Source organism: Daucus carota, chromosome 5, assembly GCF_001625215.2.
Source record: "Daucus carota subsp. sativus chromosome 5, DH1 v3.0, whole genome shotgun sequence".
Taxonomy (NCBI): Eukaryota; Viridiplantae; Streptophyta; class Magnoliopsida; order Apiales; family Apiaceae; genus Daucus; species Daucus carota.
The window spans coordinates 6888693-7032871 of record NC_030385.2 but is presented as its reverse complement, the minus strand read 5'-3'; the positions used below and the strand labels follow the sequence as shown (position 1 = coordinate 7032871).

Here is a 144179-nt window from a genome sequence, read left to right as displayed (position 1 = left end):
GAGAAGAAGCTCCATGCTAGGATGAAGCTGAAGGCCATGCAGAAGTCCGAAGAAAAGCATCAACAGAGGAGCAGACAAGAAGAATCGTTTGTCATTTACAGGGGTTTGAAGGTGCAGAGGCCCATTCACTCGAGGCCCATTCACCATATTTAACACTCACGTTGTAGCAATGGAATGTGGTAGAATCTTGGAGGCAGAAATAGCGATGTTTACCTGGTTATTTTTGGGCTGTATTAAAAGAAGTGGAGGGAGTGTCAATATGCAGTGTGTGAAGGTCGGGAAACAGGAGGAGGTTTGGATGGTCGGAACTAACGACTTTGTGTGGACTGTGTGCATGCATGTAGGTGTTAACAGGCTGATGAACAGGATGCCAGACGGGCAAAAGAAAAGGCCAGACGGGCCAGCCAAACAAAAGGCCAGACGGGCCAACCAGACGGGTTAAGTTGAGTCATACGGACTCAGAAGAATAGTCATACGGGCTTGTGAATAATAGCCATAAGGGCTGTGAAATGGATGCCATATGGGCAGGAAATAAATTGCCAGAGGGGCAAACAAGGAAGCCAAAAGGATCTGTGATCAGTGGTGCCATATGGGCACAGAAAGGCCACACGGGCTGGATCAATGTATTTGCCATACGGGCATGAAGAAGCTGTTTCAGTTCAAGGCATGCCATACGGGTAGCTGAAGAATTGATAGATAATATAGAATTAAGGGGGAGATTGTTGGAGTTTAATTCTATATCCATATGTTATTTATTTATTTATTTATTTAGTTTGAATTTGTATTGACACCAGTGCATTACTGGGTCACGTAGGCAAGGAGAGTTTTTAGGAAATAGTGGTGAAATAAGGGTAGTGTTTGCAGTAGTGTAGGAAGTAGTTGTTTAGTTCCTAGTTTTATGGCACCACGTTAGGTGAATAATTTCTTGATATTTGCATGTAATCGTTAGTGATAAGAGAATGAGAAGTACTGCATTTTCTCTCCATTTTTCTCTCCAAAATTCACATACAAAAGCATATATACATTTTATTCTCATCATACACATGCTCTTTCCATTTTCATCCTCACAACCCAAAAAGATGCTTCTCTTTCTCTCTCACATACTTGCCTAAAGGAACCACCTTTGGTTTAAAATTTGTGTTTTTGCCTTTTCTTACACAGAAAGTATGATACTTGAATAACGGGCTGGTACATTTTAGGATATTTAGATTTGTTCTTTTTGTTTTTCTGAGTTTTGGGTTATTGAGATTGTGATACACTTGTCAGAGAATTGTGGGTTCTATTTAGTTTTCTGGTTTTTCAGTTGTGTAATAATATTTTGGTGATCAAGAAGAAGGTTGAGGATGGGTATAGTGAGTACCATAACTGGTTTTATTGGGTTTGGAATTTTCTCTTGGCCTTTTAGTTGGCTATTACCTTTTCATCTACTTCCAATCAACTCATGTCAAGGTCTTTTCTCTTTTGTTTTTGTATTTTGTTGTTTTTATTGTACACTTCAGCTTGTTATCATCTTTATTATACTGTGTTATGAAACATATATTGTAGTTTTGTGATTTTTCTAGTCTTTTCTCTGGTATGTTCCTTGGTTGACAGATTTTATATGAGGTCTTTGTAATGTGTTGGATAATTACCTCAATGATTATAGCTTGTTTAGTGTTGATTATAATAGGTTGGTTACTAAGTGTAGTAAGCTTGATGATTTGTCAGTTTGTTTTTTATGCTAAGCGTTTTAGTTGATATTTTTGACACAATGATATTGTTTGTGGACTATGCAACAGCTTTTTTCCTAATGGAATAACTTTGCACTTCTTTGTTTAAATGATTTTAATTTTTTTGAATTTTGCTTTGTTTAGGACCCTGTTATTCGTCCCCTGATTGAACATGATGCAGAAACTCTGCAAAGTTTGCTTCAAGAGATACCAGTGTGGGTGAAGAATCCAGACCATGACCGTGTATGCTTCTGGACTTGAGTATCTGCTGAAACAGTTATAAGTAGTGTTATTCTTAAGCATCATAGCTTGTTAGTCGCATTTGTAAATGGATCATCTGATTATAATGCTGTATTTGACAATCAATTTCTCTATTATTTATGTGCAGATTGATTGGCTTAATAAATTCATCGAGAAAATGTGACCTTATTTAGACAAGGTACTGTTAGCTTATTTTTTCCCTTTGGTTTTCAATACTTTTGACTCTATTAAGGTAGGTTCTGATGACCAAATGCAGGTAATTTGTAAGCAAGTGAAAACCATAGTAGACCCCATCATTGCTGAGCAGATTCCTCAGTACAAAATTGATTCAGTTCAATTTGAAGTCCTTTCTCTGGGATGCTTACCACCTGCTTTTACAGGTTAGGCTGTTTACTCTTCTTTTTCTGTTTTATGTACACACATGTAGATGCACAGTCGCATCATGTACCCACCATGTACCACATTTTCTTCAAGGCCGAGTTTAAGTATCTATCTGATAATTGGCTGTTTACCATTACTTCGAAACTCGTTGGTACTCATAACTGTGCAAGTTATTTATATTCTTCGAAAAGGGAGTTCTGAGGTTGTTCCATAGCACATATCTGGAATCATTAAGGAATCTCAATAGAGGCCCCCAGCCCCCAGAAAATCTTGATTAGTGTCCAGGGACATTTGATGGCTAGGTTGAATGACTAAGGAACTGTTACCAAGCTTGAAATCCTTTTACTAGCATCAGCCTATAGAACTTAGATTAGTAATGATCATTGGCTTAATGACCTTTTAGCCCTTGAAGTTTGGGTGGAAGTTCTGATGCGGCCTCGAAGTTTAAAAACGTACCTTTCGACCCTCAAAGTATCTTTGTCGTATCTTTTAACCCTTATGGCGTATACCGGTATATAATTGGGTGGACAAAGTTGACATTTCACACGGGTTAAGAGAGGCATTAAACATAAAGGGTTAAAAAGAACATCTAATGTATTTTAATGTATTCTTTAGGGGTTAAAAGGAACGAGATGTATACTTTAAGGGTTAAAAGGTACACCCAAACTTTACCCCGAATATGAATTGTCAAGTTTATACCTTGATTTATACCGGTATTTTTAAAAAGGGCTAAAAGGTACGACAAGGATACTTTGAGGGTCGAAAGATACGTTTTTAAACTTTGAGTCCGCATCGGAACTTCCATCCATACTTCGAGGGCTAAAAGGTCATTAAGCCAATGATCATTTTACCGAAGTTGGGTCTTCTATGTTTAAAAGATGGGTACATATAATATTCATTTACAATGATGCTTTAGTTATCTTCACTGAACAACTAATGAACATCAGTTTTGACAGAAACACCCTCCGTGAGTCTGATCTATGAGTCTGAGACTGGTTTGGTATGTTGTAAATTGTAATAGTAAACTAAGCGTTTTTCAATTATTTTTTGAGTGATTGCCACTTTAATTACACCCCTTATGTTTAGGCGCTTTTTCGATTTGGTCTCAAACAATTTTTTTTGGCAGTATGCACCCGTAAATTTTGAAAAGCGCTTTGCTTTGCACCCCTTTGACCACTCTCCGTTTAATTGACCGTTAAAGTTAATAGATATGGGTTTACACTTTGCACCCCACAATTTTAATTTTTTTTCATGAGTATTTTGAATATTTTTTTCCATAAATGTAAGCCCTCACCCTTTGAAGCTGATGGCGCAGCTTAACAACCCCACATCAGGCATGCTAAGGTTGAAAAAAACTAATGTCATGTAGCAAATACCATACCCTAGAGCAGATTGTGGAAGCATAACTCTGTATCCGAAAGCTTTGAATGTAAAAACATTGTTTGCATCTAAAGTACTGGAAGATGATGAATCCTTAACGAGATATTGAATTCCAAGAGAAGGTCCTTGACGAGGCTGCTTGAGGTAGATTGATAGTAGGGTAATCGTTGCAGCTATACCTAGGGCTATCGCCAACTTTGCAAGGAATGAATTTCCCGCCCTGTGGCTGTCTTTACCCGAGACACTAGTAAATCATTAATCTCTTTATCTTGACCATCTGGAGTATCAACAGATTAGGCAGCACTTGGGTTGTAAATTAACTCCCTGTGCCCGCTGTAGACGTTGGTCGTAGCAGGGTGACCAGAGCCTTACCTGATCCGAGAAGGTATACATGTTACTCCTGGTTAGGGTAGGGTTCCTTGGTCAGAAATTCATGATCTTGTGCTACTAAAATTTCACAGAAGGAAAGACCTAAAAGATTGTTTATCAAAATGTACCTTGTTATGACGGCCACAACTATTGCAGTAGGAGTAAAACAACTTGTGAGTAAAAAGTCAAAAAAGTGCAAATCGAAATGTGAAGCTGCGTCTGGTGCAGACAGCTCGGTCTCCACAGGAGAAAGGGGCGTATCAGGTCGATCATCGACAAAAGAAAAGAATTGATGATCGGTTAGAATTGGCCTTTTTTTTTTGAAATTATTAGCACGTCCAGTAGGTTGTTGACCCCGGATTCGGAGGCACATTTTATTGGCTATAGAAATATGATCTTCGTTGTTACGGTAAGTAGGTCATGAATGTCTCCAGGAAGGCTCCTTGTGCTAAGATTCTGGACAGAGAAGAGAAAGGGTAAGCACAAATTTATTAATAACCCAAACCTCCAACAAGAGGAAGGGTAGAACATAAGCAGCAAGCCTCAACCCAGTAACAAGCAACTGAACATAGAACATAGGTTCAGTTAAACAAACCTACTGCATGCAACGAGATCCTAGACTGGGAAGGGTACAAAGAAGAGGATTAATCTATGTTTTCAAGGGGAGGGTCTCCAGAGAATTAAGAGGAACCATTCTCGTTTACCCCCATCTGAAAGTCCTCTCAGTCTGTGTTAAATAAACTAAACTCTTTAGTTTCCAGTAATATTCTAGAAGGCTGCATTCAATATGTGAGAATACATTAATGTGATTCATTGATCTGAAGAGATGTATCTATTTTAATTCATGTATGATGGTTTGTATTCTCTTATTATAATTGGATAAGTTTTAAGAAGAAGAAAATATATGAGAACAACAAATATTCAAAGAGAAATAGTTTTACTATTCCTTGTTATGTTCTGTTCTATACTTTATATACTTAAACTATACTGGAATCCTATTTACAAAACCAACAGTCTGCTCCTTTTTTAATCAGAGGCCAGGAAACTGTTAGAATTCAAACTCTCCCAAACGAAGTAATATGAAAGAAAGAAAATGAAAACAGTTGCCAGCAGCAATTCCTGGATAAATGGTGGGCTGAATAAATGTTCTATAATCTGCATGCATGCAAGGAGAAAGTCAAAGCCGTGTGTGATAAAGAAACAGAGTTGCAAATGTACAACAATACATGGGGAAAGCTATAATCCACAAAGGTGAAAGCTGGAGGTTACATTCTTCGATAATAGCTGAGCTGTGTATGAATGACTTTTGTCATATAAAACAAAGAAAGAACAAACGTAAAGCAGCAGCAGTCCTTAATACTGGGGTTGGTATTTGATATGTAATAAATAGTGATGTAGTCATGAGTGATGTCAAGTGTGGTTTTACATAGCCTATAAATATGGCAGTACTACATGTAAGCTAAAACACACCAGTTAAAGAAACACCGAAGTGAGAAAAGAAATTACAGATAGAGAGAGAGCTGTAGCTCTGTTTAGAAAAGAACAAAAGGCTGAAGCCTGAGTGTATTATTATATATAAAAAGTGTGTTGTGTTGTTTAGTATTTTATTCTCCAAACTTGTTTAAACCCATTCACGTTTCCAACAGAAACCTCCAAACTACTTTCCTTGGCCATTTTGCACACAGGGCAAGAGTACACGTTAGTTTAACATATTCTGCAACATAAATGTTTACATGGGAAGATAACTACAGAGGATAGCTCTCTTTGCGGCACATTTGACAATCACTATCTTTTATGTCATTTGAAAGGTCACCACATGAAGAACCTGCATCAGGTTCAGAAGAATTCATCATCAACTGTTGATGACTCTCTTGAATCGTCTCCAGTTGTTGTTGAAGGTTGGCCACTAGGGCTTCTTTCTCCAGTGCTATCTGCTGCAAAACTTTCAATTGATAGTCATATTCATTTAAATACTAATGGAGTCCCCAGTTTGCATGGTTTGTTGCCACCACCTCATTCTCTTTTTCTTGGATTAAATCCAGAAGTTTTGAAGCATAATTGAGAATGAGGTTAACCTGCTTTGTGTTTTCATTCACAACTGAATTGATTGTTTGTAGGTTCTGCATTAAAAACAAGTATATATATAAGTACTGAAAAATAAATATATTAAGCAATTACAACAAAAGCATCCTAACGAATAATTCTAACCTGCCTCTGGAGATAGGCCTGCATGTTTTCCCTTGGAATATTGAGGTTAAAGGACGATTGTGATGATAACTCCAATGGGAGTGGATGTTGATGATGTTATTTAACATGATACGCTTGTTGGTTGGTAGCATGAGAGTTCATCAATTGTGTATGGGGAATGAGAGGCTGTGTTTGATGATTAACATAAGAGTTCGATATGATTTGAGCCTGTGATGAGAGGTGAAGGGGGTGAAGCCATAGCTTGGGTAAATTTTAATTATACAATTAAAATTAATTTATGCTTTGATTAGCCACACAAAACAATATTTGCTTTCCTCAAGCATCAGAGTAGTGATCATTGTGGCATGACGGGCAAAAAATGTGAAATTTTAATCGAAGTGTAGAAGCACTTACTTTTTCAACACTAATCTTCTCAAAGCCAAATTTACTAGTCCACATCGTTTCAGCGTCTTTGGTTGCACGAAGTATAATTCTTTTAACAATTGCGGAAACCAATAACTGCTCGATGCAAGAAAAAAGTGCCCGGAAATAACCCTGCAGAAAAAGTTCAATATGTCATTTTCAGTGATCCTAGCTGTGGAAAAGGTGGCAAACATTAATTTTAAGTAAGAGTTGTGGATTTAGAGAGAGGTTTAAATTATAATAAACCTCTTTAAATTTCTTATGTTTCAGATAATTCTTAATAATTTTCATTAACGTGGAATATAATTGTTAATCGTAAGTTGCTTTCCTTAATAGTACATGGCCAGGCCAATTTTTCTTTTGTTCTTCATCTCCATTTTATTTACTTATATAACAAATATTTGTTGTATAATCTTTATAGGTGTCATCGATTTGCATATTATAAAAGTATAAAATATTGACCCTCTTAATGTTATTTTATTGAAACATTTGTTTTGATATCATATTTAAATTTATAAATATGAGATCTAAGTGATACTCTTAGTGTTTTGATGATCACACTGCCAGCAAGCTAATAGCATAAAACTTGTGCTTGTTAGCGAGCTATCAATAATATATGCATGTGCTAACAGCTTGATATGGTTCAGTGCTATGTTCAACTGTCAGCAAGCTTACAGGTTGTCATTCAAGATGTATCAGCAAGCTTACAGCGTGAACAGAATAACAAATGGATAAGGATCAAAGTCGAAAAGCAAGGAGATTTATTAGGAATCGATTTGTAAGGACTTTAATATTTATATATGACTTATATAAATATTAGAGCTCAGTTTTAAATCATAATTTCAAACAAAAACGATTTCCTAACTTATAGGAGTTTTATCTCATATTCGATCTTATCTAAAACTACTCCTATCCTATTTCAAATTATGGTTTTATAAACAAACGTTTACTGAGTTGTTTCAAACGTCTTTATGCTTTTACTCAGTAAAGATACATTATTCAAACGTTCATTATTCACGCAAATTTTAAACGTGAGGTTGTTGAACCAAGAACGTTGGATAGTTTGTTGAGTTATGACCGTTTGGGATAATGATATATAAACTTGAGTGTGGTTTCTATTTTAAGCAGAGAACAAGAACACACATCAAGCTTCTGAAATACAACACACTTTCATTGCAAAATCTTCACTTGAGCTCTAGTACTTATATTTGATTATATATCTATATTGAGTTCATAGTTTCGGTTGTATTACACTCATACATTGTATTGTTCAAAGTGTAAAGGTTTGTTGCTGTGTATCGAGCTTGTGAAACAAGGGAACAAGGGGACTAGTTAGCTAGAAGAGTATACTTGGGAAGTATAGGTCTTGGAGAGCTTTTGGTTCGTGGTTCAGGGGTTTCAGCAAGCTGATAACAGGAACAAGGGATAAAGGGAGTTATATTATTGAATCATTGTAATCGTTGACATTATTTGATTAATAATATAATCTCTTACCAGTTGGTAGGGGACCAGGACGTAGACCATTAGGGATAGGGGTCGAACCTGGCTAAAATTCTCTGTGTTGCTAGCTTACTGATTATATCTGTTTTGCATTGCATCTGCATTGTTAGCTAGCTGACTGTTTACTCTGAAATTAACAGCAAGCTGTCTGTGACAGTATAAATATTTGGTAACATTAAAAATCGGTCATATTAGCCATAACACCTATTCACCCCCCCTCTAGGTGTGTAATTTCAATTGGTATCAGAGCCAGGTTTGTACTAATACTTCTGTAACAGGAATAGTATCGATCGATATGGCTGATAACTTTCAGGGAAAGTCCGATTTTAGAGCTCCTCTCCTCACGGGTTCTGACAACTACAATTGGTGGAAAGGCCAAATGGAGGCTCATCTATCCAGAGATCCCCTAATGCAAAGAGTTGTGCAAAGAGGTCCTTATGAATATCTTGATGGCAATGGCAAAGTCAAGGACGTTGATGTTCTCACAGCGGACGAGCTATCAAAGGTTGCTGCAAATGGAAAAGCAAGGAGTACATTAATCAATGGGCTGAATCAAGCTGAATATGACAAGGTCTCTTCTCTCAAATCTGCAAAAGAAATTTGGGATGCATTGGAGACATATCACGAAGGCTCAAAGGCGTTAAAGAAAGTCAAGCTCGGGAAGCTCATGAAAGAATTTGGAAGCTTCGCTATCAAGAAGGGAGAATCCATTCGTGAAAGCCAAGCTAGATTCCAAGTCACTCTTAACAGCCTTGAAAGACTTGGCAAAAAGATTCCTCAATCGGAAATCAACATGAATATTCTTAATGCAGCTCCATTCGAATATGGTGCCAAGGTCACAGCATTGGAGTCAGCTCTCAACATTGATACTATGGATCACCTGGCTATATTTGCTGAGTTGGAACAATTTGAAGCTAAGATTGAAGCTAACAGCTCAGAAAGCAGCAAGCTGCCAACAGAGAAAATGAAGAATCTTGCACTGCACTCCTCTGTCAGCAAGCTGGAAACAGATGAGGAAACAGAATCAGATGAGGATCTAGCTCTTATGTCCAGGAAAATCAAAAGAATGATTGAAAAGAAAAACAAAATGAAGCGTGAAAAGGGCAAAGCTTTTGGTGCAAAGAAAGATCCAAAGGATGATGCATGTTTTGAATGTGGCAAGAAAGGGCATTTCAAAAGGGATTGCTACAAGCTAAAGAACAAGTCAAAGCCGCCTAGACAGCAAGCTGATTTTAAGAACAAAAAGAAATCCAAGGCACTTCTAACTTGGAGTGATGATGAAGATGAGTCAGCTTCTGATGATTCTAGTGATGAGATGGTGAATTTGGCTCTTGTTGGTCTCGATGGCTCAATTGATACAACTGATTCAGATATGGACACTAATAGTGAGGTAAACTCTATTAATTCTGAATTAAATACTATTGATACAACTACTTGTGAACTAACCATGCAGGATAAGAGTTGTTTATCAATAATGGAACTCATTGATCTAAAGAATGAGAATTATGAGCTCGAGAAAGAAAATGTTCATTTGAAGAAAGTCATAGGTGATTTCTTGAATGAAAAGAGTGCCAAAGCTAGTAGTGGAATCATTGCTACCCTCAAGGAACAGATCTCACAACTTGAAGGGAACAACATGCAAATCCAAAGAAGGAATGATACACTCATGAAGGAACTCAGCTCGCTGAGAGCAGATCTTAAAGCTAAGGATGCAAGCTTGGAGGCGTTCGAGTTAAGCAAATCCCAAAGCTTAGCCGAAATCTCTATTCAAGCTGAAAAGATCAAGTCATTGGAGCAAGAAGTCAAAGATCTTCAGAAAGCCATGGGAAAGTTTGTTCAAGGAGAAGAAAGTCTCAAATCTATAATGAAACAAGCTAAAGGTTCTCATGACAAAGGAGGCATTGGTGCAGCTTCTACATCCACTTCTTCAATGAGATATGAAGGGAAAAATGGCATTCCATACAATTATGCCATGCCTTGGGTGACTTGTCACAAGTGTGGAAAGAAGGGCCATCTTGCTAATAATTGTCCAATGAAGAATTCTCAATCAGCAAGCTGGGAAAGGAAGTCAGCTCACAGGCAGTATGCTGACAACAGAAACAGACAGAAGACAGCTCCAAGACAGAATGCTGATAAGACCAGCAGAACATGGAAGAAGAGTTCTAAAGTGGTCCAAATGTGGATCAAGAAATCTGATCTTAATGTTCTATATGTCTTATCAACTAACACTGTTGGACCCAACGAAATATGGGTACCAAAACGTTGAGTTGTTTATGTTTGTTTTGTAGGTTTGTCTCGTGTCTAAAGTAAAGCCAAATCAATGGATATTGGATAGTGGATGCACTAGGCACATGAGTGGAGACAAATCTCAGTTTCTAAGCTTGAAGATGAAGAAGGGTGGACGTGTCACAATTGGTGATAGCAAAACTCTTCCTATTCTTGGCAAAGGGACTATAGGTAATAGTATCATTTCTATTAACAAGGTACAATATGTCAAAGGTCTTACTTATAACTTGCTTAGTATAAGTCAGTTATTTGATGATGGTCATATTGTTAACTTTGATAAGGATGAATGTACTATACTTGTTGGTGCTAACAAAACTCCTCTAGTTGCAAAACGAGAAGGGAATATCTATGTTTTGAACTTTGAAGAACAGGAGGCAGGTGTTTGTTTAGCAGCTGTGGATAATAATCCGGAAATTTGGCATAGAAGGCTTGGACATGCTCATATGGATCATCTCAGCAAGCTGTCAGCAAAGAAGCTTGTTCGAGGACTACCAAAGCTTAAGTATGTCAAGATGGAGACATGTTCTGCTTGTCAATTGGGAAAGCAAACAAGAACTCCACATAAGGCAAAGAAAATGATATCTACTTCTAAACCTTTAGAGCTTCTTCACTTGGATCTCTTTGGTCCCGAAGCTTATAAGAGTATTGGAGGTAAACAATATGCCTTTGTTATTGTTGATGATTATTCTAGATTCACTTGGGTATTATTCTTGCGTACTAAAGATTGTGCTTTTAGTGAATTTGAGAAACTAATCAAGTTGCTTGAGAACAAACTAGATACAAGACTTGTAGGTATTCGAAGTGATCATGGTGGGGAATTCCAAAAAGACTTCATTACTTATTGTGAAGAAAGAGGAATCTCACATGAGTTCTCAGCACCTCGTACACCTCAGCAAAATGGAGTTGTAGAGCGTAAGAACAGGTCCTTACAAGAAACAGCTAGGACATTGCTGCAGGAGAGCAAGCTGCCAAGAAGTTTTTGGGCAGAAGCTGTCAACACAGCAAGCTATGTTCTTAACAGAGTGCTTATCAGGCCAATTCTCAACAAGACTCCTTATGAATTGCTAAGGAAAAAGAAGCCTAATATCAGCTATTTCAAGGTTTTTGGATCTAAGTGCTTCGTACTCAAAACCATTGATAGGGATGGTAAATTCGATTCTAAATCTTATGAAGCTATATTTTTAGGTTATTCTTTAACAAGTCGTGCTTATAGAGTATATAATCTTGCTAAACATACTGTTGAAGAGTCTATTGATGTTTCATTTCAAGAGTCTACTGATGATCTTGCAAGGGATGAGGAAGAATGTGCAGGTACAGGTACTGGCAGCAAGCTGACAGTGCAGGCAACTGGAAATCAGCAAGCTGACAAGTCAACTGTCACAACTTCAGAAGGCAATAAAGCTACTGAAACCACTCCATCTCTTGAAGAAACTTTGGATAAGATGTCAAAGCTTACATTGGATGAATCCAGAGGTCAAACTTCATCAGCAAGCCAAAATGTTGTTGATCAGACTCCTCCTAGGAAGACTACAAGGAATGAAGAGGTCATAGCTCAACATAATCTACCAAAGTCAACTAGAACAGTGAAGAATCATCCTCCTCAGTTGATCATTGGAGATAAATCAGCTGGAATCAAGACAAGGAAAGCTCAAGCCAACATTTGTGCTTATGCTGCCTTCATAGCTCAAGAGGAACCAAAGAATGTTCAAGAAGCTTTACAAGATGAAAATTGGATCATGGCAATGCAAGAAGAACTCAATCAATTCGAAAGATGTGATGTTTGGGAACTTGTAGATCCACCAGAGGATGCTTCAATTGTTGGAACCAAATGGGTGTTCAAGAATAAAGTTGATGAATTTGGTACTATCACTCGAAACAAAGCTAGACTGGTTGCACAAGGATACAATCAGCAAGAAGGAATTGATTTTGATCAAACATATGCTCCGGTTGCAAGATTGGAATCTATTAGGATGCTCTTATCATTTGCATGCTACAAGAAGTTCAAGCTACATCAAATGGACGTCAAAAGTGCATTCTTAAATGGATATCTAAAGGAAGAAGTCTATGTCAAGCAACCACCAGGATTCGAGGATGAAAAATATCCAAACCGTGTCTACAAGCTCAAGAAGGCACTATATGGATTAAGGCAAGCACCTCGATCATGGTATGAAAGGTTAAGTGAATTTTTGATCAAAAATGGTTTTATTAGAGGTAAAATTGATCCTACTTTGTTTACCATTATTAAAGGTCAAGATATATTAGTTGTTCAAATATATGTGGATGATATTATATTTGGATCTACTAATGATTCTTTGTGTAAGTGGTTTTCAAAGTGCATGCATAGTGAGTTTGACATGAGCATGATGGGAGAGCTCAATTATTTCTTGGGGCTCCAAATTAAGCAAACTTCAGAAGGAATTTATGTGCATCAATCCAAGTATATCAAGAATTTACTCAAAAGATTTGGATATGAAAATATCAAGGCGAAATCAACACCGATGAGCGTTGTCAGCAAGCTGACAGCAGACGAAAATGGTAAAGATGTTGATATTCGAATGTATAGAGGTATGATTGGTAGTTTACTTTATCTTACAGCCTCTAGACCTGATATTATGTATAGTGTTTGTGTTTGTGCTAGATTTCAAGCAAAACCAAAGGATTCTCACTTACAAGCTGTTAAAAGAATATTTAAATATTTAAGTGGAACCATTACTTTGGGCTTATTCTATCCTATCACAAATGCTTTTGATCTTGTTGGGTATAGTGATGCAGATTATGCAGGTAGTCAAACTGATAGAAAAAGTACAAGTGGTGTTTGTGCATTTTTGGGTCAAAGCTTAGTTTCTTGGTTAAGCAAGAAGCAAACTTCAGTTGCTCTATCTACGGCTGAGGGGGAGTATTTAGCAGCTGGTAGCTGTTGCTCTCAAATGCTATGGATGAGACAACAATTGAAGGACTTTGGAATCAAATGCAAGCAAACTCCTATTTTTTGTGACAATACAAGTACAATCAACATTTCAGAAAATCCAGTCAACCATTCGAGGACAAAACATATTGATGTTCGACATCATTTTCTGAGAGACAATGTTGCAAAAGGTGCTGTCAAGCTGATTTTTGTGGCTACAGCAGATCAGCTAGCTGACATCTTCACAAAACCTCTTTCTGAAGAACGCTATGTTGTGCTGAGAAGGGAATTGGGAATGTGTGATGTGCAGTCAGCAAGCTAATAAGCTTGGTCCAGGTTCTATCAGCTTACTCTTAGTACTTTACATATTTTACATTCTTTTTGCATGCGGGTCAGTTCAAGGGTTTATTTGCCGTTTAGCCTCATAAATAAACTATCCGTTATGTGCTGATTTACATGAATTTATATGCTGAATTTTGTTACGTGATTCTGTGATAATTTATGTGAATTTAAGATAAGCTTAAAATTCAAATTTTAAGAGTTGCTATTTAAGTGGAAATCTACTGAGACTAGTTACCTTAGATTTTGTTAGAATATTTTATCTAAAATATCATGTCGTTTCTCACCAAAATTAGTTTTAACAATTTAATCCCTAAATCCTCTCCCGAGATCATTATCAAAAGAATTTTAAAATCTATCCTATCTCCGAGTCTATTCAGTTTTCTCTTTAAAAGCGCTCAACAACCTTCTAGGGTTTTATCTCTCCTACACAATCGCCTCTTTCAATTAACGATTGCGACGATCGGTGCTCGTGTTGCGATGAAGAAGAAAACTAGGGCTTCGATGAAGACTCCAACTTCTGCCTCAACTGTCACTAAGCGGAGACTCATTGACGAGGATGACACCGAGTTGGATGCTGAGTTGGTTGATGTTGAAAGTAGTGATGAACAGTCGGGTGTTCGCAAGGTAGAGAAATCTGGAAAGAAAGCTCGCATGTCGGTTGAAGAGAAGACCGAGGGTCAGGGTCTTGAGGATCGGAAGATTATTTTGGGAAAGCCATTGTCTGGTAAGGCTTTCTTCAACTGTGGTGTGGTTAAGTTGTTTAGTAATTTAGGCTTTGAGTCATTCTTGGTTGACATGCCTAAAGTCTGTTATCCATCGCTTGTTCGTGAATTTTATTCACAACTATCTGAAAATGCTTCTGGTCAGTTTGTGTCGTTTGTTGCTGACACTAAAATTACTCTGTCTCCACTATTTTTGAATGCTATTCTGAAAACCCCTCCCTCACCAGTTTCAATTTACACTAAAAGAGGTTTTAAGCAGTTAGATGATTTTAGTGTTAAGGATCAGTTTCATGTGTTGTTTGGGGCTGATGGACCTACTGAAACTTTTCCCTCTACTACGCAAATCCTTCCCTTGGCTCATGCTCTGTTTAGGGTATCTATTGATAATGTCTGTCCTAGATTGGGAACTAGGTCAAACTTATCTGCTCAGGATGTGATTGTTGTTTCTATGTTATTGTCTGGAAAGTCTTTTGACATTGGGGAGTTGATACTGAAAAATATGATTGGGGCTATTGAGGGTAAGTCAAACACTGGACTGCCCTATGGTTTGTTGTTGACTCGAATTTTCGAGTGGTTTGGTGTTGGTCTGGATGGAGTTGAGAGTGTACAGGCCAAAGAGTTTCTCGATGGTAAGTGTCTCACTCAGTCCAATCTGAAGCTTGAAAAGGATGGGACTCTATCTGTTGTTGAAGTTCCACCTCCACCTCCAGTTCAGCCTGTTTCTGGTAGTTCTGTTGATCTTGGTATTCCTGCCAAAGATATTCTTGATTTTATGAATGAGCTTCGTGAAAATCACAAGCAGCTGGTGGATGGACAAAAGCAGCTGTCCGAACAGCTGGATAACATTGCTACTGAGTTTCAATTTTGGAAAGAATTTATGTTTGCTGGTAAGACTGGAAACTCTCCAGAGAAGTGTAGCTCTGGGAGTTTTGGGTATGAGTTACGCAAGAGGATGTTTGGATCTTGCGGATCTTCTGATGTCAAGTTCACGTTTACTTCTACTGAGGATGGTACTGATAGTCCTAGGCCACGGACTGCAATGGATGCTCTTAAGGAGGCTGCAGGCACGGATTCTGAGTTTGCTGCTGCTGGCAATTTGTTGATGGAACAGAATCGCATTGCTGCGGAGCTGGAGAAAAAGTTTCCAAAGGAGAAAGATGATAAGGACGATGACGAGGCTTAAATTTTTCACCTTTTGGATGATTAAGGGGGAGAAATTTAGGAACTTTAATAATAAAACTTGTGTGTGCTTAAGTGCAAACTGTTTATGGCCTTATTTGTTTTGCTTCAGACTAAGTACTAAGTTGTTTGGTTGGATTCAGGTGGTTTATCCTGAGTTAAGTTTGTTTAAGTTGGTTGTTTTGGATGCTTATCTGTATCCAGGTGGTTTATCCTGGTCAGATTATTAGTTTATCTATTTATGCAAGTACTTGATTTGGTTAATATCTGATTGCATAATATGTTTGCTTTGCATATTAGAATGTCATATATATTCTATATTTGTTTAAATGCTGAATTGCTTTATATGTTAAGTTTAATGATATTAGATTGTTGTATTCAGGGGGAGTATTATTACTTTTCCTAAATATGGTGTAATCATCAAAAAGGGGGAGATCCCAAATATTTATACTGTCACAGACAGCTTGCTGTTAATTTCACTAAGTATCGTGAAGATACCGGGAAAAATAATTATCTTACTATAACTAACATTTGTTTTATTTATTTTATCTTATATTTTTTGAAAATTATTTATATAATTTCGAAATTAAAAGTATAATCGATCTATATAATTTATGAACCAAAAGTATAATTGTTTATATATATATATATATATGCTCCCACCATCCAAAGAATCCTGACCAAAATGTTTATATTTATTATATATTTAAAATTGAATTTTGTAAATTGAGTGTCATATATATATATATATATATATATATATATATATATATGAATATGAATTTATTTATAATAGATGTTAATAAAATCATAAGATATTTATAAATTTGTGGCAAAAAAGAAAGATTTTTATAAATTAAGCATTGAAAAGAGCCCGACAAATAATAAAAAGAAAAAAGCCCAAATTTATGCACAAGAGATCCAGGAAGCTAAAAAGAGGCATTAGACCAGATGCTGTTAAAATAGTAGTTTCTACTATTTATGTATTTTATAAAAAATTATATTTTCAGTTAATAACAAAATACTTAAATATACAAAAATAAAATTTTAATTATATGCCAATACTTATTTTTTTTAAATTTCATTTACCTTATTTTTGAAAGTATATATGTCTTTAAAGATAAAATGACTAATCATTAATACCATATGCTTGTGCCAATTTTTGTTTATACAGGTCATGTATTGAGATGCTACAACTTGAAGTATATGGATCAAGAATGATAAACACGATTAATTTTAACGATGTGAGAACTAAACTATATACAATAAAAAGTATAATATATGAATTACCGATTTGATCTTGGAGCATTTTCTTCATTATTTTCCATACTTCGCCAGCTATAATCCTTTCAAAAAATCAACACAAAAATAATAAATTCAATAATAATCATTCTGACAATAGAGTTATAGTTAATGAGATCAAATATATGATTTCATAAATCACTTCAATACAACATACCTAATATTGTTAATCATGCCAAAGAGAGTACATAACCACAATATATGATTTGAATAAGTATTGGCTAAAATATTTAGATGTGTTATTTTCTAAAGTGTCTGGATAGGTGTGTTGCAGGGGCGGGCAGCGGGATTGAGGTACACCCCTTCGCCTGTGTATATATAATACCTAGCAAAAGTGACCTACCCTATACCTAATATTAGTGGATGGGCCAACATTGGGCCTTTATGTTTTAGAAGTTTGAACTTTAAAGTTTGTTCATCTTTTATTAAAAAAAAAAAAAAGTTTGTTCATCTATTTGAATTGATTATAAAAATTTCAATTCAACTCAAATCTCATCTAAATATAAGCATTTTATATTGTTGAGGAGTGTGCTTTTATTTTTACAAAATTTTGAAAAAAAAATATGAAATAATTTGTTTTAATATTACATGAGATAAGGTGGAATAAAAAATTAGTTAATCTCAAGATTTGTCCTCTCGCTATATCATCTAAATTATTTATTTAATTAAAATGTAAAAGACAAAAAAATTACTTGGGAAAAAAAAGTTGATCTGAAACTATTATAGAACAAGGTAACTTTAGGCCAGCCTCCTCCAACATAAATTTTAACTTTTCACCTAATTATAATAACTTCACATTACTCTTCTTAATATCCAGAATATGTGGACAAGCTAATTAAGGTTCACTTTGACCTTATAAAACAACACAAGAAATATATAAATATCCTTATGACAACATCTTTTGTTATTTTTGTAAGTGAAGAGCGGAAATTATATTAATAACCAAAAGGTAAGCTATACTCAGAAAATTAGGAAGTAATTTATCGGAAATGCCGCATGTGATCACATCCCAAACAAAGATACATCATTTGAGTAATCCAAAATTTCTGACACTATGTTAGCTATACCCCAGAAGTTACTAAAATTAACAAAAAAAATTCTCTAGGGACGTTTTTATCCAAATTTTACACCATTTGCTGAATCACATAGATTGTTAGTGAAGCAATTCTAGCACATTAGCCTCTAAATTACTCACAGAGGTCAGCCCATATACAAACCCGCTAAAACTAAAGGTAAATTTGATGCCACGGAACAACTTCTTCTCGTCATTTATTAGATAAAAAGAAGATGAATTATCCAAAGACAAAACTGAACACATAGATATGTAAATCAATAATAACATACAATCACATTAAGGAGTTGCAGAAAAATAAATAATTAACCTTGAAACAAGTATCACACTTCCACACAACCAAAACATAATTTTACATCCAAACCTGACAAAGCACATCCATGGTGCTCTACCAGCCACTCTCCGCAAGCAACCTAACTCTAAATTTCTGAAATCCACCCTTAGAATCTTGCTCCGAATCCGCCTTGGGAACCGCCCTCACAATTTTCCCAGTACTCACAAAAGACTGAATTTTCCCAGCAGGAAAACCAATTGGCCTTCCAAAATCATCAGAAGTAGGCTTCTCCGAAGACCAATTCGACGACTTTGATGTTAGAGAATTATAACTCTATAAGCACAAATTCTCTATAATAGAGACAAGGACCGTAAACATCATATTCAACTATCGAGATATAAACTGTAAGCGGAAGCATACCTGTATCCATTAGTGATGATAGTGGTATAACCTTAAGTAATCTTGCTTTTGAAGCAGCGTTATTGTCTTCCTCAACCAAGCACTCCTTAGGTTTTCTTGAGTAGTCCTCTCTGATGGGTAAAGAAAGACTGTATGTGTTGCTTGATATATTGGGGACTATAACCTTCTGTATTCTAACGCTCAATTTAATCTCCCATTATAATTAAATTAGGCCTTAGTATTGGGTATCCACTCATTTGACCCACACAATAATTAAAATCTAATTGGGTTTCTTATTTGATCACTTAATTTAACCCAATAAAATAAATAGCTAAATATAATTGATATATTTATATATGTAGCCCATAATAAATTATTATTATTATTAAAATAATAATAACAATCTCCCACTTGGGCTTCATATTAAATCCAAAATCAATTATACATATCTTTAGTGCGCAACCTTATGCTATTCATTGTCCTTAGATTTTACTAAAACAATTCGGTCCATCTACTATATAGGTATGAGATTCTGGCGGTATTCGTCACAAACTTTACGCGACTAAACCTTCCGTGGTCACCACACAAATATATTCAACGACATGAATCAAAGTATGGATAAGTGACATGGAAATTACATACAATGTGATCTATATAATGCCTATTTCCAACTAGTCCTTAGTCAATCTCTAATGAGATTGATATAAATTTTTCTGAACTCAATGCTTAAACCACAATAAGAAAATTGAACAAATGTAGAGTGACAATTAATGAACTAAAATTCCATCAACTGTATTCTGCAGAACATAAACAACTCAATGTTTATTACGTAAAACACCAAAATACAAACTCCCACTAAACCAAAGTATCACAAGAGGTAACACCCATATGAGTAATATGCTCGTGAAAAACCTTAGGTGCTAACGCCTTGGTGAGCGGATCCGCAATCATGGAGTTAGTCCCAATGTGTCCTATTGAAATTTGTCCACTCTGTATCTTTTCTTTAACAACTAGGAACTTGATATCTATATGTTTTGCTTCAGTAGTGCTCCTATTGTTATTAGAATACTCCACTGCTGATTTATTATCACAGAATATCTTTAATGGTCTTTCAACACCATCAAGAATACGCAAACCAGTGACAAAATTTCGCAGCCATAATGCTTGATTGGATGCCACAAAGCATGCTATATACTCCGCAGCCATGGTGGATGAAGCTATGAGCGTCTGTTTAGCAGACTTCCATGAAATCGCTCCACCAGCTAATAGATAAACATAGCCTGAAGTAGATTTTCTTTCATCTTTGCATCCTCCAAAGTCAGAATCCGAATATCCAATGATTTCAAGATGATCTGATTTCCCATATGTGAGCATATAGTCTTTTGTTTTCTTCAAATACCGTAGGACTCGTTTTACTGCTTTCCATTGTTCCATCCCCGGATTGCTCAAATATCTTCCCAACATTCCAACAATGAATGCTATGTCAGGACGAGTACAAACTTGAGCATACATCAGACTTCCCACTGCCGAGGCATATGGTATCTTCTGCATTTCCTTTATCTCAAGTTCATTCTTGGGACATTGTTTGAGACTGAATTTGTCTCCTTTAGACACGGGTGTATCCATTGGTGCACAATCTTTCATGCCATACCTTTCCAGGATCTTTTCGATATAGCTCTTTTGCGACAATCCAAGAATACCTCGAGAACGATCTCGATGTATCTGAATTCCTAATACAAAAGAGGCGTTACCAAGATCCTCTAGTGAGAAATTTCTTGGTATCGTGCAATAAGCCTATATCATTAGTGGCAAGTAAGATGTCATCAACGTATAACAGAAGAAAGATAAATTTGCTCCCACTGAACTTGTGATATACACAATGTTCCACCAAGTTCACTTCAAAACCATATGATGTGATAACATGATGAAATTTGTGATACCATTCACGAGAGGCCTGTCTGAGACCATAGATGGACTTCTTTAATCTGCAAACCATTGTCTTTGGATCTCCAATGACAAAATTTTCTGGTTGCACCATATAAATTGTCTCTCCAATGTTACCATTGAGAAACGCTGTCTTTACGTCCATCTGATGTAGCTCTAGGTCATAATGAGCCACAAGCGCCATAAAAATTCTAAATGAGTCTTTCGTGGAAACTGGAGAGAAAGTCTCATTATAGTCGATACCTTTCTTTTGAGTGAATCCTTTTGCGACTAGACGAGCCTTATATCTTTCGATGTTACCTTTTGAATCCCTTTTGGTTTTAAAAACCCATTTACAACCAACAGGCTTTGATCCTTTAGGCAACTCGACAAGATCCCAAACATCATTGTCTTTCATAGATTGCATGAGGACTCTGCATGGCCTGTTGAAGATTTATAGGATCATCTTCTCCAATGCCAATTCCATCTTCATGTTCTTGTAGAAAAACAACATAATCATCTGGAATTGCGCTCTTTCGCTCTCTAGTGGATCTCCTTAGTGGCACTTCTTGTGATTCATGAGGTTGTTGAGTTTGATCAGTTGGTTCCTCATGGGGAATGTCAGTGTTGTCTTGAACCGGAGGGCCTTGAACAATGATAGGTACCATAATCTGATCATTGCTCTCGGCCGTGTCATGAATAAGATCATGACTATCTTCTTCAAAGACAACACTTCTACCTATATCTTCCCTCCCAAAATCAACATCCTCAAAAAATCTTGCATTATCAGTCTCGAAGAAGGATCTAGTAGCGGGATCATAAAATTTAAATCCGCGAGTACGCTCCGGATATCCAACAAAATAGCAACTGACCGTCCTTGAGTCCAGTTTCTTTTCATTTGGTCTATATGGCCTTGCCTCAGCTGGACAACCCCAAACATGTAAATGCCTAATACTTGGAGTTTTATCAGTCCAAAGTTTGTAAGGGGTTTCGGCCACTGCCTTTGTTGGAACTCTATTAAGGATATAAATTGCAGTCATTAGTGCATCTCCCCAAAGTGATTCAGGTAAAGAAGAATGACTTATCATACTTCTCACCATATCTTTAAGAGTACGGTTTCGCCTCTCAGCAACACCATTCATATTAGGTTTGCCTGGCATAGTGTACTGAGGGACAATCCCACACTCTTTTAGGAAGTTAGCAAAGGGCCCTGGACGTTGTTCACCTGATCCATCATATCTACCGTAGTACTCACCACCACGATCAGACCTGACAGCTTTAATTGGCTTACCACGCTGTTTCTCAACTTCAGCTTTGAAGACCTTAAACACGTCCAAAGCTTGTGACTTCTCATGTATTAAGTATAGGTAACCATATCTTGAGTAATCGTCTATGAACGTGATAAAATACCGTTGACCGTTCCAAGAGGCCGTAGGGAATGGTCCACATATATCGGTATGAATCAGTTCTAAGACACTAGTAGCTCTGTTGGCACCTAACTTTCTTGAGTTTGTTTGTTTTCCCTTAATGCATTCTATGCAAACCTGAAAATCACTTAAATCTAAGGGATCAAGAATTCTATCATTCACAAGCCTCTGAATTCTCTGTTTAGAGATGTGTCCTAAGCGCTTGTGCCACAACATGGCAGAATTCTCAGTTATCTTACGCTTTGTACCTCTTGCACTTGAGTGCAAAATTTCATTATTAAAAGTAACAGTCTCAAGCATATAAAGATTATCAATTAAAGAACCAGTAGCAACCACATTTGAATTTAATGAGAAACAAACTTTATTATTTCCAAAGGAACAAGTGTAGCCATATTTGTCCAAACAGGAAATAGAAATAAGATTCCGTCTAAAAGACGGTGCAACAAAAGTCTCAAATAAATCCAAATAAACACCAGTTTTTAATAACAATCTAAATGTTCCAACTGCTTCAACTGAAACTTTATTGCCGTCACCCACATAGATGTATCTTTCAGCATCAGTTGGCGGTCGGCTCCACAGGCAACCCTGCATTGATACACTTATATGAGTAGTAGCACCAGAATCTACCCACCAAGTATCTTTAGGTACAGAAGCTAAATTAACTTCAGAACAAACAAAGACAGAAGTCATACCCTTCTTCACACGCCAAGCAACATATTTGGAACACTCTTTCTTCATGTGTCCAGCCTTCTTACAAAAGTAACAGGTTGGTCCCTTATCCTGCTTCTCTTGAGAAGGTTGCTTGGGTTTTCCACTTGCAGAATCCTTACCTCTCTTTCTTTTCTTATCATGAGAGCTCGATGCCAAGTGAGCACTTTCAGTCTTCTCTCGCAAAACCCTCTCCTCCTCTTGCACACAGTGTGAAATGAGCTCATTAAGAGTCCACTTTTCCTTTTGAGTATTGTAACTCACCACAAAGTGTCCAAACTGAGGAGGGAGAGAAATCAGAACCAAGTGAACAAGCAACTCATCCGAAAGTTCTAACTTGAGTTCCTTAAGTTTGCCTGCAAGATTAGACATCCCAATGATGTACTCCCTTATGTTCCCCTTTCCTTTATACTTCATGGTCACGAGTTTTGACAGAAGATTACTCGTTTCCGCTTTCTCATTCTTAGCAAAATATTGCTCAATTTCAGAGAGGAACTTCTTGGCACTTGTGCTCTCAGCAATAGAGCCCCGAAAGCCAGTTGGGATTGTTCGCTTCATGATCGCCAGACACATGCGATTAGAGCGTTCCCACTTATCAATTTGATCCGTTTTCGGATCATCCGTAGTGGGAACTGGTTGCTCTTTCCTTAGCGCAAGGTCAAGATCCATGCACCCAAGAACAATCTCAACAGTCTCTTTCCACGTGACATAGTTTGTCCCATTCAACATTGGAATCATGCTCAATTGAGCAGAAGCAGAATTAACTATAGCCATAACTGCAATAGAAAACAAATTTACAGAAAATGCTCAACACTAATATATATAAAAAAAATAATAAATTTTATTATTGGCAACACCATCACAAGATACCTAGCGCAACAATAAATTTTAGTCTTTGGACAGAAAATTTAATTTGTAATTGGTACTCTCCACGCAATAATCAAGTATTAACAATTAATTTCTGTCAAATAATATGCCTTTCTTTGGACCGACTTATTATTCACATGAAAAAAAAAACTTTATATTGCTACATACTTACTATCACAAGAATATTTTAATTTTGGCCAAATATTTATCTTCCTTTGGGCCGACAAAATTCGCATAAAATTAAACATTCAATCATCATAATAATATTTTTTATATTAATTAATCTAGACAAAAGAGGTTACTTTGGCAACATATTGCTTCAATTAATTAACTTAAAAAATATCCGACCACCTAAATGAATAGGTTAAAACAAAAATGCCAATAATAAAAAAATAGAAACAAACTCACAAATATATAATTTATTTAAAGGAGTTCACCAAGTGTGTGCCATTCTACTTAAATACATGACCACAGACTAGTTCCTTATGCATCTAAATTGTCCACCTAAATTTTAAATAATCTCCTGCACTTGACAACATTATCATACCAGGAAATAATAAAACATATATATGACATGGTACATACACGACTTGAATTAACATAATGTCAAGACCCTGAGTTAGTACACACCACATTAAAAATATAACCTTAATATTTTAATCACAAAAGCAGGACAAGTTACTGACTTAACATAAAAGAAGGTTTGGACAATAATAACAGTATCACAGGAAATAGCATGATCACATTCATTCAACATGAAAGGCAATCGACAACTATATATCTAAATTATCATAGCCTGAGAGAGGAAAAAATGACAACTTGCGTGCGTGAACAGAAGGGAACACAGAACCATAATATAAAGTCGAAAGTGCCGAAAAATCAAAAAAAAAGGAAGCACAAGACAAACATGTCAAAATCTTAAAACAATTAAGAACCATAATTCCCGATAATCAAAATATGAAGTGGCTCTGATACCAATTGTTAGAGAATTATAACTCTATAAGCACAAATTCTCTATAATAGAGACAAGGACCGTAAACATCATATTCAACTATCGAGATATAAACTGTAAGCGGAAGCATACCTGTATCCATTAGTGATGATAGTGGTATAACCTTAAGTAATCTTGCTTTTGAAGCAGCGTTATTGTCTTCCTCAACCAAGCACTCCTTAGGTTTTCTTGAGTAGTCCTCTCTGATGGGTAAAGAAAGACTGTATGTGTTGCTTGATATATTGGGGACTATAACCTTCTGTATTCTAACGCTCAATTTAATCTCCCATTATAATTAAATAGGCCTTAGTATTGGGTATCCACTCATTTGACCCACACAATAATTAAAATCTAATTGGGTTTCTTATTTGATCACTTAATTTAACCCAATAAAATAAATAGCTAAATATAATTGATATATTTATATATGTAGCCCATAATAAATTATTATTATTATTAAAATAATAATAACATTTGATCCTATCCCTCTAGCACCATATGGCTCAATTTTACTCCCCTAATAAGCATACACATCCTCCCCATACCAACCTCCCCCGCGTCCCCGGGATCATATCTCCCTAATCCCAAATCACCGCCACTCTGCCCATAACCACTTTGACCCAATTTCACACCACTGTCAAAATTGTAATTGGAGATAGCATTGGACTGATGTTGATCGTACGACGTTGGATTATACAAATGTGATCGATAAGGAACATGAGTTTCGAAGTGGGGATTATAGTGAGCTTGTAAATCAGGGTTGGGTGAGTAGGAAGGAACAGTAGGTGAAAGAGAAGGGGCAGGACCGGTATTATGAGGAAAGGATGGGTAATTTGAGGGATAAGCAGCGAAATTGTGGGAGGGAGGAGGGTAACTAGTGGAGAAAGGCGGAGCGGATGCGTATGGGGAAGCGTGAAGAGGAGATGTTAATTGCTGATCAACCAGAGGTGCTGGATTAGGGTTAGGGTTTTGAGGGTAGTGGTGATTATAATACGATGAGTAAGAACTGTAATCGCCTTGTCGCATTGTAATAAAAACAAGTCAGATGGAAGATTTAGATGGTGGGAAATGATGCAGTTTAGGACAGTGTTAACTTGTTGGTTGCAATGCAGCCCAGACACCGAGACATCTTGTAATCGTAAATTTAAATGTTTGTACCAAACGCAAACGTGAATATGTACAAAATATCTATTTATATTATGAAGCCCGAAGACTAATACACTTCCTGATTACTAAAAGGGCTTATAAAAAATCTCGTATTTATGAGAGGATGCCACTACCTACGTACGATTTACTGCATCTAGCCTTACACGTGTGTTGAAGTACAGAATAAAATATTAAACAAACTGTGTACTATTAAGCAACTCTCACAACGACAGTACTAAATCTAATATCTTTTCAAATCAGTGATGAAACAATTTGGTTTAAAATTCAAATTGGTGCCTCTCACAAACCTGTAAGCGAATGGATCGAACAATGGAGCTTCCAAAAGACTATGATGATTTAGGTATTCAACCTCCAAACAGCCACAATGTCTGTACATTGCTCTCTTATAATCTTCTTGGTTGATTGAGTTGCGTCTTTCCACTTCAGACAAATTGCTTTCCGTATGCAGTTACACACGATTTATCCATGATGAAGGAGAACAGAGAACCGAGGCTTGCATATACTTTTGAAGATATGATATGTGAGGAAGACGAGCGTGGTCCTATAACCAACTTTTGTTCTCTGATTTTACCCTCTTTCCCCTTTTCCGAATTAGTAAGTTTGTTTTTGTTTCCATTTATATTTTGCTGTGAAACTGTTTGATAAAATGTCTGAAAGAAAAGGCTATAAATTTTTGCACTCTTTATTGTTTGCTTGATTTTGGGATGTATGTACAAGTTTCTTTTAGTATTTATTGTTTGAAACTAACTTATAATATGATATATTTTGATGTAGACGCGTTCAAGGAAAATTTCAAGGTCTTTTGCAAATCTGCACCTTTAAATCAAGGTCGTCCAAAAAAAATCTTCATATATGATCTGTTTTGTAGCAAACTAGATTTGACAATGCATGAGTTTAGATAAACACACTATTTGTGAGCAATATAGTGTATTATCAAATATATGCATAATTTTCTAATCACTTAATTTCAGTACCTCCATAGGGTGTATTTATTCGAGTCTTGCCAATAATGACGTCAGTTTTGCCATGGTGCAATGTGTGTACATTTTCATATGAATATAGGCAAAATTATATTCGATTTTGGATGGATATAATGTATGTATGAGTATTTGACGTCAGTGATGTGTATTTTCGATTTTAGATGGATATAATGTATTTGGGTGCAATTCTATGCAGGAGGATCATATTACTGATCAATAGAATGATGTAGGGCTAGAACCCAAAGTGGTGTTAGATCCAGCAACATACTTCTGGATCATAGGTGAAACCCAGAAGTTGCAGATTTTAGACTTACCAATTTGTTTGAATAAAAGATGGTCGGAATCAGAAAGACATATGTTCAGCCTATTTGTATTTAAGAGGTACAACTCAACTCAGATAAGAAAGCTCAGTAAATAGCAAGTTATCGGAATCCGTACGAAGAACGTCAAATGACTTATGGGAATTATATGTCAGAAGAATTCCAGGATGCTGCTGCACACCACTGAAAGAAGTTCATAAATATGTACAAGCCTCAGTGCACAAATAATCTTTTGTGGCACGTCCAGGAGTTCAGAAGATATAAGTTTCTATACTTTATTTATTCAGAAGATTCCATTTAATGAAGAAGTACTTACAAGACGAAAACTCGACGATCAAACCAAATTCTTATTGTTTATTTGACGAAGAATATTTGATTTAACTAGATACAGATGAACCAGATAGTACATCTGTGTATCAGTTATTCAAATTAAATATTTGAAGTCAAGCAGAAGTACTGGAAGTTCGATCGATCGACAAATCAAGAAGAAGTTATTAAAGTTTAAAGAAGACAAGAAGTTGTTCTACTGAAGAATGGGTGATTAAATATTTAATAGACTATTATTTCACTTCTCATATAATCATATTAATTGTGTAATTTATTTATTAAATTAATTCACACTCGAATTAATTTAATTTATGAATTTATATGATTAACTTAATTAAGTGGATAATTTTCTATTAAATATAAACTACAAATTACATTTAAATCACATACACAAACGCAGCAAGACAATTGTAATTTGTCTTAATGGAACAGATGAGAACGCAGCAAGACAATCAGAATTGTCTGGCCGAATTATTGTTCAAAGACAATTGAAACTAAGCAAGACAATCACTTGGTTTTTGTCTTGCGAATGTTAAAGGAATTAGCAAGACAATCCCTTATAGATTGTCCTACCGAATTCCTCAAGTGGACAAGAAAATGATTATTGTCTTACTGCCGTGTGCAAAGACATTGTAAGACATTCTTTTTGTCTTACCTTGTGATAGAATTGTCTTGCCCTTCTGCAATTGTCTTTCTAGCGAGTTTAAGGCTTGTTAGGCAATCTAGAATTGTCTTCCCTTGCCTTGTAATTATCTTGCCCTTCTTGTTTTGTCTTTGCAAGCTAATTTGTCTTGTCTTTTATTTGTATTACAAGTACAAATGGTTGCCTATATATATGGCATTCCATTCTTCATTTCAAGTGTTCATCACTTTGTAATCAAAGCATTTTGTAAAGCTTTCAAGTTGTTCATAACTTGCTTGATCGTTATATCCACAGTTTTCTGTGCTTTGATAACCCGGTTGTTTTAATCACTAATCTAGAATATACCCTGTCGAATTTATTCTACGAACATTAGTGGACATTAAAACTGAACCATATTAATTATATAACGACTTAAAACATTGTCATATTAATTAATTATAATCTGATTAACAATTCATATTCCAATCAGATTCACTTCCGCGATTATTTGGTATCGATTGTATTCAACCCCACTTCTACAATCGTATCTGGACCTAACAGAATCCAACAACTTGGATGTTGGATTTTAATTGATGTTCCGTTGAACTATGTTATACTGTAATATCTGTGAAGTGGATGATGTTGCTATATATAGAGAGGTGGTGAAGCCATTCCCTTAATCATTAGATGAATTTAACAAACTTCAGACCCCCTTTACAAGCTCGGTCTGTAAATTAGAAAATTAATCATACAATCTACACAGTCTATCATAATAATCATGTCAAGACAAATGGAAGCCCTCGGGGCCATTTTCATACTTGCATAATATAATTTATGATTTTATTCAAAAAATATTTATCTAATAATTCAGTTTTATACCTAAAATATTTTTATTCTTTACTAATACTCCCGACTATCATATTTAAAATAATTTAAAATATAAAAATTTCGATCTCATTAAAAGTATTTAAAATATTTTTCTTCTTGAATATTGATTTAATAATTACCTAAATTTTTTTCTCGAATATTAATTACTTATAAGTGACAGAATTTCTAACCGTCCATGGAGGGTTACGACTTAGGACGGCACCTGATGAGCCTGGTTGACATAATGTTACATCAGTTACAAAGGTAATTAAGCTTTGCATCACATCACATCCATGACTCACCTCCGTAGCATGTACACGGAGTACATTTGCGCTATCTCTGGTGAATTGATGTTAAGTAACATCAATTCAATTTCTATTACTTTTGTTTTTTCTACCTAGAACAATAGTAGTATAATTCAAGCTGCCAAACACTAAACAAATATTTCTTTCATGACACTCGTCTAGTCTTTCTCAACAAATACAAATATATAGTAAACAAACAAATGTTTCAATTGCAAATAATTGAATAAACAAAGCAAATTATAGTTCTAGACATACATTCTATATATAAGCAAAAATAGTTCCATACTATTTTGAGATTTTGTTGATTACTTGATCATCTAACATTAATTTAAGCAAAACTAGAAATTAAGGATCCTATTCCGACTATTTGTTAATTAAAAATTATTATTTTCCCCGAGTTTGTATTGTCTTCAATTTATTTATTCTCCAAATAAAATTTGTTGTAAAAGCTAGCGTGCAAGGATTCAGTTGTGACTCAAAATCTATTTCATCTATTTTTTCATAAGAAAATGAAATATTTTAAATGAGTAACTCATTTGAGTCAATTTTTAAATCAGTGACCAACTTGAGTCATCGGGCTGTAATGAGTCACCTGATTGATATTTAACCCCTATTTTTTCATTAAAAATTAAATAAAAAAAATTTAGTTTATTATGTCTTTGATTTATTTCTTCTCTGAATAAAATTTGTTGTCAAAAGTTAGTTATCTAGCGTTGTGTAAAGATTTAGTTTGTAGCTCAGAACACAAGCTTTAATGTTTCAAATTTTCAAAGTTTTTGAATCATAACACAATTTTCAATACATATAAAGGATGTATGCATCTGCTAAATAAGGAACCAAGACGAACGCGTAGGACACCGTTATCACCAAAAATCTATGCATGTGTAATACTATATAATGATAAATTTATTCATTTATATATTTATATGTATTTGAATTGATTGTATTTTTAATCCTGAAACAATGTTTTGATTACACTGATTTGAATATATTTAAATTTTTTTTTACGATCTTAGAGGTACCATTTTCAAAATTCGTCTAGGGCACCCAAATGTCTAGGGTCGGCCCTTTTAATAGTTGTATTACCCGCCCGCAAGGGTTAGTTGGTTAAAGAGGGGACTTGTATCCTCTTGGTCACAGGTTCGATTCCCAAAAGGGGAGAATTTGTGATTATGCCTCCTGAACCAGAGCTTGTCGCTTAAGTGCGGTTTATCTTAGTTCACGTGGTTTGCAGGCTATTTGCGTAAACTCGTGGATTTACCCGGTGCGCATAGCAGCTGCGGGTTCCTACATTATAAAAAAAATAATTGTATTATCGATTATTTATTGATAATTATATACAATAATATTCTATTTATATATATATATATATATATATATATATATATATATATATATATATATATATCGCCAGTGTTAACCGTAGAAGATCGGTCTTTGTTTAGTTAGGAAATATAAAAAAGATAATGTGTTTTAAAAGAATAATTACTATGTTGCTCGATGTTATTTTAGAAGATCGATATTTTTTAGTTAGAATATTTAAAAAAAAATTATATGTTTTAGTTAAAAAAGACAGACCTGTATTTCAGCAAGTACTAACCGACCGATCAATCTAAATGTTTTGATTTTAATAGTATAGTGTGTGTATGTGTGTGTATGGAAGATTTTATACACTGTTACAGATATTAAGTCACCTAAGCGTGACATCATGGTGCATGACCACAGAAGCACAGCTACGACCCTGCAACACAAGAGCACAACCATAAATTGACAGCCTGATGCATAACAGAATTTGTGGTGACTAATCATTCTAGAATAGTCTATTCTGATGTATTTATATTCATGTGCACTCTCATTGTACCAGACAAGTTTTCATGTTTTTCCAATGATAGTAATTTAGCACCACTCTCTCTCTCTTTCTCTCCCTTCTCTCCTTCTTCTTCTTCTGTTTGTATCTGTTTATTTCCGCTGCACCATTATTTCTGTCATGGTATCAGAGCCAGGTTGTGATTACAACTAGCTCACCATCAGTAAACACATATTTATGCAATCATATGCTGCTGCTGTAACCAACAGAGCTTCTGGATCTAATTCCATGGCAACATCACCAGCTATCGATATTAACCATCCCTACTACATAAGTTCTTCAGATAACCCTGGCATAGCACTTGTTAATGAAGTGCTTACAGACCAAAACTACAGTACCTGGAGTCGATCTGTTAAGATCGCTCTCTCTGCTAAACTCAAATTGGGGTTTATTGATGGGTCACAGGTGAAACCTGCAAGTAATTCACCAATGTTAGCTTTGTGGATGAGGAGCAATGATCTGGTGGTTTCATGGCTTCTCAACTCCATTTCATCAGATCTCAGGAAAAGTGTGGTTTACATGTCCACAGCGAAGCAGATCTGGGATGATTTGGCAACTCGATACCTGCAGTCAAATGTGCCTCGTCTTTTTCATCTTCGAAAGGACTTGGCATCTCTCACACAAGGTACCAAATCTGTCACTACTTACTTTACTCAGTTCAGAGGCCTCATTGATGAACTTGATAGCCTATCTCCTATTCCTCGCTGTATCTGTGCTAATTCAAACTGTAATTGCAACAACTCTGCAAAACTTGATCATTATGAGCATATCATGAAATTAAGCCAGTTTCTTATGGGTCTTAACGATCAGTTCACTAACACTAGAGGCCAGATCTTGTTAATGAAACCCCTACCTGATCTTGCTAATGCATATGCAATGTTACTTCAAGAAGAAAATCAGAGAGATAGTGCCAACCAAATCTCTCCAGTTACCACTGAAAACCTTGCTATGAATGTGAAGTTTCAGCAGAACAGCTCTGCTAAACCAAAGACCAACAAAAAATCCCTGGATGTGCAAACAACCTGTGATTACTGCAAGCTTCCAGGTCACTCAAGGGACAAATGTTTTTGTCTCCATGGCTATCCTGAGTGGCATCGTCTTCATGGCCAACCAAAACCTAAACCTCGAAGTAGCAACAACAAGAAGGCAGCTGCTGCAAATATCCAGCCTACAGTGGCAACCAATTCTGGCAGTACTATGAATTTCACTGAACAGCAGTATGATCACCTGCTCAACATGCTCCAAGCCAGACTTCAAGGCTCTAAATCTGACTCTAATGCTGAGCAGTCACCAGCCAATGCTCCATGGATCCAAGCAAACACTGTCAATGTTACTCCCAACAATCAGATGGCAGGTATCACTGTCACTTCTGCTCTTACTACTCATTCTGCCATTTTAATAAATTGTACAGCCAGCACCACCTGGATCATTGATTCAGGTGCTACACACCATATCACAGCTCACTTATCCTTACTATGCAACATCAAACCTTTGACATCTCAGTTGCAATTGCCAAATGGTAATACCACACATGTCACACATGTGGGTGATATTATCTTGCCTTGTAATCTTACCCTGAAACAGGTGCTCTATGTACCTAACTTTCAGTGCAACTTGATCTCGGTTGCTCAGTTCAATATTGATAATGCATGTGTTCTGCATTTTACTGCTACAAAGTGCCTTCTGCAGGACCTTGTTACACAGAGGAAGAGGCCGATTGGTGATCTTCAAGATGGATTATACAGACTTAATACCCTAAAGCTTCAAGAATCTGTTACCATTCATACTGCAGCTGCTCCCCATGACAAAGATCAATCTCTTGTTTGGCATTATAGACTAGGGCACCCTTCACATACTGTTCTTAGTAGTATTACAAATTTGCAGCATATTCCTAAGTTGAATGCTGACTGCGAAATATGTCATCAAGCCAAACAAAAGAAACTTCCTTTTGATAAAAGTGAAACTTGTAGTATTTCTGCTTTTGAGCTTATACATTGTGATGTGTGGGGACCGTATAAATATCCCACACATGGCAAATGCCATCACTTCTTGACAATTGTAGAAGATTATTCTCGATGCACTTGGGTTTTCCTCTTGGCTGATAAAACTCAAGTAACTCCAATACTCAAACACTACTTGGCTTATGTACAAAACCAATTCAAAACATCTGTCAAGGTTCTTCGATCAGACAATGGCACCGAGTTTGTTAATAGAGAATTACAGACACATTTGCTTACATGTGGTATTGTTCATCAAACCAGCTGTCCCAGAACACCACAGCAGAATGGTTTGGTAGAACGGAAACACCAGCACCTGCTCAAAGTAGCTCGTGCCCTTAAATTTCAATCCAAACTACCAATCACTTATTGGGGTGATTGTGTACTCACGGCAGCTCATCTTATCAACCTGTTACCCTCCAAACTGCTTGGTTTTAAGTCTCCATTTGAAACTCTATTCAAAAAGCCTCCCAAGTATCAGAATCTCAGAGCATTTGGATGCCTATGTTACATCTCCAATGATGATGCTGGTACCGATAAGTTTGGCCCCCGAGCTCTCAAATGTGCCTTCATTGGTTATCCGTTTAATCAAAAAGGCTACAAAGTGGTGGAACTTAGTAGCAGAAAGTGCTATACTACCAGACATGTACACTTTGTTGAAGACATTTTCCCGTTTCATCAGCCTCATGGTCCTGAACATACACCAATGTTTCCCCCAACTCTGCTCGATGCTCCTCCGGAGGATTCTGTGATTCTGCCTCAACCCACACCACCTACAAACACTCCAGATACAACCACTGGAGTCAACTCCAGACCTGTTCGAACAAAGAAGGTCCCAGCACACTTCAAGGACTTCACAGGGATTCCCACAACACTGACCACTCAGTCTACACCAATCTGCACTAACATGATTGCAGGTTCCTCTATATCCACATATCCTCTTCATTCTTACATGTCCTATGATAGATTTTCTCCATCATATCAATGCTATTTAGCTGCTACTGCTTCTATCCCTGTTCCTTACACATATAAACAAGCCTCTAGTGACACCAATTGGCTCAAAGCCATGAAACTCGAAATCAATGCTCTTGAGAACAATCACACATGGGATATTGTACCTCGTCCACCTGACAAGCATATAGTAGATTGCAAGTGGGTATTCAAAGTTAAATACAATCCCAATGGTACTGTTGAGCGATATAAAGCTCGCCTCGTTGCAAAAGGATTCACTCAAATCTATGGGCTCGACTTCTTTGACACCTTCGCCCCAGTTGCCAAGATGACAACAGTAAGGGTATTCATTGCAGTAGCAGCTACACAAGATTGGGGAGTGTCTCAATTAGATGTGACCAACGCATTCCTGCACGGTGACATCAATGAAGAAATTTATATGAAACTGCCGCCCGGCTACTTGCAACTCAGCTCAGGTATCTCCGTTACCTCCATTCATGATCCTACTAAGTATGTGTGTCGACTGAGAAAATCATTGTATGGGCTGCGACAAGCTCCCAGATGCTGGTTTGATAAATTTTCCACCGCTCTGCTGAAATACGGGTTTACTCAATCCCACTCTGACAACAGCCTGTTTACATTTAACCAGCAAAATCAGTTTGTGGCTGTACTGGTCTACGTTGACGACATCCTCATCACAGGAAACAGTCCATCATTAATCACTCAGATTAAGGCCTATCTGTCCACTCAATTTCAGATCAAAGACCTGGGTCCTTTGAAATATTTTCTTGGTATAGAAGTGGCTCGCTCCTCTCAAGGCATCTATATGCATCAGAGAAAATATACCCTTGACATTCTAACAGACACTGGCCTTGATCGTGCCAAACCCTCCAAAATCCCAATGGAGCAAAACCACACCTTACAGGACAATCACAGTGCTCAATTAGGAGATTCTGATGCATCATCATATCGTCGCTTGGTTGGAAGACTTATCTATCTTACCGTTACTCGTCCTGACATATCATATTCTGTTCAAGTCCTTTCTCAGTTTATTGCTTGTCCAAGACAAGATCATCTACTTGTTGCTTATAAGGTTGTTAGGTATCTGAAAGCATCACCAGGTCCGGGTCTTCTCATGTCCTCAGGCAAATCTCTCACGCTTACTGCGTATTGTGACTCTGACTGGGCTGGTGACAAGGAGTCCAGGCTCTCCTTAACTGGCTATGGCATCATGCTTGGCCCTTCCTTGATTTCCTGGAAATGTAAAAAGCAGCACACTATCTCACGATCATCAGCAGAAGCGGAATACCGAAGCATGGCTGACACCTGCTGTGAGCTAACATGGTTATTAGGTCTCTTTAAAGCTTTTGGAATTCATACACTCACCCCTATTCCTCTTCTGTGTGACAGCAAGTCTGCTCTGCACATTGCTCATAATTCAGTCTTCCACGAGCGCACCAAACACATCGAACTTGACTGTCACTATGTGCGTGAAAAACTCAAGTTGGGCATGATTCAGCCTTCTTATATCCCTACTGCATCTCAACCAGCTGACATTTTTACAAAGGCCTTATCTTCGGCTTCTCTGCAGCATCTGTGTTCCAAGTTGGGAGTCCTCAATCTCTTTCAGCCTTCCACCTTGAGGGAGGATGTTACAGATATTAAGTCACCTAAGCGTGACATCATGGTGCATGACCACAGAAGCACAGCTACGACCCTGCAACACAAGAGCACAACCATAAATTGACAGCCTGATGCATAACAGAATTTGTGGTGACTAATCATTCTAGAATAGTCTATTCTGATGTATTTATATTCATGTGCACTCTCATTGTACCAGACAAGTTTTCATGTTTTTCCAATGATAGTAATTTAGCACCACTCTCTCTCTCTTTCTCTCCCTTCTCTCCTTCTTCTTCTTCTGTTTGTATCTGTTTATTTCCGCTGCACCATTATTTCTGTCATTCACCAAATATTTTGTAAATATTAAATCAAAAATTTATTTTAATAAGTTCATTTATACAATAATCTATTTCTAATACATACCTAAAAGAAAGTTATAAATTTCCTTTAAACTTCTAAAAAAACAACAAATATCTAAATAATATATTATTAATTACATACAACTTCACTCTTACAAATAACATCTAAATTTGGTGAATATTGGAATATTAATAAGATAATTTTAAACAATTAAATGATATATCATCAAAGCTTTTTCTCAATATATATGCTCAAGAACTATATAATGCATGTTTATGTTTTGTGATTTTTTTAATAGACAAGTCAATTTAAGTAGGTTTGAGTATTATTATTCAAACTCATCAAAAGTTTTCAACGCAAATTGAATATATAAAAAAATTATCACGTGACCTAATTATTTCCTGTGTTTCCTCTTTTTATATTTAAGCATTATGTACTGATCTAGTCTTTACTGTTCTTATGTTTAGATTCTAGGGTTAATCTAACCAGGGTAAATTATAAACATTGATAAAAAAATGGACCTTAAAGTGAACTATAAATTCAATGGAAGAAAGTGAATTACTTAATTTTTCTCACTAATAATATTTTTATTCAACAAAATACTAGTGAATCATATTTTTTATCGAAAGATAGTTGCATGAATCATACTTAGGACGGACTTGTGAGAGCTTTTATAGAATGGGTTAGCTCAAATGGGCAGCAGCAGAAATGATTACTACGCCTGTTTATGAAATTAATATTAGAAACAAATGTTTCTCTCTCAAAACAATAGTAGCTTTAATTTTTCTACACAAAGTTTAAAATGATAAAAATGTTAGTTTGTATAAAATATATATTAGAAAACAACATTTTGGAAAACCATTTTTTCATAATATTTGATATACGTGTAGTGAATATAGACTTAGACTATTGTCAAATTAAATTAATAACACTATAATAGATGTTAATTATAATTACTGGGATATAATTAATGATATCATTAATGTATTATCTCGTTTTAAATCATATTTCACTTTTGATTCTTTATACCTATGAATGTTATAAAAAATGTTTGTATACTTTTAATTAAGAATGTGAAAAAAAATATTCAACAAAATATTGTGTATATTTTTTAATTTTTTTACAAATATATAATATATTTAAATTTTAATTAAGATTCTCTTAGTTTAACGATTAAATGTTATAACATTATATATAATTTGAAAGGATATAAAGTGTGAGATGATTTTCATGTCATTAATTTGACAAATATACAGGTGTTTGGCAAAATTTAAAAAACCCACTCATGAGTTTATAAATGATTAGAAGCGTATAAAAAGTCAAGAAGTTACAAGAAGTTGAGACTTCTGTTTCATTTTCACCCGTTATAATCTTAACTTGTTTGTTCACTCTTTGCATTTTTACTTTTTATACAAGGAGTACCCAAGTGGCCCCATTATCTTATCCATAACATGTACTCCCTCTGTCCCATTTTAACTGATGTTTGACTTTTTAACACGTATATTGAGGTGTAAAAAAATAGTATCTACACTCAATAAAAATATTTAATTCTTATATCAAATTAAAGTTTGGATTCTAAACTTTTATTTGATATAAATTTTATAAAGATTAATTATGTCTACATGTGATTTTTTTAACACCTTAAAATACGTGTAAAAAAGTCAAAAGCAGTTAAAATGGGACGGAGGGAGTATATAAATACCGGGAAGAAAAAGCATAAAAAATTCTCCACAGGAATCAATATAAGAAACATTCATTCTTTAAAAAACATTCACCACTGTCTCAAAAATAACATACCAATCGGAAGGGAAAAAACAACAGGGTATACTGTCGGTCACCACAATAATCAATAAAAATAAAAGGACCATTTAATTCATTCTTCTCCATTTCCTCTCCTCTCAGTCGGCCCCTTTCTTAATCAGAGGCCAAGAAACCTCTAAACTGCTTTCCTTTGCCATTTTACACACAGGGCAAGAGTGCACATTAGCTTCACATGTTCTGCAACAACATAAATGTTTACAAGGTAATATAACTACAGAGGAGAGCTCTTCCCCGCACATTTGACAATCCCTATCTATTATGTCATTTGAAGGGTCACCACATGAAGAACCTGCATCAGGTTGAGAAGCATTCATCATCAACTGATGATGACTCTCTTGAATCATCACCAGGTTTTGTTGAAGGTAGGCCACTAGGGCTTCTTTCTCCAGTGCTATCTGCTGCAAAGCTTTCAATTGATAGTCATATTCATTTAAACACATCTGGAGTCCCCAGTTTGCATGGTTTGTTGCCTCCACCTTGTTCTCCTTTTCATGGATCAAATCCAGAAGCTTTGAAGCATAATCGAGGATGAGGTTAACCTGATTTGTGTTTTCATTCACAACTGAATTGATGCATAATATAATAAATATGAGGAATAAAATCATATAAAATATATGTAAATATATACTCTATCAATATTTTTGCATTATACTTAATACAAAAATAGTATATATGAAAAGTCAAATATATACAAGTTGAAGCAACAAATGTAATGGTAGTGATAGAAGTCAATTATACAGTACTATTATAAAGAATATCCTAATTATTCTCTAATTAATTATAATATATAAATCTGTTAAAGGCGGTTTAAAAATATGTATTTCATTTCAAATGACAAGATTTGAATTGTTATTTCAAATTCTTAGATTTATACTAATATTTGAGTGTCTAGTTTTCAAATGAAATCCAAATCCAAATTTACAAACAGGTAATTTGACAGATGCAAAATTTCAAATGAAATCCACGTTCCCAAACATGCTATTAATATTTGGGTTTGTCTAGTGTGCCCATATTTGTTGCATTTGCTGGGGGTCCACCATTATTAAGATATGAGAGCCAATCAAAATCTCTGAACTTTGTAAAATTCTGCGTTTAGCATGTGCCATGGGCACACACTTGGAAAAACCGTTAATATTTAAGTTTCTCATCTTCTTAGATAATTTTTAGTAATTTTTATTAATGTGGAATATAACTGGCAATTGTAAGTTGGTTTCCCAAATTGTACGGCCAATTCATTTTTTGTTCTTCTAGCTTGCTTCATTTATTTACATATATAATATATATTTGTTGTAAAATCTTTCTAGGTATAATCCATTTCTCATATTTCAAAAGCATAAAATATTCGCCTCTTACAGATACTCTAATATAAACATTTATTTATGTTATATTAAATTTATAAAAACTCTATCTAGACTATCTTTGTGGGAAGATGCTGAAAAAAATAATTATCATATTTTAAATAACATTCATTTACGTTCTTTTGTTTTATGTTTTTTAAGAAATTGTATATGAATTAGGACCCAAAAGTATAATCAATCTTTCTTATTATATGCTCACTTCACACGCCAAATAATCCTGACTAAGATATTTAAATCTATTATTTAAATTTAATTTTTTTGAATTTGTGTCATATATATAATTTAAAAATAAATATAATAGATGTTATAAAATGTTAAGATTTCTATAAATTGAGCATTGAAAAAAGCCCCGACAAATAATCATATAATCAAAAAGAAACGAAGGCCCACAATTCAAGAGTAGGATTGGAATAAAACGTTTGACAAGCCACAATAACATTGTAATATAAGTTTTTAGTAACTAGACATATTAAATAATAATTTAAAAATTAATAAATTTGATAATCAGTTTTAAATTAAATAATTGAACTTCTAATAGTTCAACAAATTTGATGTAATGAAATAAGTTTTAAACAATGATTTTCTCAAATATCTGTCATCCAATCACTACCAAAAACAAAAAAACAAAACCGACCGACAAATACCGTCATTTCAGTCCAAAAATGGTCAATTTTAGACCTAGAACTAACCAGCAAAGGTGGTCGGTTTTAACCTGGTCGATTAAGACACATTGGTCGTGTTTAATCTTTAAAACCGACTAAACCGGTGGTCGGTTCAAGCAGTTTCAAAATCCCTCTAAACCGGCCCGACGTTACCAGCTGGTGCCACTTGGACGCAAGTGCCACATGTATATGTATGACCGACTGCTCGTTGGTCGGTTAAATCAAAGGTTCTCCGAGCATAATAAAACCGACCGAAAATGGTCGGTTTAACAGAGTTGTCGGGTTTAGAACAGGAGCAAATGGGTTTTTTTTGTATTAAAATCGACTATGGCTCGGTCGGTTAAAATTTTTGACCAAAAATGGTCAAAGGTTCTCCGAGCATAATAAAACCGACCGAAAGTGGTCGGTTTAATAGAGCTGGTCGGGTTTGAGACAAGAGAAGATGGGTTTTGTTGTATTAAAACCAACCGTCCAGATGGTCGATTTTGCGTTATTGGCTGAGTTTAGCACAGATGGCCCTGCAGTTGAGTAAATCCGACCAACCATAACCGACCAGTTTTTAGAGGAAGCGGTCGGTTTTCTGCGATGGCAAATGGTCACCATTGTCAGTTATGTGCTCCTCGGTCGGTTTTCTGGCATGATTTATGATAACCATGGTCGGTTATGATTATCGACGGTCGGTTTACTGAAATGTAAAACGATATTTAAGGTTGGTTATGACTGTGGTCGGTCAGTTTTCTGGGTTTTTCTTAAAAAAGAGTTTCTGATGTTTCCATTTATTATCATTACCTGCAACCACCAACCACCAACCAACTAACCAATCAAATTAACTAAACCACAAAAACAATAACAATTACCATAAACATCAAATTACCATAATAAGCAAATGTATAATTGTCTAGCAAAGGCAATAAACATCAAATTACCATACACAAACGTATATAAACATACACAAACATATGAAGAGGAATGAGGGAGAGATCGAGTCCCAACTAAGTTTAAGATCCGTGTTTTTTATGCGCATTTTTGTATAAAGAGAGAGAGGGGGGAGAGGTTTTAGGTAGAGAGAGGGGGTAGAGAGTGATAAAGATTTTGGGAAAGGAGAGGAAAAAAGATGAGATGGGTAAAAAGAAAAAGAGAGTAGTGAGGGAGATAGAGACTTAGCAAAAAGAAACGGGTTAAAACCGACCACCACGCGGTCGGTTATGCATTTTAACATAAAACGTCGTCGTACCGCTTCTCTGACGCGTATCCATTTTTCATTTCCCAAATAAATAAATATATTAAAAAATAAAAAATAGAGTTAAAACCGAGCGAATGCCAATCGGTTTTGTCTTTAGATACAATACGACACTGGTTTGTCTAACAAATAATTTAAAAACTAATTAAAGATACCCAAACACTTAACCGACTGACGGGTTGGTCGGCTATTATCCGGACAAGTCAACTCCAAAACCAATCGAAATTGATTCGGTCGGTTTAAATAAGTCAAAGTCTTGTCAGCAAAGCTAAACGATGCGATTTTCGTTAAAATCGACCAATTTGTGCCCGTCGATTTTATCCTGACACGACGGTCGGTTTTACGTGGTCGGTTTTGTCCTGTTTTTTTGTGGTGAATATTTGTATACCTTTTAACTTTTAATCTTGATATTTGATCGCATAAAAATGCTGGATGATCAAAACTTTATTTCTATGAGTAACTAAGACTTGTTTTTGTTTATACAAGTGGTTGTTTGCTTTTAAATTTTAATAGTTTGATATTTTATAGGTTAGATTTAATTAAATGTAGTCTTTAGAAAAATAATTATGCCTATGAAATTAATCAATTTTAACTATTTGGTTTTAAAAAAAGTCATTAATCTAACATCTATATGATTTTTGACTATTTTGAAAAATTATAACAAATCTAAATATATTTAATAAATATTTTTTAATTTAATCATAAAAAGGGGTCTCCCATGAGATTGTTAATACAGTACGTACTTAACAACATTTCCTTGGCCATTTTGCACACAGCACAGGGCAAGACGGGTAAGAGTACACGTTAGCATCACATGTTCTGCAACAGCATGAATATTTACATGGGGGAGATAACTACAGAAGATAGCTAGCTCTTTGCCGCACATTTGACAATCACTATCTATTATGTCATTTGAAAGGTCACCACATGAAGAACCTGCATCTGGTTCAGAAGCGTTCATCATCAACTGATGATGACTCTCTCTTGAATCATCTCCAGTTGTTGTTGAAGGTTGGCCACTAGGGCTTGTATGGAAACTTGGACTGTGTTTTTAACAATGGAAGCTCAGAACTGTGTATTATCTAAGCAGCTTGGGAGGAAAAGAAAAATACACACAGAGGAAATGTTCTATAATGAGCTTAGCTTCAACTTAGCATACAACGTACATATTTAAAGAAAAACTAGAAAAACACTTCCACTTCTTAAGCCGCAAAATGAACAGCAGGCTAATCTCCTTTTAATGCTCCACTACTGCATGTTTCCTACAGACTTTACACTACCAAGAAATAACTCAATTACTACGTACTGATCACCAAGCTACTTTGCTTTGCTTTGCTGCTACCAAGCTACTTAATAACAACATTTTATTTTAAAAAACTAAAACATAAGTTTGGAATAATAAAATTAATTCCAACAGGGCTTCTTTCTCCACTTCTATCTGCTGCAAAACTTTCAATTGATAGTCATATTCATTTAAATACATCTGGAGTCCCCAGTTTGCATGGTTTGTTGCCACCACCTCGTTCTCTTTTTCATGGATCAAATCCAGAAGCTTTGAAGCATAATTGAGAATGAGGTTAACGGCCTGATTTGTGTTTTCATTCACAACTGAATTGATTGTTTGGAGGTTCTGCATTAAAAACAAGTATATAAGTACTGAAAAATATATAAAAATAACCATGATCCTTTTTATAAAAAAAATATATTAAGCAATTACAACAAAAGCATTTTAACAACTAATTCTGACCTGCCACTAGAGATATGCCTGCATGTTTTCCCTTCGATTATTGAGTTCAAAGGACAATTGTGATAATAACTCCAATGGGAGTGGGTCTTGATGTTGATTAACATGATAGGCTTGTTGGTTGGGAACATGAGAGTTCATCATCATTTGTGTATCAGGAATAAGAGGCTGTGTTTGATAATTAACATAAGAGTTGATATGATATGAATCTGGGATGAGAGGTGAAGGTGGTGAAGCTATAGCTTGGGTTTGGTTGGAGATCTGGAAAAAAGCCATGTGAGTAAGAAAGTGTAATGAAGATTATGAAGTGAGAGTTGTGAATTGAGAGAGAGAGGACTCGGGATACAAAATCTCCCAGCAGGCTAGCGTTCTATATATAGGGGTTTTGGTTAACTTGATTGAATACCGGGAGTAGCGGTTGTAGAAATTTGGACCATGCAAGAACCATTTGGTTTTGATTAACCTGATTAGTGTTTTCATTCACAACTGAATTGATTGTTTGGAGGTTCTGCATTAAAAACAAATATATAAGTACTGAAAAATAAATATACCCACGATCCTTTTATAAAAAAAATGTTAATCAAACAACAAAAGCATTTTAACGATTAATTCCAACCTGCCACTGGAAATATGCCTGCATATTCTTGGAGCATTTTCTTCATTATTTTCCATACTTCACCGGCTATAATCCTTTCAAAAAAAACAACACAAGAATAATAAATTCAATAATAATCATTCTAACTAAAAATACAAAAACATTATAATAGAATTATAGTTAATCACATCAAATATATGATTTCACAAATCACTTCAATATTTGAGCACAACATACCTCATATTGTTAATCATGCCAAAGAGATTACATAACCACAACATATGATTTGAATAATTGTTGGCTCGTGAAATAGCACTAACAATATAATTATATAGAGAAAGGCCAAAATATTGAGATGTGTTATTTTCTAAAGTGTCTGAACAGGTGTGTTGCAGGCGGGCGGCGGAATTGATGTACACCCCTTCCCCTATCTATATATAATACGTCGCAGAAACCTAATATTAGTGGGTGGGCCAATATTGGGCCTGCTGCGGAATTGAGGTACACCCCTCTCCCTATCTATATATAATACCTCACAGAAATGACCTACACTATACCTAATATTAGTGGGTGGGCCAATATTGGGCCTTAATGTTTTAGAAGTTTGACCTTATAAGTTTATTCATCTATTTGAATTGATTATAAAAATTTCAATCCAACTCAAATCTCATCTGAATATAAGCATTTTATATTGTTAAAGAGTGTACTTTTATTTTTATAAAATTGCAAAAAATGACATAATTTGTTTTAATATATATGAGATAAGGTGGAATAAAAACTTAGTTAATCTCAAGATTTGCTATCTCGTTTATCATTTAAATTATTTATTTAATCAAGATGTAAGAGGAAAAAAAAGTTACTTGGCAAAAGAAAAGACATTAATTTAAAACTATCATAGAACCAAGTAATTTTAGGCCAGTCTCCTCCAACATAAATTTTAACTTTTCAGCTAATTATTATAGCTTCACATGTCTTTTTTTTAAATATCCAGAATATGTAGACAAGCTGAATAAGGTTCACTTTCACGTTATGAAACAACACAAAAATAATATAAATATCCTTATCACATCATCATTTGTTATTTTTGTAATTGAAGAGTGGAAATTATGTTAATAAACAAAAGTCTAAATCAGTTTAACAAGACAAAATTCATTTTTACGGTATAACCAATCTAATTAATCTAAACCCACGAACTAATGATATTCGTCCTGCCACTTTCTTTTGTTCGGTCTTCAGAAGAAAAATCGATATGAAATCAAATATGTGGATAGAAGAGAGAGATAGAACACTTGCCTTACATAGACACAAATCTATGCATGTCACCCGAAAGAACTTTGATTAATTCATGTTTAAACTGAGGATAGATGTTTCGAAGTGATCGTAGGACCTGAGTTGCTAGAAAAGGCCTAGAATTTCAAAAAAGAATAGTAGAAGAAAGAAGGTCAGAGTTAATTGAAGATGAATACAAAAGTCCAAAAGATAGTCGATGAATTAAGAGATTGGCTTCTCGTATTTGGTTACCCATAATTGAAGGAAGAGATATTGAAAAATCTCATAATTCAAGATATTTATTCATCTAGAGTATAAAAAAATATAAGGACATAAATAAGTAGTATTGGTTGCCAAACATGAAATGAGAGACTACGGAATGGGTGATGAATAAAATGTTTAACATGTCAAAAAGTGAAAGCAAAATATTAAAGGCCTAATGGATTATTGCAACCATCAGAAATTCCAGAATGGAAATGGAACATGCATGTCATGATGGATTTTGATGTTGGATTACTTAAAATCAAGTTGAATCATGATGTCGTATTGGTGAGAGTAGATAGACTTAAAAGATCAGCTCATTTTTTGCCAAGGAGTGAAAAATATTTTTATTTAAAAATTGGAGAATCTATATATATTAGGGAGATGGTTGTTGATTATGGAGTTACATATGGTCGTGTGCTCTTGGTCGTAAGAAGCACGGAGGATGTGTTAGAAGGGTTGGTGGAAGTGCCAAATTAAAGATGTATTTGGTTCACGGACAAGCAAACATATAATAGTGTCATCTAGCTAGGTAGATGAATTGGGTACACTTATGTAGGAAATATCAAAAAGAGTGTTAGAAAAAGATGAATGAAATAAGGAAATCAAAATTAAGATGTTTTTTATCAATCGAAGCAAATGGTTGTGATAATCTATGATGATCAATTCTTAAAATTATATTGTTATATCGAAAACTTCATGGTTTGAAGTAGTTTCTAGTCTGTGAATCCAAAAGATCATTTCTCAAAAATCAAGGTACTTCTACAAAAACTAGTTGTTATAATTTCACGTCTTTCTCTTAATTTTTTTGTTGATATTTATTTCCGTAGTAGGTTTCTATATATGTGATACCAAATTCTATTAAATTATATTTATCAATGTATTTTATATTAGAATTATGATACTTAATGTGATTTATATATTTTTCTAAAAATTTATATGATTCTAGAATTGAAATTGGTAAACATAATTTGTTTTGAATTACGAAAAGGAATCATAAACATGCAAGTAAAAGGTAAAATATATTTTGGATTAAAAAAAGGTTTTTCGTGTTTGTTCCTCACATGAATTTGGCTTATTAATTTTAATATTGTGCGTAATTTATTTTTATTTAGTATGTTGTTTAGGAAAATATATTAAATAAAAATAATTTTGTGACTGTGTGATTTATATGCTTCCACAGTTAAAACTGGCATGAAATATTTATTTTGGAATAAAAAAAATCATAAACAAGTGAAAGTTTTTTTGGATTAAGAAAAGGAATCATAAATATGCAAGTGGATATCAGTTGCCTTGTAGAATAAAACATAATTTTGTTCTAATCTAACAGTGCTTATTTGTTCTGTATGGGATCGAACGGATGATAAGCTTATGGTAGTAAGACGAACATGCGACCATGTAATCAAATTATCTCCGTTACGCTTATATATATATATATATATATATATATATATATATATATATATATATATATATATATATATATATATATATATATATATATATATATATATATATATATATATGCTAACATTCCAGGGAGGGACTCCTATATGGAGTTACATACTACACCATTGTAAATCATCAATTTTATTATAAATTCTATTATAGAATACGTATAAGACATGATTCTAAAATAGAATACTATAACATATATTTGTTTTAAGTAATTTAACACTCAAAATTTGATTTAAAAAATATATTTTCGAAACTGATTCTACAACAGAATAATTCTGGATGATTATTATTCTGTTATAGAATCATGTTGAGATTTTGCATAATTTTAGATGATTTTTGGAATAAAAAAATTGTATAACTTCGTTTTCTGTTTAATAATCAAAATTTGAAATTATATTTCATAAAAAATATAATAGAATATATATTTATAATGGTGTGCTATGTAACTTCATATAAGAGGGTATGCTATGGATAGCTACCCATATATATATATATATATATATATATATATATATATATATATATATATATATATATATATATATATATAAGTATATATATATATATAAGTATATATATAAGTATATAATGATCTGTTTTTGTTAATATTAATATTTTGTGTAATTATATTAAAATTTCTGCAATTATGTGAATTAGTTGTTAAATGCTTATTATTGACATTTATGTTACATGATAAATTGTTAAGACAATATTTGATCGTAATTGTTAATCATTACACTATTATTTTTTAGATAATTTAATTTATCTTATTTCATAATTCAATTGGTAATTGTGTGTGATAATCATTTTATTCAGATTTAAATTATGAAATGAAATATCCAAATTATGATATTTTTATATTTTGTATTATTTAAAAATATAAAATATTGTAAACGATTCTTTTTATTTATTTGTGATTAAATCAAAAATTCAAGCATTCATTCATAAAAATTGATTAATCGTTTTAAATTATATTATATCTATGGATGACTTAAAATTGCTAAATAATTTTGTTAATTTTGATTTTTATTTTTAGTTTCAAAAATTATTTCAAGCCCTCAAAATCATTTAGAAGTCTAAGTAGCTTTTATTTCAGAAATTGGGGACTTAATTTCATGTAAATATAAATTGTTCTTTTTTAATCCAAATAATACTAATAATTCATTGACCCCAAAACACACTACAATTAGGGTTTTAAGGTGAGTGGATTCAATCATGGGTAATCACAATTCCTTTTGACCTAAATAAAATGTTTTTGAGTTTGATGATCCGATTGCAAGTTTGTAGTCAATTGAGTGACCAAAATGCCACTTGTACATGTCACGGTGGATTTATTTAAGTCAAGTCACCACGCTTAGTCACCTTTCCGTCAAATTTTAAAAAAGTTTAACGGCCAGAATGAAATTTTTAAGAGTATAATGATGTGACTGAAAGTTTTTTGAGTTGGATGATCCAATTGCAAGTTTCCGGTCAGTTGAGTGACCAAAACGTCATTTAATATAGAACCTACTGCACAAATACATATCAACAAAAAAAAAAGAGAAAGACGTGAAATTATCATAATAGAATTTGATATAACATACAAAATTCTTCATACAAATACAAATTAACAAAAAATATTATACATGGTAGAATCTTCAACATCCGGGATGACACCAAAATCTTTCAAATATACAACTGGCCAAGATCTTGAACGTAAATCACTTTACATAAGCTTACTAATTTCTCCTCTCATTTTTGTAAAAATCATTTCGTAAAATTTTGTTAATATCAAAATATGAATATATCAGAGGAATAAAAGCCGAGCATACGATTTCATAGAAAAACATTTCAAAAGACACATAAAGAATAACAAAGAGCTGATCATAATAAACGATGTTGCGAACAACATAACAATGCTACTTAAACAAAGACAAAGTTTAAAATTAAGAGGTGACCAAAAGGACCAGACTAGATGTTAGTACGGCACAAATAGTTCTGCCTTAAAAATAATATAATGTCATATTTTGTTTTTATTTAATTTGAAATTATGATTTATTATTGATAAATAATTTTTTTATCATTTTAAATATATTAAGAATAAAATTTTATCACACAATTAAAAAGGTTCCATGCATTACACGGGTTACTAGTAATTATTAGTAATTATAATAAGGAGAGACTATGGTTGGAAGACTATGGCTGAAGTGTAATATTTTCAAAAGTTTATCAATATTTTTTAAATTTGATGTGTCAACTCACCTTTTAACTAAGAATTTTTCATGTTTGGAGTTGTGATATATAATCTTAAACATAATTATTAATTAATCGTGAATATCTCTCAACTTTAACAAATATTAAAATTATTATTTTATTTATAAGTTAGATTCATATTATCCTATGATTTATATTTTATCGAATTTTATTTCTGACGAAGTCCTTTTGTTGTCCTTCATGTAAATTCACCATAACTTTATGCTGAATAATAAAAATGCAGAAGTTGCCAATTGGACGAATTCACAGCCGAGTTTACCGACACTATATCTATATCTACACTATATACGTATAGGCGCTTGAGTGTCAACATATGAACCCCGTTCCGTTCTACTTGGATCCAATAGCAATGGGGCCTTTCCATAATTATAACAACTATATTCTATTACCATGTATACATGCTCTTTCCATTTTCATCCTCACAACCCAAAAAGATGCTTCTCTTTCTCTCTCACATACTTGCCTAAAGGAACCACCTTTGGTTTAAAATTTGTGTTTTTGCCTTTTCTTACACAGAAAGTATGATACTTGAATAATGGGCTGGTACATTTTAGGATATTTAGATTTGTTCTTTTTGTTTTTCTGAGTTTTGGGTTGTTGAGATTGTGATACACTTGTCAGAGAATTGTGGGTTCTGTTTGGTTTTCTGGTTTTTCAGTTGTGTAATAATATTTTGGTGATCAAGAAGAAGGTTGAGGATGGGTATAGTGAGTACCATAACTGGTTTTATTGGGTTTGGAATGGGAATTTCTCTTGGCCTTTTAGTTGGCTATTACCTTTTTATCTACTTCCAATCAACTCATGTCAAGGTCTTTTCTCTTTTGTTTTTGTATTTTGTTGTTTTTATTGTACACTTCAGCTTGTTATCATCTTTATTATAATGTGTTATGAAACATATATTGTAGTTTTGTGATTTTTCTAGTCTTTTCTCTGGTATGTTCCTTGGTAGACAGATTATATATGAGGTCTTTGTAATGTGTTGGATAATTACCTCAATGATTATAGCTTGTTTAGTGTTGATTATAATAGGTTGGTTATGTGTAGTAAGCTTGATGATTTGTCGGTTTGTTTTTTATGCTAAGCGTTTCAGTTGATATTTTTGACACAATGATATTGTTTGTGGACTATGCAACAGCTTTTTCTCTAATGGGATAACTTTGCACTTCTTTGTTTATATGATTTTAATTTTTTTGAATTTTGCTTTGTTTAGGACCCTGTTATTCGTCCCTTGGTTGAACATGATGCAGAAACTCTGCAAAGTTTGCTTCAAGAGATACCAGTGTGGGTGAAGAATCCAGACCATGACCGTGTATGCTTCTGGACATGAGTATCTGCTGAAACAGTTATAAGTAGTGTTATTCTTAAGCATCATAGCTTGTTAGTCGCATTTGTAAATGGATCATCTGATTATAATGCTGTATTTGACAATCAATTTCTCTATTATTTATGTGCAGATTGATTGGCTTAATAAATTCATCGAGAAAATGTGGCCTTATTTAGACAAGGTACTGTTAGCTTATTTTTTCTTTTTGGTTTTCAATACTTTTGACTCTATTAAGGTAGGTTCTGATGACCAAATGCAGGCAATTTGTAAGCAAGTGAAAACCATAGTAGACCCCATCATTGCTGAGCAGATTCCTCAGTACAAAATTGATTCAGTTCAATTTGAAGTCCTTTCTCTGGGATGCTTACCACCTGCTTTTACAGGTTAGGCTGTTTACTCTTCATTTTCTGTTTTATGTACACACATGTAGATGCACAGTCGCATCATGTACCCACCATGTACCACATTTTCTTCAAGGCCGAGTTTAAGTATCTATCTGATAATTGGCTGTTTACCATTACTTCGAAACTCGTTGGTACTCATAACTGTGCAAGTTATTTATATTCTTCGAAAAGGGAGTTCTGAGGTTGTTCCATAGCACATATCTGGAATCATTAAGGAATCTCAATAAAGGCCCCCAGCCCCCAGAAAATCTTGATTAGTGACCAAGGACATTTGATGGCTAGGTTGAATGACTAAGAAACTGTTACCAAGCTTGAAATCCTTTTACTAGCATCAGCTTATAGAACTTAGATTAGTAATGATCATTTTACTGAAGTTGGGTCTTCTACGTTTAAAAGATGGGTACATCTAATATTCATTTACAATGATGCTTTAGTTATCTTCACTGAACAACTAATGAACATCAGTTTTGACAGAAAACTTAGAAATAGGGACTATCTGATGATCTAATGACCTTGTATTGAGTGAAATGCCTATTCTAAATAAATTTACAGGCCTATATAGTATATATGGTGACGTTTAGGCAAGTAGAAGTGGCCAAGTCACTGCTGATAGTATGTATATGAGTAGTCCTTCCGGTACTGCATACATTATGTGCTTCATCTTTTTCACCCCTGTCCCTCCTTGATACCTTAAAAGTATTCTATATTTTTGTCATTCCCCTTTAATTAAAGCCATACCATTCCATGTCAGGAATGAAAGTTTATAGTACTGAAGAGAAGGAATTGATCATGGAACCAACGCTGAAGTGGGCAGGAAATCCAAACGTCCTTGTAGTAGCTAAGGCATTTGGCTTGAAGGCCACTGTTCAGGTAGTCTCAATATATTTCTATTGAACTCAATTACTTGCTGGGAAGAGTATGGAAAACACTAATATATAAAGTCTTGCTTCAAATCTCTGTCTCTCTCTCTCTCTCTCTCTCTCTCTCTCTCTCTCTCTCTCACTCACTCACATTTCTTCCACATATTATTGTGAATTCTGATTACATAGGAGTGTTTCAGGTGGTTGACTTGCAAGTATTTGCTTCTCCACGTATCACCCTGAAGCCATTGGTTCCCTCTTTCCCTTGTTTTGCAAAAATATTAGTGTCTCTTATGGAAAAGGTGAGGAATGTACTATTTAACCTTTACTAGTATATGTCAACCTAAAAAGTCTTAACACGCTTTCTGTAAAATATTCCTTTTTAGGATTTAACAGATCCTCCTACTAGTATTTTGTTATGTCCTTTCTTCATAGCACGTGTATATATAGTTGTTGCTTGTTCGCTGATTTTCTTATTAGAAATCAGTATTACTTCTGCTTTGTCATTGTATATGATCCGCACATGTTTGACAAACTATCCTGTCTCTCATGCATTATCTTTAATTTTCAATCCCTCAGCCTCATGTTGACTTTGGTCTGAAGCTGCTCGGAGCAGATGCTATGTCCATCCCGGGCCTGTATAGCTTTGTCCAGGTATGTTATTTAGTTAGCTTTGGAATTCTTCTTATGTCCTTAGAACTGCTGGTTACTAGTTTAATATAGAAAGAACAAAAGATCGGATAATTTACTGACTCCTTGTTTTTTTCTTGCTATGATGACAAAAGTCTTACAATAAGTTTCATGGAATTATCTTGCTATTTTAAGTATGGAGCATAGAGGCCATTTAATGACCACAATCCTTACAATATGATCAAAATTATGGATTGGTGATATGGTGATATAGAATCCCAAAATGATTAATTCATTCACAACTTTACACTCGTAGTTTGAGAATTTTATCTACCAGTAATTACTTATTTCCAGTTCCAACCCTTCCACGAGTAGATATGCTCAAATATTACATTTATGCTATGGTTCTTTATCACGCTCATGCTCCCTGTACTGAATTCAGGAACACTTCTTTGTACAAAGTATATCGTGATATTTACTGTACAAGTATAATTCTCCTTGAACTTGTCAATATCAATTTTCTGTTTCTTACTTGCCGAGTCTCCCCAGATTGTTAGTGTGACTCATTGTATAATCTTGGTCTAGGAAATCATCAAGGATCAGGTTGCAAATATGTATCTATGGCCCAAAGTACTTGAAGTGCAGATCATGGATCCTGCCAAGTAAGTAAAAATGTTTTTCTTTGTTTGATTAACAAAATATTGCTTTTCCAGCCAACTAGTTGAACATCATTCCATATGTCAGGGCCATGCAGAGACCTGTTGGAATCCTCAATGTAAAGGTTGTTAGGGCAATGAAGCTTAAGAAAAAAGATCTTTTGGGAGCTTCAGATCCATATGTTAAATTAAAACTTACTGAGGATAAACTGCCATCAAAGAAAACAACTGTGAAACAAAAGAACTTAAACCCTGAATGGAACGAAGAATTTAATCTGGTTGTCAAGGACCCAGAATCTCAGGCTTTAGAGCTTGTTGTGTATGATTGGGAACAGGTCAGGTACTCTCTCCCTTGCTCCCCCCCCCCCCCCCCCCCCCACCAGATCTCACGCTTGGATTCGGGATGTGGTTTACAGTTGCCAAGTTTTGTGCATGACAGTTCGTATTTCTCATTATTTAAGTTATATGAAGATAATAAATTCCTCAGGCAGATATTTACATATTATTACTCAAAATATATCTATCTGAGTTACACAAGTATGGTTTTACTCACTCATCATTGCTGTACTTAGGTTGGAAAGCACGAAAAGATGGGTATGAATGTGGTACATGTGAAAGACCTTACACCTGAAGAGACAAAAGCTCTGACTCTTGATTTGTTAAAAAACTTGGACCCCAACGACTCTCAAAATGAAAAATCACGAGGTCAGCTTGTTGTTGAAGCAATGTACAGACCGTTTAGTGATGATGAGAAACCAGATGATGCTGAAGATTCTGAGGTTCAAAAGGCTCCTGAAGGAACTCCTGATGGAGGTGGGCTGCTTGTAGTTATCGTCCATGAAGGTCAAGATCTTGAAGGAAAACACCACACAAATCCATCTGTGCGGTTATTGTTCAGAGGTGAAGAAAGGAGAACAAAGGTAATTTTTAAATCCAATAGCTTTGAAATATTTTCGGATGTGGACTACAATGTTAACCTTGTGCCTCATCCATTTTATTTCATTTTGACAAACAAATGGTTTTATTAAAGATAAAACAAGCATCGGATCCCTGCCAGGACAAACTGCCGAACTGTCAACTACAACCTGATTGATTGTGAAACAAAGAACGAGCTAAACAAATTGTTGTTTTGTTTTTAGATCGCTTAATTAACACATAAAATATCCAAATTTTTTGATCTAAAAAGTATTACAATGACTTCTCGAGCAATCCAACCTACATCAGCTGTGAAACTAGTAGCATCGCAATAGACCTTCACATGAACGTCATCTGTAGCCCAATGTTTATCAGTTACATCAACTAATATTGGAGCAACAAATGCCCCCAAAATATGAAGAAAAAATCTATTGTGAAAGGTGAGATTCTGTGGTATCCACCGTCCTAGAATCGATACGAGTCTTATATATCTCCCAAAATATCATATAAATCTTTCTCTGAAGAACTATTGTACCTGTACCAAGACACACAAAAGTATCAAAACATAACATATTAACATCCCAAAAGGAAGGGCATGACTACCAACCTTAATAACAAGGTACTCAACAAGATCTCATTCAAAAAAGATTGGATCTCGGTTTTATTGAAAAACTGGTAAAGAGAGGATGGGAAAACGGAGGGAGATTAACCAGTAAGAGGGATGAAGATCTGAAAAGTGGAGAAGTGGCAGCTAGATTCCTAGCTACGGGAGTCGACTCTCAAAACAGCTTGTCATGTGCCTCATCCATTCTAATTTAGAATATCCATAGTCTTTGCAGAAGTACCTAGTAGCATGTTCCTACTGAGCTTTACACTTATATAATTTTGATTATGTTTTGGTATTATTTAGGTTGTAAAGAAAAACAGAGATCCAAGGTGGGATGAGGAGTTTCAATTCATGCTGGAGGAGCCGCCTACTAATGACAGGATACATGTAGAAGTTGTCAGTACTTCGAAAAGAATGGGACTTTTATATCCCAAGGTAAACACAAGATTTATAAAATTATCATAGTTATTCTGGATTATCAGTAAAACTTGTGTAATCAAATTCAGATAGCACTCCTTATTCATATTAGGAATCAGAATTTTAAACTATCTAGAGTAGTTATTACAATCACATAATGCTAATGGAATTAATTCACCGGCCTTTCTGTTCCCTAACAGTATTAGCTTTCATCATGCAATTATTACATAGTATAATTGGACATGTATTAAATTTAAGATGCTACAAATGCTGGTACAGAACTGCCGACTATCTAGTCATAATTTTTTTTATTTTATGGTGGTAGGATACTCTGGGATATGTGGATATATCCCTTGCAGATGTGATCAGCAACAAGAGAATCAACGAGAGGTACCACCTTATTGATTCAAAGAATGGTACAGTACAGATTGAGCTGCAGTGGAGAACTTCATCTTAAAGACTCAATAGTCATGTATTCCCTAGACCTTTATTCTACTTCTTGCTGCCTGCTTGTCCCCTTTCAAGAATTGTGCGGATATCTTTCAACCCGAGTTTATCAGTTGCATAGATAAATTCATTCAAGATTATTTTTTATGCTAGCTTTGTTTCTTTCAGAGTGAAGTTCCTGTACACCAGGAAATGTAAAACCTTGTGAATGAACAGAATGTCCTTTTGTAATATTGACAGGTAGACTTCTGTTTCAAGATTGAATAATGTTATGCATTGGTCATGATCTACATGTGGGCTCAGTGAGCTTCTGTGTAGAAGTAGAAGGTAGTGGGCTTCCTTCTATAAACTTCAAGATTTGGGCCTTCTTTAGTTCAAAAATAAACAAAGCCCAAAACAAACTTTAAATTTTTAGTATAGTAATTTGGAGCTGATAAATCTTGTGATAGCAGTTCAGACTTCAGAAGTCAGATGTAGCTATATATAGCATGTACCATAAACTGTCCAAACAGTGGTCATCCGTACACTTAAATCTTCTCTTTGGATTCATGAACTCTGATAAAATTACTACTAGTACTCCTAGCTACACTCCATCCTTGCTTTTATTACCAGTCAGTAGTCACTTCTTTGTCCGCTTTACTATAAATGACAGTCTTACAGAATATATGTGTTTACTGTTTTCTAATCTCATGTGAGTGCAAGTTAAGGAAGAATAATCAGCAGTGTTCTTGTAATTACCTACACATTACACCCTATTTTAGCCTTCTTAGCTGTATTCTTCTATGTTTTGTATTTCAAGATTCTGTCGTACCTTTCCGGCTGATGGACAGGATATCCAAAGCATCTTGTGTACGGAAGTTTCTTAGAATAATAAAGTATTTTTTTTATATTATAATTGGAGTAATTTAACTGCATATTTTCTAAAAATATAATTTTGAACCGGTGAAAGCATACTTGTTCTATGTTTAAGAATGTTGACTAATTTGAGTCGCATAACGTTATTACTGAATAATTAAATCTCAACAAGAAAACATATTAATTTTCGATTTATTTAACATGATACTAAGCTTTACAAAGTATATTCTTGAAGAAAAGTATGAAGAAAAATAGTTTTTATATTTACGAATTTACTACCAAAATTTCATATGCTAAATATTTAGTTCCCACTAGAGTTGTAATTCGAGTCGGGTTGTTCGCGAGCTCGCCCGGGTTGAGCTCGTTTAACTGGGCTTGGCTCGACTCGACTCGTTAAACGAGCCGAATTCCGGTAAAAGTTCCAGCTTGTTTAATTAAATGAGCCAGTTTAGCTCGACTCGATTAAAGTTGGGTTCGGCTCGACTCGAATTACAGCCCTAGTTCCCATTGCAAAATCTTGAGTCCATGACCCAATAGTTATTAAAATATAACATTAAATTCAGGAGTTTTATTAAAGTAAAGTATTCTCTTCATTTTAAAATTTCAAAATAACAATTTCATTTAATTTTTCAAAAGTCAATTTGATCAATTTATTATTATAAATAAAAAATTATTTTATTATGATTATTAAAAATTGAAATATATATTTTAAAATGGATATAATATAATTTTTCATTATATTATTTTTAAAATTTTATGATAAATATAATATATATTTATTAGTCAAAATTTGTCATTTTATCTCGGTCAAATCAAAATTGGTATATCATCTGATGCTAGGAAAGACTATCGATATGGCACGTGCATATGCACAATGAACAAGACAACAACTGACCATAAGCAAAAGAGAAGAAAATGATTAATATAGTAATAAATTAAAAATTAAATAAGAAAAGAACAGGCTGGGAAGATATAAGTAAAAAGTATTACCATTTCTCATACATAGAAGAGCTTCTGTAAAAGCAGAGACCAAATTTTGCTGTTAGATTCACACACAGAAGAAACACAAGTAGTTCCTATGTATACATATGTTTTATACAAACAGAGAGACCAAACAGTAATTATGGTATAGATTAAGAAAAGGGGTTACTTTTAGTTTTGTCAAAACTAAAGACAGCTGTTGGGTTTAATGCTACTCTCTTTTCCGTTAAGCTTCACTTAGGGTTTTATTTCTTCCCAGACAGGTACTAAATTACACCTCAATTTCTCTCTTTTCTTTATTGGGCTACTATTAAATCCTTAAAGTTTCAATCTTGCTGCATCTTTTTCATGTAATTCTGTGTATCTTATCTTGATTTTGTGTTTTCTTGATTTTTTTTTCACATTTTGGTCAATTGTAGCTGATGAGCTCCTGATTTGGATTTGTTTTCTTTCAATTTGAGTTTTGGGGTTATGGTTTTTTGATATTTTATTGATTCTTAGCTCTTTGGCGGTGTTGAATTTGATTGGTTGATGAGCTTATAGCAATCTCCCTTTTTGGGTTTTTTTGAATTAGACTATTTTGGGATTTATAATTTGGTTGATGTGCAGTGTTGTTTAGATTCTAGAGAGTTTTTGTGTTGCTATTTGTGATTTGAATTTTTGTTGTTTTCAGGATTTGACCTTTTCCTTGCCGGAAAGACTGCAGTTAAGATTGTTCTGGCGAGGGGACATTAAACAATTGGTAATTTACTATCAAAAACAATTTTTAGGTCATGGTTGACGCTTATCAATGCAATTTTGTAGTTTTTTGTTTTGGTTGTATTCCTCTGTTTTAGTTTATAACTAAATGCTTTGCATCATCGATTCGGTTCTTTTATAGTCTTGAGGACATATTTATGTGCAGTATTGTTAAAGCTTAGGCAAGAGGTGTGGCCAGGTTCCCAAACCTCGCCTTGCTTGCCTGAGGTGAGGTGACTCGGACACCAGACTCTCGTTTTAAATGACAGTGTTTACAAATTACGTTTTAGTTGGCATATTTTTATCTGTGAACTTCAGCAAACCTTTGCAGTTTTGTTTCCATTAGCATGGTGGAAAATATTGTCAGATCTTAGTCCTTGAGTTTATGGGATCCTGTTACTATCCTGGATTACCAATTCTGAATAGAAAGCACCTTACTTAGAGCTAGTTGGACATATTCATTTTCTTGAGTATCATCATAATATCTGGATCTATGCCTTAGTACTCCTAAAGTATAAATCATGTTTCATGTGTGCTTATAGATGAAGTTAAAATATCATCTTCATTTTCTCTTACTACTGGCAACACAATGTCTTGTTGCTAAAGCATTATTAGTATTGAACTAGATTGTATTATTGCACACTTTGCATACGATTAAATTTTTGCTTTCTGTCTTTAGATTGTATGTGTATTGTCGGCTTTATACACAACCAAGCTTCTATTGGACTTGTATAGATATTTGGATGTAGTCTCATATTTGTCTCGATATTTAGTGACGTGATTTCGGAAACAACAGCGAAATAAGCAGATCTCATGTTCTTACATGACTTGCATGTGATACTGACCTACTTATAAAATGGATTGAACCTATAATTATTTAGCTGATCGAATATCATAATTATACTTCTTGTAGACATTTGATGCGTTTGGAAGGCAGGAGTAATAATATCTTGTGTATGATGTACATTTTGTTCACTAGTACAACTAATTGAATTTATTTTTTCCCGTCGTTGACCTTGTCACTAATCATTATTATATTCTGGAGTTTTCTCCAAACCTGCAATGATTATGAAATTACTCGGCTGTTTTCTTCTCTCATGAGACATGTTGGTCGAGAAAAGAGAAGGTGGTATTGCATAGAGTATGTGCAGTATATATATTGGTTTTAATGACAAGCTGAAAGTAGCACGTGAGCTACAAATTTAACTCTGGAATCTACTTGGATGCTAGGAGTCATATTCATCATTAAGAAATGTATCCCTCTCGAGTTAAGTCATAGTAGAAACATCAAATATATGTCATAATATCTATATTATCAGAAACTTTATGCAGCTATGCATACAGTAATAATTAATCTCTTCACTGTTCAATTTTTGATGTGCCTGAAGTCGGAAAGTTCTTCCACCTAAATGGCCAAGTGGACAAACAAACATTATCAATCAATCTTTTCTCTGTCCATTTTTCGATTGGCCTGAAGTGGAGGACTTCTTCCACCCAAATGGCTAAGTGGTCCAACATAGAGAGTCATTCATTTTCCTAACTAGAATGTAGCATGTCTGAATTTCGGGATGTTTATACTTATATTCTTCTTGTGCGCAACCTTGATGACACTGTTGCTCCTAGTCTCCTACAACAATATTGTAGACTAATTCAGTGTGATCTTTGCAGAGTATTGAGCTGTTAAATCATACAATTCATCTGCTCTCTGTGTCTTTTGCAGGAAAGAAACTAAGCTAGCCTTGTACATGAATTCTCGGTAGATTTGCTATGCAAAATATGACTCTCGAGGACTTTTTTACATTGACCGAGATGAAAAATGGGTTGTCAGCTCCTGCTCGAATGAAGGAGCTGATAAATGTAATGCAAAAGGACAAACACAATATAGTGAAGAATGTCGGTGATGCAAGTAGACAGTGGTATACTGTTGCAAGAACTATAGCAACTACTGATAGTAAGGATTGTCTTGCTCTCTTTATCCAGTTAGACGGACTCTGTTATTTTGATACTTGGCTTAAAGATGGGCAGAAGTATTATAAAGAAACAGGTGATAGCTTTGTCGAAGAATTACTTGCTACATTGTTAGTAGCAACTGGGAAGCTGCATATAGACGAGCAGAAGTCAGTTACTTCTGGCATCATGAACACAGTTAAAGATCTTCTCACCAACAAAAGCTCTATAGTTCACGATAAAGCCAAAGCTTTGCTTGATAGCTGGAAGCAGAATGACGAGAGTAATGTGGTTCCCGATGATGCTGAGATAGATGAGAAGGTATGTGATGATCATCATGACCTTGAGGATGTAAATGAAAATCCTGATAGTAAACGTGAACAGCCAGAATGTTCTTCACTAAATATATCTAACTCTGGAGGTAATAATAGTGAAGAAAAAAATGCAGAACCATCTGTAGATGAAGTGAAACCAGAAATATGTCCAGAAGCTGTGCACCCTGATGGAATTGTGGAGTCAACTGTCCAACCATTAGATAAAAGTTCAAACCATGCCTCCCCAGATCCTGGGCACTCCACTGATACATCGAAGCTTATCAGTGGGATCAGTTCTGTTTTGGAAAACCCCGCAACACATATATCAGATTCAACAGGAATCGAAAGTTCTGGATCTGCCGTTCCTGAGCAAAGAACACTGGAGAGACATCTAGATGTTGCCAACCCAAACGAGGATAATGATGCAAAACAGTTGCCACAGATCAAAAGCTGTGACAAGTTAGGTGCAACAGACTCTTCCTTCGGCGCTGATTCCTCAAATACTGTGGAGTCTAAAGTAGGTGCCAACATGGAGAAAGATTTTGATGCCAAAAAAGAAGACCCTTCTCCAAAATTATTTTCTTATGGCGATGCTAGAAAACAGGTGTCCGAGGGGAAAGGTGAAATGGGGGATAGTAGGTCTTCATATCCTTGCAGTAAACTATCAGTGTCTAACAGTACAGCTCCGGTTGACGTTTTGCAAGATTCTAGTTTTAGTAAACACGATCTTGGAAAGAATGAGGATCTAACTACTAATTTGTCAGGGAAAGAGGACACTGAGGCAATTGAAGAATCAAATGATCAAAGTGATACTGATGAAGATGAGGTTGATTTGGGAAATGATTATGGATTTTCCATGTCAGGAGTCAATGTGAAAGATTCTGTTGACAAGAAGTCTGATTTTGAACTTGAGTATAGCATGTTTGACCCATTAGAGGTTGCTCGACAAGTCGCCATGGAGGTGGAGAGAGAAGTGGACTGTAGAGAACCAAGTTGTAGTTCTTCTGAGAGAACATCTGGTGGTAGAATGAGGCTGGCAGAGAGCCCGGATTCTATACATGGTAAAAATTCTAGAGTGCATAACTCTTATAAAGATGTGTCAGTTGGAACACATCTTTCTGCTGTTGTACGAGATGAGGCTTTTGTTAAGGCCAAAAACCAAGCTAGTGAACAGGAAAATTGCACAGTTGATGCTGAGCCCTCTGGGGCTACTGAGGTGGATCAGACAACGGAACCTGTCAAAGATAAACGTGTATGTGGTTTTGATCTTAATGAAGAAATGTTATCTGATGATAATGAAATCAGCCCAGTCAGTGCTCCCATCTCTGTTGTTTCTGCTTCAAGGGCTGCAGCGGCTTCTGGCTTGCCTCTTTCTCCTTTGCAGTTTGAGGGGACACTTGGGTGGAAAGGATCCGCTGAAACTAGTGCTTTTCGTCCTGCTCCAACACGCAAAGTAAGTGGTGGAGAGAATTTTATCCTCGCATCAGGGAGTAGTAGCAACTTGTTTCAGCGGCAGCAATTCCTCGACTTTGATCTGAATGTTGCGGAGGATGAAGATGATAAGATTTCAGAGTTGACGCCAAATAAAGATATCCAAAATTCAACTGGTTGTCCTTCTGAAAAATGTTCCTTGGAAACTAGTCCAAAAAAATCTGACTTGTCGCACCTGGATCTAAACCGTGTTGGTGACGGAAGTGATGTTCCAATATCCAACTGGAAGAAGGAGACACGGCTTCTTCCACTTTGGCATGGTCAATTCAGTCAATCTCCTTCCTCATCATCGTCGTCAATGCAACCTTCATTGAAAAACTTTGATTTGAATGATCAACCATCTCTTTTTACTCCATATTTGGATCCTGCTTCAGTGGGCAGGTCATCTTCAGATTTTTGTACTTCTGGATCTGGAGGGGTTAAACCAGATAAGTCTGTTATTTCCCTCATGGGTGCCAGGGTGGAGGTCAATCAGAACGAAATTGTTCCTCAAACAGGTCCCTTGTCAAACAGCAGATTTGTGAAACATGCACTAGATGGAAGTATGCCAAGCAATGACAGTTATTTGGGGTTGGGATCATCTACGCAATATGCACATTCTTCCACGTATGGGTACAATGGCCGTTCATCGGGGTCTGGTGTACCATTTTCATCACCCATGTATGGCCTTGGCAGTCAATTCCCTTACATGATGGATTCAAGAGGATCCCCTGTTGTACCTCAGGTTCTAGGATCTGTGCCAGCTCTTCATCCTTCCATGTCGCAGCCATCTTTCTTTATGAGCTTGGCTAGTGCACCCTCCGAATATAATGGGTTTGTCCCTTCCAGAAATGGTCCAGATCTGAACTCTGGATTAATGATGGATAGGGGAAACAGAGACGCGAGTACGAGGCAGCTATTTAACCCTGGTCACGGAATATTGATAGATGAACAAATGAGGGCCAACTCACAATCCACTTCTAGTTCTGGTGTTGGTGGAAAACGTAAAGAAACAGATGGCGGCTGGGATCTCTACCCATTCAACTACAAACATCATCAGCCACCATGGAAATAAGGTTATATATCTCGACACCCGCACTACTACAGAGTTTAGGGAACAGATGAAATAGGCTAGTGCTTGCGTAGCCATAGATCCAAAGATCGGGGGTGAGCAAACTGAATTTAGTTGGAACGGGGCAGAAGCTGTGAAACAGTGTAACTGAATAAAGACTGAGAAATTATAGATGATGTGTACTTTATGAGGTTACTTGCTACATAGATAGAGATTATGTTTATAACTGAAAATTGATATATTTCTTGTTTTGTGTTCTTGTTTGGTGGACGTTGCTACAGTGCACAACATGATACAATTAGCTGTAATGTATGTCCTTCCTATATCACAGAAAGTTGCTAGCATTTTTGTTCCTGTTGTATATATGTCTTGATGAATATGATTGCATTATGAGTATTCTTTTCAGCTTCTGTTACATGTTGAGAATTCTATAAGAAGACGAATATCTGTTGGAATATCCTGGAGATCCTGGAGCCAACCAAGTGACAATACAATTTGCATGGTAACAATGCCCACAAGGTAATTTGGCACTCTCTCCCCAACTGAGCTCATCTTGACATTGTTTTACTTCAACATTATAGTGGATATTTGGCTGGGACATTTCCACCTGCGGTTTTAACTTTTTTCTAGGAGGTTTTCGTTTGAGACATTTCCACCCCCCACCCGCGTTTTTAATCTTTTTTAAGAGGTTTTCCGCTTTATCAAAGTTTTTTGTGTTCTTGTCTTTTATTTTCTTTTCAGTATTCATTTATTCGATCTTCTAAATGTTCATACATCAAAACACATACTCCGTATTTTTAACAATTAAATAAGTTTGGTTTTTAATCCTGCAAATTTTGGTTAAAACAGACATACAGGACAAATCAGAACTTCTTTCTCGTATTCAGTCTTTGTATTTTTTCAGTGCAACCAAGGCTGATTCTGCTGCTGGCTGTGCATCTCTTCTCACTTAAATTTGTGAATCATGTTCGAGTTCCTTTAATATTCCCTGCAGTATCTAATTCTGTGGTACTGATGAGGAGTATACCAGGGTGCACCAGACTACAAGTACCATGAGCATCTCCATTATCATCATCTTGATGTTCATAACTCTCATCTGTTTCTTCGCTCTTTACTCCAGTATCATAATCGTCGTGATTCAACTGGGATGAACTCATCAGAGCAGCTTTCAAATGCCGAGTTGATGGTGGGAACAAGTTGAGGCGGCTGACGAGATGCAGACCATGTTGTGAAAACATTGATGAGAGGAGAGCAGACCCAAAAGTATTTTGAATAAAGATAAATCAGGACAACTTGCAATCCACTTCTGATTCTGGTCTTCACGAACAAGATGAAACAAACGATTATCACATCCTTACTCATTTTAAGTATAAACAACCCCAACAACCATAAATATAAGTTCTTGATGCAACAAATATTCACTTGGCTAACTGGAAAACAAAGAAACAATTGGGCCTGTTTAGGCAATTTCACTTCCAAAAATTAAGCGCTTATTTTTTGACAAAAATATGTTTTTGCTAAAAAAATTTTGGATATATATGTTAAATAGGTGTTTTATATTCGTTACTTAGCAAAACAATAAGGGCTTATTTAAGAAAAAGGTAGAATCGTATGTACTTTTCTCCAAAAATAAGTCCTTATTTCTGAAAAATAAGGTTAGCCAAACGATCATGTTATATCATAAAGAGTAGTGAACATATCGAACCATGAACAAAGAAAGGCATGAGAGAAGCATACTGGCTTATAAATGCTCTCTTGGAAATCATGCGGTGATCATAACTAGAAGACCTTCCTCCTAATTACTCTCTATTTGACAGAGTTATGTTCCCTGCTCATTACAACAACTAATGTTGTGTTTGGTTGATGTGAATGATTCCGGAAGGAATAAAATGAAAAATGAACTATCTTATGGATAATTTTTATGAAATTTCATTCTTTCCTCCATTCCATTCCATGCATCATATGCTAGATATCACACCTTCAATTTGAGATGGATCTCACTATTCTCCCCTATCCTCAATTTCTTCTCAAATCTCATCATAGCAATTTTGCACTCCCTCAAATTTTTTTCAAAACTTTCTTCCTATCTCTATTAGTTTCAAGAATTTTTACTCATTCCATTCTCCCCGACCAAACACAACATAAATGCTAAAATGAGTTGTTCTTTGGCGCTGGTTGTACTTGACTATTTTCCCCTAAAAAAATTTCTCTTTATCTTCTCCTGTGGATTCAAGGTTTAAGTGAAAGCACTTCAATCCATGTATTTGGTTATAAAGTCAACAATCTTCTACATGTTTGACAACACAAAGGAGTGAGGATCATCCTAGGAACATGTAGAGGATCTTCTACATGTTTGACTACGGGTGTTGCCCTTGCACATAAAAGACAATTTATTGCTCTAAGGAGGATATTCCTCGGAGGGATGTCAGAGTAGCTTGGCTTACCTACATGGTCTACATAGAGATCGGAATAACAGGCTTTCCCTGGCACATTAATGAAAATTAGATGTTAAAGTGAGATACTCCTTGGCGGGATATCAAAGTGGTTTGCTCAACTCCTAAGAAGTCTCCAGTTAGAATACTTTCCAGATCCTGAAAAGCTTAAGGGAGGCACCCTATCTATTATTAAAATCATGCAAATTCCTAGACAAGACTATGGGAAAGACAGAAAGGATTCCAATCCATGGTTCAGAAAGTTCTGCTGTAACGAAAGTACTTATCACATTCATCAAGTAGCATATAAGAGCAGTCGTATATAGGTGCCATTACTGCTCACTAACAATTGAAGTCATGGAGGTGCAAGATTCCATGGTTATCATGTGCTCGTACAACAACTACATACTTCTAATTAAGAGTTGTCGTGACAGAGGTTCTTATGAAGGAAGAAGATATGCCCATTAGTCTTTTCTTTGGATGAACTGATAAATTGCCTGGACTCGAATGCACAACTGGTAAAATGACATTTCAAACATCAATACATGCACGTCTTCCTTAGAAAACAAAATAATTTCCTTTTGTTATATAACAACCTAACTAACCAAATTAATCAGCTTTCCAGCAAGCAACAGAATAAACCAAGCATCCTTAGCATACAACAAAAATGTACTAATATCTACAAGAAATTGAACCTTGAGCAAAACCAAACTAGAAACTATATAGAACGTAACATATATATGATTTGACTATTAGTTCAGAAATAATTATAAAGAACTCGGATAATCCTTACATAAAACTATTCTAGCTCAATTTAATAGTTACCTACTCATCAGGCAAAGAGTTACTGGCTTTCGGGGATCCTCCAGCAGCACCTGAAACTTTCCTAATCCTCTCCTCTTCATAATCCGGATCACTAGTGGGCAACTCAAACCTACACACCGGACACATATTCCTCGTCGCCAACCAAGCCACTATACAATCCCCATGATAAGCATGCCCACAAGGCAATTCCCTCGCAGTCTCGCCCACACTTAGCATATCTTTGCACACAACACACACCCCACCTTCCTCCTCGGCTCCAATCTCCACACTCTTCAGCGCCGCCACAGCTGATTCCGCAGCAGGCGGTGCTCCCCTATCCGCCCCATCATCACTCTCCGCCAAACCAAGCAAAATCGCCTCATACTCAGCCTCATCCGCGTAATCCCCATAGTTCCCCACACGCCCCGCTCCCGAACTCTGAACCCTCTCTCGATAAATCTCTCGAGCCCTTCTCATGAGCCCTTCGTTGTTCTGAATGTGGAGCTCTTGCATGACCTGCTGCAGCATGTCTTCCAAGCTAGCCGACGGAGAGGGCGCGATGGAGACGAGGAAACCGTCGTGGCAGCGGCTGCACACGACTTGATTATCGTCGAGAGTTTCGCCGTTGACTCGTCTGTTGCACTGATGACACCAATATTCGACATGCATGTCTCTGGTGCGGGAGCGTCGAGGCGCTGGCTGCTGAGAGTCGGCCATAGAGAAGTGCTTGATCTGCAGTAGGGTTCTGTTGATGTTAATGTCATCTAACGGCTGATATAGTACCTAAGAGAGACTGTATTTGATCCAAATTACAATGAAAGTCTCCCCTTCTTTTCAGATACGTACGTCTTGAGGATTTATAGCAAAAATTACTGAATCATAATTCAGTTAGTTGTATAATAAGTCTCTCTAAAATACTGATGGATTAAAACAAAACCGATATTCTGTCACACACTAACAACCACCTTTTAACTAGTTAGTGAATATTGATGGGCTCCCATCCATTAATAAAAGGGTTTGTCTAGTGTGTGCCAATGGGGACATGCTAAGCGCGGAATTTTATAAGTTTGGGAAGTTTGATTGGGGTGATTGTTGCATTTGCAGGTGGTTCACTATTATTAAGATGCAAAAGTCAATCAAAACCTCCCAAATTTATAAAACTCCGCGCTTAGCATGTGCCCATGGGCACACACTAGAAAAACCGTTGATAAAAATGGCTCCCTTCATGGACAAAAATCTCCACCAATCAAAATCTTCCACCTATGTAAAAAGTACTCCCTCCTTCTCATTTTAATAGTCCACTTTGCCAAGAAAAAATTTCTCATATTATTTGTCATTCTTCTTTGTTCGATACAAATTTTATACAAATTTCAATGTTGACATTATTACTATAAGCCTATACAAGTTTCATGATTTACAAAACTATGTTGATTTTTAATTAATATTTCTTAATATATGGGATTTGAGTAGAGTGGACTGTTAAAAAAAAGAAGAGAGGGAGTAGTTGTTAGTGTGTGCCATGGGCACACGCTAAAAAAACCAAAATAAAGTTGTTGCTGCGGCCGAATTTTAACTTTGTGATTAATTATAGGTTGTTCTAAATTTTAGATCCACAATATTTGTTCTTCAACTTTTGTTTTATTAAATTTTAACTAAAATATATTAATCACATGCAATGAGTTAACTAACATAATAATATAATGGAAAATGCTTGGTGCACATAATTGTGTACAAAAACATGTACATAATGATATGTGGTGGATTCTAATTGGATGGCCCCCTGCATTTACACCAACCACCCCAATTAAAACCCACCACATCACCTGCCACATCATTATGTACAAATTTTCTGTACACAATTATGTGCACCTAGCACTACTCTAATATAATTAATACATTTCTTTTCATTTTTCTGATTATAACTCATCTAATTAGACTGCTTTTCACTATCAAGAACTCTTTCTTTTTCAAAAAAATAAAAAATAAGAAGAAGAACTCTTCTAATTTGATAGAATTTCATATTTACTTTAAATAATTTTAAATATTAAGTTTGGATTTCGTTATCACTTTCAAATTACTTGAAGTTAGAATCCTAGTTTTCTAATTATAACACGGTTAGGATTTTTTTACGAAAGAATTTAGATTAAAGGGGAGGGGAGGGGGGAGGGGGTTAAACGATTCAGAAAACAGAATTTTTAATTCATGTAGTTAGATAATAAATGTTAACAATAGTTTAGGGCCTTATAATTCAATTTTCGCTTTTATAATCGAAAAACATAAGAAGAAAACTTTTGCAATGCTCAAATTAGAATATGTGTTCTGTATGAACAAACGGGAGAAAGCAGTAAATAGTAATGACGGATGATTAATTCAAACCGTAAGAAGAACAAAAGTAAGATACTTAAGTTCTTATAACATCTAGTCTCAAAATCTCAAATAAAAAAACAAAAAAAAAAAACTCTAATCTTTATTCACACACCAGGATTGTTACCATGCCTTTAATGATGTTGTCGTTGCCCAAGTCTAAACCGGAGCTGAGACGCCGGTGACTTAACAGCGACGCCGTGCCAGCAAATGCCACCTCGGCATACATGATCATCATGCGCCTCCTTATCTCTATCATCTTGTGTCAATACATAAGTTGCTTTTTTAGAAACATCCCACGTCAGCGCTAACACCAATATGCCTCCTACCACCAACGTAGATATCACTAGCACAAATACTCCACCGAAATTCCGACCGCTTAATAAACCACAAATTTTAATCACCGCTATCACCACCAAGTACAACGTTTTCAAGCTGCCCGCTACCATGTCCGAAATTGCCATCCGGTTATCAGTTTCCGAAGATAACCGACCACTAGCGATTTTTAGAACACTGATGTATAGTTATCCAACATAAAGGACGTACCGTAAAATGTCAGGTTACCGATTTTTAGAACACTGATTGATACCGTTTGTGTAAATTGTTACGAAATTTGCTAGGGAGTGGGAGAGCTTAAAATGGAAGGGGGCTTGGGCTCTGGTTTTCGCTTGCAGCGGTACTTATCTTGTTACAATAATTTCTTAATAACTGTGGGTGCTGCTTTACATGAAAGCAAAATTAAAATTGTGACAGCTGGTGAGTTTATGTGAAGTGCCTTGTTATCACAGTCCAACAGTGCGTCTACACGTGGATGTCTTTGCATACGTGTCTCGATAAACGCGGGTCATTTTTTCTCACGGTGCTATGTTTGTTAAATTAAAACTCAATTTGGAAGCAAAGTATATGAAATGATTATGGATTTGCGATTGTGCCTAACCCTTTACAATATAGAATGGAATTGATTAGTGTTGTTAATCTGAAAGCTACTCATCAGTCATCACTTGTTGAGTTAAAGTAACATGGAATACTGTACTATGTTTAGCACGCCTGGTTTTGTCAAATCGAATTAAATTACATAATATTTTGTAACGAGAATTAAATTTAAAGAGTTAATACATAATCCCACATCAACCTGTCCGGAATGAGTGTTCTCAACTGTGATGAGTTTTTGGTTCACAAAAATGAAGACAGTCGAAATGAAAAAAATGAGCTCGAAGTAAAAAGGCCACCAGTTAGGTAGCAAGAAATAGACTACTCTGTGTTTGAAGATGAGAAGGGGCTTTCTTGGCTTTAATGAAAGAAAAGGCTTGTGGATTGAGTTTGTTTTACGTTAAAGTTTATTTTGTGTTGAGATCTTTATCCATGTATGTCCAATTGTCCACATGATGTATAAAGTGTAGCCGTCTCATGCAAAGCAAGTGCCGATTCAATTTTATCAAGTTTGGGAAGGGTGATTTTTATTTAAAAAAATTGATGAGCATAAAATTTTTGTGCTCGGATTGGAGAAGAAATTGATTACGCGAAGAAGAAGCATTCTATTTTCCGGGTTGCTAGTGATATTGGGTTGGCAGGAGAAATGTTAACATGTTAGTTCTCAAATATTATATTTGATTTCATATTTTTTAAAGAGTTAGTCATTAATTTTAATTAATACAAAAATATTAATAATTTTATTGTTATTAATACTATATATTTTTACATCACACACGCATATATATAATTGTTCAAATAGAGATAAAATTTAAACCGACATTGATTAGCATACCTTCTCTCAACTCAATTATTGGGTATTCAAAATTCATAGCTCGGGGAATTTAAGGTATAAGATTTAAATAATAATTAGTGTAGAAGCCCGTATAACGCACGAGATTGTATATATATCAAAATTATTTCTCATACAAACATTAATATACATTTAGATAGTTTTATAATTACAAAAAAAAATTTCTTAAAAATTTGGTTAAAAACTGTTTGATAAATTTAAAAATAGCTTGTTTGAACAACAATTTTTCAATCCAAAAATGCTTTTACAAAAAAGTTGTCCCGATACTCTAAAAGAAAACTGTATTTGACTTTTCACGTGAAACTTTCGCGCATTTCACTATTAAAAAACTAACCAAAAATAATTTTTTAGAATAAAATTCAAAATTTACAAATGTCAAAAAAAATAATTAAATGTTATCTAATTTCTACCACCATACTTTGTCTTATCGACATTTTTCATAAGTCACACTCTATGTAGAACCACCGATATAGAGTACCAAATATTTAATCAAAAATTAAAATTTCATCACTTTCTTTCAAAAAATCGTTGAAATCTATTATAATATCGAAACTGATTCTATAGTAGAACCAAATTCTTCCAAAATAATCTTTTTGGAAAGGAAAATCAAAAATCAATTTTGTTGTTTAAATCGTAAATTTTGCATTGTTTATGCATTTCTATATGATTAGTAATTTATATTAAAGTTACATTTTATACACAAGTATGATTATAAAATTATTTAATATGATTTTAAAATATAATTAAATAATTCTCTGCGGCTATAAGATGGTTTTTTGTGAGAATGATTAAATTTTGAACTGCACCTCCAAAAATACCTTCAATGGTTTCTAGAAACAATCTAAAGAAATCGAAGCTTCTCATTTCTGTTCTCGTATAAAGGTTCCTAGAACACAGGTACTGTAATGATCATTATCTTATTTGTGAAGCAGGTGTTTAAATCAATGCTTTACAAATTTTCAATTATTTTCTATAGTTCCTGATAATAGCTATAATTATAAAAGAAAATTACCAAAAATGGATATTTATCCGTTTTTGACCTATGAACCAATTGCCCGTCTAGCTCAGTTGGTAGAGCGCAAGGCTCTTAACCTTGTGGTCGTGGGTTCGAGCCCCACGGTGGGCGTCTAGTTTTCTTTAAACTGGCCATGCTAGGTTTTTGCCTGTTTAATTCTATGATCAATCAGCTTTAATCTTGCACTTTCAAATCCTGTTAAACTGGGATTCTATTAACCAAATTCCGGTTACGGTACATGTTTTAACATTTACGGCATGTCATCTGACAGTGGTGCCGCAAAAATGTAACTGCTAGGGACTCGGATTTCTTAAACATCTCGAGTTCAGTTTCTTTACCAATATAAAGATATGTAATAAACATCAAATTCTCACTTGAACTTTTCCAGTATATACCAATAACTAATATGATTTTCAAAATTTCCACCATGTCTCTTCTTTCACGATACTATAAATGCCCCACTGCAGATAATGATATATACAACCGGATACCAAGTAGGCTATTCAACGAATAAATGGCATGAGCAATATGATTAGATTGAAAATAACTCATGCTGATCCATACCATCCAATATATCCAAAATGCTCGACTTTTGATGCCCGGGCTGCAAGAATCTTCTCGGAGAACTGCCGGTGCTCCTACTTAATGCCCAAACTTTAATTGAACCCTTCCTGCCGATTGCAAATCCTTGGCTTTTGCTTCTCCCAATAACTATTTTTCTATGATTCGCTACGTCTTCCAACAAATTTCTGTCCTCGGAAGAAAGTTTTTTCTCTTGGACATCACAATTCCTGTTTAATGACGGCAGTTCTTGCGTCCTGATTTGTGTTATTAGTCTTTGGCGTATCGGCGATTGAACTGGCAAGGCCTTGAATCCATTGTCTTTGTACCTAACTGAGCTAATAAGACGGTGGAGGAAGACCACCAATTCAAGGATGTATTGATCCATCTTTTGCTTATCTGCGTGATACAGTGTCTGTAGCCGAATCACAGTGCTGTTGGCCCCAGTCTTCTTGCCGCCAAAATCCATACTGTCAAATGGGAACAAAAATAATATTAGTACTCACATTAATACATAAAGATACTAGTCATGCACCAGAGAACTGTTCACTGACCCAGTGTTTGCCCACTCTCCAACCCAACCAAAACCTTGATGAGCTCTGTCAAATTTTAATCAGATTAGTACAAGTAAAATAACTGAAACTTTTAAAAATTAAAAAGACCAAGTAGGTAAGGTCAAAAATACTGCTTTGTAGAGAAGCATATAAGAGTTGGTTGATTACTAAGTAATCAAAGACAGTGGCACATACTTGGTAGTGTCCGCAGCAACTGGAACAAGCCACTGGAGAGTCTTCTCCATTTCAGCTTTAATTTGGGGAACCGTAAGCTGAAAATTTTACACAACGATAACGCATTATAAGAACAACCAAAACCCAAAAAAATCCAGTTAGCAATAATATCAAAAACTTGAAAAGAGTCCATACTTCTTCCTTCGCATCAAATTCCTGTAACCTTGAACGCAAAGCCATCTTGACACTGACAGGTAACCCATTGTACAATCCATCTCTCATATTAGGAGGGAGAGACGTAGGTCGACATGCCTATTTATGTATAAGTAGAAACAAACACATTACATCAGCTCAATCACACAAAACCATCCATGAGAAACCTCAAACCGGAAGGAATATCTAGCACTTACAATGTTATCCATTTGAGTGATTATGTGAGCATAATGTAGAGCAAGACCAGCAACACCTAGTCTTTCAGGTTTATTACAAGTATTTGTTCCGGTAGATGTCACCGCTGCCACTTTCATAGCAAAAGAAAATAAACGACTGAGAGCCAAGTTGCACTAAATTTAATAAAACCATACATAATGAAGTAAAATAATATAATTCAAACCAACCAAGGCACAATCACTTAAGAGAGATCCCTCTATGACATTGTAATTACAAGATATTTTTTAACCAACGAGTGGTGCCAGTTTATAATTGCATTGGACCTCCAGACTATACAAGTAAAAAGAAATATGCACATATATGTACCATTTTCCCCAAATGCTTCCAAGATGTCTTGATGTATGAAGGTTACTATGTCAACAAGCTTCTCTACAACCTGTATTGATATGAAAAGGAGGCAAACTGTCAAATTTAAATGGCTGCAGAACACACACACACACACACATAATCACCAATACTATCTGAATGATCGATTGTGAAACCTAAAACACTTGTAACTGTAAACTGATGCAAAATTGCAGTCAGAAAACAAAAATATTTATTGGACAACATACTTCCTCCAAACTTCTGGACCAAAGAGATTTCTTTTTCAAGCTTCTAACGAGTTTTCTTTGATGCTTTAGCTCAGATTGTAAAATCACCAAACCCTCTCCTACAATGCCAGGACAATGAATTAGTTATGAAAAATATTCAATTTACTAAACTTCTTGTTTAGTAAACACAAAAACAATATGAACAGCATAAAATGGAAAATGTACAAGTCTTCAAGCAAAGTTTTAGTCAAGAAAAGTCATGAGCTGTTTTAAATTAATAAATGTGTCAATATCTGCCATATATTGATATCAGGCAGAGGGACACGTGTTCTTCTAATATCTAACATTGGTCATCACCCTGTAGTCTGGCAGATTTTACTTTAAAATGTAGCATATCTATTAGATGACGTAACATTTTGGTTATAAATATAAGTATTGGGCCATAAGTAGTATTGGGAAGCTGGCTTTAATCTGATCCAATGGGTAAAAGCAAAATGTAAAGTAGTGCTTCACCTGTTACAAATCTAATCGATCTAAACATGCTCAACATGTAACTTGCAATCATTGAGCAAATCATGACTACCTGATGGCCTCCAGCCACCAATCTCTAGTAGAGTTCTGAAATTTTGTTTGATTAATAGGATATTTATTGCGAATCATGTAAAATATCGTTTTATTGTTCAAATTGTTGGGAAAAAATGATTATGTTTTTTAGCAAAAAAAAGGTACAGAATGATTCGAACGAGTGTATAGTATTGTAGAAATATACTGTGAAAATTTGGCGCCCTTATGCCTCAACAAACATTATGGTGTAGTAACAACACTGGAAAGAAGTGCCTGGCGCATGTACTCTTGTTCGAGTGTCTGAATTCTTTGAAGTAAAGTGAAGAGGACATGTACCGTATACCAGTATTGTTAGTTTGAAAAACATTTCGAACAATATGACTGAAATTGAGGGATATCGCAGTTTACTAATGCTACCTACATAATGACTGATAATGCTAAACATATCACATGTCGTCAAATCATTTAACTATAAACTACGATTCGAGAGAGGTCTTTGTACAATAAAAGAATATTTATCATTGCAAACATAAGACTGTTAGTGCTAAACTACACCATCATAACTGAGCTTCAGAATAAGAGAACAATATCCAATTCTAAGGGTCTAACCTTTTCGAGGAAGATGTAAAGACTCCACTTCCTCAAGCTTTCTCCGGTAATCTTGTTCAAATCTGTCTAAAGCATGCAACTCATGATATAGTTCCTGCATATTATATGTAATTTATGATTATGAGTTGGCCTTGTAATTAAGTCACCGAATAAATAGACAGGCGCATCTGGTAATAGCTTAAACTAACTTTTACAACAGAACTGGTGTGACTATGGAAAACACTAATTCCTGTAGTGAGATGCATCTATATGTTCTAAAGGAATTGATGCTAGAAAGATAGCATGCAACTAAATATCTCATAAAATTGACAAGGACTTGATGTATCTAAAACCCTACAGCAAACCTAGCCAAACATATGTAAATCATTCAGATAATGGATGTGTCCCCCTGAAGATACGTAGAAAACTAAAAAAAAACAGTGTAATAGCTTACAGAAGTGTGTTGAGCCAGATTGGTCAATTCTTGCATTGTCTTCTCTGTATCTTCTCTAAGTTGTTTTTCGGTCACGGGGTCTGTATCCAATCTGACAATATGATAATTTATAAGTTTTATCTCTGATCTTGCAGCAGACTATAAACAGTTTTATGAGTATTATATATAAAAAGCTAAGGTACCTTGCAAAATAACGCCCCAGACTATGCCATTGTGGGTCTTTACATAGATCTCCAAACCTAATTACTTCTCTAGAAAAGACACCAAATTCCTCCCTACAAACAATTATTAGAATGTAAAGAAACTGATTATAAACACTTTCAATGTGAACAATGGCTTCCAGTAACATAAAACGTATGACTAACCTTTTGTCTGCAGCAGCAATTCTAAGCAACTCTGTCATATCTGTAGAAACTAACAGCTGTACTCCTCCCGAGTGAAGAATTTCCTTTTTAAGGAATTGGATATTTTCTTCTGAAATAGATTGCAACAAGTTTGAACCTTTGGCAATAGTATTAGCGACTTCAAATGCAAGGATAGATATTTTATTTCCTCTTGAAGCCATATTTGATACAAAACCACTTCCGACGTTTAAATTTGTCATGCTGCTACCAAGTGTGTCCAGGACATCCACTGCCCTCTCAAAGCCCACAATGCCAGCTTTACCAAGAAATGAACCAGCTTGAGGTCCCTACCATGATATCATAAAGTCTTCAGTGAAACAAAGCCACGGCAGATTTTTACATAAAAAATGTAAATTTAACGTTAGCAAGCATAGATCAACATTTGCAAGTTAGCCTCTTATGTTGAGTACAAATCCTTCTATCAAAAGCCAAGATGGGTGAGGAAATTTTCACTTTACCTGTCATGTCTGCTTAAAAAAAATGTTATATGTTCTAGAGAGTGATATGGTATAACCCGAAGTCTTACCTACCCGGGTTTATATATGGGCCCCGGTACCAACAAGGCTGTCGACCACACAAGACAATCAAGGCAATCCTCGATCTTACCCGGGTACACAACCACGGCGGGACTTCTTACCCGGGTACATCGAAGCTCACAACTTACCCGGACACACCCGTACCGGCCGACACTTGCTGCACAAGGCACAGACTGACACGATAAAGACAAACATAACGGTCAACTACTGGCGATAGAGACGAGCCAGGGAACATTCCAAAATACTACTTCTACGCTGACACCTGGACACGTGTAGGGAATCAAACCCCTACACGTGTAGGACCAGGATCCAGGTACGCACCCTTAAACCCTAATCCTTGGCCTATAAATAGACCAAGGATCAAGAGTTTAGGGGTTAACTTCACTCTCTACACTCATATTCTCACACACATTTACACTCAGCATATATTCAAACACTCTCAGCCACCAGCCACCAGCAACCACCACACATACACCTTCACCCACCACACATAGATAGCACTTTCTCTAATCTTATCCTTCCGAAACCTACGCTTACTCTCACGCCGGAGGCGCTTTGGGGCCAAACCCCCCCGCCGGCGTTGTTTTGTAGGCTCCCATCCAGCAGCTACACCACGGAACCACCAGTCACGGCGGAGGAAGGACCGGGATCGGAGATTGGCGTTATCAGAGAGGACAAAATACAGTACAGAAACTCAAAATCTCAAAGATGCAATACAATGAAACAAGATGTTCATTTGTGGTCTTTGCGAGTTCAAGATGATTTATAAAGTTTTGCTGTATTATAATACCAGCTATTAGACAACACAATACCAGACACAAAGAATTATGTAATTGTTATTGCACTTAATAGATACTAATGACATGCCTGCTTAACAGCGTCATTAAGTAGCTTCTTCGTGTGGCTCTCAAGTTCCTACATAGTGTCGACTTTATTATCATTAGGCTCAGATGTTTGGTAGTTTACACAAAACTTTCTCATACTTGTCAGCTGATAATTTCGATTAGTTAAGGTACATACGTTGCAGAACAGGATGATCGTAGAAGTAGGCAGAACTCAAGCTCTAGAGTTTTTGATCTTAAAACAGTAAAGTTAAGTGATGATGTCCTTATTTTACGGGGATTTTTGAGTCTAACTCTAGATCTTCCAAAACCATCATTTCAAAAGAGCACTATTCATTTTAAATATAATATATCCCCATTTGCTGACATATATGTGAGTGCCCTCCCCTCACTCAGAGTGCAATGCTGTAATAATTGTAGTATAAATGACCAATCACCCAGAAAGTCTACCTTCATACTGAAGAGATGGGGATATATTAACACCAGAATGTGGAATGAAGTACAAAAAAATCCTGGTCTGTACTAGTCTTATCAGATCCTAAACTTCCCTCTGTTACAAGGCATCGACTCATGCACTAAAGCCAATACACTGGTGGGCAATACGCCAAGACATATTTAAATACAAGTAGAATATACCCAAAAACAAAATACGCACTCATTGATTACTTAGAGCATCAACAAGAGTATCCTAGTGGGTTCTCTAAATATATAATAAAATTTCAATTCCCGGTAAGTTAAAGCATCTCCAAGAGTGTCCCGGTGGAATTCCCTAAATATATAATAACAATTCAGTTTTTGGTAAGAGAGGACACTATATTGAATGACAATTTCAACAATTATCCCTATTTGTGTTCCCTATTATCATTTATAGTATTAAATTCAATATCTATTAGCAAAAAATTAATATGAAAAAGGTGGGAGAGAGTGTGAACTGTGAAGAAGGTGGGAAGTAAGAGCATCTCCAAGAGATTTAGTTATTTGACGTCCTAAGCTATAATTTGAGGAATAGGGCAGAAAACACAACTCCAAGAGAGCCCTAACCATTCCCTTAAAAAAGTTAGGATCATCCTCTCATTCCTCATTTAAGACATCTTAGCTACTCTTAAATGAGCTAACAATATTCTTCAAAACCATAGTTTAAGAATTCTCAGCTACTCTCTTGGAGATGCTCTTAGTCTTAGCATCCTACCCCTAGTTACAACTCGCCCCGTTGCTTTATCACCATGCGTTCCAAGGGTAACTACCTATTGGAGTCATTAAATACTAATCCTACAAAGACACGTAAGAAACTTTTACAATTCCTTTTAGAAATGAATGTCTATCCACTCCGCATTTGCTAGAGAGTCCAAAATTCCGTTCTGTCTACTCATCATCTTCCTTTTTGCCATAAGTTCATCTCAAATGCAGTCTCACGGTCAAAGTGTCCACATTTCAGTCAAATGATCCGACACATATCAATTATCAAATACTACAACCGACATCAAGGGAGTCGGAGTAACATAATATACAATTCTAAATTGTAATGAAAATCAAGTAGCAATCATCAATCAATCATATCTCATAATTACTTCATATAAATACACAATAATTAAGACAAACAACTAGTAGTAGTACATAATCAAACCTTGGCAGCCGGATTCCGAACAGGAGCAGAAGAAGACTTCAATTCCCTGGAAATCGAAAAATGAAGCTCCCCGGAATCGAAAATATGATGAGTCCTCCTCCTCTTCTCAACATCCGGTAAATACAAATCACCATCACCATCACCATCATCCTGGCTCTCCTTTCTTCTGTTATTCTGCTTACCCAACCCACTCTTAATCGATTTAAGCTTCCCAGAAAAACCAGAAACATTAACATTATCAGTCTTTTCTTGAAAATCAGAACTGCTACTAGTGCGCTTAATTGTCCCGCCAGTGCAAACACCTCCCATTGCAAATCAATTACTTGTGAAATGAAGCTGAGAAGCCTAGCAAAATTAATCAAAGAAGTGGAATGGATTGTGAAAAGTAAATTGTGATTAGTTAAAGAGGGGATTATAAGACGCGTGGAGAGCTGAAACTATTGACTTGGGTTTGTGTTTTATAATTTTGGGTTTTAAGGGGGGATGTTTATTTCTTACCAAAAGTCAGTTAGATTGGATTACGATGATTATGAAGCCGTTTTTAGAGTTTGGTCTTTGCTGATTGATGTCACTGTCAGCAACATCTGTTCTTCTTTGACCCTTACTTTTTTACCCCCGCCTTTTTCTCTTCTTTGAACGAAGAAATTAAAAAAAAATCAACCTGGCACATAAAACATTTTTCTACCAATAAAATTGGATGGTTTATATATATATAAATAAATATTTTATTATTATTAATGCGTGTGAAACCAATCATACGTTATGAATTGGAGAAAGTTTGAAAACACTTTTTGAGATATCTAATATTTTGTTTTTGAAATTTTTAATCTGTTGTCATAAATCTAGCCATATTTTTACTGGTATACTTTAGAATCAGTGAACAAATCTGTTTTATAAATATTCTTCCGAGTGAATTGATTTTAATTGAATGGTTTATGATTATGGATAAAAAAATAAAACATATCATAATTAATCATCTTTTTAATTTTTATAAATTCTTTTCTCATCCTTTAATATACACAAGCAAGAAATTGGAGTTTAAATTCTAATTTTACTTGAAAAAATTATTATTATTACTCCCTCCGTCCCACCCAATTCTTTACATTGGGTTTGGGCACGGAGGTTAAGAAATATGTATAAAGTAGTAGAAAAGAGAAAGAAAAGTGGGTGAAGTGGTGGGACCCATTGATTTTTAATATATAAAAGAGAGGTAGTGGAGTAAAAGTAGTGTGAAAAGGAAGAAAAAGTGTGAAAGTGGTGGGACCCATAAACTATTTTAGGAAAGTTTTGTAATGTAAAGAAATGGGTGGGACGGCTTAAAAGGAAACTGTAAAGAATCTGGTGGGACGGAAGGAGTATATAATATAATAACTAAATTATTTCTGATTTATAAATTTAGAAGCAGGAGTTCTAAACCTCGCCACACAGGCCCACACCTCGAAAGAATAGGTCGTATAATGACAACAATAGTACACCACGTATATCTTCTACAGTAGCAGTATTAAGAAAGGACAGAGTAATAAGATTCAGAAGGAAGAAAGTCAGCTGTGAGGTACTCTTAATATTTATTGATAGTCTATTAGTCTTCACTACGTGTACGTGCATTATTGGCCCTGTCCAATTTGAAGCTACCTACCATTGAATTAGCCAGAGTATCTCTCGTATATTCACACCTCCGTAGATAAATTAATGATATTTCTAATTCATTCTCCGTAACATTAAACATGCTTACAAGCACGGGCCACGGCTGTACACGAGCTGGATTGATCGAGTCGCGATGTTTCCAATATATGTATTTAGTACTCCCTCCGTCTCAAAATATATGTCATTTTGACTTTTTGCATGTAATTTGATGTGTAAATAAAACATTTCTATACATTATTTTTCAAAATTTTTTTTCTGAATAAAAGTATAACATCTATATTTTTATTTAAAAAAAGAAAATTTGAAAAATAATATATAGACATATATTTTATTTGCACCTCAAATTGCGTGAAAAAAATCAAAGTGACATGTATTGTCGGACGGAGAGAGTAATTAAATCGATTTGAAAATTTACTACCCACCATTAAATAAAAATCAGGACAGCCTTGGCCGTGTTTGGAAAATTGATATTGAGATAAAATTAGATGATTGAGTTGTTTTAAGGGTTGACAATTTCAATCCGGTAATGTTAGTGTTTGATAGTTAGCGGATTGAAATAGAGGTTTGGGCTAAAAAGCAATTCTTCAAAAAACTAATTTAAAGAATTTTTTGGGTTAAAAGTTTTGATATGTGTCACAAAAAGCTAATCAATCAGTTATTTATCAAACAATTTTACAAGTCGCTAGTCAAAGCATTTATTTCAATCGATTAGTCAAAACACCTAGTTCAATTCGTTAACCGTTAATTATCAAACAGTTTAGTGCAAAATGATTGCAGGCCCGATCTAGAGGGAGGGTGAGCAGGACGACAGGGCCATGCTTTTTAGAGGACCCAAAATTTAACCATGTGTAGTATACATTAAGGTTTAATATAGGTTTTGTCCGACTACCCATGAATCTGTGTGTTATTATGTATTATTATATTGCTTTTCAAATTCACAGCCTATGCTCAAGAGTCAAAAATTGAAAGACTACATAATATTTTATAAGAAATTTTTCTTGAGAGGTCCAAAATTTTTATTTCACCATGGACCCTCATATGATATGAAACGGCCCTCGATGATTGGGATTAATTTGAGTAGTTGGACGGGTAACTCATGCACATGTACAATTAAAAAGGTATACATAAAATGAAACCAGTTAATTCTACGTAGGTGTGTTTTGGAGTTTGATCTTGTCATGTTTGAGTAACTTGTAAATATTAAATATGAATTTGTATATTTTGAGTAATATATATATATATATATATATATATATATAATATTTTCACATGATTATCGAGTTCCAATATGTTTGGTTCATTGATCATAGCAAGAAATATTGCTTAAGATCAACTTTTATCTTTCTAAAACTATTCTCATTAAAGGCCCTGTTTGGAAATTAGCGGTTAGCTGTTAGCGGATTGAATTAGATGTTTTGACTAGCTGATTGAATTAGATGTTTTGACTAGCGGTTTGCATTAGCTGTTTCTCATAAAACTGTTTGGTAAATAGCTGATTGATTAGCTTTTTCTGACACATACCAAAACCTCTAATCCAAAAAGCTCCTCAAAGTAACTTTTTCAAAATTAGCTTTTTGGACTCAAACCTCTATTTCAATCCGCTAACTACCAAACACTAAAGTTAGCGGATTCTAGTGGTCAAACCTCTGAATCACTTCAAACCTCTAATTTTTGGCCAAACCTCTAACTTCCAAACAGAGCCAAAGTCTTTGAAATTTGACCAAAAATATATGCTATGGGCAATGTCGTGCCCCAAAATTTCCCCAAATTTTTTTACCAAATGATGTGGTAAACACATGGAATATTATGATTGGGTGATTGATGAATCTGCAGAGGGTGTCATTATTATGGGAGTGAAAGCAACCAATCATACTTTCGACACATCATTCGAGAAATTTTTTGGAGTATCTAACATTTTTCTCTATGCAAATCAATAATAAACGATCAGTAATTAAGTATAGATTCTAATACCAAAATAAATACACACATTTATATATTTATTTCTCTTTTTAAAATAGGGTCAGGTTTGGCTATAAAATTTAAACTTGTACCCAAGACATTATAATGAGATTTAAATATTTTCATTCAATATATATCGGTTTGAATTTAAAGAATTTAGATCGGCCGAAAACAAGGTCAGTCTGTGTCGAATTGATCGGTTTTGCCAATATATGTAGTACGAATATTATGATATTTCATTTTATAAATAATACTCACTGCCATCTCTTAATATTTTTCTTGTTTGTCTTTATTACGTCTGCAAACACACTTTTAATCATTAATATCTTTAGTTTCAGACTAGTATTCAATATAAAAATTTCACCGTGTTAAAATACTTATAACTATGAAACCAACAACATCACTTATGCCTATGTTTAGTCTTATAAATTAGACTTAAATTAGTAACGGTCTTTCTAATGTGTGCCTAAGGGCACACAATAAGCACCAACTCTCATGAAAATGACTTCTTTTGATTGGTGGAATTAGTGTAAATGCATGGGGCATCAAATTTTATTATCCATCCACCAATCAGAAGCTAGTATTCTCATGGGAGTTAGTGACTATTGTATGCCCATGGGCACATCATAAAAAATTAGAATTAATAATTTGTCTCATGTTATGAAAATTCCCAACATATCAAATTAAAAAAGGTTTTAGAAACGGAGTGAGTAAGTTTTTTTGGACTTTTTAAAGTAATTTGATGATTTGGATATATACCCAGTTAGAGGTGTACACGGTTCGGGTTTAGCGGGTTGGGCGAATGTACCTAATTCCTATCTTATACCGTGAAGTGATGTACCCCTATACTCAGTCCTGGACCTGTCTATGGCTTACTTTATTGACCTAGTCTGGCAAAATGCCTTGTGTCATGCTCCCCACTTGATCACTTTAATATTTGCCCGATATTTAATTAAGATGTTTCTGTTGTACGGTGGACGGAAGGCATGAAATCAGGCAAACCGCAATTTGTATTCATTCCAGTTTTTTTTATTGACAAAAAATAAAGTTCATTACTTTTTATTTGAATTGAATTATTGTTCTTTTGACTTATCACTAAGTATATATTTTACCATCCTTTCAAAAAAAAAAAGTATTATTTTACCAGGATTGTAAGTATCTAGGCCTTTATTTGATTATTTAAAAAACTTCATTACATGAATTATTAGGAAATTTTATACATCTTTTATTTTAGAAGAGGTATTTGACACACGTGAGTTACTAGCCTGACGTTTATATAAAGTATTATCGTACCAAAATAATTGTCACCACAATAATATTCGATCTTAATTTTTTATCGCCACAAAAGATATCATCCTATTAAATTCAAATTAATAATTTAATTAGCTTCTGGTAGAGCGGTTAATTAAGGTAGAAGGTGTGTTTAATAACTTAATCATTAATTGAAAATATATGACACCTTTTAAAAAATACTCTTATTAAAATCTTGTATCAAGAATAATAACGGTTTAATATACGGAAGTAAGAAGTAAAGAAAGAGAGAAATATCACGCGAGAGATTTTATTCCTGATTTGTGATGATGAAATTTCTTACGGATATGCTCATCCTAGTATAGTCTCAAAACTCCACTTCGGATTCAAGATTTTTACTATAAAAACATGTATTTTTTATAGCAGGCAGAGAAGTCTTTACAACTCTACACATATAAATCTTGGAAAGTAAGACTTCGTTACTTTCTCACTATAAATGTAAAAATCTACGTCAATCGCCTTGGAACATAATTCCATGTTACTTTCTCAAAATCCATGTAGAACCCTTGATGTAGTGGGTGTTTGGGAGTGATGACTTATAGGCTTAAAAGCCTCAAAAGTCCGCTTTCACTTTTAACTGCCTGTTTGGCAAAACTCAGGAAGCTATTAATAGAGCGAAAAGAAGCCCAACAAATAAGCTTCCTACCCTAGCTTTTTTTGGAGACCTAACTTCTGCTTCTTTTTATGACAGAAAACGTGGACTTCGACCTTAGCAGCGACTAAATAAATATTTTGTGCCAAAGATTTATTTTGTGTTATTTTTATTTTTACTTTTAAAGAAGTTGTTTACGGGATCCAGAGTGGTTAGAGGTATCACAGGTGTCCTGTGCCAAGGATGAGTGTCTCGGTAGTTACTTCTGTAGATTCAAATCTTTTAATTAGTGTATATGTCGGAAAATTTTGTATTATTTGTGGTTATTAATTTTTTATTTTAATGCAGATTTTAAAATTTTGTAATGTAAAATATTTCATATATTTCATATATTAACAATAAAAGATCTTTTATAATTATAATTTATTTTTTAAAAGAAATAAATTATTATATTACAAAATTACCAAACTAATACCAACTTATAAGTTAAGTTATCCAAACACTTAAAAAACTTATAAGTCACGGTATCCAAACACTTATGGTAGCTTATAAGTCCAAACCAACTTATCACTTATAATCCACTTCTTTACTTTAAGCAATAAGTCACTTCTTTTAAACTCAGCCAAACAGCCCCGTAGTATTTGTACTTCTAATTTTTGTTGGTCCTGGATCTTAAATATTGGATGTAGGGATGGGCATTCATCCCTCCCCGCTCGATCCCGATCCGATCACCGCCTTGTTCGGGACGGAATTCGGGGACGCGGCGGGAAACGGGGTAAGTGTTATAAAAAAATTGTAATATAATATATTTTAAAATTTTAAAATTGCTGTTTATTTATATTATACATCAATTTTAATATGATTTAATGTTGAAAATATGAGATAATATCATTTTATTAGTGTATTACGAGTTAGTAGTTTGTTTGTTTTGTTAAAAAGCATATTATATATTATAAATTTATTATTTTACATAAATAATGAAATTCCCGAATTCCCGCCGGGGTTCCCGTTCCCCGTTTGTGGCGGGGATCGGTGAGAAAAAAAAATCCCCATTCGAGGTTCTGGGCGTGGTCGGGAATGAGTATTGAATTCAGGGACGGGGATAGCACTCCCCGACCCCGAGGTGCCCGCGTGCCCTTCTCTAATTAGATGTTTGGTCTTTCATCATACTTAGGATGTAAAAATAGCTAACTCTCTACTAGTATGTCTTTGATAACAAAGATCATCACCTCACTGCAAACTTAGAAAATAATATATATGAAAAACAACTGTGCTTTGAAAAAGGGCTTTCGATCAGTAATATCAAATCCAATATAACCATAATTCATTATAATGATTATAACAACAATATAAGAGTGACTAGTACAACAATTTATATCGTGTAGGAAAAAATAAATAGTTGATTTTAATTAATAACAAGCGAGTTGCATATCGAACAAGTTAATATTAAGGATTGACTATAATAATATCGAATTAGTCACAGAAATCGAACCAGCTACGAATATTATGTTAATTAGTGTGGGGCAAACTTAATTACACTCATAATCCACACACGTGCAAAAAGGAGCCACACAACTTATTCGGTTATCATCCCCACATATGCAACAAGCTTGTACTCCCTCTGTTTTCAAATATTTGACGTTTGACTTTTGTGCACACACTTTTAAGTGCAATGACTGCATAGCCAAAATTAATATTTTTAAAATTTTCTTTTTGTAAATTAAAGTATAAGATTAATATTTTTATTCAGAAAAAGAAACTTTTAAATATAATAATTTTAAGTATGCAGTCAAAGCTCTTAAAATTGTGTGCCAAAAAGTCAAACGTCAAATACTTGAAAACAGAGTGAGTATGTGTTTTTCACCGAAGTTTGGACAGTTGTATATTGTGCAAAAATAAAGAAGTTAAGCATAGAAACATGCACCACAACAATAACTGACTTATCATCTTTGATTTTATATTCGGCTTCGATGCCAAATTTATTTATTTTTTAAATAAGGAGAAAATCTCGAGTTAGTTAAACATATTGATGAATCACTTGAATGATATGATGACAAATTCACACCAAAGGTTGCAGCAAACAAATATTTTAAGTTCATCCAAAATATAAACTCAAGTTATTAAGTCCTTTGGAGAATTTAAAAATCCGATGCGTTAAGACTATTTAGTTTGGAGTCATTGACCCAAAACTCATAAGGTTAAAATGTCTAAAGTTTTTGTATATGATGTCTCAAATATTGTAAACCAACACTTTCACGTATAGATGACGTTCTTTAAGAGAGATATGTTCAGGAAAAAGAAGCCTATATCAGCTTTCAGCTTTTCATAATATCGTGCTTAGATGCTGATAACTATAAATAGCTTTTAAATTCCAAAAAAATAAATATATATTAGATTATGTTTTGAACATGTTTTATTCAATAAAAATTGCTGGATTTAACAAATTTGAGTTCTTTTGGATTGAAAGCATACACACACTATTGTTGTGTTTGCTCAGGTGATCATAATATAGTTGCCGTATGATTTTTCGTTCTGAATTATTTTCTTTTTTTTAATAAAAAACTAATTATAATAATTTTATTTATTTTTAATCATTTATTTTTTAGATTCTTTTTACTAGATTCTCCTCGAACAAATCTAATATGTATACTATATTTGTGAATGCCTAACTCGCGTCAAGAACGGAGTGATTAGGATCAAAGAAATTTTCACAAGGAACATAGAATCGGCCGCATTAGTAAAGAATTCGCTTGGAGTGGGAGATGGGTCGGGAAAAGTATTCAAGGCATTAAACCAATCGGGGAAAAAAACCCTCAATACTAATAACATGGCTAAAATGGGCTGGGTGAGGCAACATAAGATGTGCTTGTTATAATTATACATTTCCTTTTCTTTTCGGTATCGATAGTATGTATATATCTTACTTTGTGCTACTAAAAATAAGGGTTTTATATCAAACTGGCCACCGGTTACGTCAAAATATCTCAGTTGACCCACCCATCTCATCGGTAGCTCATTTGAGTCACTATAAACCAAATATATATCATTTTACCCACATCACTATTTATACTCTTTACTTAATCATTTATCAAAAATTAACCGTTTAACTTTTTATTGCAAAACCACTTCAAGTACCTTCATAATTGCATCTAGTATTTATCAAAATAATTTGGGAATTTATAAAGCAACATAGCTAGGGTGATCACATAAATACATATTTATAACTATATATTTTTTTAACTACATAGTTATGTTATTTTAGAAAATCCCAAATAATCTTGATAAATACTAGAGACAATTATGAAAGCATTCGAAGTGGTTTTGCAGTAAAAAGTTAAACAGTTAATTTTTGATAAATGATTAAGTAAGGAGGTATGAATAGTAATGTGGGTAAAATGATATATATTTGGTTTGCAGTGGCTTAAATGAGTCGCCGATGCTGAATTGTATCACCTGTTTGGTTTTAGTTTGAAAATAGAATGAAAAGTTGTATGATTAATGTTATATCTAATTTTTCAAATATCACATAATTTGAAAAAAAGTTAGTAATATTTATGTTTATAAAGATATATTTATTTTTATTTTATAAATTAATATAATTTATTATTTAAAAATATTATTATTATTTGAATGACTTGACTTATAGATTATATCAAAATTCTTTTTAATTTATAAGAGTTAAATTAAAATTAAATTTTAATTTTCAAAAAAGCATTTACATATCACTTTTTATTTTTAATGATTTGTTAAATAAATTATAAATGAAAATGAAAAAACAATGAGGAAAGGGAAATCAAATACCTAGTGGTGGGGTGGGGAATGGATAAAGAAGAAAGTTGGGTAAACCTACACATAAAAAGGGGGAAAGAGAATGACAAATTTTACAAAACAAACACCAACAAAGGCAATGAAGTTAGTTGTTTTCCTTTGTTTTTGTCAGTTACCCCAAAACAAAAGGCCCTTAGTACATACCAATTCTATTGTTTCGCTTTTAATAGTATACAGTATACATATATTAATACTGCTAATAAGATTATTTTTTTATAGAAATAATTAGTACATGCTAATCCTCAAGGTAGAAGGTATTGAGTGATTAAACTTCAACAATAATTTGCAAAATTTCCAAAGATGCTGCAGGATCTTCATATAAACTTTTGACGAATAAATCAGCATTAAAATTCAAAATCGTGCATCAATTTTATGGAAATTATTTATTATTATTAAACATTGAGTTTACCTTATTATTGAGATAAATGAGTGGTGACGAAAAGTGATCATCTGGTCCTGGCACAGCCAAACCTCTCAAAGCTAACGAAATTATTTACCGTGTTTTTTTAATAAGACGGGATTTATCTAATTAAAAATCATGTGTGTGTAAAGCATTTTCACCCTTGTTTAATCAAATTCCAACTCAATCCGTAACAACGAAGTAGTTATATATATCAGCTGTCCACTGCAGGTGTTGAATTTCAACTCGTCAAGTCGCAATATCACAATAATTTATCTAAGAAAAGAGCCCGAGTGACTTGAGCTTTCTAATAGCTGTATGGCATGAATGATAGACATGTAACATTCTTATAGGACAAAAAGTCTCTCTCTTTCTGATGGAAAATGCATGTCTTGTTTTTTCCGTGTCTTCACGTAACGATTGGAAAGAATAGTGTAGCAAATTCTCCACGCATGCAAGTGGGCAAGTGCCCCTTGAATGAACTGATGTGAGTTGAAGCAGCAAAATCACAGCTGTATGCTGTGGATGTCTTGTACTATGCTAGAGTCTAATTTTCTTGAAATGAATTTGTAATAATCCTCGCTTATTTTCAGACGTTCAATATGGTAATCTCGGGTTTTCTAGACTTACATCGGCTATTATTAGAACACAAGAGGAGTGATGGACACGGAAGTGGATTCATATTATTAGGAGGTAAGCTGGTGCGGAATTTTATCTGTTTTTATATTTCGGTCATCAAAATTTAAAATTTATAAATAGATGGACAGATATTAATTTTATATTTTAGAAAAATGACAAAAATATATTTTTCTAAGTAAAAACTAATTTCTTTTTCTAATAAAAATGATCATGGGCCACTTTTTTAATTAATTAAAAGAACATATAATCATTCTATTACAATTTAAATTTTCTGACAATTAAAATAAAAAAATGGATAAAATTCTGTTTTACTCTATTTTTAGTCCACAAACATATGTTTATCAATCCTTGTATAGGTACCTAGCTAGCACTCCTGTCATTTCAAAGGTCGATTGAGCTCTAAGGCCTCCAGCTAGCTTCACCCTGGACCAATATAATTTCTAGTACCATTAAAAAATATATTTTTAATGGTACAGATTAAGCTCCGCTCCATAGAATTCACTCTATAAATACCACTACATGCACATTCAACACTCCATAGCATTAAAACAAATATATTAATAATCTTTCAGTTTCAAGACCTGAATTCTATGGCCATTTCTTGCAGGTCATCAAAACTTTTCTTATTTCTCATCATCTCTCTTCCTCTTCTGCAACTTGCTCACAGTGATGACACCATGGTATGGTTTTGCTCAAGTTTAGATCTCTTTTTGTATTTTTTCAATTTATGCCTAATACTCATTAATTTCTTTCTTGTTACAGATGACCAGCGGCCGTTCTCTTGTCCAGAAAATAGGTAAAATTTAAGCATGTGTATACATAGAGATAGAGAGAAATTACATGCACAAAAAACACTGATGATCTGTTGTGTGTAATGTAGATTGCAAAGCGAGATGCGGCGAGAGATGCAAGTTATCAAGCAGGCCAAATCTGTGCCACAGGGCATGTGGGACTTGCTGCGCGCGCTGCAGTTGCGTACCTCCAGGAACTTACGGCAACTATGAAGTTTGTCCTTGTTACGCTAATATGACTACTCACGGTGGTCGAAAGAAGTGTCCCTGATCACGTCTACCATGCCAGTTCCACCGCTACCATGCCGGAAATGCACTATCCTATAAATTATATTATCTACAGAATATAAATCCTGATGGCAAAAATGCGTCCTAATTACGTCGACTGCCCCTCTCGGGCCTCTTATTTACGGGCACTGCCATTGATCATTATTGTCTGACACTGCTTTTTGAATTTTGAATTATGGCTATCAAATCTGTGTAATTATTTGACTTTTCCTCTCTATTTTCAAATGTCACTGCTCTGCTTTTGTTCTGTTTTCCCTCCACAAGCTTTCTTTGCTCTAGCCTCAAGCTCTCTCCGCCATTATTCTCAAGATAATAACGAATGGATTTTTCAGCGGGTCAGGTAACGATTCAGCATAATAAATCTCTTTTATATTTATGTTTGTACATTGATTTCATCAAATGAACTCTGTTTGCGCAGCACAACGATACGTCTGGTTCTGATTCTGATGGGTTGGATCAAACATGGAGGTCTGCCCAGTTTAGTTTTGATTTCCACTCCCCCCCAAAACTGCTCCTCCTCTCTCCGGTGAAGCCGTCTTCGTCTCTCATTCTCTTCGTAGTAAACGAATACCGTTTCTAATGGTTTGGGTATATCTTCAACGACGCTTAAATTTAGATATATATTATTTTTTTGTCTGCTGTTGATATATGTTATGTCTCTTGCACAGGGAAGAGAAACTCATGCTGCTGATGGGTTATTGGGTTGTACCATGATTGGAAGACTGATAAAAACGCTTTGGTTTCGTCGGTTCTGTCCGGTGAGATCTGTATCTGGATTCTTTAAAAAATTCATTCCGCTAATCTCTTCCTGTTAAATCTTCACCTCTCTCCAAATCTTTTCATTACGACATACCATGTAGGTAATCCTGTTCCAGCAGTTAACTTGATCGGACCGGTCTCGCAGCCGGTTGCGGTCACTGTTCATGCAGTACGCAGCGAAGTAGCCAGGTAAACCAATTGATTGCAACCGTTATACTTCAATCTATGACAGCTTTAACATTCTCCTACTTATCTCTTATTTCGTTGTATATTCCATAGAAATCAACGGCACACCCTCCCTGATACATATGCTTGGTCTTTTGTCCGATGAAAATTTCCGGTTGTTATGTCCTCCAAATTTGACCCGGGTAATATACATGTTACTATGTAATAGTTAAATGAAACGCAAGTTATAGCTTATAACTCACCATTTGATTATGCTTTGAAAAAGAACCTATCGTGCAATCTCAGAGACGTTGTCTCCCCCTATTTCGAGTACCAATCAATGTGAATCTCCTCACGCTGAATGTTTTCCTCTTGATCAGTTAAAGTCAAATATAATTTCAAGTATAAAAGGTGATTGACTGTGTTATATATATTATAGCACATATTTTGTTCCATGCATTGGAATTTTTTTACATGCATGGATATATTATTTATGTATAGGTATTCGTGGGAAGAGTAAATTGAACAGGAAAGAGACTTTTGTTGTTGATGAAGTTAATAAGAAACTAGCTTTTGGCCATCAAATGTCGGATAGGATCGTGGAGTATGTAGTGGGCTATGAGGACGTTGGTGAGAGATTAATTTAGATGTTATTAGTTCACTTTTAATTTATTACAACATACCACCCACATAACCATCGCAGAGAAGTCCAGAATTGTTGGTCTTGATTACGTTAATGCATTCTGTTTCGTGATGATGGTATGTAAGAATTATTTAACATTATATGTTTGGAGGAATAGTTTACTGTTTTGTTTTTCATATATTCAAATTGTTTGCAGATACTAATGATGATGAATATCGGCAGCATTGTGAGAATCTTAATGCGCGGTATGATAAGAATTTTGTCAAAGGTGTGTGCGCTATTGAAAAGATGCCCGGTATATCAGTGTTCACGCATGGCCAACTTTATGTTGCTGTAAATCGGTTTACCAGTCGACGCGGTCTTAAAATTTTCGTTGATGATAGCAGTGGACACAATACAAATATAACTGATAATGTTGTGTTTAAGGAAGTGTTCTACCATATACGTGTAACATAGTATATAAATGTCCGATAGATTGTCGGTAGTTTTTAAGCATATTTTGTTAGGCAGAATCCGGTCAACTATTTTATACAAGGACCACTTTTCTATATATGTTTTGTTTGGTAGTATATTTGGTTTATTGATTTACTGCTTTAATTTTGTTCGCGTAGATCCCTCCGTGCTGGTATGTACATTCAATAATAGACCATTGAATTTGAAAAGAAAAAATACCAAATTTGGAGTCTTCATGTACTCTGTCTTCTGTTTCTATTCTATGTTTTTTATTGTATTAAGTCAGTTTGAATCATGTTTGAAAAGTGAGGTATTAACACATCACAATGTAAATGCTTGATGTGCGACGTTGTTAAACTTTTCTTTTGTACTCATTATACAAAGCACTATTAATGTTGTTACTGTCCCTCTTATTTGTTTACCGTTACTATTTTGGGATGGCCCTCTCATTTCTTTACATTATCATAAATAGTAAGTTTTTCTCATCATTACACCCACTATCTTCCACTACTATCTCATATTTAACAATAAAAACTACTATTACACCCACTACTTTCCTCCACTATCTCAAATCTATTACTCCCTCCGTCCCATTTTAACTGCTTTTGACTTTTTTACACGTATTTTAAGGTGTTAAAAAAATCACATCTAAATATAATTATTCTTTATAAAATTTATATCAAATAAAAATTTAGAATCTAAACTTTTATTTGATATAAGAATTGAATTTTTTTATTAAGCGTAGACATTGTCTTTTTACACCTCAATATACGTGTTAAAAAGTCAAACATCAGTTAAAATGGGACAGAGGGAGTATTAAATATTGATAGGTCCCACCACTTTACCCACTTTTCATCTAACTTTACTCATTTTTCATACATTGTCTTGGTCTTCATGTCCCCCTCCAATGTAAACAATTGAGGGGGACGGAGGAAGTATTACTTTGTGGGAGTGGAAGACGTTTTTGAGTAATGAGTTGTGAACAGTTCAACCCACAATTCCATCTGAAGTGGTGTGTAGACTTAATATTACAAAGTCTGCCTGTTTTTGAAATGAAAAGAAAGCAAGCTTGGGGTCTTTCTCGGTTCTGCCGTGTTGTTTAGTTATACCAGATATTTCATGTATATCAGTTCAAAAGCAGTTTTAGGTTTCGGATTACTTGATTTTAAATAATTTTTAACCAGGAAGAAAGTCAGACTCAACAATTATGTTGTAATATATTTTTACAAATGAGTTGCTTTAATTTCAACTTTATACTCATTGCAGAAGATAAAAGTTTTCCGCAACATGTCAGTTAAAGATGTTGTGTAGTGATTGTAGTTGTTCAAACTGATCGAGTGTATCACATATTTTCTTCCGCATTAACTCCAGGCCCTATGTCTAGCTATTGGTTAGTATTATACATCGGACACATGTATAAAAGAAAAGCTGTAATAGGGAAAATATAGAATTGCACTATACGCAGGGGCGGAACCGGGGGGCTAGCCCCGGCGCCAGCCCGGGCTGAGAAAAAAATAATAAGTATAATTTATTTATTTTTAACTTTTTAGCCCGGGGACAAATTTAAAAATGATTATATATATAAAAATAATAGCCCACTTAACATGGTGGTTTACATCGAGAAGGTCATATTTAAAGACATAGGCTATGAAGTTATCTTACAACGCTATCAAAATATGCAAAATCATAAAATTTAGTTGTCATCCATTCCTTCCTAAAAAAAAGACAGTAAAGATGTCACCACTTAACCAATTAAGGTATACATATTTACTTTTAATTTTTTTTCTGAAATTTTAATAATAGTTTAGCCCGGGGTCGAAATTAATCCTGGTTCCGCCACTGACTATACGACTCTAAAGTTTTGAAAGTTTTTTATATTTGAAGTCATGAACAATTTTACAATTTGAACGTAAAGCATAACGTAAGTCAATGATTTTCAATCGTGCATCAGGCCATTTAAGATAAAGATGTACTTATATTAACATATATTGAACTAAACAACTGAATTTATCACTGATTAGAGATTAATATTTGAGTAATAAAAATTAGTAAGTTGGTGGATAGTGGTTATTTTCATATTGGATAGTCAGTTACAGAGGAGTTGGTTCCTTTGACAAGACTCATTTAAATAATAGGCCGCTGTACACATTTTTGTAGTACCCGCTGCATATTTTTTAAAGTCGTGATTACTATTTTTTTTAAAAACAAAAGTCCTGATTACTATTAATTAAGTTTTTACTCAAAAAATTATTTATTTTCATTTATTATATATAATTTTGGGACAGTAAGAACTAATAATACTACTGTGAACGAGTTGTTAGTTCTAAAATAAAATAAATATTAAAAATCACAACCTCAGACATAATTCAGTATTTAAATGATATTCCACGATTCAGGTTAACCATTTCTCTATTCAGTTTTATAATTCTTCTTTGAGAGTTGAGACCAACGACTACCGGCTTGAAATGGTGTGTGAAGAAGTGCTCCAGACTTCGAATTCATTTTAATTAAGAAATATGGTATTTCTCATGCAACAAAACTCATAGGTGGATATTTTACTTTAAAAATATTTCTACCTAATAATGGATTGATTAGATTTTGACAGTTTTAAATATAATAATACATACAATTTTCTTTACTATATATTTTTGTTCCAAATACATTTTAATGGGTTATTCCCTCTCTTTTTTAATATTTAACACTTTGGGCATGTAGTTTTAAGTGATTTGATCCGGTATTTAAAAATATTATTTGTTAAATTTTTTTATCCGAATAAAAATATATAATTAATATTTTAATTCACAAAAAATTCAATAAAAAATAATAATTTTTATCATCCAATCAACGTCGGATTTTTGGTATGATAAATCAAAACATCAAATAATATAAAACGTAAAGAGTAACATGTTTCCTCTTAAGAGCAGCCAAGTAATGTATGGGCAAAATTTGTATAATTTACTTATTGCTATGTCCCTACATCGTATTATTAAAGAAATTATTATGTGCTGTATTTAAAAGCATCCATGTAAACCTTTTGTTTAAGCAATTTCCCCCAAGCTCTTTCATATTAGCCCTGCCAAAGAATATGCCGGCGTTAGCCCAGTTGTTATGCTTCGGCCCAATTGGTTAAATAAGAATGCTCACTGTGTTTCGTATACCTATGCAATATTAAAAAAACGGTTTTTCTAGTGTGTGCCCATGGGCACACACTAAACACTAAATTCCACAAGTTTGACTCATTTTGATTGGTTGTTGTTTATTAATAATGGTGGACCCCCCTGCAAATGCAACAACCACACCAATCAAAATCCCCCAAACCTATAAAAATTTGTGCTTAAAATGTGCCCATGGGCACACACTAGACAAACCCTTAAAAAAAAATTGTTAGGGACTTATGATAGCACTTTAGCATAGACTTTTGTGTGGACCTTTTGTTTGAAAAATTTCCATTCGACTTTTTCACAGTACTCCTGAGTAAGAATATACCGGCGGTAGCCGGGCAAAAGTCCTAGTACAAATATTTATCAATGGTTTTATGTATTCATATAATAAAGTATACTCGTGTGTTAAATTGTACTGAGCATGCGTTATTCATGATCTTTGCTGTATAGTTATTTGTTAATGTTATATACTCCCACCCTTTGCACGCATTTTAGGGCTGATATAAATCATAGTTTCATATATTTTTTTCAAATTTTCTTTCTGTAATAGAAATTTGAAGATCAAATTTTTATTCAGGAAAAAAAATATATTATGAAATTAGACTTTAAATGAATTCTAAAAAGCGTGCCAAAAAGTAACGTAAAGAAATGAGAGGGATAGATGGTGTATATTTTTTTGACAAACAAGTGATTTTGTAAAACCTCTAAATTGTCAACTACAATAGTTGTTTTGTTTTCAAATTGCTTAACACATATAATTTTTATTTATTTTAATCTAAAAAGTATTGTAATAACATCTGGGCAAATCCAATCAACATTAGCTATGAAACTAATAATATCATAATTGACCTTTACACAAATATCATCTGTACCCATTGTTCAAAACTATCATTATATTAACTGAGAACAAAAAATGCTCCCAAAACATGAATAATTTTCCATTATGAAAGGCGAGCTCTCCCGGTATCTGTCATTGTCTCAGAATCAATGTGAATCATATAAATCTCTCAAAATATCATATAAATCATTTTGAAAAATAATCGAAATACGTCTAAAAAGATGGACACGTACAGTTAACAATCTTGATAAGAAGATAGTCAAAAAAAATCTGAGGTAAAAAATTGATAATTAGAAGGAAGATTGATAAAACAAAGAGGATTTGTCGATGACGGATATGAGAATTTGGAAGCCATAGAAATAACGTCTGGAATCCTGATTATGAAACCTCTGAATTTGAAATCACTGCTTATATACCCGGTGAGAGCCTTCCGAATGGGCTAAGAGAGTATGCCACCTCACCAACTATCTCTCCATTAGGGAGGATTTTATTCGCCCAAATACTTATTTGTTGAGGAGAAACTGATCCAATTCAGAGCTGCCTCGATTTAGTACCGCTCTCGCGGTAGTGGGATCTAATAAGTTATACCTACTATTGGATTTGAAGCAATGACTCCAGCTGTGAGGGTCCCATTGGCGTGTATCCAGAAGGAAGATCCCAGCATTACAATTCCATTTTTTTCTAAATTGCGCCGATCCACCTACACGTCTTGCTTTTACTCCTACTCCCATCTAAGAGATGGCTAGTTCAAGATGCTGAGGAACAATGCGGGTCGAAGCATATGGTTGTCCGGTTGGTTAAATGGGGAGGAAGATTAGAATTAGAGATTTATAAAAAAGCGTTCATACAGTACCTTCATAGTGGCTGGTGGTTCATCCTCTTTATCATAAAGGATCCGCTTAACTGTCTGTCTTCTTGTAGTAGGATCTCCTAGTTTCTGGAATGCGCGCGTAATGTCGCGTCTCTTCCGAGACCCGGTCTTTTCAATAATATATCTGGAAATATCCGTGTCGACTCACAAACAACTTTTTTTTTACACCACTCATAAACAACTTTTGGTTATGACCTAACGTATTGTTCTGGGAAAGTGATACTTCTTTTGTTTGTTACTCCCTCCGTCCCCTCAATTGTTTACATTGGAAACGAGACTCGGCATGCATTCTAATCCTCTCATAAAATATAATTTAACAAATTATTTTGAACTTTTCTTCTTTTAAATAAAAAATTATTGTCTAAACTTTTATATAAAAAAGGAAAATTTCAAAAAATATATTATAAAACTATATTTTATATGCGCCTTAAAATTAAAAATTAAAATAAAAATTGAAAATTAAAAATTAAAAATTAAAATAAAAATTTTCTAAATCACATCGAAATATAGTACATATGATATGGAAAGCGATCGTTGGAGATGAAGAAAAATGCAGTGATGTTGGATTTCGAAAAAATTCACCAGTTGACGGAAAAATTCAAATTAAAACTGGAGGGATTTTATGAAAGCATATGCGGGAGTGTGTAGATTTATTGTGTGTGATGAATTTTAAGGGACATTAAATTACATTGATATGATGTCTGAGTTAGTTTATAGTTTCTAATTTATTTATAATCTGTATTTGTACACTTGTCAATATATATATTTATATTATTGTGATTAATGAGTTTTTGTTTTATTAGTTATTTATTTCATAAATTTTTTGGAAAAAGGCAAGAGAAGAAAAACTAATTTCATTGGTCCGGCTAGCCAGGAGCCACCTCTGCCTATGGCCATACATACATCGTACATGTAATATCAATGAAATCACATGTACGATACTGTTATGAACTGTTTCAAAAAATGTTTCAACTTAAAAGAACTCGAATGCCTCTATGCCTTGATGATCAAGAACAATGCTGTGCAAGATTGCTTCTACATGAACCAATTTATAACAACCTGTTCTACATTTCGTCGAACAGATTATGCAGTTCGAGCATTTATACAGATGAAATCCCCCAATGCTTATGTATATAATGCTATAATCAAAGCTTTTATTCATTGTTTAAACCCCATCCAAGCTCTACACTTTTATTTAAGTATGTTGAGAGCTGGAGTTAGCCCAAGTAGCTATACATTTCCTTCAGTGATTAAAGGGTGTGTGTTAGTTTCTGATTTAGGGTTTGGAGAATCTGTTCATGGGCAGATTTTTAGATTTGGGTTTGGTTCAAATGTGTTTGTTCAGACTTCTTTGATTGATTTTTACTCTGGGTTTGGGAGACTTGTGGGTGCAAGACAGGTGTTTGATGAAATACCCGAGAGGGATGGTTTTGTGTGGACTACGATGCTTTCAGGTTATTCGCGTGGCGGTGATATGGGTTCTGCGAGGAGATTGTTTGATGAAATGCCGGAGAGGAATGTGGCTACTTGGAATTCTCTGATTAATGGTTATGCGAGAGTGAGGGATATGGGGAGTTGTGAGTTGTTGTTTAGAGAGATGCCGGAAAAGGATTTGATTTCGTGGACGACGATGATTAGTTGTTATTCTCAGAATAAGTTGTATAGTGAAGCATTGACAGTGTTTAGTGAAATGAGGATGAATGGAGTTAGACCTGACGAGGTTACGATGACCACTGTGATTTCTAGCTGTGCACATCTTGGGGCGCTTGACCTGGGAAAGGATATTCATCTCTATGTTATGCAAAATGGGTTTGAACTTGATGTTTATATTGGGTCTGCGCTAATTGATATGTATGCAAAATGCGGGAGCTTGGAAAGAGCTCTGGTTGTGTTTTTCAAGTTACAGGAGAAGAATTTATTCTGTTGGAATTCGATTATTGAAGGACTGGCAGTACATGGGCTTGCTGAAGAAGCAATCTCAATGTTTGGCAGGATGGAGAAAGATAATATAAAACCTAATGGTGTTACATTTATTAGTGTTCTGAGTGCTTGCACTCATGCCGGACTAGTTGAAGTGGGTCGCAGATGGTTTAAGAAGATGACACATGAATTGTCGATTACACCACAAATTGAGCACTATGGATGTATGGTTGATCTGTTGTGCAAGGCTGGTCTTTTCGAAGATGCATTAGAACTTATACAAAGCATGACAATGGAACCAAATGCTATAATCTGGGGCGCAGTACTAGGAGGGTCAAAGCTATACAAAAACTTGGATATTGCTCAAGTTGCAGCGAATATGCTAATGGTTTTGGAGCCAAACAATAGTGGATATTACAGTCTTTTAGTCAGCATGCATGCTGATGCAAACCGATGGAATGAAGTTGCTAAAACTAGGTCAGCTATGAAGGAACTTGGAGTAGAAAAGAGTTGCCCTGGCTCTAGTTGGATTGAAATGGAAAGCAAGATTCATCAGTTTGCAGCATCTGATAAATGTCACCCAGCCGCTAGCCAAATTTATTCTCTTCTACATGAATTAGAAAGCCAGTTAAAGCTGTATGGCCATGTATTGGAGTTCGAGTTTTTTACATAGATTTAACACGAGATATAATGGACAAAGAAACTGTTCGACTCTTACATGATCCCCTTTTACGTAAAAGTATTAGTTTAAATGGTAATTAGTTGGAGATGAGAAGCTCGAATATCCTAGTGATTGAACAATTCAAACAATCATCTGACAGGAATGCAAAGACCTGATTGGATATTCTAAAGAAGCCAGAATAGTTGGTCAGCTCTTTGATGGTCTGTAGTTTCAGGTGATTGATGAACCCCTGCTCTTACAACCTGCTATCACTTTTTCTTTAGTGGTGATATGTCCATGTCTATTTCTTTGGTTTAAGTAATCTTATATTGTTGATATTCTCTATTACCAGCTAGTGATCAAATGGAATATTTTGGATCAGCATATCAGAAGTATTCTAGTGGCACGATGTGTGCAATCAAATTGGTAAGTTCTTATGTAACATCGGTGGTTGGTGGGAAACTAAGAATATTTGGGTATTTAGATACAATACTAAAAAAATTCTTACTCCATGGCCTGCAGGTTTATATGGGGGATTTTCTGTTGCATAATTGATCCCTTTAACTGTTTAAATCAGGGATGTCTTATTTCTCACACTTTATGATGTTGTCTATGTAGTTTCCATTATTTGAAGTGATCTTCTATCTCACTTCTCTCTGGTTTGTGATATAGAAACTTGAAATATAAGTTTAAATTAAGATTGCTAGTCATGATAAAACCTAACTGCTAGTTTGAATAAAGATTTAAGGGTTGTTGAATTTTGATGTCAAATAACTGATTGGATTATATAATATTCCACATGTAGCGTTTTGGGTTCATATTTTGGCACATGTACACTGTTCATTGATTAGTTTGTCCTTTTACTTGGTAATATTATTTTATTTTATTTTTGCTTTTTTCAAACTAAAATTTCTAATGCATCGTTAATACTGAAGATGCTTCCTTTTACAACTGCTAGAACTAGATGCAGAGTGCTTTGTGAAACTTATTTAGAGTAGGATCGCGATTGAACTCATACATAAATTAGCTTGTAACTTATCGTTTCAATTTCTTTATAATAAAACACTACTCACTACTGATAATTAGAATCTAGACGGTAGACTAAAAAGACACGAGGAAGTTTGAATTGTGAAATATACTGATAAGCTCCTACTGAGCTATGTACAATAATATTGTCAATTCAAGAGGCCAAGTTCTCTCCCACTTCTAACATATACTGTAACTAATAAATCAACAGCCTTCCTTCTTTGTCCTAGTCCTTCTCTTATACCACTAGTTTGTGACAACACTTCTTCTTCCCCAAGTTGCCCTCACTTTTAAACTGAATTAGCCATTCTGCCCTTTCTTGCCATGTCTGGCTTATGGTAGTTCACTTAAGGATCCATTGTCATGCATTATGTCCTCATTGTTATATGTAGCTTTAAATAATTGCTTTCATCCAGGTCTTGCAAATAATTTCCGAAAGTCCCTTCAGTTTAAATCATAGATGTGGATGGTTTCTGTTTGTGCTAACTCGTTTTCCTACACTTCTTGATCTGAAACTGATTCTTATATGTGTTTGGTACGCATATGTGAATTTACTTTGGTCTCAAAGTCTGGAGATTGCTTGGAGTTTAATTTAGTGATTGTATCAGTGCTTACTTAATGTTTTTGTTATACTTGCAGTATTCTGACAGGTTGCATCCTCCCTGTTCATCTGTGGTACGGTATGTGTTTTACCTCTATCTACATACATATTTACTACTATTAGCTGTATGTAATGCTTTTACATCTTAATAGTCAAGATTTAAAGTGGAAGTAATATTGTTTCTTATAAAATCTTTGTTGTCTAATCATACTGCATACCACAAAATATTGTCTTTGGGTTTCCTAGGAACTAGGCGTCAAATTTGTAGCTTCAAGGTTTTATTGAGGATTCCCTCTTTCTCAGGTTTATAGATTTCTGCCGTTCCTATAATTCCTCACTTATACAGTCTGAGTGATGTTTTATTATTACTAGTAGATAGGTATGACTTCTACAACATAACCGGTGGCATAAGCATTTTACAACAGAGTATCACCGATTACGCATTGTGCATCAGAGCATCTTTTGACTATAGGACAGAATACGCATCTTACACCCGACTATTCAGTGATTTTTTCTTATTTTTAATACAGGATATCCGTATAACCCGCAATTGCCATAATGATCTGTTTGGTAACCTTGATTTGATTTCAAATCCTGTATTTGTTCAAATTCACTGTTTGGCAAATTTTAAAAATTGTGGATTTGGATTTGTTCAATTCCATCAAATTTAAACCAAAGTCAAAATAAAATGATTTGAATTACTAGTCTCCCACATGTCATTTCAAATAAAAAAACAAAACACAGAACTCTCTCCTTCACGATTCACGCACCTGCTTCGGCCCCAAATAGCTTCTGCTCGCTCCTCCTCTCCTGCCATCATTTCACGCTGCTGCTCGCTTCTCTTCTCTCATGCCATCTTTCCATCTCCGCTGTAAATTCAAAGGTGCAAATCTCTCTCCCCCTTTCTGGCTCTCTCTCTCCCTCTCCCTCCCTCTCTCCTTCTCCTTGTCTCTCTTGCCGGTATTGCATTATATTGCTGTCATTTTATTGCTTAAGTTGATATCTATATGTATATATGTGCGTGTAATTGATTTCACTGCTCTCATTTTTATAATTAGGGTTTAACATTGTGTATATGATCTGTGTGTATATGTTTACTTCAGTTTTTCACATTTGACATCTGAACAACTAAATTGAGACTCATAGCTTTATAATTTCTGGTTTTTGAATACATGTATATATATATATATATATATATATATATATATATATATATATATATATATATAGGCTCATGATCAAATAGAAACCACTCTTAAAATAAAAACTAGAAACCAATACAAGTCAGTGATATTTTCAGTACAATTCAGTGATATCCTCTTTAGGATTTAGTGATATGTGTTGCAGGAATTTTGTGAAAACTTGCGGGAACTGCCCAGAATATCTAGATATGTTCCAGAAATTGCTCAGAATCTCCAGATTTATTCACGTTTTCGATTCAAAATGGTGGTGACGGTGGTGGAGATGGCGGAGGTGAAGGTGGAGATGGAGGAAGGATGATTGTAGTAGGTGGTTGGAGCGTTGCTGGAATAGTGGCGGCTCCGCCGAGTGAAATTGAGCCGAGGTGGAGAAAGGAGTATGAACGGGGCTGAAGGAGGTTGAAGCAACGACCAATATGGGGCTGGTGAAGATGGAGGTGGAGATTGTATTGTTGAAGAAATAATGGAGGTGGAGGTGGAGATGGAGGTGGTGGTTATGGAGGGGGCGGGCGGCATAAAGGTGGTGGTGGTTATGGAGGGGGCGACTACGAAGGTGGTGGCAGTGGCGGATGTGGAGGTGGGGTTGGTGAAGATGGAGGTGGGGTTGGTGAAGATGGAGGTGGAGATGGGGTTGTTTAAAAGTTTAGTAGCATTTGCTTTAGGTTTTAGTGATATTCCAGGTTGGTTTTTAGTTTTTAGAATAAGGAGGTTTCTATTGGAGCAAGACTCTCTCTCTCTCTCTATATATATATATATATAATATGTGATTACTGATTATTGTACTAGATTGAACGCCTAAAAAGTATAATGTCGGATGAAATTGAGTATTCGAGATTCGTGTAAACGTTTGAGGGATGATGAAGATATGGAGTTGGTTACGATAGTTGCGGGTTTTATTGTGGTTGTAGCAGCGGTCTCATATGGTTAAATGTATAGGGTGAAAGAGGTAACTTGGAATGAGTGCGAGCGTGCTCAAATCAGGGCTACATGGATGAACACTTTAACAAATGACTAGTAATCATGTTATCCAATGTCATCTGCTCTGCTCACTAATGACTAGTAATTATGTTATCCAATGGCTTGTAATTATGTTAAATATCTGTAAACGAGATCCAGTAGCATAAAACTTGGGTCTGATTCTGTCGGACAATTGACTAGTTTTTTCTTCTCTGTCGGTTTTGTAAGCTGATATAATACAGACTGGATTCTTTTTAAAGCTGTAATCAAAGTTCTGCAGGAGAAGGATTTGATAGAAGGTTCCATTTAAATGCATTTACGTTGTTGTGCTTCTTAAATTAGCAGTGATAAATTATGTAATGATAAATTATGTGGCCTTAGAACAGTATATAGCTGTGGCCTGTGTGCTTGTAAAGTATTCTGTATTTGTGCCTGTCATCGTAAACTAACTCTTGTTAATATATATTTTTTGATGGAGGCAGGTAGAAGCAGCCCCTTGTCTCCCCAAGTGCTAAACAATTTACAAATATAGGTATTATATTTTTTTGAATTTTCTTCTGCCTCTTCAGTTTTGGTGATATATTTTTGAATTGAGCAGTGCAACAGATTTGAACTTGAGCTTGTCCTTTCGAATGTTTCATTCTGTCCTTTTCAATTTATGATATTAATTACTAAGGTGAACAAATCATGGCAAGTCAGACAGCAATTAAAATAATAATTCACAATTCTCTACATTACTAGTAGAGGAGTTCACAGAATAGATTAGAAATTTGAATAGATTAGAATGCTTATTAATATATAATTTTGGTTTCTTCGTGTTTCTGTTTTAACATTAGGTATTAATTATCTAAGTAGCTTGTAAGTTGTAAGTTATAATTCTACTCCAAAAGTGGAAGCATAGAATAGTTTCACTTATTTTGTGGACTTGTCTGCAGTAGAATAATTGATATCAGCTTTGTTGCTTTGAGTTTCAATCCTATAGCATAGGAGGGGAGTACTGTAAGACATCATTGAGTTGCGGAACAAATGTGGCCAAGTTGGCTACCTTTTAAACTTTAACATCATTGAGTTATTTGATTTTCTGTCACTTTGTACTTGTTGTTTTTGGGAATAATTGTTTTCCGATGCTAATGTTTCCAAACTTTATGACGTGTCTTGCAATTTTGCTGGACCAAGTGTCTGGCCAGCATCCTGCATTTTAAATAGTACTGTATCAATTACCAAATAAGCATTCTTTAGATAATATATTTGCAATGCTACATTGACAATAATTAGCTTACTTGTATGCTTTGGTCTGACCAATCAATGTTTCTTATTATATTCTTGTGATGCAATGCTTTGGTCTGATAATATATTGAAATGTTTCTTACTTGTGATGCTTTGGTCTGTGCAATATAAACTTGTACCAGACATGTATTTCAGATTACTAAGTTCACATTTTTCTAAGATAATTAATACTGATCATCATTTTGCTCTTCACATTTCAGATTACTAGGCATTTCAAAGTGTATGTTAAGTAGTGTGTATGGTGCGTGGTCAGTGTCTTACTTGTGTGTCTGACTAGATTCTGTATTTGTTGAATATATTGATGAGAAGTGGAGTGGTGATGGCTCCTCGATTCTCCCCTCTGATCCTTATGATCGCGCTGTTGCGCGATTCTGGGCTGCGTATTTTGATGACAAGGTACATTTTTAAATTTTGATTTCGTAAGTCACGTTATTTTAACAATCCGTAGTAGTTTTCTCATTTTTCTTAAGATTTTTCTTAATATTGTCGCATATTGCAGGTGGTTCCAGTGATCTTCAAGCTGAGTTTTGGTCCAGAGAGCGAAAGGGTGGCGTTGATAGAGCAGACAGCGGAAGGATTGGTGCCGCTGGAGGAGGCTTTCAAGACATGTAGCAAAGGGAAGAGCTACTTCGGGGGAGATAACATTGGTTACACTGATATCGCTCTTGGAAGCTTCATTGGATGGATCAAGGCAATCGAGAAAATGAGTGGCATCAAGGTTCTGGCTGAGGCTAAAACACCGGGCCTCGTCGGATGGGTGACCAAGTTCCTGTCGACTGATGCTGCTAAGAAATTTGTTCCGGAACCTGAAGTGTATGTTGACCTTCTTAAGAAGATGCAGGCTTGAGCCTGAGCTGCATAAAGGAACTGGGGGTGTGTCTGTTTGATCCAATAAGTGACTTGTGTTTTCTGGCAAGTTTATGTAGTATTAAAATCATAAGATAAGTACAGATCGCTTGTAATATTTGAATTATAAGTGTGAAGTACATGTTATAATAAAATATTTACTCATTTTATCTTAGACTTTATTTGTAATTTTGAATGAGATTAAATATCTATCTCATGTATCGCCTACTTCAAAATATTATTTAGATAAATATTGAAGAAAGCATTTGTGATTAAATTTGGAGTTATGATTAAGTTTTAAGTAAAAATTTGTTTAAATTTCATATTCAGCTTTTGAAATACTAAGATATCCCAAACAGTGGATTTGGATTTCAAATATTGGATTTGAAATTCTAATATTCCCAAATAATGGATTTGGATTTCAAATTCTGAATTTGAAATCCCACATTTCAAATGAAATCTGCGTTTTCAAACGACACCTAAGAGTATTTTGAGGGAATATGCAACTGCTGCTTTAGTATGTTGCGTAGAAATGTTGTAGAATAGTTGGTTCTTGAAGTGTCAACGAAAGAGTTACCACAAACTTTACAAGCTACCGCAGGAAACTTAACAATATTGTAACCGTAGAGTGTGCTCTTATATAAAGCATGAAAGAAAGGCGGGAAAAACACAATTTTAACCCTTTTAGTGACTTATTTTTGTTGAAAATTGACTTCAAAAAAATGTAATATTTATTTTTTTGAATAAAATATTAAAATCATTTTAGAATATAATTTATAATATTGTATTGTTATATTAAAATTTTATGACTAATAAATTATAAATTTTGGCAAATTTAACAAACTGACAATATAAAACTATTTTTTCACTTATAAAAATAAGAAAGCTGAAGTTACCCTCTGCCTTTTTTTTTTCTTTTTTTGCTTACAATATAAAACTATTTTTCACTTATAAAATAACTAAATAAGTAAGCTGAAGTTACCCTCTGTCTTTTTCTTTCCTTTTTTTTCTTTGAATGAACGACACCTTGGCATTATGTACTTGTATTACACATGTTTGTATCTGTGCTACAGGGAGAGCAGTTCGAATTTTACCCAAAATATCAATTTTGTAATGGGAACAAAAAATAACATTTATATGTGAAAGTGAGATAAAACCCGATTATTATATTACATTTCATCCCCTACTTATTTTCGTAGTAATTTATAATTTTTTAAATTTTGTTCTTTTACTGCAAAGTTGATGAAAATCAAGAACAACCCGGAAGGCCGGTGTTTAGCATTCATCATTTATCATCCCTTCTATATCATCTTTAAAGCTTAGGAGGCTGTTTGGCAAATCCCAAAATGTCAATGTTTTTCCCCCTTCAAACCCCTCAAAATCTTTCAATCTCATCATCTACTTATCTTTCAGGCCAAACACTCTTTACCCTCATCCCCAAATTCTCACACCTCTCTCTCACTTCCACCACAAAACCATCAAAACTAATTCGAATGGGAGGTGGGCCCAGAACATTCCCAGATGGGGTCAATGGCAATGGAAAAGAATGCAAGCCAAGAAAGCCAAACAGCTCCATAAGGCAAGATTAGCTAGGGAGAGACAAATTTATGAATTGAGGAAGAGGGCTGAGTTGAAAGCTGCTGTTTCGGAACTCGAAAGACCCTGGGAAGTTGTTGAGAAAGCACCTAAGTTGTTCTCAGCTAGTGCTGATGAACAAGTTCAAGTCTTGGCTGATAGGTTTCAGAAGCCTGGTGGGTTTGATCTGTGGTCTGAGAAAGATGGGCCTGAATTGTTTAAGACTGTTGATGGGTTCCTCTCTGCGCGATTTTTCCTGAAAGGGGTTGTTCATAGTATTAGGCCTTATGAGAGGGTTAATGAGGAAATCGATGAATTTAGGGGTTTAGGGAATGAAAAGAGGGTAAATATTGGATCTTTGGATAGAGTTAGTGATGGAATTGATGAATTTGGGGGTTTAGGTGGTGTAAAGGGGGTAAAGACTGGATCTTTTGACGAGTATGTTAAAAAGCGGAATTTGCTGAATGAGGGGAGTAAGGGGAAAGTGAGAAAGAAGAGGAATGGGAGAAGTGTAAGGGGATTGAATTCGAGTGATACGAAGGCCTGCTTTTAGTTCAAATTTATGTGGATGATATCATCTTTGGATCTACTAATTCTAAACTCTGTGAAAGATTTTTAAAGCTTATGCAGTCTAGATATCAGATGAGCATGATGGGAGAAATGAGTTATTTTCTGGGACTTCAAGTCAAACAGACTGATGATGGTATTTTCATAAATCAGTCTAAATATACCATAAACTTACTAAAAAGATTTGGCAGGCAGGACAGTTTAGCTGCCACCACTCCCATGGCTACAACCACCAAGTTAGATAAAAACACTGGAGCATTAGTGGATATTACTAACTACAGAGGTATGATAGGCTCACTCCTATATCTAACAGCAAGTAGACCTTATATCACGTTTGCTACCTGTCAATGTGCAAGATTTCAAGCTGATCCAAGAGAAATACACCTAGTAGCAGTCAAAAGAATTTTCAAATATCTCAAGGGTACAGTTGAGATGGGACTCTGGTATCTCAGAGAATCAGACTTTACACTAATTGGTTACTCAGATGCAGATTTTGCAGGATGCAAAATAGACAGGAAAAACACAAGTGGAAGCTGTCAATTTCTTGAAGGCAGATTAGTTTCTTGGTTCAGTAAGAAACAAAAATCTATCTCTACATCCACTGCAGAAGCAGAGTACATTGCTGCAGGAAGCTGTTGTGCTCAGATTTTATGGATGAAAAATCAGCTGCTGGATTATGGGTTAACTCTAACTCAAATTCCTATTTACTATGATAACCTGAAAGCTATTGCCATGACAGGAAATCCAGTACAACACTCAATGACCAAGCACATCAGCATCAGATATCACTTCATCAGAGAACATGTGATGGAAGTGATAGTGGAACTGCATTTTGTCCCTACAGATCAGCAGTTGGCAGATATCTTCACCAAACCTTTGGCTAAAGCAACATTCACAAGACTTGTAAATGAACTAGGGATGATCTCTGGTCCTCTCTAAACTCTGCTTAGCTATCTAAAAACATATCAGTACTACTTATCTGTTACAAGCATATTTTATAATTGCTTCTGTTATTCTCTGATTTAAACTCTGATAATTATGCTCTGATATGTTAAACTCCGATGATTATACTCTGACTAGACAAAATCTGATTTCATGATTTTTCTCTGCTGAGTGACATTCCTGTGAAGAAATTGTTACAAATTCCTGAATTGAGTCATAAATAACTCCATAGTCTGATATTTGTATAGTTACATATGTTGAAATTTCTTTAACATTCTCGTGATCTTAATCTGACACTTAGACTGCCTTACTTCATAGATTTCAGATATGTAATCAGTTGTAGAATTTTCTTTATTCCCTTTATGAGCACAGAGTCATTAAATCTTAAGTCTGGATTCGTCTAAACTATGCTTTCTCTATTCCGAAAAGAAAAGAAAACAAAGAAAATAGCAAAAGAAAAGAAAATAAACTCAGGTACTCCTTTGAGATCTTAGATACTCCGTGTCAGGGAAGATCCAAGTGCATTGCAGGTATTAAGCAAAATACATCAGAAAAGCAATATTTTTCATGGTGACCTTTCACATTCTCTGATTACTAGAGAAATACTCTGAGCATTAGGAATTTGATCTGATGATGGTTATAACTCACTTACCCTGAGAAGTTTCGATTCTAAAGATTATCCGTGATTCAATAAAGAGAAGCATATGTTAAATTCTGATCCTTACTCCAGTAGGCTCTGTTGCAAATGGAGTGTTTAAATAATTTTCTGATAATCTGGTTCCTTCTAAAAATCTTGAGAATTTTGTCAATCTTTGTAGCAAATTTAGATTCATGAATTCACACACTTAACACTCCACTTCTGTGATTAACAAATTTTTAGGCTTCGAGTGATTTTTGATTAAATTCGAAATATATTTGTAAACTCTGAGGATAAATATTCGTCTTATTTTAAGACTTCTGATATGTCATCTCTCTTCAGACAAAATTTGTGTACATACTCTGAGTTTGTCTTAAATTCTGATATTTACTTAAATTCTGACTTCAGTCCATCTCTGATTGACCTTGGAATTTATTTGTTAAATGAATATTTGTCTCAGTAAAAATCAGATTAATTCCCTAACGGTACAAAATCCATTTGTATTCTCTAGTGGAGTATAACACGCCTTATAATTGATTTCCCTCGGTAATTGTTATGTTTCACCGTTCCACACGCTAAAGGCAATAATTACCACCCCACTACCACTTCTTTTTACCGTTAAGAGGCTGCCACGTGTCCCACTAACGTTTTCTTTTTGCAGTTCGCGTGCACACATATATATACTCAGTTAAAAGATTTTAATCTTTTACTTTTTCACACCCATTTTCACTGCTCTCTCTCTCTCTCTCTCTCTCTCTCTCTCTCTCTCTCTCTCTCTCTCTCTCTCTCTCTCTCTCTCTCTCTCTCTCTCTCTCTCTCTCTCGTGCACATTTCATCAAACACCTCATCTACATCTCACCATTTTCACATTTTTTTAGAAAAATGTCTGATCAATAACCCGAACTGAACCCATAATATCGTTCATTTTAAAAATTTTCAATTTTATCAAAAAAATCGAAACGAAAAAAAAACAATAGCACGAGTATTGTACATGTTCCTCCTGTAGTTACTAGTCTTAAAATAAAAACTAGAAACCAATACAAGTTAGTGATATTCTCAGTATAATTTAGTGATATTCTCTTTAGGATTTAGTAATCAGTGTTGCAGGAATTAGTGAAACTTGCAAAAACTACCCAGAATATCTCCAGATCTGTTCAAGTTTTCGATTTAGATGGCGGTGACGATGGTGGAGGTGAACGTGGAGATGGAGGAAATATGATTGTAGCGGAGGCGGCTTGAAGTTGGGGGTTGGAGCGTTGCCGGAATAGTGGCGGCTCCGCTGCGTTTTAAAGCTGAGTGGAGGTGGAGAAAGAAGTATGGACGGGGTTGAACACCAAGATGGGGCTGGTGAAGATGGAAGTGGAGATTGGTGTTGTTAGATAAATAATGGAGGTGGTGGAGATGGAGGAGGCAGGCGGCATAGAGGTGGTGGTGGTTATGGAGGAGGCGACGACGGAGGTGGTGGCAGTGGCAGAAGTGAAGGTGGGGTTGGTGAAGATGGAGGTGTGGTTGGTGAAGGTGGAGGTGGAGATTGTGTTTTTTAAGAATTTAGTGATATTTGCTTTAGGATTTAGTTATATTCCAGCTTGGTTTTTAGTTTTTAAAATAAAGAGGTTTCTATTGGAGGAAGACTTTATATATATATATATATATATATATATATATATATATATATATATATATATATATATATATATATATATATATATATATATATATATAGAAGCACTCCATAGCATACCCTCTTATATGGAGTTACGTAGTACACCATTATAAATATACACATAATATATATTCTATTATATTTTTTATGAAATATAATTGCAAATTTTGATTATTAAACCGAAAACGAAGTTATACAATTTTTTTATTCCAAAGATCATCTAAAATTATGCAATATCTCAACATGATTCTATAACAGAATAATAATCATCAAGAATTATTCTGTTGTAGGATCAATATCGAAAATATACTTTTTCATCAAATTTTAAGTGTTAAATTACTTAAAATAGATATATTTTATATTAGAATCACGTTTTATATGTATTTTATAACAGAATTTATAATAAAATTGATGATTTATAGTGGCGCACTATGTAACTCTATATAAGGAGTCCCTCTCTGGAATGTTGGCATATATATATATATATATATATAGGGGTGTGTTCTGGTACAAACTTACAAACTTACAAACTTTCTGCGTTCAACACATATATAATTTGAATTCAACATTTTTTTAACATATTTTGTTGAACATCGATTAAAATTGTGTTGGAGAAGTACATAAACTAATTTTTGAATGTAAGAACTAAGTTAAACGTATTATATAACTAATATTTATGTTTGTAAACCCCACCCAAACCCCAGAAGTATAGTTTAAGTATCTTTATAGGATATATTCAACATAATGATAATTAGTGTTCTACACCCGATGTTGAACCCCAGTTACAAATGTGTTGAATGTGCGATTTATTTATGCGTTTTTTTTAAAAGTTGTGATGTTTTTTCAAGAATTTTAAACATGGATACTTTTTATAACTAAAGATTAACACGATGAGAGAATAAAAGTTTGTAAGTTAAAAAAGTTTTTATTTGATCCTATCCCTATATATATATATATATAGAACAAAGTTCCATGTAGTCCACATATTTACTGTAGTACCGTAGACCACGTATGTTCTGCAACTATAAAATGGCATAAAAACATTGCAAAATGTGTTATTTTGCAAATCATGTTCTATAAACATCATTATTTTGTTAAAAATTTTGACAATCCTAAACATTCTACAAGTTAAATAGTGAAAAACACATTATTCTGCAAAACATGTTAAGTTTGCAGAACATATTTACATATTACAGAACATATGTGTTCTACTTGTCGAACATAAATGATTTTCAATACTTTTAATGAAATAGTGATATTTCTAGAATGTATTTCACAAAATAACAAGTTTCATACATTTTGCAATGTTTTTATGCCATTCTATAGTTGCAGAACATACGTGGTCTACGGTACTACAGTAAATATGTGGACTACATGGAACTTAACTCATACTCCCTCTGTCCCATTTAATTGTATACGTTTCTTTTCAACTGCTCGACACGCATTTCAATGCTCTTATAAAACATAGTTCTGTAACTTATTTTTTAGATTTTCTTTTTCTGAATAAAAATATAACATCCAAATTTTAATTCAGAAAAAGAAAATTTTAAAAATAAATTATACAACTACATTTTACAGGAGCATTAAAGTCCGTGCCGCGTCCCCGTCCCCCAATGTATACTACTCAGGGGGACAGAGGGAGTATATATATATATATATATATATATATATATATATATATATATATATATATATATATAGGGGGCGGTTACATGTACACAATTGGATAGGGGAGGTAGGTGTACACCATCAGTGACTTCAAGTCACTGATGGTTTGCATTAAATGAAGTACATCAGTGACCTGATCTACCGGATGTGGGGAAAATGTATTAAATAGATATGTCAGTGACTTCAAGTCACTAATCAGTGACTGGAAGTCACTAACGTTCAGCGAAAAAGCTAAATTGACTGTATTGTCCCTCACACCTTTAGTGATATGAGATCACTAATGTTACCCTTAATATACACCAGGACAAAATCTTTTAATGCCACATCAGTGACATCAAGTCACTGATAGAAAATTCTTAATTTACACCTACCACCAGCGTACCAACACCCCCAACTACCTAGGACAAAATCATTTAATGCGACATCAGTGACATCAAGTCACTAATATAAAAGTTCCCAACTACCTACGGAAATATAATAAATAACACATCAGTGACTTGAAGTCACTGATACAATAGTTCAATTTGTATCCAGAAGTTTCATTTTGTGCAACACAATCTCAAACACCAAACTTTAAACAAACACCAATCGGATACTCTAATATTTTAGCTCTTTTCAATTAGTAATATTTAAATTTTATGTAATATTCATCTTTTCATATTTGAATTTTATGTAATATTCAACTTTTCATATTTGAATTTTATGTAATATCCTATTCAAATACAATATATAAATTTTATTGAATTTATGAAATATAATTTTCGATCACAAAGTGACGGACAAAAAAGTTGTTTTTCTGGGATATTAGACACCTTAAGCCACTGATGAAATCTTTCCAGTAGCTCACAGGACCAAGAGGGGGGGAATCTAAGTAAAGACCATCCGTTACTTTAAGTCACTGTTGTTTTTCTGGAATATCAGTGACCTTAAGCCACATATGAAAAGTGACCTTAAGCCACATATGAAAGGATGGAAAAAAAATCTAAGTAAAGACCGTCCGTTACTTTAAGTCACTATTGTTTTTCTGGAAAATCAGTGTCCAAGCGTGTTCGAAAATTTTTCTAAGTAAAGAATATCGGTGACTTCAAGTCACTGTTGTTTTTCTGGGATATCAGTGACCTTAAGCCACTAGTTAGCAGTACAAGTCAAACCACTAGTTGACTGATAAAATCTCTATCCAAATAAAATTATTTTTTAATGAAACTTTTTTCATATCATCAAAATATATAAATCTCAACATCTGTACGGTTGGATCATTTAGAAATATTTTTTAAAAAATGTAAGCAGTAATACATGATAGAACACTAGTTAGCAGTACAAGTCAAACCACTAGTTGACTAATAAAATCTCACTCCAAATAAAATTATTTTTTAATGAAACTTTTTTCATATCATCAAAATATATAAATCTCAACATCTGTACGGTTGGATCATTTAGAAATATTTTTTAAAAAATGTAAGCAGTAATACATGATAGAACACTAGTTAGCAGTACAAGTCAAACCACTAGTTGACTAATAAAATCTCACTCCAAATAAAATTAGTTTTTAATGAAATTTTTTTCATATCATCAAAATATATAAATTCCCACATCCGTACGGTTGGATCATCCAGAAATACTTTTAAAAAAATGTAAGCAGTAATACATGATAGAACACTAGTTAGCTGTACAAGTCAAACCACTAGTTGACTGATAAAATCTCACTCCAAATAAAATTAGTTTTTAATGAAATTTTTTTCATATAATCAAAATATATAAATCTCCACATCCGTACGGTTGGATCATCCAGAAATATTTTTAAAAAAATGTAAGCAGTAATACATGATAGAACACTAGTTAGCAGTAAAAGTCAAACCACTAGTTAACTGTTAAACTCTCCATCCAAATAAAATTATTTTTTAATGAAACTTTTTTCAAATCATAAAAATATATAAATCTCCACATCCGTACAGTTGGATCATCCAGAAATATTTTTTAAAAAATATAAGCAGTAATACATGATAGAACACTAGTTAGCAGTACAAGTCAAACCACTAGTTGACTGATAAACTCTCTATCCAAATAAAATTATTTTTTAATGAAACTTTTTTCATATCATCAAAATATATAAGTTCCCACATCCGTACGGTTGGATCATCCAGAAATATTTTTTTATAAAATGTAAGTAGTAATACATGATATAACCCTAGTTAGTAGTACAAGTCAAACCACTAGTTGACTGATAAAATCTCAATCCAAATAAAATTATTTTTAAATGAAACTTTTTTCATATCATAAAAATATATAAATCTCCACATCCGTACGGTTGGATCATCTAGAAATATTTTTTTAAAAATGTAAGCAGTAATACATGATAGAACACTAGTTATATGTACAAGTCAAACCACTAGTTGACTGATAAAATCTCACTCCAAATAAAATTAGTTTTTAATGAAATTTTTTTCATATCATCAAAATATATAAATCTCCACATCCGTACGGTTGGATCATCCAGAAATATTTTTTTAAAAATGTAAGCAGTAATACATGATAGAACACTAGTTATATGATAGACTGCTGATGCCACTAGTGTCTCACAGGGTAGGAATGTTGAGAAGCAATGTATTACAAATTTTAGTAAAGATATTGTTGTCCTACCCTCTCAGTGTGATGATCAGAATTGGCCATTTGCTAAGACCAACTACTCTCTGTGGAACTCCCTCGAAAGTGAAGAGGCGTTTCGTCTGGTGCCACAGACTCCACACTTTCAGTCTTTGTTCTCACAAAGAGAGAGTTCTCGTGAAGGTGCTGCAATAGCTTCAATGGTTAACTTCTCCAATGTGTTTAAAATGGCATCCAACTTGCAACCTGATTGCCCTAGAAACACTATAGAGGATGCTCTGGAAACTCTTCTTGATCTGGAAAATGATGGGTTTATGGTCAATGTGGTACGGGATCGTTTCTTGCAGTTGCTATCAGCCAAGGACAAGGTTGAAGGATTTGTGGCCAAGGCAAAGGAAACTACCGATCAAATCGAGGAAATAGACCATGATCAGTCAATGATCGACTTAAACATTAAAGATATACAGAATCGCATACGTTTGCTGCAAGAAGAGTGTGCCTTGGCTTTGTCAAAAAAGGCAGAACAATATTCAACGATTGCTCATTTGAAATCAAAAGTCAGTGGCCTTAATGATAGCATCAGGAATGCTGAACTTGAGTTTACTGCCCTGGTAGCTACCCCTTGGCAAGTGTGATGATATTTCACTATTTTAGTGACTTGTAGAAAGTAGGCAAGTTCAAATGGAATTTCATAAGACCTACGTGTCATTCCATAAACAGGATGAAAATCCAAAATGATGACAGCTGGTTAATATGGTACTTTAGTCTCTCCCAGTGACCTATGGGCTCCGGATCTCACTTGGTGTTTTTTTTCTTTCTTTTTTCCGGTTCTCATTGTATGCTCTTATCCTTGGCTTATCTCTTCCTTATCTTTTAGTTTGTCGTGGTGACTTCAGTAGATAAAGACTATAAGCCTGTACTGTTATTTAAGAATGTGCCTTGTTTACAAAAAAAATATGTACAAGTCAAACCACTAGTTGACTGATAAAATCTCACTCCAAATAAAATTAGTTTTTAATGAATTTTTTTTCATATCATCAAAATATATAAATCTCCACATCCGTACGGTTGGATCATTCAGAAATATTTTTTAAAAAATGTAAGCAGTAATACATGATAGAACACTAGTTAGCAGTACAAGTCAAACCACTAGTTGACTGATAAAATCTCACTCCAAATAAAATTAGTTTTTAATGAAATTTTTTTCATATCATCAAAATATATAAATCCCCACATCCGTACGGTTGGATCATCCAGAAATATTTTTTAAAAAATGTAAGCAGTAATACATGATAGAACACTAGTTAGTAGTACAAGTCAAACCACTAGTTGACTGATAAAATCTCACTCCAAATAAAATTAGTTTTTAATGAAATTTTTTTCATATCATCAAAATATATAAATCCCCACATCCGTACGGTTGGATCATCCAGAAATGTTTTGTAAAAAATGTAAGCAGTAATACATGATAGAACACTAGTTAGCAGTACAAGTCAAACCACTAGTTGACTGTTAAACTCTCCATCCAAATAAAATTATTTTTTAAAGAAACTTTTTTCATATCATAAAAATATATAAATCTCCATATCCGTAGTCCGTACAGTTGGATCATCCAGAAATATTTTTTAAAAAATATAAACAGTAATACATGATAGGACACTAGTTAGCTGTACGAGTCAAACCACTAGTTGACTAATAAACTCTCCATCCAAATAAAATTATTTTTTAATGACACTTTTTTCATATCATCACAATATATAAATTCCCACATCCGTACGGTTGGATCATCCAGAAATATTTTTTTAAAAATGTAAGTGGTAATACATGATATAACACTGGTTAGCAGTACTAGTCAAACCACTAGTTGACTGATAAAATCTCACTCCAAATAAAATTATTTTTTAATGAAACTTTTTTCATATCATAAAAATATATAAATCTCCACATCCGTACGGTTGGATCATCCAGAAATATTTTTTTAAAAATGTATGCAGTAATACATGATAGAACACTAGTTAGCAGTACAAGTCAAACCACTAGTTGACTAATAAAATCTCACTCCAAATAAAATTAGTTTTTAATGAAATTTTTTTCATATCATCAAAATATATAAATTCCCACATCCGTACGGTTGGATCATCTGGAAATATTTTTTAAGAAATGTAAGCAGTAATACATGATAGAACACTAGTTAGCTGTACAAGTCAAACCACTAGTTGACTGATAAAATCTCACTCCAAATAAAATTAGTTTTTAATGAAATTTTTTTATATCATCAAAATATATAAATCTCCACATCCGTACGGTTGGATCATCCAGAAATATTTTTAAAAAAATGTAAGCAGTAATACATGATAGAACACTAGTTAGCTGCACAAGTCAAACCACTAGTTGACTGATAAAATCTCACGCCAAATAAAATTAGTTTTTAATGAATTTTTTTTCATATAATCAAAATATATAAATCTCCACATCCGTACGGTTGGATCATCCAGAAATATTTTTAAAAAAATGTAAGCAGTAATACATGATAGAACACTAGTTAGCAGTAAAAGTCAAACCACTAGTTAACTGTTAAACTCTCCATCCAAATAAAATTATTTTTTAATGAAACTTTTTTCATATCATAAAAATATATAAATCTCCACATCCGTACAGTTGGATCATCTAGAAATATTTTTAAAAAAATATAAGTAGTAATACATGATAGAACACTAATTAGCAGTACAAGTCAAACCACTAGTTGACTGATAAACTCTCCATCCAAATAAGATTATTTTTTAATGAAACTTTTTTCATATCATAAAAATATATAAATCTCCACATCCGTACCGTTGGATCATCCAGAAATATTTTTTAAAAAATATAAGCAGTAATACATGATAGGACACTAGTTAGCAGTACAAGTCAAACCACTAGTTGACTGATAAACTCTCCATCCAAATAAAATTATTTTTTAACGTCACTTTTTTCATATCATCAAAATATATAAATTCCCACATCCGTACGGTTTGATCATCCAGAAATATTTTTTTAAAAATGTAAGAAATAATACATGATATAACACTAGTTAGCAGTACAAGTCAAAGCACTAGTTGACTGATAAAATCTCACTCCAAATAAAATTATTTTTTAATGAAACTTTTTTCATATCATAAAAATATATAAATCTCCACATCCGTACGGTTGGATCATCCAGAAATATTTTTTAAAAAATGTACGTAGTAATACATGATAGAACACTAGTTAGTAGTACAAGTCAAACCACTAGTTGACTGATAAAATCTCACTCCAAATAAAATTAGTTTTTAATGAATTTTTTTTCATATCATCAAAATATATAAATCTCCACATCCGTACGGTTGGATCATCGAGAAATATTTTTTAAAAAATGTAAGCAGTAATACATGATAGAACACTAGTTAGCAGTACAAGTCAAACCACTAGTTGACTGCTAAACTCTCCATCCAAATAAAATTATTTTTCAATGAAACTTTTTTCATATCATAAAAATATATAAATCTCCACATCCGTACAGTTGGATCATCCAGAAATATTTTTTAAAAAATGTAAGTAGTAATACATGATAGAACACTAGTTAGTAGTACAAGTCAAACCACTAGTTGACTGATAAAATCTCACTCCAAATAAAATTATTTTTTAATGAAACTTTTTTCATATCATAAAAATATATAAATCTCCACATCCGTACGGTTGGATCATCCAGAAATATTTTTTAAAAAATGTACGTAGGAATACATGATAGAACACTAGTTAGTAGTACAAGTCAAACCACTAGTTGACTGATAAAATCTCACTCCAAATAAAATTAGTTTTTAATGAAATTTTTTCCATATCATCAAAATATATAAATCTCCACATCCGTACGGTTGGATCATCCAGAAATATTTTTTAAAAAATGTATGCAGTAATACATGATAGAACACTAGTTAGTAGTACAAGTAAAACCACTAGTTGACTGATAAAATCTCACTCCAAATAAAATTATTTTTTAATGAAACTTTTTTCATATCATCAAAATATATAAATCCCCACATCCGTACGGTTGGATCATCCAGAAATATTTTTTAAAAAATGTAAGCAGTAATACATGATGGAACACTAGTTAACAGTACAAGTCAAACCATTAGTTGACTGATAAAATCTCACTCCAAATAAAATTAGTTTTTAATGAAATTTTTTTCATATCATAAAAATATATAAATCTCCACATCCGTACGGTTGGATCATCCAGAAATATTTTTTAAAAAATGTAAGCAGTAATACATGATAGAACACTAGTTAGTAGTACAAGTCAAACCACTAGTTGACTGATAAAATCTCACTCCAAATAAAATTAGTTTTTAATGAAATTTTTTTCATATCATCAAAATATATAAATCTCCACATCCGTACGGTTGGATCATCCAGAAATATTTTTAAAAAAATGTAAGCAGCAATACATGATAGAACACTAGTTAGCAGTACAAATCAAACCACTAGTTGACTGATAAAATCTCACTCCAAATAAAATTATTTTTTAATGAATTTTTTTTCATATCATCAAAATATAAAAATCTCCACATCCGTACGGTTGGATCATCCAGATTTTAATTCGATGATGCTATTTATGTGTACACCATCAGGGACTTTAACTCACTGGTATTATTAAAGTCTGCACCATCAGTGACTTTATATCACTGATGTTATTAATGCGGAAAGAATGTTATTAATGCGGAAAGGGTATAGCAGGAAAAAAGATTATGTAGCGTACATCAGTGACTTTAAGTCACGGTATCAGTGACTTTAAGTCACTGATGTACGCTCCCAGCACCGTCGATCTCAACCAACCAACGGTCACGATTTGTTGGCTGTAAATGTCCGCTGTACAATTGTGTACATTTTATATATATATATATATATATATATATATATATATATATATATATATATAATTTATTTGGTGTGCATTTTATGATTTGGGAAAGAAACGAAGTGCTCTTGGAGCATGCCATACAAACAATACAGTAATACACCCAGCATGAGCATGTGACATGTGCATCGATATTGGTGCCACACATTGACCCATCTCAAACCACTCCATCTCCACCAGATGAAAGCGTACTAGTACAAGTCCACAACATCAAGTAGTTGTAATAAATCAATGGCGGAGTATGAAACAATGACCACACACTCACACACCCACCACCACTCCATCTCCAAAGACTCCCTTCTCCAAGCAATCAACACCATCATCCAACTCCACTTCGAGAAAACCTTAGAAAAGAAACACTCCGTAGATCTCCAGAAGAAACAACTCCACCACCACTTCCAGCTCTTCTTTCTCTTCCTCTCCTTAATCTTCGTCGCCCTCGTGCAATCCACGCGCCTGCATTGTCGCCACGTGTGGATCCCCATCGGCCTCATCTCACTGTCTCATCTAATGTTCTATGTTGCGGTGGCGCAGACGCTGAGATGTATCAATGGGTTCAAGTATCAGCGGAGGTGTCATAAGCTGACTCTGGGCTTGGCCACCGAGAGGTTAAGGCAATTGAAGATGAGAAGAAGCGAGGGAAACGAGGAGGAGGAGGAGGATGTGGAGATACATTATCAGGAACCACCGGAAAGTTATTTTGGCAAGTTTAAGAGGAACTGGGCTTTGTATTTTGGCTTCTTGATTTTCATTTATGGCTTTATGGTTTCCTCCTCTGTTGTAATTCTTTGCTTTTGATTGTGCCTTGTTAACTTATAATTATATTCCATTCATCTCTGCCTCTTTTCTTCATACACTGGCATTATCACTTATAATTATACACTGTATGTTTGCTACCAATTTTTGCTTCACTCAGCCACAACTTGTTGGCAGGTGTGACGTGTAAACTACCTGGGGTCCTGTTTCACAACAACCGCGTGTTAGATAAGTGTTATCTATCACACTATACGGGGGCCGTTGAATTTATATTTCAAGGGTTCAGATCCAATTTTGGATTTTTAATGTGTCCGCGGTTATTTTCCGCGGAAGGGAAAACTCCCTATCCGTGGTTATTTACCGCGGAAAATAGTTTTCCCTATCCGTGATTATTTATAGCGGATACATTAAAATCTCAGATTAGATCTGGGTCTTTGAAATATAGATCTAACGCCTAGATAACCCTTATCTAACACGCGGTTGTCAAAGAACATGATCCAACTACCTGATATCTGTGTAAATGTCACCAATTTCCTACTTTGCAAAAATCGTAAAGAATTTAAAAATTATATCACATCACAGTATTTGGATATATTTATTAATAAGTTATTTATTTATTAGTAAAGAATTGTATATATATACATATGAAAAATAAATTGTAAGGTTTAAGTTTTAATTAATTTAGATATATTTATTAGTGATTAACAAATTTTTAACCGATAGATACTCCAAAGTATTTGGGCGTTGGGATAATTTGACTTATAAACAATATGAGTAAATAATTTGACTTATAATTTATATTTAACTGATCATTTTAAAATTTAAATATGTAAGTGTTTTAAAATAAATTCAGCTTATTTTAGCACAAAAGTTGGCCATTTCTATTTTTTTTAAAAGTAAAAGTTGGCCATATTTTAATCACAAATTTGATATTGAAATATACCATGAATGTCGGCTTGCAAATAGGGTCTTATCCAGTGAATTATTTACTACTTACAAAATGTACAAATTACAAAAAGCTTGGGGCGGAGAAAAAACTGGAATGTGCCTGTTAGGTGAATTCTATTTTAGAGACAACGTAAACCTAAAAAAAAAATTACTTTCAGTAGATTCCGGAATAGGTTCATTCACTTAATATCTTGAACGAATGAGAAGAATAAAATTATCCCGCAATCACTCAAAAAAATATTTATTTTGGTCCAACTAGGTTAGTAATTTCTATTATCTTTTCTTTTTTACATTCTACATTTTTTCTTTCCGTTATATTTATGGATGGAATCAAATATGCAGTATTTACAGACAAAAGTATTCGGTTATTGGGAAATATTTGCTTTTGTCTCTCCCATTTCTGTGACCAAAATCGCTTCTTTTAGTAGTAGGCGGCATCCCCTCTTAGTTTTGAGTAGGCGGAACCATTCTGTTTTGGTTCTTCTCCACATTCTTACCGGGTGATCACAGAATTTTCCTATTATTTTTTCAACTGAGATTTCAATATAGAAGGATCTCCTTATTTCTTCACCGCGGCTCTCGCGTCATTTTCTTGAAAAGATATTATATCACCGCGGGACACTTTAAAATGCCTTCTAGTCGCTTTCCGAATGCCTCTTTACTTTAGTATGGTCTAGTCTTTCCAATGTCTGAACTACAAATTTGTATCATCAAATGAAATTTAGAGTGGTATCCACCAATCATTTGATCCAAATATAGATTTAAATTCATTCATTATTATTATACTCATATATTTTAATTTTAGATATTTTAAAAACTATTAACTCATTTCATTATTAATTAACTATAATAATAAAATCAATAATTAGACAATAATAAAATGGTACAAAATAATTCGAAGAAGAGAAAGCAACACATAAAAATAAATTTAAAGCATTAAAATGTTACTATAAAATACTAATTCTCAAAATTAGTATATCCCCCCACAAATGGTCATTTAGTGCATTTCGAAGTAAATATCGATTATCTTGGACGAACAAGAACTGATTTAGCCGACGACTAAATCGATAATTTAATATTTATTTGAAATTGTATTTTGAAATTTTAATTTATAATTAATCTCCGTTTTAATTATATTCTAATTTTAATTAATCTATCTTTAATAAATTTAACAAAATCATCAGATTATAAAAATAATAATATTTTAATATTAAAAGATTTGGATAAGTGAATAAAGTGATTCAAATTTGTACTAGTAATTTCAAAACTTCCCCAAATTTGAATTTTTGGATCACGTGTAAAATAATACTCATCACTCTATTCCACTACTTTTTACTCTTAAGTAAAAAATAATTTTTTGTTAACTTTATCCAAACGGCCCATAAATTTAGCTCCAGCTTTGCCCAAACAACTGGAATATAACGGAGAAATACTTCATCACAGGCAATTAAAATGAAGTGCTTGTTAGGCCTTTTCACGAACATATTGCTTAAATCAACTCCGGAGCTGAATGCATTATGGAGGAGCCAATTATGTTTGTACTAAGCAACAAGTTATTTCTGTATTCTTTGGTTTCCAATGTTTGGCTGTATATGAATTTGATGGAACGAACGGTTCATCAGTTCATGCATTATGCAATCTTTGGTGGGACTTGGGAGCTCAGGTGCAAAAAAATTATAAAGCCGATGGTTTGAACTGAAACACGATCCATGACCTTAATCCATTTTACCTCGATGGTGTCTCTAGTTTGAAACAACAGGTTGAGGAAATTTACGTTTCTTCGAATGTGGAGTATACCAAACATGCTAGTTTTAATTGTAGTCTCACCGGAAGAACATCAAAATCCAATCAGGACATATAGTAATGAGTATCTGTTCTACTACTTGTAGAGATAGCAAGGGTCGAACTCAAGACTTGGGCTACACGATCACCAAGTTTTAGCAAGATCATTTTTTCACTAACAATGACCAGATCATATAAACATAATTGAATTGTTAGTTTATATGCTATGGAGCTCTAAGATACTAATACCAGAGATGAGTTGTTAACTACTTTCTTTCTTCTGCTTTGCTTGGCTCTTTTTACAGCACATAGTGGCTGTTGATCCGACTGCTGGATATACCTCTCTACCATTAGACGAGTCGAACTTTGACATCCAAAGGCCTTACAAGTTACAATGTTCCGGTAGATCAAAGATACAGCTATATTAATGTAGTTCACAAGATGTGGATGTGCAGAACTGATAAGCCTCATTCGAGTCATTCCCCTGACAGCCACACTAATCCACATCCAGGTGAAACACTTAAATTAATCATCAAATATACCCCAGTTTTGTTTTCAACTCCACTTTATCACTACAGTACTAGTTAGCAAAGATTTGTTTATATGTTTAACATCAAACAGTATGCATATTATACATGGTCTTGTTGTTTTACAGAAGCACCAGTACTTGAGTAACAAATTTCCAATTCTGTTTTTCAGGGTTATGATTTTTCTATAGGAGTTTGGCAATTCTCTGGACACGGATATGTGCCAAAAGGAACAAGTGGAGAATGTATCATTCAAATCTTTGGCGTGAGCCCTCATGCAACAACCCTGATGCTTAGAACATACAAAGGCCCCCTTTCGTATTACCCTAATCCGACCCTCGTCCATAATATATACAGCAGATAATTTTGACTAAATGCAATTTATGACTTTGATGCAAACAAAGTGCAGGTCTATATTGATGGGGATCTAAAGTTTGAAACTACAGGCCACATTTCTTCAAATGTGGAGTTTCTCCACAAGATGATGATTCTCATTATCTGGACTCTCATTGGAAGAACATCAAGATATTTAAGAAAAACTGAAGGACTCATATAGTTTGTTAATTTTCATTTTCGGGTGGTTTTCTCTGTCATAAATCTGTACCTGGATGCAATTTGCAGTCTAAGGCGTTGTATCAAACACGAGTCAGTCTTATTAGTCTTTGACAATGATAGAGCATTCAACTAGGGAATGCTCAATAAGACAATAACCCCATCCGGTTCCGTTTTTATTGCCAAGCAGCCTAGGTAATTGTTGCTTCAAGCAACACTTAACAGAGTCCTGCTAGAACAGCTCACTAGCAATAAACACAACAAAAGGGCTTCGGAAATTATGCATAACAATTGCAAATCTTAAATGTCTTGCTACAACAGCTTAATACAATAAACACAATAAAAAAGATTTCGGTGCTTCACAGAAAAAGAAAAACTGATGGTTGTAGTCTTCCTACTAAATTATAAAATCACTTGTAGTTGTGTTTAAAGAAAGAAAACTGTGACTGCAGATATCATAATAGGAATCATCAACTTTTGCATTTCCATGATATGCACAACATCTCACTGGCATTACTGATTACCATCAACTTTGGTGGTAAGAAAAATATAATAATACTTGCTGGCTTAAAAGTGTAGAAACTAAAGAGAGCAAGATGCTTGTTTAAGTATTGTCACTTTAAGCTGGCTTGTCTGCCTGCTCACCAACCGAACTACTCCAAAATAATTGAAAGACCATTCCGCTCGTGTTTACATGATTGATTCAACTCATATATATGTGCAGAATATTATATGTACATGAATGTATAGAAACTGTCTTATGATTCTAGTTTTATGAAATATTACATGTACATAAATGTATAGAGACTGTTATAAGATTCTTCCCCTTTGGAATTTTACATGAATTGATGAATGTACAGAAACTGTCAGAGATTCTTCCTTCATTTAAATATCGACAAATCTAAATTCTGTACCTAGACATGATTGTATCAGACTTGATTAAGGATTCATTCAAGAAATTTAGACATGTTTACTGGTATAATTCATGTCGACAGTTGATGAGTTATAATAAGTCGAGTCCCATGTACATTTTTAACGACATGAATCTTTCAATAATTACACATTCGTATTGCATACTGATTTCTAACTGCTCATTTGATCTGGCAGATGAGATTTCTTTTTTCCAGTTTTCAGGAAGTTTAAACTGTGGTCCAGGTGACACAATTCCTCGGTTTACTTGTCTCCCACATACTTTCTACTTGTATTATACTACTACATTAGTGAGCAACAAACAGAAGCTGCTAACAGTTTACAATTATTTTATGCTCATTGTCTGCCACTGTCGCGTCTTTCCTCAAACAACCAAGTTGGCACTTCTCATACAATCCTCAAAATGTCTGCTTGCCACAAACTATGTAAAGCTGCCAAGCTCACACGTCTAACCTGAAAACATCAGGCTTCAATATCTGTATACACATTCTCCAGATTTTGCTTATAATCAGTTCATTATAATGACTTCTTGGAAGCACCAATTGTTGATATTGTGCCTTTTGGCTTTCATTGTTTCAGCCCAAGCTTCAAGGCTTCCGAAAGCATCATGGGAGCAGATGATGCCCAAGAAGCTTCCAACTCCATCTTCAGCTCCTTCTAAAGGCACAAACTCTGTAGCCACTGCAACCATTTCTTCTTCAGAATCCAAGCAAAAGCTGCGTTCAGCTGATAAGAACGTGTAGCTAGGCTTTGGAGAGCTGGTCACTTAACACCGGTCAATATTAGTTTTTAACTGTATAGTGAGACGTCAAGATATTGTTGCAGATTTTGTTATTTATGTAATTCAGTAAAGTTTGTTTGCGGCAATCAACTGATCAATCATACTAGTAGAGAATAACTTGCATTGGCTCCAGGAGAAGTTCTGTAAATCTTTTGTTCATAGGTAAATGTTACTTATAATTCAGGCCCTCAAAAACTACACGATGCTGTATTAAAATTGCACCGGTAGTCATCCGCTTAGATACATCTGCTATAAATTGCACATCTGCAGAATTTCATTTGATTGCATTGAATAACAACTCAGCTCTCTATAATTCTATATTTTTACGTTCTCTCCCTTCCTGTCACTTCTGGTACAATAGTCCAATAATAATTTAATAACTAGCTTTTTAACAGTGCAAACGTGTTGCTTTAAAATATTTTTTAATATACGTTATATCTGTGTTCATCTCTTTTAAATTGAGAATATTTATATTATAAAAATGAATTAAATTTTATATATATTTCTATTTAAGTCATATTATCTTGATATCTAAATGTACATATATCCTTGCTATTATGATATTTATTAATATATAAATATAAAAAATACACAATTTAGAATTTTATTATATAATTAAATTATCACTCACCCAAAATTATTGATAATTTGATATAAAAACAATGAAATTCTTGTCGAATTAGAGTTTTTGTCGTATAGTTATATATTATATTTATAATTATTCTAATATATATATGTGTATATATATATATATATATATATATATATATATATATATATAATTTTATAAAATCATAATAATTAAATATTCTAAAAATCGGCCGATTAACCGAATAATCGATAATCAGACGAATTTTTAATACGATTTGGTAAGATTCAGTTAAATCGATGATTAATTGGTCAAAACTGGATTAATCAGTCAAAAATCAGGTAAAATATTAAAATTTACAAAGTTTGTGGGTAAAATTTAAAATTTTAAAAATGATTAGATATATATTATTTATAGGATCCTGTTAACCACAACATATGGATAATAATAAACTGCACATACTTTATTTATTATCATTTATCATTTCCAAGAACATCCAAGAGTAAACAGATGGGTTATTTTCATAACTCCAGAAATTATGACAGTTGACTTTCATTCACAAATTGATTTTTGGAAGAAAAATAACACTGTATATAAAATGCATTTGAACGTCAATATCCTCAACCATTTTCATTAGTAAGTCAGAATAAAGCAAGAACAAACTTTAGCAAAAATTACATATAATGGGTTTCATCCATCCATGACTTAGTATACCCTAATACTTAATAGTAAATATGGGATTTAATCCTAAATCACCTGCTGAACTTTTATTTCTTTTGGACGACATGTTTGAAATGGTAGCATTATTTTCTTTATTTGGACATGTAGGTTTGGTGTGACCGGATTTATTACATTGAGAGCATGTCATACTTTTCTTTTTTGCCGCCTCTTTTCCACCTTTGATACGTCTTTTTTTCGGACGACCTTTTGTTGCTGATTTAGGAGGACACAACACATCTGCAGCATCCATATCAGCTTCAGCTTTGTTAGGTTCAGATACGATTGTTGAAGGGGGGAGTTGAATACAATCGATACCAAATAATCGCGGAAGTGAATCTGATTGGAATATGACTTGTTAATCAGATTATAATTAATTAATATAACAATGTTTTAAGTCGTTATATAATTAATATGGTTCAGTTTTAATGTCCACTAATGTTCGTAGAATAAATTCGACAGGGTATATTCTAGATTAGTGATTAAAACAACCGGGTTATCAAAGCACAGAAAACTGTGGATATAACGATCAATCAAGTTACGAACAACTTGAAAGCTTTACAAATGCTTTGATTTACAAAGTGATGAACACTTGAAATGAAGAATGGAAAACCATATTTATAGGCAACCATATAAGCTTGTAAGACAAATAGAAGACAAGACAAAATACAATTGATAAGACAATATATTCAAGGGCAAGACAATTAAAGACAAGGAAAAACAATTAAATCAAATGGCAAGACAAACGCATGAGAGGGCAAGACAAAACAGGGCAGAAATACAATTGAATTGTCTTGGCCACACTTCAGGATTCGGTAGGACATTCTATGGAATGTCTTGCTGACCCTCATATCATTTCGGCAAGACAAATACAAAAGTGAAAGATTGTCTTGGCCATTGTCATTCGGTCAGACAATCACAAGTGATTGTCTTGGCAGTTTGCTTTACATTCAGTAAGACAAACCAGGATTGTCTTGCTGTGTTGCTTTGGATCATTCGGTAGGACAATCAAGAATTGTCCTACTGCCTTCCTTTTCACTTCGGCAAGACAAAGGAGTTGTCTTGGCAGATTGATTCCACTCGGCAAGACAATCTTAGATTGTCTTGCTGAGTTGATTTAGGTGATTAATAATGTAATATTGTAGTTTGTATTTAATAGAAAATTATCCACTTAATTAAATTAATCATATAAATTCATAAATTAAATTAATTCGAGAGTGAATTAATTTAATAAATAAATTACACAATTAATCTAATTATTTGAGAAGTGAAATAATAGTCTATTAAATATTTAATCACCCAATCTTCAGTAGAACTGCATCCCGTCTTCTTTAAACTTTAATAACTTCGTCTTGATTTGTCGATCGATCGAACTACCACTTCTGCTTGACTTCAAATATTTAATTTGAATAACTGATACACAGATGTACTGCCTGGTTCATCTGTATCTAGTTAAATCAAATATTCTTCGTCAAATAAACAATAAGAATTTGGTTTGTTCGTCGAGTCTTCGTCTTGTAAATTCTTCTTCATTAAATGGAATCTTCTGAATAAATAAAGTATAAAAACTTTATACCTTCTGAACTCCTGGACGTGCCACAAAAGATTATTTATGCACTGAGGCTTGAACATATTAATGAACTTCTTTCAGTGGTGTGCAGCAGCATCCTGGAATTCTTCTGACATATAATTCCCATAAGTCATTTGACGTTCTTCGTACGGATTCCGATAACTTGCTATTTACTGAGCTTTCTTATCTGAGTTGAGTTGTACCTCTTAAATACAAATAGGCTGAACATATGTCTTTCAATCTCCCCCTATTTGTTTGTTAACATAACATGCAAATTTCCTAGAGGATAACTCAACTAACAGATAAGACAAAGAATTAAACATTGGAATGCAAATAGCAAAAGTTTATGGCTTTACATTGAACATTAAACCATGATCATAGATAGATTACAAAAGGATGTTCTTTGAACATATTCTACAAATATCCTAATCAATCTATTCACTCAGAACGAGTGACTTCTCCTTCTTTAGTATCTGAACAGTGAATAATAGGAGTAGAAGGCTCATTCTGAACAGGTACTTCAGCTGCAGTGGATTCTCCACGCTTCTTTCTTTCACGAGCCAAAGAAAGATGATATTGAACTTCTATGTCCACAGGGTCTTCGATAAAATCTGCTGGCTGAGTTTGGTTAATATACTTCATCTTTCTGAAGTAGTGTTGAATGTTTCTCCTTGTGCAGTAACTCACAATCTCAGCATCAGCATCAGCTTTGGCTTTCGAAGCGAAGCCCTTGGTACGTAGAAGTGTCGAAACAAGAACCATCTGATTAACATCATACTTGAGAAGATGTTTATAATCCAAGTAGAAGGTTCCAAACTTGCTCTCGTGAATGAACTTTACACAGTAAGGTCTTCTAACAACTTGTGGACTATTATGAACACCATGTTCCATAAGTCTGTCACGGAGGATTTCATTCAGATTTGAGCTGCATCGAATCTTGTTACGAATCACCCAGATTTCAATAAGAGATAAGAACTTGAATAGATCAACTGAAATTCTGAATGTTCCGTTTCTCTTAGTAGAAATAATAATCTCCCAACGATCGAGGAGATTCCTGACAACAATAGTCACATATTCCAACTCAAGAGCAAGAGCACGCATAAACAAATCCTCATTAGGGTTAGCCTCTCTCAGGTCATAGATGAAGGATTTAAACTTACCATCCTCGAAAGGTTCCCTTTGAGGTCCAGAGAAGATTTGCCTTGCAATATCCCAGCTTTCACCAATTTTTCTGGAGATATCTTCTCTCTTCTCCTTGCACTTAGCATCCCACAGCTTCTGTTTCTCCAGCTTGATCAGATTATCAGTGATCCTATTCTCTTCCACTAAATTTTGCAACTCCTGAAGCTTAGCTTTGCTAGCTTCATGATCAGCTTTGAACTTTCTAAGCCTTTCCAAATGCTCAGGATCCACAGATTCATCTTCAGTGAATAAGTAGCTTTCATCGAAACGACCTTCTTCTTCAGCTTCATAATAAGCAGCATCAAATGCATCATCATCATTAACATCTTCAGGAATGTTATCATAATCCATATTAGTGAAGATGTTCTCAGACTCAGGCATTTTGCCTTTTGACTTGTCATAATCTTTATCAGCTCCTGAAGAATCTTTTCCACTTGCTTCTTCTCCACCCTTATCACTACCACCAGCATTGCTGTCTCCATCCTTATCATTTTCATCTTTGTCTTCTTTATCCTTCTCCCCCTTAGTTGAGGGATCCTCTGGAGTCGACTGAGTTGTAGACGTAGGAATCTTGAAATGTGCAACAACTTGAGCCAAAGTTTGCTTCAAGCTATCAAGCTTTGTCATCCAAATCTCATGGTTCTTGTCTATCCGAGAGTAGATACCCTTGACATGTTCGTCCATTTTCTTCTGGAGAGAAGTGATAGAAGCATCAGCAACCTGTTCCTCTAGAGCAACTAGCTCTCCACTTTTAAATCTGGCATTCTCAGTATTCAATCTTTCAACTTCAGCCCTTAGATTTGCCATTTGCTCCAGTAACAGATCAGTGTTGGTGTGTGCACTCACCTCACGAACACTCAAAGATTTGTCACTATCCTCTCATGCATGTGTTTCGCTCGGTGTTTGCCTGATTTCACTCGTATTTTTCACACCGTCACCAGAACCTGTATATACAATCATAGTTCCTTGAGATGGAACTGTAGGAAGTGAAGGAACAAATTGTCCTTCCGATGCCTGTGAAGGCAGGTGTACTTGCAAGTTGCCAAGTAGATCCTGATCCAAAAAGAAAGAGTGATCAGAAAAGTTTTCATACACATGTTTTGAAAATCTGTGCTCTCTCTAAGTGTAGACACATAAGAATCAGGTTCAGTGTTTACTAGTGTAAGTCTAAATGTAAAGACAACCCTATCTGTTACATAGGGATGATAACTCAACAATAGAACAGGACAAGTAAATAACACTACGCCTGCACCGGAATCGGAAGATACGAAGACAAAGGTTGAAGAAGCCATCTACATTCTTGAAGGAATAAGTTCACTGGAAGAAGTTCATTAATATGTTCATGCCTCAGTGAAGAATAAAGATTGAAGTATTCAAGATTGTGAAAGCAATGAAGATGTTGTCCAGGTACTCGAAAGATTTCAGTGCAACTCCTGAAGCAAGATATTTCTATATATCTTAGTTGGTTATTTATAATCAACAAACTGAAGCATAAACTAACCCGGAACCGACTGATCAATGTTTGCTGACAAAGACGGTACAATGTTTAACTTCAGTGTTAGTCACTTGTGAACCAGACCAGTGCACTAAGCGTCAGCACGTACGGAGCTTTGCAAAGTATTTATCGATCGAAGAATTGATCCAGTCATAACAAGTCATTTGTTCCAAAGCCAAGCCAAGTCAAGCCAAATGCCAGCTATGCCAAAGCTTACTGCTCAAATGCCATATGTCAAAGCTTCCACAGAAAGCCATATCAGGAAGTGACATTTTATATATATGTGCACTTATATATTTGTATATGTACAAATATAATTATATATGTATATATGTATATTTAATTAAATATAATATATATAATATATATGTATATATGTTTTTAAACATATGTATATGTATATTTATATGTATATATATTTAAATAAATATATATGTATATAGTATATATATTTATATTTTACATAAACATTTATATATTTAAGTGTATATATATATATTATATTATGTGCATAAATATGTGTATATTTATATCTATAGATAATTATATATATCCCTATATATATTTATATTTATATTTACATATAATTTTATGTATATTATATATATTTAAATATATGAGAATATATTTAAATATATGTATATATATATATTACTATATGTTTATATAAATATTATTTATATACATTTATATATATATCTTTATTTATACATATATTTATATAATATTATGAATATAATATAAATATATGGATGGAGCATACTCCGGTCAACCTCAGTCAAAGGAGTGATAACAAGGAAAGATCTTACAATGTGAGGAACAACATTTGACCAAAAGTCAACAGCTCTTCCTCACTTAGAAATTTTCTAAGTACCATCACAAGTGAAGACATGCACTCTTGAGGAGCAACATTTGACCAAGTCAAAGTTCGTCCCCAAAGATGAGAGAGAACAAGGGAGCACCTTCACTATGGAGAAAGCTTGAATTGGACTTAGAATATTTTCTAAGTCACATACATACAACACCATGGGAGCAACTTCACTTGGAGAGCAAACTTTGACCAAGTCAAAGTTTGCGCCTCCAAGCCATTCATGCAGTGGTGCACCTTGCTCTAACTTAGAAATATTTCTAAGTATCATCACTAGTGAAGACAATGCACTCTTGTGGAGCAAACTTTGACCAAGTCAAAGTTCGTCCCAAGAGATGAGAGAGAACAGGGGAACAACTTCACTATGGAGCACAAGTTGAAATATTTACTTAGAATTATTTTCTAAGTCTTGGCTGATCAACTGGGAAGAAGAGGAGCCAAAGCGCAACCTTTGACTTTAGTCAAAGTTTGCGACTTTGACCTCCCTAAGAGAAGAGGCGCAAGTTTACTTGCATGAATTTATTCTAAGTGAACTCCCCTTGCTTACAGTGTAAATTGGCGCAAGTTTTGACTCAATTAGTCAAAATACAAGGTACATACAATGAAGCCAATGGAGCGCAACATTTGACCGAGTCAAATGTTGCGACTCCAAGTCATTCTCATCTGTGGATTAAAATTCTAAGTTGATTTTATCTCAAGTCACAGCCACAGGGGTACACTGATTAAGCGCAACATTTGACTAGAAGGGCGCCAACTTTGACCATCCATTTACAGGCGCAGCTTTGGCATTCTGGAGTTAGATTTATTTTGTTAAATCGAATCCGTCCAGGACGAACTCAAGTCGTCCAGGACGAACTCGTTAACCATGGTTAGTTTATGAAAAGCCTATAAATATGTGAATTGTGTTCTCACAATTTACACATCATCCTTCGGGATGGATGACCAAGTGCTATGCACAAACTCTCTCAAATATACACACACCCTAGCCTAGTTTTGTACCATAAATATTTGTAGTGGATAGGGCTTGTAATATTTAGAGGAGTGGTCATTGTAGCCAACCTTCGGGTTTGGATTTGTAGCACCTTCGAGGTATTTATCAATATACAGATATACCTTGGAAAATATTGTGTGTTGGTTTAATATTTTCATATCCTCAGAAACCGACCCAAGAAATATCTGGAACACGAAACCCATTACAGAACTGCAATTTGTTTATCCGCAAGATTCGAAAGAATTTTAAATTGTAGTGAGTATCGTATTCAACCCCCCCTTCTACGATACTTTGGACCTAACAATTGGTATCAGAGCGAGGTTGATTGATATACAAATCAGGATCCTTATCGTACAGAAAATCAAGAACCTAGCTTTCGATATTTGATTAGGGGAAATGTTCTTCCGGTTTGTGTTGCTGAATTTGTCCATAGGCCTAAGCAAGGATTATCCGTCGGATACTGAACTTTGGACCAGGACTTATAAATTTATACTTTAAATTTTAATAAGTTTATTTTATAAATTTGACTTAATTTATTTTAAACTTATTAATTGAGTTTATTATGAATTAATTAAATTTATTTTATAAACCTAATTAAATTTACTTTATAAACTTTACCAAATTCAATTATTAAATTTGTTTAAATTTATTTTAGACTTGTAAAGTTTACTCTTAGACTTTACCAAGCTTATCATAAATTTTTATAAATTTATTATTTAAATTTGTATAGTTTATGATTTAAATTTAAGTTAAAATCTAGAATATAAATTTAAGAGGATTTTACTGATTATGGATCTAAGTTCAGGTTCAAGGGTTCAATTTGGTTTGTTTTAGAAACAATGATTTAATTGGAGATGAGACACTTGAATATTTTCAAAAAATCAAATTTATACAATAAATTTTAATATATTTACTAAATGAATTTGAAATAAATTTATTCTAAACTTATTCAGTTTATTATGAATTTATTTGAATTTATTTTTTTTAAATATAATTAAATTTACTTTATAGATTTAACTAAGTTTATTTTATACTTTATTTTCTTTCATCTCTTAAAACTTATTTTTAAATTTATTTTCTTTATAATTTAAACTTAGTTTAAATAATCAAGTGTCCCGTAACCTTTTGAATTATTCTACTCCAAGACAAATCAGATTGACATTTAGTTGAGACAGATCAGGCTGACAGATTACAAGACAAACATCGGGCTTTCAAATACCAGATTCTCAGAAGCGGTAATGGAAGTACATTGATGACCCAATCCAATTGATTTCTCAAAAGATTATTAGAAGCAGTTTTCTATGTTCGACAAAGATGATTGTGATTCGAAGAAGATTCTATTGAAGACTAATTTGGTACTACTAAAAGTGGATTTTGAAGAAGGTACTTCAGGCCTTGATCTGAGTAATTACTCCGACTTGATTATCAGATCACCAGATCAGGATGGGAATTTGCTACATCTACAATGAAGCATCTTTCCAGGGCTCAGAATGTCAACTTTGAATGGCACCACTGGTAGTAGGAAAAGAGAAGTTTTTACGGACGAATCTTCAAGGGATTTCAATCTAACTCAGTGATTCAGGGATATACAATTACACAGTGAATTGTAGCAATGATAAATCCATCCAGAATCAACTGAATCAAAGACAGAGAACTGTGGAGGTTTAAGGATATAATTATCGAGTTACTACCGCATCAAATCAGTTTCGTGCATTTATGTCGGAACCTTAGGATTGAACAGAAGAGTTTGTAACTACTGAATTTGAGGAAGCTCAAGTCGACGAAAGTTAAAACTTTTGAAGAATGTGAGGACAGAACTTCAAGGACTAGCATAACACTATCTGAGAGGTTTAGTCATGTCAGATTCAGATGGAATCCATTGGTTTCAAGTGGTGACTCTTCAGGGTTCAGTTCAAGGAGGTTGCTTTCAAAACTAAGTTGGTCAATACACACAATATTGTTTGGTATCTTTAGCAAAGGTGGGTTGCTATATATATTGAAGCCTCGGCAAACAAGGATGATAGGGCTTGTCTGAAATTCAAGTGGATGTTTTGAAAGAAACATCACAACAAGTTCTTATGCTATTTTAGGAAAGGTGTGAGCTGGATCAGTTGCTGATGAGAAGGATCATTATGGTTATCTGGCTATCCTATCATTCTCTGAAGATGACTCAACTCGCACATCTCAGGTACGAATTCTTTCTAACTATGCAATACATATTTCTTTATATTCAAAGCATGTTATAAATCTCTGAGTAGAATTGTTTAACACACAAGCACAAGCAAGATAGCATCACAATAGATAATGTTGAACTAGTATGCTAGATCACTATTCTGGTAACTAGAATTGATGATAATCTTGTGCATGTGTCTTTAGCAGATTCTTAACATGTGTATGAATATTTAGGATTTGATTATTTGCAATGGTGAGATTAGAAGCTTTCCTTTGGAAAACAACTCTTAGTTTTAGGGGTTATGATCCTAGCATATATAACTTTGTTAAAACACTTAGTTTCAGATTTCCTAGTACAATTAGATTTGCTTATCTAATCTGAATTATTTGTTAAGGATGTTATTTTGTTCTATGATGGAATGTCTACCTTATGTCAGTAGAACTATTAGAACTTCATGTTAGATCTAAAACTGACTTAGCTAATAGAGATAGTATAATGCCATATAACAACAGATTGGAATCAGATCCTTATGCTCTTAGAAGATTATTGAATATATGTAATTCTACTTGATACCTGTTGCACTTGTGTTAATTGGTTTAAGTAGAGAGTACTGAATCTTCTGAATTGCATAACTTCCTGTCTTGCTCTTGTCTTATCTTTGATTGTTTGCCATGTGTATTCAACATCATGTCTGCTTATTTTCATGTCATGAATGCATGTCTTTGTACTTGCATTGATTTTAGAAAAGCATGTTTGAGAATCACATTAGGGCAATGTCTAAATAAGAATTAGCATGTTAAGGTTGCTTCTGTTATTACCACTGTTAAAGAAAAATCTCTAATCCATCCGGACCCAGTTATGATTGGGGACCATAGAACTCTTTCCATTTGTGATTGCAGGTTACATATGTTCCATATGATTTTTGGTGCACTCTGTTTGCTGAGTAGCCGAAATCATATATTCACCAAAAGTACCCTGTTAGCAAATGTGATCATGTGAGCAGTTCCGTCAATAATCTTTGAAAGATGACAACAAAGATTCTCTTGCGGGACATGCTTGTTTTCCTAGAATGTCATCATGGAAGCATATCTTTCTTGGAAGAGTCAAAGCACACAAATTCCTAGTATCAAACGGTTCTCTGACAAAGGACATTATGTCAGTTCATGGAATAGTGTTTTATCTTAAATCAAGAAGGATGTGAATTTTGCTCGTAGCTAATATGGAACTTCAACTGAAGATGGAGTGAGCTGTTTTGATAGTGAAGCCTCATCAGATGAGTATTAGCTATGGCACTTGAAGCTCTCAAACTTGTATGTCAAAACAAGGAGCTCTTTTTATTAGTAAGAAGAGATTTGGTGAGAGGACTGCCTCATCTGGAATTCATTATGGATGAAGATTATGAGGTATGTCAATAGGGAAGTCAAAGGAGCATCGCACAGAAGCAAAGATATGATCAATATTACTGAGCCGCTTCAGATGATACGTATGGATTTCTACGGATCAGTTAATGTCATGTCTACAACAAAGCCAGATATCGTTTTGTGATGATCATTGACTACTCTAGATTCTTTCGTGTTGTTCGTATGTGTTCGAAGGACAAGACGTCACAAATGAAGGTTGATCAAGATGAACCCTGATCATTGATAAATCCAGAAAGACACCATTCTTGCCAGTGGCCAATCAGAAGCAAACACTAACTTTTGGTATGTGTTTGGAGGAAAATGCCTCTTCGAAAGTCTTGCATTTGAAGATCAAAGAATACTTTCCTCGGCTACTCTATGGAGTCTACAGTCCACAGGGTGATTGTGATTAATCAACAGAAGGTGATTGTAAGTCTGGACAGGACATTGAACGACACTTTGCTCCAAGCTGTTAAAGATGATATTATTGGTATAATAATGATTCAGATCCAAGCAGAATCTCTTTGCAAGGATAAGGATTATTAAGGAGATCCCAGCAACAGCTTAGGGGGAGCATTTGGTGGATCCACTAGTCAAACTCAACACCAAATTGAAGATGAACAGGACATATCAAGAACGTATCTGCTTAGACAAAGGGTTTGAAATCAATATCATTCTCGGGTTCTAGTTCTTAAATGTTCCTAATGGTGAAGTGAAGACTAGGAGAGCTATGGTGAAAGGATGTTATTTCTTTGGGTTTCAATCTGAAGTGAAACTTGGGGAAGATTCAAAAGCTCTTAATGGGATCCAGATTGAGTGATTGCACAGCAAGATGATCTCAGTCAGTTTGAAAGCAGATTATGCGGAGTCTGATACCCTGACCTAATGACAATTCCGTACTTAGTATTTGTCGAGTATTCAGATTCCAACTGGATAATTTTGGCTCTGTTACGAGGGACAAGCCAATTTGGTTGCTTAGAGTTACTACAAAGGAGAAGGTTATGAAGATGATGGAAACAGAATCTTCAAGTTCAGGACTCTACATCTTAGGGGACTCAACGACCTTCATGATTGAACTAAAGCACCATTGACGAGACTCGGGTTCAGGATAATGCAGTGAGCTAGAAGATGAAGCTTCATGCAACATTTCAAGGACTTTGCAGTTGCAGATCCAACGGAATTTGTATTCTCTTTCTTCACCAGCTCTCTATGAGTTGCTGTCCAACACCTGATGATCGTCACGGACGTGGTATGACTTCTGACTAGCATATTATTTTAATATCTGTTTGCTAGAGTCATATTTGGTATCCAAATTATTACCTCTCATGATACAAGACACACACAATACAAATATAAGTGCTGTGATACCATGATTATATTATATGTGGACTAACGTCACTTGTGCAAGATAAATGCTAAGTGAATGCAGATTAGTGATATGATGAGTTTGTTGGAAAGTTGCAATTCTTTATGGCCTACTAGTTAGCCTAAAGAATGATGGCAATAAAAGGAAGTCAAGGATCTTTTGAATATGCGCATTTTGGAAGATTCTAGACCTGCCAAGACTTATGCCAACAACCACTGGACTTGATCAGTACAAGAAAGATACATCAACTGAAATGTCAAGTCTCAGAGGTATTCAACTTATCACTTTACTTAACTGCAAGTAGATCACATACTATATTTTACATAAGGTATTACTTCATTCATGAGCATGTCTATCGTATTTCTTGAATGAATTCATGAGTATTAAATTGTCTATACATAGGACTTGTGAATTTATTTAAAATCCAATACCTCGTGCTTTTTGCTATTCTATGTGATTGCCATGTTTATTGTTTTGCATGCTTAGATGGTGATTATATGTTTTAGCATGAGTGTTTGTTATTTCAAATTATTTAAATTATGGTGCATGACAATTAAGTGACTTATTTGTTCATGATTTAAATGATTAGAGATGACATGAAGCATGACTTAATTATGTTAATTTTTCTTGATCTATACCTCTTCAACAATTGGTATCTAGTAGAGAACTTTGTCATAATCTAGTCGTGATATATCTGTATTTGTGAACATACTTAGGATTATTTTCTAGGTTCAATTCATTCTTATAGGTATAAAATCTGAAGCATGACTTATTTGTTTCTAGACTTATGACTTGTATCAGTAATTGGTATGTGGTTAGAATCTAGTTAGAATTTAGTCATGATATACTAGTATTTGTGGAGTTACTTAGATTCTCTCTAGGCTGAATCCATTTATATTAGTGCATATACTTGAAGCATAACTATTTGTGTTGGATATTTGATGATTTATTAATTGATATTTTATTTCATGTCTAACTGCATATAGTTGTGATACTTTTAGTGTTAGTGATATTTTGGATGCTTATATGTAGATCACTAATATTAATTGTTAATATTTTCTGTGAGGAGTTGTTGTGAGTTTACTTGTACTTAATGCTTACATGTATAGGACTTGTGAATTTTTCTTCAACTTTCCCTCGGGCTTGCGAATATCTTTGTATGATTGTCATGATTTTAGTTGTTATATGTTGATCTGATAATTATATGATATTGCGTAGGTAATTATTATTTTATCTTAGTTAAATTGTGATCTACAATTATATTCTCATTTGTTTCATGATTGACCTTGATAGAATAATAGAAGCATGATTAATTCATCTTTGAAATATTTGATTGGTATCTTTTCTTGATGCTTTATTGATGTTTTATTTTTGAATTGATTGTGATGTATTGGCACTGGTGAAATATTGTTGCATATTTCTTAAAACCACTAGTGCTAATATATTTTAGGTGTTTAATATTCTGAGTACAAGGGAGACAACCAAAATCTTTATTTTGTCTCGTATTTATGTTATGGAGTGGTGAGTTTCCTCAAAGAAATTTTCCTATCAATTGATTTTAACAATTGGTATCCACTACTCTATCTCATAAATATTTCTTAGAATATTTTGCATCTATATATGAAGCGTCATGGGACGAGACATTGATCATCTTGTATTTGTGTACTTGGTGATCTTTGTCACTTGCAGCGTCTGTTTTGACGATGTGCTAGTATGATGCCTTTTCACTAATTATTGTGATGAGTGCTTTATACACTGTAGCGCATAAATTTTCTTGTTTCCTTTTTAAATTGTAGTGAGAAACAAGAGTCTGTGTCTTTTTCAAAGACAAGTTCATTTAAACCTTTTATGCATAGATTCAGACTCTCGTATTCAAACCAATTTTTAATGGAAAACTTTGATTCTTTCATCGGTTGTGATTGTCATTCTTTATGAAAATCATTTTACAGTCACAACTGATTCATTTTTCTCAAAAGATTAAATGCAATTGCTTTCATTCAAAATCATAGATTTTCTAAAATGCATTTATGTCTCTTTCTGTTCTTTGGAACTTAATTAGCCTCTTGGCTTTCCTAGATAGTCATAAGGTTGAAAACCAACAATCTTTATCCCAGACTATACTTCCAAATTCAGAACACATCCCAACTTTCCCCATGGAGTAATAAGGAACTTATTAGACTAGAGGTCAATGAGGGAGAAACTGTACTCGTTGCAGCAAATAAGGATGTGAGGGATAGTGTACCCACAGCTCTACCTCTCAAGGAGAAAAGGTGTTTTCAAAATTGAGGTAACTGTTGCTCATCTGTATTCTCCCAAAAGAATATAGAGCTGAAAAGGCAATTAAACAGTTTCTGGAATCATTCTCTCAAAAGAATGAGTCCATTGAAATTCGCTCGTCAGCCAGAGCATCTTGTATTGAGTCAAGCACATCATCAGTAATCACTCTGATGAAGAGCCTAAACAAAAATCTTATGGACACAATACAAGAGAGTGCACAGTAAGGTTAAAGGTTTTGTTCCAGAAGCAACTTCTTCATTTACCATTTTACGGTAGATAAGATGGTTGATGCCTTTACAGGTGTAAGGAGGAAACGAGGATCTCAATTGCCAAATCTTCAGGATTCTCGTCTCCCTCCCCAGATAAGAACAGATCTGGATCCAATCGGAATGGATTTCCTATTTATAGGAGATCGGCAACTCTCTGACTATGAGTCAATTTATTGATGAGTCAGTTGAGGATCGGGGATTTACGAAACCCCATTGCACCGCCAGTGACCTCTCTTGAAGGGGCTATGGTGATTTTCTCATGCAGGTACAGAAGACCATACTTTGAGTGCTGAGAGAAACACTGTGAGCCAAACACTGAGAGTTAAACACTTGGTGAGATTCTGAGAAGAACCAGTGAGATATCAGAATGAGAAATATGTGAGCATGAGTGAGTGCAAACACATAGGATTTTGAGAAGAGTGAAACACTTGTGAGGTACATATAATAATAATTGGTATTGAAAGCTCACAAGTTAGAATTGACGGAAGCAACTATGGTTCATTCCATTTCACGTTGTGAACTTATGGTTGATGATTCACTTGAATCAAGTGTCTTCACAGACATTGAGGAGGACTTAGGCCTTTGCCATAATTAAGCCTTTGTCTAACCTCCCAGAGCAAACAACTCTGGATCCTTAATTGGATAAGCCACTTAGTGGTTGGCAACTTGTGGACCATGATTCGGATTTATCTGATGAGTTTGCAGGGACTGGGAATTACGAACTCCCATTGCACCACCGGTGACCCCCTTTAAGGGTGGCTAAGGTGATTTTCTTGCAGGTACTCAGCATTTTGGAAGCTCAGTATTTGTATGGAGGGATACACTTACAGAACTCGTGAGTGACACCCTTACCCAAAAACCGAGAGAAAATTGAGTGTTGAGTGATACACCTGCAGAACATTTTAGTGAGACACCCACTAATTACCAAATTTATACCTAAAGACAAAGTGGATGTTGTTACTGGAATGTCAGTTCTACTCATTACTTTTCCATTTGGAACCTATTCTTTCAGCATAGGGACCAACCCAATCAAAGTAAACCCTTCTTCTGAACTCTTTCTTCGACCCCAGCTTTAGCGTTGTTTAGTTCTCTACGGGGATATTATCTTTTGGTACAGGATGTATTGGACACGTTCCTTGACCATATTTGATACCACATATCCTCGGAGGATTCCACAACTAAGGGGGAGAATATATTTAGGGGGAGAATATATGAAAGGGGGAAGAAAAAGTAAGTTAGCTTTCTTCTATTGTCTACAACTAAGGGGGATTAAACTACTCTTTAGCTGTGTACTACTGAGGGGGAGATTCTTCTTCAACTAAGGTGGAGGATTGATCTTTCATCTAAGGGGAGATAGCTACTTATCACCAAGGGGAACCTGATCAAGGTAACGGGAGAAGAAGTATAAATTGATACATCTATTCTTCAGTAAGTGGTAGACAGGAACTTATTCATTACCACTGGAGAATTCAATGAAGCTGCTGATTATTCTTTGCATAATGGAATGTTTTGAATTCTCTTCAAGACAGACTATGAGGATTATCTGGCAGGTAAGCAAGAACCAGAGAAATAAAAGTGATATGCACATTTGTTATTTCTATTCATGAAATCTGGAAATGTATTATATGATCCAGAAACTCTGTAGCATTATTTACTAGTCCAGGACTTTACTTTTTCTAGTGTTAGTTGAGTTATCCTCCAGAGGATTTGCTTGTTATGATTAACAAACAAATAGGGGGAGATTGTAAGTCTAAATGTAAAGACAACCCTATCTGTTACATAGGGATGATAACTCAACAATAGAACAGGACAAGTAAATAACACTACGCCTGCACCGGAATCGGAAGATACGAAGACAAAGGTTGAAGAAGCCATCTACATTCTTGAAGGAATAAGTTCACTGGAAGAAGTTCATTAATATGTTCATGCCTCAGTGAAGAATAAAGATTGAAGTATTCAAGATTGTGAAAGCAATGAAGATGTTGTCCAGGTACTCGAAAGATTTCAGTGCAACTCCTGAAGCAAGATATTTCTATATATCTTAGTTGGTTATTTATAATCAACAAACTGAAGCATAAACTAACCCGGAACCGACTGATCAATGTTTGCTGACAAAGACGGTACAATGTTTAACTTCAGTGTTAGTCACTTGTGAACCAGACCAGTGCACTAAGCGTCAGCACGTACGGAGCTTTGCAAAGTATTTATCGATCGAAGAATTGATCCAGTCATAACAAGTCATTTGTTCCAAAGCCAAGCCAAGTCAAGCCAAATGCCAGCTATGCCAAAGCTTACTGCTCAAATGCCATATGTCAAAGCTTCCACAGAAAGCCATATCAGGAAGTGACATTTTATATATATGTGCACTTATATATTTGTATATGTACAAATATAATTATATATGTATATATGTATATTTAATTAAATATAATATATATAATATATATGTATATATGTTTTTAAACATATGTATATGTATATTTATATGTATATATATTTAAATAAATATATATGTATATAGTATATATATTTATATTTTACATAAACATTTATATATTTAAGTGTATATATATATATTATATTATGTGCATAAATATGTGTATATTTATATCTATAGATAATTATATATATCCCTATATATATTTATATTTATATTTACATATAATTTTATGTATATTATATATATTTAAATATATGAGAATATATTTAAATATATGTATATATATATATTACTATATGTTTATATAAATATTATTTATATACATTTATATATATATCTTTATTTATACATATATTTATATAATATTATGAATATAATATAAATATATGGATGGAGCATACTCCGGTCAACCTCAGTCAAAGGAGTGATAACAAGGAAAGATCTTACAATGTGAGGAACAACATTTGACCAAAAGTCAACAGCTCTTCCTCACTTAGAAATTTTCTAAGTACCATCACAAGTGAAGACATGCACTCTTGAGGAGCAACATTTGACCAAGTCAAAGTTCGTCCCCAAAGATGAGAGAGAACAAGGGAGCACCTTCACTATGGAGAAAGCTTGAATTGGACTTAGAATATTTTCTAAGTCACATACATACAACACCATGGGAGCAACTTCACTTGGAGAGCAAACTTTGACCAAGTCAAAGTTTGCGCCTCCAAGCCATTCATGCAGTGGTGCACCTTGCTCTAACTTAGAAATATTTCTAAGTATCATCACTAGTGAAGACAATGCACTCTTGTGGAGCAAACTTTGACCAAGTCAAAGTTCGTCCCAAGAGATGAGAGAGAACAGGGGAACAACTTCACTATGGAGCACAAGTTGAAATATTTACTTAGAATTATTTTCTAAGTCTTGGCTGATCAACTGGGAAGAAGAGGAGCCAAAGCGCAACCTTTGACTTTAGTCAAAGTTTGCGACTTTGACCTCCCTAAGAGAAGAGGCGCAAGTTTACTTGCATGAATTTATTCTAAGTGAACTCCCCTTGCTTACAGTGTAAATTGGCGCAAGTTTTGACTCAATTAGTCAAAATACAAGGTACATACAATGAAGCCAATGGAGCGCAACATTTGACCGAGTCAAATGTTGCGACTCCAAGTCATTCTCA

General features: G+C 34.4%; 10 protein-coding genes, 2 long non-coding RNA genes, 1 other non-coding gene and 1 pseudogene across 51 annotated transcripts; 11 read left to right on the top strand and 3 right to left on the bottom strand.

Moving 5' to 3' along the window:
- Positions 1-1044: 1044 nt before the first annotated feature.
- On the top strand, positions 1045-3617 carry LOC108220868 (uncharacterized). Its single transcript, XR_001806812.2, has 4 exons — positions 1045-1449; positions 1854-1952; positions 2098-2148; positions 2227-3617. It is a non-coding gene; the product is annotated as an uncharacterized LOC108220868 (long non-coding RNA).
- Positions 3618-3696: 79 nt separating this feature from the next.
- Positions 3697-5232, bottom strand: LOC108220866 (uncharacterized). The gene is made up of 2 exons (XR_001806811.2): positions 4229-5232; positions 3697-4131 (listed from the first exon to the last, which is right to left on the bottom strand). It is a non-coding gene; the product is annotated as an uncharacterized LOC108220866 (long non-coding RNA).
- Positions 5233-49069: 43837 nt separating this feature from the next.
- LOC108219963 (synaptotagmin-2) lies at positions 49070-55204 on the top strand. Its single transcript, XM_017393570.2, has 12 exons — positions 49070-49463; positions 49865-49963; positions 50109-50159; positions 50238-50361; positions 51134-51252; positions 51443-51544; positions 51822-51896; positions 52458-52534; positions 52617-52863; positions 53101-53448; positions 54354-54485; positions 54793-55204. Exons 1-12 carry the CDS (start codon positions 49353-49355, stop codon positions 54922-54924), a joined length of 1617 nt encoding a protein of 538 aa, XP_017249059.1. The 5' UTR covers positions 49070-49352; the 3' UTR covers positions 54925-55204.
- Positions 55205-56724: 1520 nt separating this feature from the next.
- Positions 56725-62652, top strand: LOC108223393 (uncharacterized). The gene is made up of 3 exons (XM_064093298.1): positions 56725-57013; positions 57424-57492; positions 59209-62652. Exon 3 carries the CDS (start codon positions 59256-59258, stop codon positions 62292-62294), a length of 3039 nt encoding a protein of 1012 aa, XP_063949368.1. The 5' UTR covers positions 56725-57013; positions 57424-57492; positions 59209-59255; the 3' UTR covers positions 62295-62652.
- Positions 62653-65446: 2794 nt separating this feature from the next.
- Positions 65447-68598, bottom strand: LOC108221242 (E3 ubiquitin-protein ligase CIP8). Its single transcript, XM_064092833.1, has one exon. It carries the CDS (start codon positions 66242-66244, stop codon positions 65549-65551), a length of 696 nt encoding a protein of 231 aa, XP_063948903.1. The 5' UTR covers positions 66245-68598; the 3' UTR covers positions 65447-65548.
- Positions 68599-70727: 2129 nt separating this feature from the next.
- TRNAK-CUU (transfer RNA lysine (anticodon CUU)) lies at positions 70728-70800 on the top strand. The gene has a single exon. It is a non-coding gene; the product is annotated as a tRNA-Lys (tRNA).
- A 240-nt stretch (positions 70801-71040) lies between these two features.
- LOC108219779 (protein PSK SIMULATOR 2) lies at positions 71041-78494 on the bottom strand. 3 transcript variants are annotated; one of them, XM_017393289.2, is made up of 12 exons: positions 77974-78494; positions 74933-75258; positions 74750-74842; positions 74568-74658; positions 74135-74228; positions 72983-73080; positions 72735-72804; positions 72389-72498; positions 72174-72290; positions 72000-72076; positions 71805-71849; positions 71041-71720 (listed from the first exon to the last, which is right to left on the bottom strand). In XM_017393289.2, exons 1-12 carry the CDS (start codon positions 78280-78282, stop codon positions 71222-71224), a joined length of 1929 nt encoding a protein of 642 aa, XP_017248778.1. In that variant the 5' UTR covers positions 78283-78494; the 3' UTR covers positions 71041-71221. The 3 variants fall into 3 exon arrangements, with proteins under 3 accessions (XP_017248778.1, XP_017248779.1, XP_063950323.1); XM_017393290.2 differs by having other exon boundaries at positions 72389-72492; positions 77974-78418; XM_064094253.1 differs by having other exon boundaries at positions 71606-71720; positions 71757-71849; positions 77974-78418.
- A 10999-nt stretch (positions 78495-89493) lies between these two features.
- On the top strand, positions 89494-91542 carry LOC108223344 (uncharacterized). 7 transcript variants are annotated; one of them, XR_010292141.1, is made up of 8 exons: positions 89519-89765; positions 89844-90013; positions 90094-90183; positions 90286-90373; positions 90464-90552; positions 90636-90760; positions 90851-91108; positions 91189-91542. XR_010292141.1 is itself a non-coding variant. In XM_064093615.1 (7 exons), the coding sequence occupies exons 4-7, from the start codon at positions 90531-90533 to the stop codon at positions 91446-91448; spliced, it is 516 nt and encodes a 171-aa protein (XP_063949685.1). In that variant the 5' UTR covers positions 89551-89765; positions 89844-90013; positions 90094-90373; positions 90464-90530; the 3' UTR covers positions 91449-91542. The 7 variants fall into 7 exon arrangements, 3 of the variants coding, with proteins under 3 accessions (XP_063949685.1, XP_063949686.1, XP_063949687.1); XM_064093615.1 differs by having other exon boundaries at positions 89551-89765; positions 90094-90373; positions 90656-90760; positions 90851-90979; XR_010292144.1 differs by lacking the exon at positions 89519-89765 and having other exon boundaries at positions 89874-90013; positions 90851-90979.
- Positions 91543-97153: 5611 nt separating this feature from the next.
- Positions 97154-104518, top strand: LOC108223483 (pentatricopeptide repeat-containing protein At1g06143-like). 31 transcript variants are annotated; one of them, XM_064093605.1, is made up of 8 exons: positions 97154-98871; positions 99057-99131; positions 99249-99322; positions 99419-100602; positions 101054-101406; positions 103162-103211; positions 104276-104362; positions 104466-104518. In XM_064093605.1, exons 1-2 carry the CDS (start codon positions 97247-97249, stop codon positions 99070-99072), a joined length of 1641 nt encoding a protein of 546 aa, XP_063949675.1. In that variant the 5' UTR covers positions 97154-97246; the 3' UTR covers positions 99073-99131; positions 99249-99322; positions 99419-100602; positions 101054-101406; positions 103162-103211; positions 104276-104362; positions 104466-104518. The 31 variants fall into 31 exon arrangements, with proteins under 31 accessions (XP_063949675.1, XP_063949665.1, XP_063949663.1 ...); XM_064093595.1 differs by lacking the exon at positions 101054-101406 and adding an exon at positions 102922-102978 and having other exon boundaries at positions 97154-99131; positions 99419-100457; positions 100562-100602; XM_064093593.1 differs by lacking the exon at positions 101054-101406 and adding an exon at positions 102908-102978 and having other exon boundaries at positions 97154-99131; positions 99419-100457; positions 100562-100602.
- LOC135146791 (glutathione S-transferase U17-like) lies at positions 102186-104813 on the top strand. Its single transcript, XM_064093792.1, has 3 exons — positions 102186-102402; positions 104244-104362; positions 104466-104813. The coding sequence occupies exons 1-3, from the start codon at positions 102186-102188 to the stop codon at positions 104811-104813; spliced, it is 684 nt and encodes a 227-aa protein (XP_063949862.1).
- Positions 104814-106358: 1545 nt separating this feature from the next.
- Positions 106359-109772, top strand: LOC108221240 (uncharacterized). Its single transcript, XM_064093791.1, has 2 exons — positions 106359-106898; positions 109641-109772. Exons 1-2 carry the CDS (start codon positions 106359-106361, stop codon positions 109770-109772), a joined length of 672 nt encoding a protein of 223 aa, XP_063949861.1.
- A 147-nt stretch (positions 109773-109919) lies between these two features.
- On the top strand, positions 109920-115430 carry LOC108221239 (DUF724 domain-containing protein 7-like). The gene is made up of 2 exons (XM_064093790.1): positions 109920-110036; positions 114417-115430. The coding sequence occupies exons 1-2, from the start codon at positions 109920-109922 to the stop codon at positions 115098-115100; spliced, it is 801 nt and encodes a 266-aa protein (XP_063949860.1). The 3' UTR covers positions 115101-115430.
- A 4007-nt stretch (positions 115431-119437) lies between these two features.
- On the top strand, positions 119438-120250 carry LOC108222132 (uncharacterized). The gene has a single exon (XM_017396038.2). The coding sequence runs from the start codon at positions 119630-119632 to the stop codon at positions 120194-120196; it is 567 nt and encodes a 188-aa protein (XP_017251527.1). The 5' UTR covers positions 119438-119629; the 3' UTR covers positions 120197-120250.
- Positions 120251-122612: 2362 nt separating this feature from the next.
- LOC108221238 (citrate-binding protein-like) lies at positions 122613-123954 on the top strand (annotated as a pseudogene).
- The last annotated feature ends 20225 nt before the right edge of the window (positions 123955-144179 follow it).

Bases quoted from the DNA above. Each gene is read 5' to 3' on its own strand.
- LOC135146791 (XM_064093792.1), top strand. From the start codon at position 102,186: ATGGAGGTGGAGGTGGAGATGGAGGTGGTGGTTATGGAGGGGGCGGGC. The intron at 102,403-104,243 runs GTTGGTTTTTAG...GTGTCTGACTAG, and splicing joins AGGTTTTAGTGATATTCCAG to ATTCTGTATTTGTTGAATAT. The intron at 104,363-104,465 runs GTACATTTTTAA...CGCATATTGCAG, and splicing joins CTGCGTATTTTGATGACAAG to GTGGTTCCAGTGATCTTCAA.
- LOC108221240 (XM_064093791.1), top strand. From the start codon at position 106,359: ATGCAAGCCAAGAAAGCCAAACAGCTCCATAAGGCAAGATTAGCTAGG. The intron at 106,899-109,640 runs GTAAGGGGATTG...TCAGTGTTGCAG, and splicing joins AGAAGAGGAATGGGAGAAGT to GAATTAGTGAAACTTGCAAA.
- LOC108219963 (XM_017393570.2), top strand. From the start codon at position 49,353: ATGGGTATAGTGAGTACCATAACTGGTTTTATTGGGTTTGGAATGGGA. The intron at 49,964-50,108 runs GTATGCTTCTGG...ATTTATGTGCAG, and splicing joins AGAATCCAGACCATGACCGT to ATTGATTGGCTTAATAAATT. The intron at 50,160-50,237 runs GTACTGTTAGCT...GACCAAATGCAG, and splicing joins TGTGGCCTTATTTAGACAAG to GCAATTTGTAAGCAAGTGAA.
- LOC108219779 (XM_017393289.2), bottom strand. From the start codon at position 78,282: ATGGGAGGTGTTTGCACTGGCGGGACAATTAAGCGCACTAGTAGCAGT. The intron at 72,499-72,734 runs GTACATATATGT...TTGCTATGAAAG, and splicing joins GGAAGCATTTGGGGAAAATG to TGGCAGCGGTGACATCTACC. The intron at 71,850-71,999 runs GTATGTGCCACT...AAAATTTGACAG, and splicing joins GTTGCTGCGGACACTACCAA to AGCTCATCAAGGTTTTGGTT.
- LOC108222132 (XM_017396038.2), top strand. From the start codon at position 119,630: ATGGCGGAGTATGAAACAATGACCACACACTCACACACCCACCACCAC.
- LOC108221239 (XM_064093790.1), top strand. From the start codon at position 109,920: ATGGAGGTGGTGGAGATGGAGGAGGCAGGCGGCATAGAGGTGGTGGTG. The intron at 110,037-114,416 runs GTGTGGTTGGTG...GTTATATGATAG, and splicing joins TGGGGTTGGTGAAGATGGAG to ACTGCTGATGCCACTAGTGT.
- LOC108223393 (XM_064093298.1), top strand. From the start codon at position 59,256: ATGCAAAATATGACTCTCGAGGACTTTTTTACATTGACCGAGATGAAA.
- LOC108221242 (XM_064092833.1), bottom strand. From the start codon at position 66,244: ATGGCCGACTCTCAGCAGCCAGCGCCTCGACGCTCCCGCACCAGAGAC.
- LOC108223483 (XM_064093603.1), top strand. From the start codon at position 97,247: ATGTACGATACTGTTATGAACTGTTTCAAAAAATGTTTCAACTTAAAA.
- LOC108223344 (XM_064093615.1), top strand. From the start codon at position 90,531: ATGTCCTCCAAATTTGACCCGG. The intron at 90,553-90,655 runs GTAATATACATG...GTGCAATCTCAG, and splicing joins GTCCTCCAAATTTGACCCGG to AGACGTTGTCTCCCCCTATT. The intron at 90,980-91,188 runs GTGAGAGATTAA...AATTGTTTGCAG, and splicing joins AGTGGGCTATGAGGACGTTG to ATACTAATGATGATGAATAT.